The sequence below is a fragment of the Micromys minutus genome, assembly GCF_963924665.1.
Source record: "Micromys minutus genome assembly, chromosome: 30".
Taxonomy (NCBI): Eukaryota; Metazoa; Chordata; class Mammalia; order Rodentia; family Muridae; genus Micromys; species Micromys minutus.
In genome coordinates this window covers 19,802,535-19,946,051 of record NC_137965.1, presented here as the reverse complement: position 1 = coordinate 19,946,051, position 143,517 = coordinate 19,802,535, and the positions used below count along the sequence as shown (strand labels likewise).

Below are 143,517 nucleotides of genomic sequence, written 5' to 3'. Positions count from 1 at the left end.
ACATGGCGACCCATGGAGAAGACGAGGCAAGATTTTCTGTATTTTTGTGACGGCTGCATTCTGTGTGTTCATGTGCGCCCTGGTTTCATTTCTACCACTGTGATGGACCCCCTTACAGAACACATCAGGTCAGGTGATTTCATTGCCAGACACATGAGAGAACTTAATTCTGGCGTGAATCCAGATATCTCTTGGGCAGCCTGATAGAAAACTATCATGTGGCTGCCTAGCCTACTGACTTTACAGAATGTCCAGCCCAGGCAGGAACAATAGAGTCTAGGCTGATGGTGTGGGTTTCCCTAAACTCAATACCGATATTGTCAGCAGGACAAAACTGACCCAGCACACACCTCAGTGACAATGATAACATATTCAAACTTCTTTCCCTTTGCTTAATGGGTAGGTCTGAGTGAAGATCCCTGATCCCCCAAAGACTTTGAAACAACTTGGGTCAGCCAGAGAGACCTCCGCGAACCCTTGAGAGCTTCACTTCACTGAGATCAGAAGGCTAATGGTCCTTGAGTTCATCTGAATCTTCAGATGTCTGCCAAGTTTTCTTTAGGCGGGAGGATGGACAGTAAGATCATGCCCACAGCCACTCCAGCTGGGTAGCACTTAGCCCTGTTTGGTAGTCATATGCCTCATTTTACCCTTCCCTAGCTTGTCTGGTTCATGATAAACCATTCACCAGAGGAAGATTCTCTTCAGCACACCCTCCTGCAGGCTCTGGGCCTCAAAAGACTGACATGTCTGCTGCTGGTTCCAGCTGCCCTGTCCTGGTCACCTCTCCTCTTGCCCCATTCCCACCTGTCCCAGCTAATCCTTGGCTTTTCGCCGGGACACCAACTAAGCTCCCCCTGGTCCCTCATCAAGAAATTCACAACCTATGACCCAGAATCCGAGGACTCTGCTGTGGGGGACATGCAGGCCTGGAAGACACGGCTGTGAGTGACGTGTGGGCCTGGAGGATAGATGTCGGTGACGTGCAGGGTGAGGCCACTGACCTTCTAAATGAACACAGCTGTGCCATGGAAACTAGTTGTCATTATACAGAGTTCAGGGGCTTTTGGTGATCATAAGGATCCTGTTCCCAGAGGCTCCTAAAAAGCAATAGGCATTCAACGCCAGGACCCTGTTGTGTATAGCTGACACTCAGAACTCTCTTCCCAGGATCCAGCTTCACCAGGTATCCTGCGAGGTTCATTTTGTTTTGCTTTTGAAGCCCAGGGTGCCCTAGAACTCACTTTGTAGCTGAGGGTGGCTGTGAACTCCTGATGCTCTGGCCTCCACCTCCCTAGTGCTGGGACTGTAGCATGTGCCTCCACGCCTGATTTATGAACTGCTTGGTATATGCCAGTCAAGCAGCTGCCAACTAAGCCACAATCCCAGCCCCTCCTAAAGGTTTTCTGCATATAATATTTCCATGTAAGAATTTTACTGCTAATGAGGACAATGTTTCCTTCTCTGTGTATATTGGTAAGAAGGGTCTGGGAAACCCTGCAATTATATTTTGCTTGCCTGTTTTCTAAGTTCCTTTACGTTCTCAGAAAGGTTACAAGTACCCAAAACTAGATGTTCAGTGACTATATATCAGCCTCAAGGACACTAAAGAGGGGGAAGCAGAGTCCTGGTTCCCAGATCTCACAATTACATGGACCAGTGACACCGCAGCACAGCAGAATACTGGACTAGAACTGTGCTATGTGCACAGTGCTTTGTAACACTACACCACGACCACAGCCAAGGGTTGGGTTACGTTGACCTTCCCTACAGAGTAATTCTTGGTATTAAATAATAATGCCGCATCACACTGGACACCGAGACGAGATGAACAACTTAGGTGTGGGTTTTGTCTCCTTTGGAGACAAAGATAGGAAATAAATGAACTAGCAATGATAACACAGTATGGTCAAAGCTCCCGGGGTAGGGAAGAAGGAGCCCAGGACTTACAATGTCAAAGTCGGGTCCTACATGCAAAGCTGGAAAAAGGCTTAACTAAAATTCTTAAAATTTGCCAACAAGGCACCTGGACCCAGGTCTCTTAGGGCTTCTATTTCTGCACAAAACATCATGGCCAAGAACAAAGTTGGGGAGGAAAGGGTTTATTTGGCTTACAATTCCACATTGCTGTTCATCACCAAAGGAAGTCAGGACTGGAACTTAAGCAAGCAGGAGCTGATGCAGAGGCCATGGAGGGATGTTACTTACTGGCTTGCTTCCCCTGGCTTGCTCAGCCTGCTTTCTTATAGAACCCAGGTCTAGCAGCCCAGGGATGTCACCACCCACAATGGGCTGGGCCCTCCCCCCTTGATAACCAATTGAGAAAATGCCTTCCAGCTGGATCTCATAGAGGCATTTTCTCAACTGAGGCTCCTTTCTCTGGGATAACTTCAGCTTGTGTCAAGTTGACATAAAACTAGCCAGCATACCTGGGTCAGAGCGGGTGGTGAGGCGGATTGGATAGATAGGAAACAGATTTGATGGAGAATGACAGCTAATTAGATGTTTGGCAGAGGCAAAAGGAGAATTTAAAGCAAGCATCCCCAGTGAGAGTGATTTCATAAGCATCTGTCAAAAGACAAACCAGAAGTGAACCCAAACATTTATAGCCAAGAGACACTCAGTAGGGGGCGCTATTCATACCCTCTCTACCTGACCTATCCTTATCAGCTCTCCTATCTCAAAGCACAATATTGTAACATCTGTCCAAGAAAGAACGTGAGCATGCCAAAAGATCTGAATGCATTCAAAGAACTCCTAGAGAGCAAGAAAAAAGGCTTTTTAGAAGCAATTTCATCCAAATGGTTAAAAAGAAAATAGGCTTAAAATTGTAGAGAAGGATCGCTTTTAATTCACTTTTGGAGTTTTGGTGTTTTCTCAAATTTTGGTAATGCACATACTTTAAATATATATATAAATATATACATATATATTAAATATATATATATTGGCTCCTAGGATGTCAGGTGGTGGTACAATTGGAGGTGTCAGGTGGTGGTACAATTGGAGGCAGGGTTCTGTCTTAAGGAGAAAGAGAAGGACTGAAAGGAAGAAAAGGAAGAGAAAGAGGAGAAGAAAAGAGGAAGAGAAGAGAGGCGGGGAGAAAAGAGAGGAGGAAGATGGAAGAGAGGGGGAGGGAGAAGAAGAGAAAGAAGAAAAAACAAGAAAAGGGAAGAGAAGGAGAAGAAGGAGGAGGAGGAGGAGGAGGAGGAGGAGAAAGAGAAGGAGAAGAAAACATTGTCAGACCAGGAATCAAGCTTCCAGCGTTAAGCCTTTAGGGCATATTCCCAAATCATGTCCAACCCATCAGCATTTTCTTAAATTTTCAGAAACATCAACTTGTGCATACATTTTACTTATTGCTATATGTGGCGTAAGCTTTCTTTTATTTTTGACAGAGTCCGTGAGAACTTGTCTGTTCTGCTATCCTGATTGCACACGTTGACGTGCGAGTGCCCTTCTTTATCATTCCAGTCTCTCCCAGCCATGTGATTCTACCCATTTTCAATGTGACTTTATTCCTTGTGGCTTTTCTGTCTTTACTCATTAATCTCAGCAGGGTTCCATCTGGTTCGTAGCCTTCTCCAGATTCAACTTTGCTGTGTATCTTCTCCCTTTCTGTTCTTGTTGTAGAGTTCATTCCATTTCTAGCCCATGCCACCACATGCGTGGATCCTCCTATTTCGTTAATCCATGTGCAGGAAATCACGACACACTTAAAATGAAAGGAAGAGATTGGGCTTTGGCTCAATGCCTGCCATTTACAAAAATGCCCTTTTGTTACATGTCACCTGTTTCCAGACATCCGAAGCTCCACTTCTGAATGACACGTGTTATAGGTCCCATGCCACTGTGTTTGTGTGCAATTCTGAGTCCTTCTCCCCCATACTTGGCTCAGAAACAAGAGCAAATATTTACCATCACATTTTGTGGAAGGAAAATCTACTTTTCCTTAACAGAGAACAGTGTGACTGGTAACCAAAGACCTTCCAAGTTCTTACCAGATGGCAGCATATAAACCATGGTAACTTAAATGTCTATCTGGAAAAAGAAAGTCTAGGGTTCTTTGCTTGTTGAAAACTCTGATTGTTGAGCTGTGTTGGGGAAGAGTTGACTCAGTAGTCCAGTAATCATCCAAAAGTGGAAAGCAAGTAAATTAAATGAACTGTGTATTTTCATCCATTCAAACCCAGTGAAGGTGAAGACTGGGGTGTGACTGTGTAACACGCATCTTCCTTGCCTTCCTCTGGAGAAACAGAAGTTCCCATTTTATTTTTTAAGAAAGAAAAGGTTGTGGCCTGCTCATGCTGCAACCCAACCACATCTGTGATGGTGACAAAGATGGCAGAATTCCACTAGACCCGAAATGGCTATTTTTTTAAAAGCAAGCCATTACCAGCAGTGTCTAACTGACCACTGTTGGTTGTGCACACTATGAAACCCCCTAACTGCTGGTTCTGGGATGGGCGCTGGAGTAAGGTGTGCTTGCCTTAATAGTTTGCTGTGCTGGGGAACAGTCTGACTGTAGCGTGAGCTTCCAGCAGAATAGGTGTCTGCTCCATTGTGTGAAGGTTCACCAGACTATCTTCCCAGGTATTTCCCTACAATCTCCTTCACTCTTCCAAGAAAAGACCCCAGCATTCAATTGTGTGGGAAGACCCTTATATGGTGGCTTGATTTAGACTGATGTTTACCATCTGGTATTCTAGCTCCTCTTCTACAGAAAGCATGGCTTAGAAATGAAAGAGTGCTGTAAGAAAATACATGGGCTGGGGAGATGTTCCATCAGTAAAGCACTTACAATACAAGCATGAATGCAGAACTGTAGTTCCATGGAAGGCCAGGCATGGGGGCCAGGCATGGGGGTGTGCACCTCTCTACTCAAATCCTTCTTAAAATAAAGATTTCCCCATCGTAGCCACAGGAGAATCACTGTTCTGTGTGATGTTGATCTCAAGAGTGATAAACTTAAGGACAAAGGGCTACTCCAAAGACCCCTTCAGACTTGACTCCAGGGAACTCTGGCAGCTTCCTCCAGGGGACTGGTTCCAGCATCCCAGAATGGGGAGCTGCTACAGCCAAGTGGCCCCAATTCAATAAGGCTCAATAAATGATCAAGCAAGGGTTTTAAATCTAGTAGGTCCTTGCGCTGTGTTCATATATAAGTAGAAACTAATGGAAGTCTGTAGAAAGGGGGGGAGAGGATATAATAGTCCTAAATTCAATTACTCTGAGTTTCCCCCTTGAAATTCATTGCTGGGACTAGGGAGATGGCTCAGCCATTAAGAGCACTGACTATTCACTCTTCCAGAGGTCCTGAGTTCAATTCCCAGCAACCACATGGTGGCTCACAGCCATCTGTAATGAAATCCAATGACCTCTTCTGGTGTGTCTGAAGTCAACGACAGTACTCATAGACATAAAAATAAATAAATCTTTTTTAAAAGCACTTGTTGCATTAAAAAAAAAAGAAATTCATTTCTGAGACAACAAGGCAGGAGTGGCTTAGGTGTGTGGACACTTGAGAGAGTTTCCCCATTTACTTCCGGACTTCTGCTGGATACCTCAGATGGTCCTTCAGAGCACAGTACACAGTTACACAAGAGCTCCTTGGATACGGTGAGTTTTCTTATGCAGGCATGTGCAATGTGTGCCGTCCTCCACAACCACCTCTCTCTCTCTCTCTCTCTCTCTCTCTCTCTCTCTCTCTCTCTCTCTCTCTCTCTCTCTCTCACACACACACACACACACACACACACACACACACAGAGGGAATGACCCCAGTCTTTTGAAACCTCGAAGCCAGCCCCCAGGGACCTGCCTTTTCCAACAAGACCACATCTAATCATGCCAAAACCGTTCCACTCGTGAACTCCAAGCATCAAACACATGAGCCTACGGGGGTCGTTTTATTCAGACATCACAGTACGGAAAACCTTTTACACAGGACTATTGACTCCAACTATCATGCTATCTTCAATTTGTTTAAGTTGCTCATTAGTCTTTTGTTTTTATTTTATTATTCTTTAATCTTTTTGTAGTCCATATTTTATCCCCCCACCCCAGTCCATCCTCCAACAGTTCCTCATCCCATGCCTCCTCCCCTCTCTCCAAGAGGATGTTCCCACCCACCCACCCCCACCAGTCCTCCCCACTTCCTGGGCCTCAAGTCTTTTGAGAGTTAGGTGTGTCTTCTCTGACTGAACCCAGATCCAGCAGTCCTTTGCTGTGTATGTGTTAGGGGCCTCATATTAGCTGGTGTATACTTCCTGGTCAGTGTCTGAGAGATATTGGGGGTACAGGTTAGTTGAGACTGCTGGTCTTCCTATAGGGTCACCCTCCTTTTCAGCTTCTTCCAGCTATTCCCTAATTCAACCACAGGGGTCCCTGGCTTCTGCCCATTGGTTGGGTGTAAATATCTGCATCTGACTCTTTCAGCTGCTTGTTGAGCCTTTTGGAAGTTAGTCAATGCTAGGCCTCTGGTTGTAAGCACACCATGGCCTCAGTAATAGTGTCAGGTCTTGGGTCCTCTCCTTGAGCTGGATCCCAATTTGGGCCTATCACTGGACCTCCTTTTCTTCGGGCTCTTCTCCATTTTTGTCCCTGCAGTTCTTTCAGACAGGAACAATTCTTCTTGAAATTTTGTGACGTTTTTCTAGTTGGTTGAATTGCAGCCGCCTATGTAGCAGAGGATGGCATTGTCTGTGGTCGAAATCCTTGTTGGTGCAACAGGCCAGGGTGCCATGGAGTTCACCCCTTTCAAAGGAGCTCAGTGGTCAGTTTCTCTAACTTCTTCATTTGCTGCTTCTGCTCAGTGATGGAGGAAGGTTGGGATGACGCCTTCCCAGCAGACCCTGTGGTGACATACAAGTGAGCATGTAGGGTTAACGGCCCAGGGCCAGGAGAGATCACGCTGAGGCCTGGGGAGAAGGGAATGCTAGAGAAGCTTTGAATCCCTGAAAGAGGGAAGGCTATCTTTAAGCTCCACCTCTCAGCTACATTCCTGTCATTTCTCGGGCCTTACTCGCGTCCGACTCCTGATTCTGGTTTCCCTCAATATTTGATCTATTCTTTGTCATCTTTGTGGTTTTTCCAGAGTTTCTTTTCCTATAAATGTACAACCAAAGATTCTTATTTTGCCATGACTACATCACCTTCACATTTGTCAGAGGAAGCACTTTGCAATTTTGCTACCATTTGCTTCTCTGCAGGGGTCAGGAGCAACACTCTTTCTGAAGGAGTCGTTTTTTTATGTTTGATTCTCTTTTCTCTGCTCATTTCTTCCTTGAAGATTCCAAATCTACAAAGTGTCTGTTGAGCAGAAAGACCACCACCATAGTGTGGTGATGGCACAGACTATGTGGGTCACTCTTCCAGGGCATAGACCTCTAGAGAAGACAAAAGTTTAGCTCTGCCAATGTTTTCTCTTTGCTGTGGGTCTTGAGGCCCCTGGCAGATGAGTTTTCATGTCTTGCGTGGGTCATTCTGCTCCTTGATTCCTTCACAGTGATGGATATGTTTTGGCACTGAGGATGAGCTACAGGCTCCAACCCACTCCTTTTTCCTGACCGAATGCAGAGCCTAGATCTTCTCTTCATGTGATCTACATACCCCTCAGATTCCACTCTGGGACTGGAGAGTCAAGCTTCTGGGTGTTTTCAGTGTGTGAGCCTCCATTCCCGTAGCAGGCAGACAAGCAGAATAATCTGCCCCCTACCTTGAGATAATTTTTAGAGTTTTTGGGCCACTAAAACCTAACAAATGAAGGTTAAGGATACAGAAGCTGTGACTTGGTGAAAATGGAAACTTATCCATAGCTCAATTAGGATTAAGCATCAGTACATCTCACTGAAAAACTAGTGGGTATCATACTAGGACACAGGTATCTTCTTGAATAGGCTGAGAGCTCAAAAGATCCCTAAGGGAAGACATTCAGACAAACTGACTTTGTTTATTGACTCAGAAGGAAAACAAACAAACAAATTCCGTACTCATTCAGAAGACATGACATTAACATATTGTATTGTCTATTCAAAAAAAATATAGAAACAATTAGACAATTACTCTAAGGCAGGGCATGTGGCAGGTGGAATCCACTCACATCTCACATCTCACAGCTGCCAGCAAATTCAGCCCCTGGAGGATCTGATGCCCCCTTCTGGCCTCCACAGACACTCACACTTGGCATATGCTCATACACAGATATATATGCAATATGAAATCAATCTAAGACATATTTCTTTGGACAAAATATTCTCTCCTTTTGGCCTTTACTCAAGAAGAAATAGGTGTAGAGGAAGAGGCAAGGAACTAGTGCTGCAAGCCCACCATGATAATTAATTCTGTAAAAGCTTAAAGTTGTGGGCAAGAGTATTTTTTATTGTTTTTTCTTGAGAGAGCTCCATTCAGTATTCTTAAATAAGTCACTGATCCGTTGATTTCACCGGCCGGGCTAATCTCTGTCATTACCAAGGTTCCATGTACTCTGGCCTGCCATTTGCTGCAGTCTCTGTGCCCACTATCACTGTGACTCCAACATGGGCTTTGGTCGAAAACTAGGCTACTTCAGTTGTATTTGTAGCAGGAGCCACATCACTGTCGTCCGAGCAAAGACATCAGAAGAACACAGTTTCAAAGTCTCTCATGGGTCTCACAAAAGCTTGTGGGAAGGGCTTAGCTCCTCATCCAGAGAGGGCAGGCTTTAGCCTGGAGCCCACTGAGCAAGGGGAAGCCTGACACAGATACCATGGCTGTGTCTTCAACTTTGAACAAAAGCATCTGGTCCACAATAACCAAACTGTAAGAGAAAGAATTGCCTAGTATCTCCTAACTTCTTATGATGGGAGGCCCAAGCTCTCAAATCTTCAAGTGGTGCTTCTCTGCACCTTTGGTTGTGTTGGCAGCCACTCCATCTTCTTATTGCTTCCTTTTCCTTCTTCTCAGCCTCAGGGTTGGACAGGTTTTACCTTCTCATTAACCTTTGTGGCTAAGTGTGATCAGTACATAGGTGTCAGAAGATCATTTCTATTCGCTTAAACAAAAACAGTATGTCAGCTTGAAAGCTATCCCAGTCAATACAACACAAGCCTTGAAAGTAAGAGGACCTCAGTTCAATCCCCAGAACCCACATGAAGAGCTGACAAGGTAGCACATGCTTGTAGTCTCAGTGCTGAGGATGTGAAAACAGCCAGATCCCTGGGGCTCACAGGCAAGTCAGCCCAGCCTGACGGGCAAACTCCAGATCAGTGAGAGACTGGAAAAATAAGGCAAGGTCCAGGAAGATGCCGCAGCAGATAAAGTGCTTGATCAACAAACAAAAAGACAGGATTCTGGATGCCCAGAACCCATGGAAATTTTAGTCTGTGTGCTAGCTTACCTGTGATTGCAGCCTTGGAGGGCAGACACAGGGAAAGAGCAAACTGGCTGTTGAAACAACTCTGAGTTTAACTGAGAGACTGTGATGATTTGCATATGCTCATCCCAGGGAGTGGCACTATTAAAAGGTGTGGCCTTGTTGAAGGAAGTGTGTCACTGTGCAGGTGGGCTTGGAGACTCTCATCATAGCTGCCTGAGGTTGCCCAGTCTGTTTCTGGCTTCCTTCAGATGAAGATGTAGAGCTCTCAGCTTCTCTTGCACCATGCCTGCCTGGATGCTGCCATGCTCCTGCCTTGATGATAATGGACTGAACCTCTGAACCTGTAAGCCAGCCCCAACTAAATGTTGTCCTTTATAAAACTTGCCTTGGTCATGGTATCTGTTCGCAAAAAGAAAACACTAAGGAAAAAAGTTGGTAACAGGAGTGGGGTATCGTGATAGGCCAGACCATGCTTTTGTTTTGAAGAATGTGAATTTGGCGACTTTGGATTTGAAAAGCAGTGGAAGGCTTTAATTGGGGCTTAACTGGCTATCCTAGTAGGAATATGGAAGACTTTGTTGCTGAGTATAATTTGAACTGTACAGACCTGGCCCAAGATGTTTCAGTGGAGAAGAATTTCAGAATGTGGCTTAGAGAGAGTTTGAAGGTATTTTGGTGAAGAACGTGGCTGCTTTTTGCCCTTATCTCAAGAGTCTAAGGCAATGAGACTTATATTAAATACATTGAAAAGGAAGTCTCCAACAATCCCAGCAGAGACTTTTTCTCTGGTTAAGTCTCATGGTGAATATTTTGAACAAGCATAGCAAAGCTTAGTAAGCAAAATAGAAAATATATGGTTTGGGTATTAAAGGGGAACTAGGAAGTGAAATGGAGCTGAATCCTGGGTTAAAGGATATTGAATTAAATTATGAAAGTAATGACCTTGTGGCAAGATTTTACCGAGCTAAATTTAGGTCTAGACATGGTTGTACAATCCTTTAATACCAGGAAGCAAAGACAAGCAGACCTCTGAGTTCACGGCCAGCCTAGAACAGAGCAAGTTCTGTAGGTTGATGTCAAAGCAATATATGATTGGACAGTAGGGGGGGAGACAAAGCTCTGTTAAGTCAGAAGAGAAGGAGAAAGCAGGAGATTTAAGATGGAGGTGGCAGTGGAGGATGGTTCGGATCAAAGTGAATTAGATCAGTTTTATCTTTTTGAGGTGGGTGATTTATATCTTTATTAATTGGCAGTGAATTTATTGAGTGTATTATGGATTGAGAATTTAACATATAAACTTGTTTGATAAGTTACTGATTGTCGAGTCATGTTTTTATTGGGCTGTGGAGGACAGTGTGTGAAAGCAATGGCTGAGAGGCAGCTGAAGCGTGCATTTCCAGTTCTGTACCCTCAAGAGGTGAGGGCAAGCAGGGCCCATGGAATGAGATGTGTGGGTACCAGGCTTGGTAACTAACTGCATAGAGGACAGTGTGAGACTAGGTGTCTAGCTACACACTGGAGTGGCCCCCAGAGTGAGAGATCCCTCGGAGTCTCAGTCTGCCTGACAGATAGCAACAAAATCATTTTTACTTTTACTGCAACAAGTTATAAGAGGAAAAACTTAAACCCAAGTGTGCTGGACCACACCTTTAATCCCAGTGCTTAGGACACAGGCATGCAGATCTCTGAGTTCAAAGTCAGTCTACAGAGCAAAGTCCAGGACAGCCGAGTTTAGGCATTGAAGGAGTTGGAAAGCAGGAAGAGACAATGTACTAGAGTAAGGAACAGCATGTTCCAGACCCAGAAGTAGCAGAACATATCAGCTTTGGCCACATGACTCTGGCTTTAGAATCTAGAACAGAAGGGACTACTGAGATAATTGATTCTGATTAGCTGGAGCTAAGAAATTTGTGGTGATTAAGCGAGACCAGCATCACTGAGGTGAAATCTTCTGGGAAGTGTTTTTTGAGAGCACAAAGAAGCTGTGTTCCAGAGATAGTCAAGGTTGTACCTCCTGCAGCAGCTGCACTTGGTAGTGTGTAAGAGTCACCCAGGTGGGACTGGTTTTGAAGGCATGAAGGCATTGTGAAGAGCAGCTGAGGCTTGGCACTGTGAGAGGCCATGAAAGGCCATTGGTGAAGGTGCAGCCTCAGTTGCAATCAATGCCCCAGGACTGAAGGGGTCATGCAAAGGAGCTGAGGCTTGGTGTCATGAGGAGAGCCTGTGAGAGGTTTTGGTGAAGCCTGGTTGCAATGGAAGACCCTAGAATATTGGAGATGCCAGTGCCATGGGATAATCACCAAGAACAACAGCAGCTGTGTAGTAGATCAACCTGAGCTTCAAGTGCTACCGAGGACAGAGCTGGAGAAGTGACACTAACCCTTTGGAGGAGCCCAGAAGATCATGTGTGGATCAGAGACATTGAAACAAGAAGTTATAACATTGAAGTTGCCTTGGAGACCCCAAGATGCTTGAGATGACAGAGCTGTGGCCTCTCTCTGCTGAGGGAAGCTGCTAACAGGGAATGGAACAAGCCCAGAAGAAAGAAGTGTGTTGCAGTCAACAAAGAAGAAAAAGGAGTTGAAGATATGAAGACCACTTTGACATCAGACATGGAGATGCAGAATTTGGAGTTTGCCCAGCTGGTTTCCTGTCTTTAGGAATTACAGTTAAGTGATTGGATGAATCTCAAAAGAGGCCTTAAACTTTGGACTTTTAATACTATTGAGACTGCTATAAACTATAGGGACATTTGAAGTTGTACTAAATGTATTTTTGAATTATGCTATGCTTAGATATGACCTCCACACACTCATGTTTGAACAAATCTATGGGGGCCAGGAAGTGAAATGTGATGGTTTTCATATGTTTATCCCAGGGAGTGTCACTATTAGAAGATGTGGCCTTGTTGCAAAAAGTGTGCCACTGTGGGGGTGAGCTGGGAGACCCTCATCCTACCTCCCTGAGGATGCCCAGTCTGTTTCTGGTTTCCTTCAGATGAAGATGTAAAACTCTCAGCTCCTCCTGCACCATGCCTGCCTGGATACTTTCATGCTCCCACCTTGATGATAATGGACTGAACCTCTGAACCTGTAAGACAGTCCCAATTAAATGTTGTTCTTATAAGAATTGCCTTGGTCATGGTGTCTGTTCACAGCAGTAAACCCCTAAGGCAGAAAGGAATACTGGGCACTCTGTGTCGTGCAGTTCAGGCTCACCTGCCTAGGGAAAAGCACAACCAGAATTAAAAACGGGTCTTCACACTCAGAGTGATCAAAAAAAAAAAAAAAAAAAAAAAAAACCCTCGCAGGCATGCCCTGAAGCCCACTTCTAAAAGATCCCAAATTCTGTAGGGTTGATAGTTAACACTAACTGTCACACTATGTGACAGCACTATGATTTATGAAGCAGTGGACAAGTATGGATTGCCACGTATGGTGGTGGTCTGGCCCTGGAGTCCTCTGCCTTCCGGGACCTCAGCCTATAGACCGAGCACTTTATATTCTCAATTCCCAAATTATCTGTTTCAATCCAGTTTGAAATTCTGAATTTTTTCACCTTGGTCCTTAGGTCACTGAAGCTCTGGGCAGCCAACACGTTTTAGTATAAAATGATCAAGCCACAGATGTTTCTATTTTCAGCATTCATTAGTTGCCCCTCCCTTCATCCGTGTGCTCATCATAGATGCTCACTAGCTGAGCTGTTAATCTTCCCAGCACAAGGTGCGTGTTGGTTGTGTTGAATAGACAGAACAGTTTATAAACTTTATAGAAACTCATGGGTGCCTTTTCTTTTGGCGCAAATTTTATTATTTGTTCTCTGTAAGTGCTGTGGCTCTTTTTATAGACCCAAACTTATTCCAAGTGACCATAATTACTGTCTTTGGGATGTTGAAATCGTCTCTGCTTGGCCATCTGGATCCCTCCTTATTTAGGCATCTTTGTCTTTCTAACATTGCTCTGGACATCTCTGAGGCCTTGCTCTTTGGCAAAAACACTTGCCTGCCTTCATGACCTTTGCCTTTGTGCATGTGTATGTGTATATGTGTATGTGTGTGTATGTGTGTCCTTAAGACTAGTCGTAGTACCCCTTTTGAAAATCCTGTTTTAGCAAATTATGGTTTACTCTGTGGTATTGGGTTCTTGTGTGAAAACATATTTCTTCATAACTGCTGACTTTCTTTTTACCCTTGCAATTCTCTCAGATGAAAAGACCTTTTTTTTTATTAAGTTTTCTTGCTTCCCTCCCACCAAACAACATCCTAAATTACAATATCATCGAAAGCTTTATAAATCTTCAATTTTTTTTCCTTTTAGAAAAATAGTATCAGACAGAAACTTTTTCAAATTTGGGGTGAGAGGGAGATCAGGTGTGGGGGGAGGGCCTGGGAGAGAAAACCAGGAGAATGAATGGAAATCAGCTAGGGCGTGAGGGAGTATCTCTAGGATCTGCCAGACACCTGGGATGAGGGAGGCTATGGGGGAGTCTATGGGGGAGACTATAAATGAGGTTCCTAGAAGTTGGGGATGTGGAGCTTGAAGTTGCCACCTCCTGAGCCACACGGAACTCCCAGTGGAGGGATAAGGACAACCCGCCCACAAAACCTTCCCCCTAAAATGTGTCCTGCCTACAAAAAGTTCAGGGACAAAGATGATGCAGAAACTGAGAGAATGACCAACCAATGACCAGGCCAACTTAAGTCTCATCCTATGGGCAAGAACCAGTCCCTGACACTATTAATGGTACTCTGTCATGCTTGCAGACAGGAGCCTAGCATAACTGTCTGAGAGGCTCCACCCAGCAGCTGACTAAAACAGACGCAGAGACCCACCGCCACACATTAGATGGAGCTTGAAGAGTCCTGTAGAAAGAGTTGGGGACACAGAGGAGCTAGAAACTCTATAGGAAGACTAACAGAGTCAAGTAACCCGGACCCTTAGGGTCTCCCAGAGACTGAACCACCAACCAAAGAGCATGCAGGGGCTGGACCTGACCCTACCCAACATATACATAACAAATGAGCAGCTTGGTCTTCATGCAGGTCCCCCAACAACTAGAGTGTGGGGGTCCCTGACTCTGTTGCCAGCTTGTGGATCCTGTTCTCCTAACTGGACTTCCTTGTTTGACTTCAGTGGACAAGGATATGCTCAGTCCTGCAGTGACTTGGTGTGTCAGGTTACCCAGGGGAAGCCTCCCCCTTCTCAGAAAAAGAAGGAAGGGCCAAGAGAGGGAATGCATAAAGGGGACCTGTGAGGGGAGCTAAGATCAGGATGTAAAGTAAATTAATTAATTAATTAATTGAAAATTAATAAATAAAGGTTATGTATATAATGTTTTGCCTGCATGTGTGTATGTGTATCATGTATACGCCTAGTGCCTGCAGGGGCCAGAACAAGATGTCATGTCCCCTAAAACTGGAGTCATGGATAGCTGTAAGCTACAATGCAGGTGCTGGGAACTGAACCCAAGTCTTCTGTCCTCTGCAAGAGCAACAAGGGTCTTTAAACTATGGAGCCATCTCTCCAGTCCCACAGTCAGAGGTTTTAAGATGGCCACTCGTGGGCGGAGAATGTAGTTCAACTGCTAGAATGCGTGTCTGGTGTGCAGGAAGCTCTGGGTTTCAGCCCCACTCTCATATAAAACCAAGCATGGTGGTGCAGGCTTGCAATCCCAGCAGATGGGAGATGAGGGAAGAAAGACTGGAGCTGGAATTCAAGTTCAACTATGTAATAAGTCCAGGGCCACCCTGGCCTACTTAAGACTCAATCTCAAAATAAGTAAACAAACGAATAACTAAATAGACATCTTGTAGCAAGTTCAAGGCCAGCCTTATCTACTTAAGACTCTACCTAAAAATAAATAAATACACCTTTTTTAGATGGCCAATCATGATAGAGGCCATGAACAATTCAATAGTCCATGAGTACTGGGAAATCACCATCAGGAGACACTAATGGCCGTGCACCCAGCAAGGAAACAAAAATAGGCTTCCACAGACTGTGGCCAACACTGACTTATGCATACATGTAAGAGAACGGAAATGAACACATACAAGCAAGAACATGTATGGCCATGAGAAGCTAGGATACGTCTTCCAATGATTTTCCCTCTTGGAAATGAGGTAGAAATTCCCTTCTTTTTATATAATGATAAAAAATACCCATCCCTCAGCTACCCCACACACACCAGAATGGAAACACAATACAGCTCTTCAGATGACAGTCTCTGAGTACCTGATGTGTGAAGTGACTAAATTGTGGAGCGGGACTGAAGTTCCCCCTCGGTGCAGGTATCTCTCCTACCAGATCTGTATGTTGGAGGACCAGAAACTGTTTCCTCCTGCGAGCAGCCCAATTAGGAGCGGCTCACATGGGGTCTATAGTCACCTTTTAGTCAGCAATTCCCCAGTTATTTATATTCGAGGATTACTTGTTCTTTCTCCTCATCCTGGATTTTATCCTAACTCCTAATCTCTGTTCCTTCCAGAGCTCAACCAATCTCCTGCCCTAGGTCTCTACTTGACATCACTGGTGTTATCTTCCATAGACATGATCCCTGGCTCCAAAGCCTACTGAACTTCTGAACCTCCAGCCCAGTTGGTTCGTGTGATGCTGAGACCCAAATTTCCAGACAAAATGAATCGTTTTCACCGTAATATTACACAGTGGATGTGGAAGTTCACCTTCTGGACTCATCAATACAAAACAAAAACTGGAGCGGTACAAAATAACATATTCCCAAAACTTAGGTGGGAGCGACGTCTTTCGGAAAGGGTCATAGTGATTCTGGTCTGGGAGCATGGGTCACGTTTGTGCCCATCGTATGTACTGAAGTGCTTTTCACAGTGTAAATACATGTGTAGAGACGTTTTCCTTCAGAAATAAATACAATACTCAGTGCAATGATTCTCAACATTCCTAATGCTGTAACCCTTTAATAGAGTTCTTCATGTTGCGGTGATCCCTCCCCAACATAAAATTATTTCCATTGTGACTTCATAACTGTAACTTTGCACCAGCTTTGAACTGTAATGTAATATCTGCGTTTTCCAGCAGTCTTTGGGGGAGGAGAGTCACGACCCACATGTGAAGAACCATTGCTATGAGGCATGAAACATCCACACCAAAAGTATCAGTGGCAGACAGACAAATCAAAGACGACGAGGACATCCGGGGAGTCCAAAGAAACGAGATAGCACTTCAGAAGAGCCTTTAAGGTTGATAATTCATTTGGAAGCTGGTGAATACACAGAACAGTCTGGGAAGGCAAAGGCTTCTGGGAGTCTTCCCAGCGCTGAGCCCTCCTTCCTCTCTGCCCCCCAGCTCCTGACACAGCGTCCCTGTCAGGTACCTGGGGATACGCCTGTTTGGACCTGAAGGTAAATTGTGTTTTCTTTGGCCTTCGATTTCCTGTAGCAACCATAAATAAAAATTAAAATTAATGAACAATCAACAACTTTGCTTGTCTGATTCTGGAAACAGGGTCTTGTCATATAGCCCTTGCTGGCCTGTCACTCACTGGAAACGCTGGTCTCAAAGTCACTATATAGATTAGGCTACCTCCGTGACCCGAGCATTGGAAAGACCATTATGCTCCAATTAACAATCTTGATGATGAACTTGCAAAGTTGAGACATGGGGAACATCGCATAAGATGGGACGGAAAGAGGAAGAAGACAGAGGATAGGAATGGATGCCATGTAACTGTCTCCTGGACATGACATGACCATCACAGCCATGAGATCACCGTACGATGGTTACCTACACAAGACCTGTACAAGAGCAAGCCAATAAGCTCAGTCAAGATTCCAACAGGCAGCACTGGTTGGATTTACTGGGTGTGGAGCAGTACTATGCTCCAAGCACAGCAACCACCCTCTTCCTCAGACAGCTGTGTCTGTGAAAGATTACCACATCTGGACTGTTGACATACTCTGCTCAAAGAGGGTGTGGGGAGGATCATTAGACTCTGCTAAGTATGCAGTCCTTCCTCCAAGCTAGGTATATGCAGCTCTGTCCTAATTACATATGACCTTAGGGTCTCTGGGAGGGGCTAGGGTATATACACTGAGGAAGCCTAGAAGAATGGCCTCCCTCCATATGAGGGGATGACTTTCCAATGCCACTGCTTTTGGACCACCCATGGTATTTTATAACCCCTCACCCCGGATCTGTTAGTAATCCCAACATACTTATTGGTTTCCCAGGAGTAATTTTGATAGAATCAAACTTTTCGTTTGTCATTGGGACCTCAGAAATGTGGGGAAAATACATTGCCTAGTTCCCTTACCCAGGGAAAATATTCTCAAAAAGATGGAGAACCAAAAACAAAAATGAACAAGCAAAAATAACAGAACAAAACATGAGAAGGGTTGGGGAACACATTGTGAGTACCTGGGGGAATTGTTAGGGGAAACAAAGTAACTGGAGGAAGTATTGGGGGTGCAGAGTACCTAGAGGAAGTGTGGGGGACAGAGTACCTGGGAGAAGTGTTGGGGAAGAGTTGCAAGTGGATAGGATCAGGATGTGTTATTATGAAGCTGTCACCAAATAAATAAGAGGTGTTCTGTTTGAAAAAAAGAGGAAAAATGCAGAAGTGTGTCACAATGTAGAGAACAGGAGAGCTAGCAATAGATAAAGACAGGGCTTCGAACTGAATCCTGCTTTTGGTTTGGCCTTTAAGTTAACAATAGAGCAAAGGCTGCCCGAGTTATGATTCAGACTAAACGTGCACAGCTTCCCTTGTCCCTACAGGCAGGAGCGGATGGACTGAAGTATCCCACAAAGGTTTTAAAGGATGAGCATGTGCTGCTAATAAATCACAAAGAAACAGGCTGGAGTCAGATGACAGAACATTAACTATGCATTCCTGTCACTTGCAACTAAAAGAACGAGGTCGTCACCAAACGGGAACTGTGCATGTGATTAAACTGGTGCTCAGTGCCCCAAGATGTCTCATGGTGAGGTTCAGAGGGAGCCTGTTTCAGCACAGAACTTAGACTAATTCCTGGGCTCACTTTCTAAGTCCGAAGGGAAGAATCACTGGGAGTGGCTGCACAACTTTAATTCCTGCACTTGGGAGGCAGTGGCCAGCCAAGCCTACATAGTGAGTTTGAGGCCAGCCAGGGTGAAATAGAGAGACTATTTCAAAAATAATAACATTAAAAAGAACCTTCCTTTTCCCCAGATTCCATTGTTATTCTTCTGTGTCATAAGTTTCTGACTGTCCACTGTCCCTGATGTAACATGGGACAACTGTCCACCGTCCCTGATGTGTCATGGGACAACTGTCCACCGTCTCTGATGTGTCATGGGACAACTGTCCACTGTCCCTGATGTGTCATGGGACAACTGTCCACCGTCCCTGATGTGTCATGGGACAACTGTCCACCGTCCCTGATGTGTCATGGGACAACTGTCCACCGTCCCTGATGTGTCATCGGACAACTGTCCACCGTCCCTGATGTGTCATGGGATAACTATATGTTAAGAAGTAGGTTCTGGTTCTCTGCTTTTCCTTGCATTCAGTGGCTGAGCTCCAATCTCACCTCCAGCATCTCTGGAAGAAGCTCCTGAACATCTGAAAAGCTCCTCCCACCATTAAAGTGGAAGAAATGAGAATTGCTGCAATGCTGTGACTTCTCACAGAGGATACGGCCACACCCTCCCTTCCTGGCCGCACAGCCCTCACCTCCTCCCCAGGTTCTCTGCTTCTTCAATAGTCTCAGGCAAAGCCACACCCTTGGTCTCTGGAAGAAGAAGAGTCATGGCTCCAGCAGTCAGGCCCAAAACCCCTACAAATGAAACAAAGTCCAAGGAAGTGTGTTAGAACAGGCTTGTGAAGTGAGACAGGGGTTAGGGAGGAGATGCTGCTTATCTTGGAAGTCATCAGGAACATTTAAGAAAGAACTGGAGGCAATCGAATAATTAAAGAAATGCAAGAGTGAAAATGTAAACATCAGTTTTAAGTAATTATATATATATATATGGTGATGACTGATAAATAGATGGTAGATAAACAGAAAAATGTATGCACTGGTAGATAGCTAGGTGGTAGATGATTGGATGGATGGATGGATGGATGGATGAATGGATGGATGGTTGGATGGTTGGATGAATGGATGGATGGATGGATGAATGGATGGATGGTTGGATGGCTGGCTGGCTGGCTGGCTGGATGGATGGATGGATGGATGGATGGATGGATGGATGGATGGATGGATGGATGGTTGGATGGATGGATGGATGGATGGATGGTTGGATGGATGGATGGTTGGATGGATGGATGGATGGATAGTTGGATGGATAGTTGGATGGATGAATGGATGGATGGATAGATAGATAGATAGATAGATAGATAGATAGATAGATAGATAGATAGTAAATGCATACATAAAAGATGAAAAGGGATAGATAATAGAAACATAAATGATAGGTGTGTGTATGCTTAGGCACAGAGATGACAGATACATAGGTACATAATTATAGAGATAGGGGTGGAGACAGGGCTAGAGAGTAAAACCAACCTGCACAGGGATAAGCCCTTCTTATTACTCTCTCCTCTCATCCTTCCCTCTGCCCTTCCCTTCTTCCTTTCCTGTCTCTTAATCTCTTCCCTTCTCTCATTCTCTTCCATCCACTCTCCAACTTCCTCACTCTCTTTCCTTCCCCATGCATTGGCCTGTGCCAGGCCTGGCATTTCTCTTCCCACAACCAGACATTTATCTTTCTGCTGCTGGGTAAGCAGGTCTTGAACCTTTTGCTCTAGATTTGGGGACAGAAACAGTATTTCCATTCTTTCACTGGTTCAGCTTTACCAGTAAAGAGGACATAGAACACTGTTGATTCCTATGTGTCTCCTTGTAGCCCTCACCACTGGGATCTCTAGGGCAGAGTCTCACACACAGTCCTTGTAAACCCTTAATTCTGGGGTTGTCCTCTCCCGGGCCCCAGTGTGCTGGGCTGATGGATGAATGCCATCACACTTGGAAAGGGATAATCATTCAACACCGTCATGCCCCTAACAATGACATACTCAGGGCATACAAGTGCATTAGAAAGTAGGTTATGCCAAAAGATCATCAGCCTGTGGAGTGTGTGATGGGTTGACTCTAGAGCCACAAGATGAAACTCTGTGGCTACTTCGTGGGAATTGCATGTTCCTAGTATACGAAATGGGAGGTAGAATGAGCCAGGAGACAGCCGACGGCCATGCTCCAACCTTGACATTCAGTCTACAAGCAACTATTGAGTGCTCACACAAATGCCCTCCACCAGACGGAAAAAAGGAATAGGTGTGAAGTCTTACCAAACAAAATGAGGGGCAGAGCTTGCCAAACATCCATCAGCCTGAACACCATGAAGGGGGTAAAGATCCCACCGAGGTCACATAGGGCAGAACACACCATCATCCCGAGATTCCTGGGAAGACAGAGACCAGACAGATCACGTGCATGTTTCACCTTCAAGGTGTGAACGGCACCCTAGAGCAGGCACGAGATCAGCCAGGGGTGAGTGCTTGGCACCCCAAAACCTTAGGAGTGGGAAGAGCTGTGCGGAGAGAAGGCAGCAGCAGACTGGAGCAGAGATGGGTGCAGGCTGATCTCCGTTTAGAGGGCTGAAAAAGACAGCCTGCCTCTGGAATTGTACTCCCAGCTTAGCCCTCACACTCCCAGAGGCCAGCTACGGACCAATGGAGATGAGCAAGCACGCGCAGTCTCTGACTTTAACAGTAGCTGCATCCCATGCCTGTTCCAGGGCTGCGGTATGTTATCACTTGGGAAGAGAACACAATATCTGTGTATGGCTAAGTTTAGTAAGACCCAGATTCATACCAGGCAATGTCTGCTATCAACACCAAATGAGTCTGGTGCCCAGAGTGTGACGAAGAGAACTACTCATCACAGACTTCCCTGTGAATAAGACAGGGTCATGTGGTGGTTCACATAGTCTTTCTTGAATCAGGTGCTTACAGAGTAATGAGCAGCCAAAATGGCTGTCCTTTGCTAGCTATATGCATTTGATTTAGTTGACTAGAAAGACTGGAACTCACATGGCTATGTGTGCATGCATAAGGGTTTAAGGTTATCCTTGACCATTCAGATTTTTCTCCTACTTTCTGTGACTGTTTATCATCCTACACACAATGGAAAGAGTAATTAGGGAAAGTAGCAACTGACCACCTCCATAGAGGGCCAGGCTTGGTAACTGCTATTATTTAAGGGAGTGTTCAGATAAGCCCGTGTGTCACAGTTGGTCACTGCCTAACAGAGCCATTAGGACAGCAGTTCTCGACCTGTGGGTTGCGAGCGCTCTGTGAGCTGTATATCACATGTCCTGCATATGAGATATTTGTACTACAATTCATGACATTAGCAAAGTTATAGTTATAAATGAGTGATGAAATTATTTTATAGTCGGGGGTCACCACAACATGAAGAACTGTATTAAAGGGTAGCAGCTCTAGGAAGCTTGAGACCCATTGCGTTAGGAGGTGGGGTCTAATTACAAGAAGATTGGTTATCAGGAGAATGCCTTGAAGGGGGGAGATGAGGACCCCAGTCCTTTCTGGTCCTTTCTCTCTGTTTTCCTTTCTAGCTACACATTCTGGTCATAATACTTGGTACTAGCTTAAGATCTCAAGCCCAAAACCCACAGCAACAGGTTAAAGTGAGCATAGATCAAAACCTCTGAAAGAGGGGATTAAGACAGACCATTCCTTCCTAAAAGTTGATTGTTTCAGGTATTTTGTCATAGTGACACACAGCACATTTGACCATTTTTTTTAATCTGGTGGCTGTGACAATGACAAGAGATCTGCTTGTCTGGCTATTTCAATTTTAGACTCGTGGCTCACAAATACTAATATAGAAGATCACACACACACACATACACCACACACACACACATACACACACACACACATACACACACACACATATACACCACACACACACACACACACACACACACACACACACACACACATGAATTTTTTGTTATTTGCTTGGTTTGGTGTTTTGTTTTGTTTTGTCTTGGAAGACCTAGGGAAATGTTTTCTCCTTAATATTTCTTCATCTCCTTGTACTCAGACCAAGCACCCTCTTTACAGGCAAAAGTCTAAGCCACATTCTTCTAATAAAGGAACTGGCAGAAGAAAGCCAAGAGTAGGCTGCTGTCATCTGTGTCCTGCGGGTGTTAGACAAAACTAGGGAGCTGGAGCATTTCTCGGACGTTTTCACAAGAACAAATGAAGAATAGTTTATTCCTGAGGAGGAGAATTTAAGGTAATAAGCCAAATTCTAACCAAGGGCAGGTTATGATAATGGCCATTTTATTAAAACTTCAAATAAAGTAGTTGCTTTCACAATTAAAATAATCTTCACTTCATGTTGAGAGCTCAGGGCTGGAGACTAGGGTCAGGCTGGAGGTAAAGGCATTTGCTCTCAAGCCTAATGACCTCAGTTGGCTCCCCAAAAATGGAGGAAGGAGAAGGTGGAAGGGGAGAACAGCCTTCTGCAAATTGACTTCTGACTTCTAGACGCGCACACACACACACACACACACACACACACATACATACACACAAACACTCACTCACACACACAAGACAAATAACATTTTAAATAACTCTAAAACAAAGTTCTGAAAATACTGGTGACAATGAGCTCATGCAAGATACTAAACATCATGGGCAGCTAGGAAATGCAAAGCGACCGTGATGTCTCTGTCTCCCAGGAGAACCTCAAAGAGGCTACACTAAACGCCGAACTCCATGCCCTGCATATGTCTGGAGGATGCATAAAGGAAAGGCACAGCATTTTTGTAAAATACCTTTTAGAAATATAAAATTAAACACAGGCAGTGCTGATGGCACATGCCTTGAATCCCAACACTTGGCAGGCAGAGGCGGGTAGATCTCTGAGTTCGAGGCCAGCCTAGTCTACAGAGAAAGTTCACAGGGAAACTCTGTCTTGAAAACGAAATAAATAAACACATGCTCATCTAACTCTGACCCTCCAATCCCATTCCTGTGTCCTCCCAATGTGAACACGTGTCCATTCAAAGGCTTCAAGATGTTGATAGTAGCTGACCCGTTACCATCCTATGCTGGCAGCTAGGTTGACCCTCGGATGGAGAGGCAGGTACTAGGACACTCACACTCTGGAATACTTTTCATGCAAGAACACGGAATTGGCAAATGTAGTAAAGTGAATCAGCCCATCATCATCAGTGACAGAAGTCAAACAGAGAGCCACTGATCATGGCCTCTCGTTTGCCGAGGGTCCGGAGAAGGCAAAACTAGGCAACCAGAGCAAAGATGGGAAGAGTGAGATGGATGTTGGACTATGTGAAAAATGCAAAACATGTCCTGTGGGGCTGCAGTCCAGAGTGGGAGCCTTCTGTGTGGAAGGTGATTATATACGAGTCCAGTATCTGATGCGGGCCTGATATGCAGAGATATAAAGATCCACAACCCAACAACAACAATAAAGATGGCCCAGTAACAGGGAAATTACCTCACTGGTCATCTCTCTACAAACAAGGAACTGAGTCACTAGGAGAGGGCCTTGGTTTTATAGTCTGACCTCACTTCCCATTTACTCTCTACTTCCTGGCTGCCAAGGCAGAGTGACCAGCTATCCTCCCGCACTGACAAACTATGCTTTCCCCACCCTGACAGACTGTGCTTCCTCGAACTGTGAGCCAGAATAAACTTTTCCTCCCTTAAGTGGCTTTGGTAGAGTACTCTGTAACAGCAAAGACTAGCTTAGTTAGCTGAGCCCCCCATGGAGGAACTATTACAGTGGCCCGTGCCTGGAGGCTTCTTACAGAAACACCTTAGAAGTGCTGCTCTCTGCCTGGCTATCAGGTGGCTACTTAAGTGTCCAACCCCATCTGTGGCCTCACCTGATGAATGTAGGGTAGAGCTCAGCGTTCACCAGGCAGATCATCTGTAGCACAATGGTGGCTCCCATACGGCCAAGACAAGCGAGGCTAACATTCAACCAGTGAAGCTCTAGGAAGGAACGAACAAGAAGATAGTTGGCGCAAGGAAGCTCCCTGAATGAACTGGAGCGGAAAGAGGAGATGCCTGACTGGACTGGACTGGTTGGGACCACTTTCCATAGGCAAGTAAACCAATGTCCAGGTGACTTGGGGAGGTTGCTAATGACGTATCCTGGAAGGTTCCATCACGCAGAAAGACTGGAGTGTTTAAATCCATTCTGCCTCCACCAGCTGCTCTGAAGAGAGATGAGCTATATGTTTCTCCGAGCCTTAGTTAGCTGAGCCCCCCATGGAGTGAACCTACACAGCTTGCAGGCAGTTGTGAGAGTTAGGGATGACATTAATGCCCAGTCTGGCCACAGCAATGAAACCCTGGCTTCTAGTTATTACTCAGGGAGATGTTGCTAGCTCGGTGCCTGAGGCACAGTCGGTGTGGTAGAAACCCAGCCCCTGAACTAAGCCTCAACCTAGTCTTCCTTTCCAAGCAAAGAAAGGAAGGTGTCGCATAGGAGGAGAGCATTGCAGTTCACCTCGTGCTACTTGGCCTCCCTTGCCGCCAGAGCTCAAGTGCCCATGGTTCTGACCCAGGTCCCTTCCCTAAGAAAGTCTCTGCATTTACACATGTGTGACCTTGGCCCTGTTTCCAGATGCTGATTCCACTGGTGACTTCCCAAAGAGAATGGGCACAACATAGTCTTGGCTCCACGCTCTGTCCATAGAAGGTTCACATCAATTATGCCACTGGGACATGCTGGCATCCCTGCCCTCAGAGGACTCTGCTCTGTACTTCAGTCTAGGGCAGCCAAGGATCTACGTGCACTGAAGTTTAGCTAACTCACCCCTGCCAAGGCCATGGCATTTGCTTCCACTATTGGGCTATCATTGTTGTCTCCATTTAACTCTGGTCTCATGTCAACTGTTCCCTAACTGTCCAACACTAGACGCTCAGATATGAACTGTTCCCTTAAGGCCAAGCTCTGCCCTCTGAAGACTGCAGCCCTGTCCTAGACTCCCACATGGCCTGTCCCATTCTTCTTAGAGTTAGCAAGGTCCCCCATCCTGATGGACCCAATGACCATCCTTCCTCAGCCTTCTCTGGGAGTCATCCCACAGCAAGAGCCTACACCAGTCTTCTTTCTGATGAGGCGCTAGAACCCACTGGTGCCTGAAATACCCTAAGATGCTTTATAGAGGCCAAAAAGGACTAACTACCACAACAGGGATCCTAGGAGAGAGCCAGTGGAGGTGCTAAGGCCAGGAAGGTCCTGGGACCAGCGATGCCCTAGCTCTGGCCATCAGGGAAGAATGGCCTCCAATTTCTGCACCCCTGCATTCCTCTTCCCATCCTCAAATGCACACAGTTTAAAAATCTTCGCCTAGATTCTAGAAAAAAAGAGATGAAGGAGAAGAGAGGAGGTCTTATTTCGGAGACACTGCAGAGACTAACCTACACACACACACACACACACACACACAACTTTTGTGTCCTGACCAGTATGACTCTTGAAAATCTGAGATCTGCAGATTTTTTCCCATAATTCCCTGCCAAAGTAATTCACCAGGCTCATAGTGCAGGACCCAGTAACAAAAGGGTGTGGGGAGGAGGGGTAGCAGCTACAGCTTCCAACTGGAAAGGCGGTGTACATGCTCAAATTAAAACCACCTCAAGGAACTTTGCCTGGACCCTCTGTCTTGGGTTGTAAGACTTATGATGCAATGCTCACACCCACCACCTGCCTGCCACTGAAGACCTGCGGGACAAAGAGCTATAGGGGACATGGGACAAGTGGAACACTCCCACGGAGCTGGGGGAAGCAGACGGTGTCCTGGCCATCTTCGGAAAGCTGTCAGGCGTCCACTGAAGCTAAACTCAGGTGTCCATGTGGACTCTGCCAGTGTGCTCACAGATATGTCCCCAAGGAAACAAGGACCCACGTCTACCAAGAAGAAATACTTAGCACATCTCTACTCTCAGTGGACAAACACTGTAAGCAATGACCAGTGGGAGAGAGCACATGGTGTGCTGTTTATATAAAGAGCAATATTATATTAAGAAAAGCAGTAGTCTTTGTGACCGCATAGAGAAGTCCCACAGATATGGGGTGGGGAGGGCATACATTCAGGGTGGCTCCATTCATGTTCCTGGGCTAACCTGTGGCAAAAAGGTCAGGAAAGGTGGTTGGCAGAACAGTGGTATTGGTCATAAGGTCTGCCACCCAGGTATCTGTATGTTTAACAAGCTGAGTCATTCATTCACTTAGAACTTGCTCGTTATATGTTTGCCATACCTCAATCCAAAACTGTTTAAAGTCTAGCCAAGGTCATGCCCTGCCTTTCTTCTTTTTCCAGAAGCTTATCAGGTGGTTACGACACTGTCCCCACAATTCGGTCACCTGGGAGGCAATGAAAACAGATAACTTACCATGTGGGATAAAGATCATGATGAGGCAGGCTGCCCCCGTCACCAGATTTGATGCTGCTATTGGGTAGATGCGGCCAATGCGGTCAATGGTGACAAGGATGATGAGGGCCGCAGGGAACTCCACCAGAGAAGAATAAAAGAAGTCCAAGTAGAGGTTGTCCCCTGTGGCCCCCACGAGCATGATGAGGCCCTGATACAGCACGGCACAAGAGAACCTGCAGAAAGGAAATGACAAGTCACAGGCCAGCTCCAAGGAATCCAATCAGCTGGACGAAAGGACAGGTCACATGGTACGAGATGCCTTGGGGGTGACATGAAGAGTACCCTACTGGGATCCTTGATAGGACATTGTGTCCCCACAGATGTGACAGTGTGTCCCACGGGCATCCCCAACGCACCTACTTTGAAAACTTTTTCCTCCGGGATCGCTTCAAGTTCAGGACTTACTGAGCCCCACAGAGTGATGTGTAACACACAGACCACAGACTAGAGACCAGGTGCAGGCCAAGCACAGGACCTGGCCTTGGGTTGCTTTGTGTACTTTGTGTATGTTTGAAGGAGGTAGTGGTGGCCTGTAAGATAGAGCTCTGCCGTGAATATTTACTGACAAATGAGCCTAGTACAGCTCCGGTCACACAGCAAAGGTAAAAGTACATTATCGGGACCATCCTTCTAAAGCCAAAGGTACCCGGCTAGCTAGGTCTCTGGCTCCACAGAGCTGATTTATCAGGCACCGTTTGTGTTCTCTCTTCTCCCAGCACACCAATCCACCCATATTCCAGGAAAACCTGGCAACATCACGTTGCCTAGTCAATGAAGACATTAAGTCAGCTGCCCAAGTCCAATCTTAGAGGGGTCTGTGTTGTTAAGAGGAAATGATACTATTTTGGAAATTGTCACCACTGCATAAAACTTGGCCATCCATAAGGAACTACTGTTTTATCCCATCATGAAGAATGGCTTTCAGCCCAGCACCATCACAGTTAAGAAAAACAACTGTATAACTGGTCAAGCGGTCGGTGAATACGTGCTGCCATCTTTTGGCAAAACCTGGAATTGCACATATGTTAAAATGCTCCTGCAGCTGTGACCACCACAGCTTTACAGCTTGTCTCACTTGCTTCCCGATGCCTATGAACTAGGCATACTACTTCTCACACTACGATGGCACTGCCCTGTGTCACAGACAGGTACAGGTACGCTCATATGGTCACATGACCAAGATGTTAAAGCAGCCCCCTGGTTGTAGTAATAGAAAAGCCGGTGAGGGCTAGGAAGACGGCTCCATTGGTAAAGTAGTTTCTGTACAAGCATGAGTTCAGAGCCTCGGAAACCTCAGAGCAGGGGAGGCACAAACAGGGAGATAGATCCCCGAGGCTTGCTGGCCAGGCAGTCCAGATGAATTGTCAAGTTCCAGGGTCAGTGAGAGACTTTGTCTCAAAAATGAGGAATGATAGACAATATCTAATATTGACCCTGGGTCTCCACACAGACAGACAGGCAGACAGACGGATGGATGGACAGATGGACGGACACACACACCACATACACACACACACACACACACACACACACACACAGAGAGAGAGAGAGAGAGAGAGAGAGAGAGAGAGAGAGAAGCAGATAGAGAGGATGGAAGAGAGTCATCCTGGATCTGAGCCACAGGAGACCAAGTAGGTCACAAGAAGGAATACAGCTCTATTCCTGGTTGGTTCAGGAGCCAAAGGAAAGCACAGAAAATGTTTGAGAAAGCGCGGCTGCCTTGCAGTGCGCAGCCCCGGGGAGGTGGGGTGGACGCAGGCTGCCTCGGAACATGAGATGGACCTTTTCAGTGTTCCCTGGGGGATGGGAAGGACACATGAGAAACAGCAGATCTTCGTGCACTTTCGAGGCCGTCAACACAGAGCTCGCTCGGTGGGTCATGGGTACTATGCGGAGGAGACACACTACTGAGTCAAACACACACAACAAACACGTGGTCAACTGTAACACATCCACGGCTGAGCACAGGACCCCAATGAGAGAGGTGAAGGACACCAAGACAGGGCAAGAGTGGTGCGCCTGGTGTCTAAAACAGATCAGAAGAATCCACGGAGCCATGGTTACTCATTAAGCCAATATTTGCCACAGGCCTACTATGTGCTGGTAATAATACCCTACTAGCTTGCCTCTTTGTTCCACTAAAATATAATGCAAAAAAGCAAACAGGGCGCAGAGCAGTTCTGTGTAAGAGAGGATGCCCAGAGCTCAGCAGCTTGGCCTTAGCCACTAAGAGAGTACCTTATGAAGGTTTTCAGATGTGAGGAAGGGTACTTAAAGGCACTAAGCTATTGGAACTTTCTCCCCTTCCCCATATCAAGTCAAGATTCAGCTGGCCCAAAACAAAGAACACTTAGACTAGGGTGGCCTCAGACATTCTTTGTGTGTGTTCGCCTTTCTTTGGTGTTAATCTCTCACCCATTCTTAAAAACAAGGGAGCAGAAAGGCCTGTTGAAGACTCAGACCCAAAGACTGTGCTCAGCTCCTCTCTGGGCAAGAGTTCATTGGTACCCAGCCTCTGGACAGTAGCAGACCAGCCCCAGGGGCTGTGTAGGAAGAGTGCTCACCATAAGTACATCAGGATGAGGGTGTGCTTCCTCAGTTTTGGGGTGCGAAACAAGTCGGCAAATGAGGGGCTCCTCCGCTTTTCCGAGCCATCTTCTTCAAGGCAGATCATCTGAGAGAGATTTGGGCATCACTATACCTGGCCTGGGTGCACGTGATAGTCCCCCAGGAGGAGCCTCATGAGGTGGCCCCAACCCCACAAGGAGAGAACCCCAGTCAAACTTCAGTACCTTTAGGTCAGCTGGGGGCACCTTCCCATTCTTCTGTGCAATTTGCTCCATGATCCTTATGGCTTGAGTGGTTCTCTTCTGGGACAACAGCCACCGGGGGGATTCTGGGACAAACCTGCAGACACAGCTCATAATTGCAAGGCCTTTCCCCGAGAATTTATCCCCACCTAACCCTTGACAGGAGTGATTGGGTGCATGGCTCAGAGCAACCCAACATCCTCAGAGGACTGTGATTCCCCAAGATGCTGGTGAACAAAGGCCTCGGCTGTGAGGTGCAGTTGGGACTCAGGCTGTGTGGCCCATGCATGACCTCTGTAGGCCACTGCTGCTTGGGGCCACTGGCTAAGATTCACAAAAGAGTGAGGGCTCCCCCTCTCCCCTATCCCCTGAAGCCCTCTTTTTGTGAAGTGGGGTCCCATCTCACTTAAAGGAGTCCTGTTCCAGAGAAAACGCACACTGAGTAGGAGCTTTACATTCCCTGCCATGCATATATCATGTGGATAGTAGGGCTGCAGGACAATGTGGGTGCTGTTTCCCAAACAAAGCGTTCACCTGCCATGAGATTGGATGGATAACACACTATTTCTTTCTTTTTCCCCACATTTAGTGGACACAGGGTCCTTGCATGTATTCCTGGCTAGCTTGTAACCTGGATGGCCTTGAACCCAATGACAATCCCCCTGCCTCAGTATCCTCCACTCCTACCCCACCCCTGAGTGCTGAGATTTTGGGCATGTCCTTTGTCTAGCACAGGACTGGGAAGAGCAGCTCAGAGATTGAGACTCCAATGTCATGGTCTTCCACAACTCAGGCAGTCTCACCTGGCTAAACACCCTTAAATAGCCAAGGCCCCCTCTACCAGAAAACCCCTTCTCATTTTACAGGGAGCGGACAGGCTCTTCTGACCCAGGTAACAGCTTCCATGTAGAGTCTGGGTCTAGCTCAGTGTCCCTTGAAATAAAGTCCACCCTTTCCCTGTAGCCTCTCCTATGCACAGTACAGTCTAGCGCTGTGCGTTTGCTAACTCCCTGGGACCCACAAAGTACACACATCTAAGAAGAGTGACACTTCAGGCTGGGCAGTGGCAGCTCATGCCTTTAATCCCAGAACTCAGGAGGCAGACACAGGCAGATCTCTGAGTTCGAGGCCAGCCTGGTCTACAAAGGGAGTTCCAGAACAGCAGGACTACATAGAGAAATTTTGTCTCCCCCCCCCAAAAAAAGGCACTTCATTGGGGGTGTTCATGATCTATGCATCTTCCCCAAAGAAGGTTGATAGTGGGGAGTCCTTCCGTTTATGTCTTTACTGGTAAGCTCTTTTAACTAAGACCAAGTGTCTGCTGGGTGGGTAGACGGCAGGCAGGGGAGACATCTCCTGGTTAATGGAGACATTGTAAAAACATGAAGTGGGACTGGAAGGGGCACAGGGGGCAGGGAGGGGGCACAGGCAACAAAGAGAGAGGACCTGACTTAAATCGGTGTTGCTCCAGGGACTCTGGGGATTGCAGGATGTAGTAGCCACGACAGTGACACCTCCTCTAGTCTGTCATCCCTGTGCTAGATAATTCATGAAGACTCTCTCCAAGGTTTCCCGGGGCCTCACTGTTAGATGCCGGCCCAGGGCTGACTCCCTGAGGCCCTCTCCCTGTGGCTGGCTTGGCCTTTCATTTCTAGAAGAAAGTGCATATACCCTTTGAGGTGGGCAGGCCGCCTGCAGGCTTCCCTGTGGTATCACTCCTATATCTGAGGGTGGGGTGCTCTGTGTAAGGAAGGAATGCAGCCCACACTGTGAGGAGCCCTGGGCACCCTGGGCACATCAAAAGAATGACATGCATAGCAAAGCTAGAGGAAGACACTTAAGCATCAGGGCCCGCAGGAGTGATAGTGCAGACTCATGCCTCTTGGAAGGTGGCCTATGTAGTGACAGAGGTTAACACACATCCCTCTGTGACCCCAGAGCCCAGCCCTGCAAGCAGACACAGCATGGAGCAGGAAGGTCATGCAGAGACACCTGGTTTCTGGCCGGGGAGGCATTACCAGTAATACAGCAGGAAGAGGAAAGTAGGCAGGGACACAGCCAGCTGGAGCCAGCGCCAGTGTGGAATGGCGTAGGCCACTCCAGCAAGCCCCACTAGCCCCACTGTGAAGGCCACCTGGTACAAGATGGCCGTCGTTCTCCTGTAGCCTGAGCCGACAAACTCTGTGACTGAAAAAGAAATGTTGGTCAGAGGAAGTCCCCAGAGAAGAAAGACCGAGAGTGGGGCTTGCTCCCAATAGCCACAGGCTTCACCTCAGCCACTTCTGCTCCTGTCTGCAATTTCTACCTCTCCTTTCCATAAAAGTCTGCATGCTTGGCCTCCCCCAGGCCTGATGCCACTCAGCCTGGGCCTCCAGGTTTACCAGGCCAGTTTGTTGCTAGGTTTTCTCTCACTGCCTCCCTTCTTGCCTTCTTACTTGCTATTCATGTATTCTTCAAGAAGTAAGCTTCTCCTCCCCAAATATTCATAAGAACTATGAGCTGAGTTGGAAAGTTCTCTTACAGTTCTGGCTCATCACTCTCCGAGTACCTTAGCACGCCTTTCGGAATCCTGGCTCTGCTCTGGGTGCTGGAAGGCAAATGGAGTCTCTTGTTCCTGGGTGAAAGGCACTAACCCTCCCAATGGGAAAATGACACTCAGTGACTCTCATATGAAGACATGGGATGTCAAGGGAAGCAAACGGGAGGCTCTGAGGCAGAGAGACCACCATTTTACATAGCACTGGTGGGTAGTGAGTGGATGGAACACAGCCACAGGGGACGGGAGCAGCTTGGCCTCACAGATACTATAGGAACATAGTCTGGTGGCCAGGACGCCAGTGAAGGACTGTGCTGCAAAGGGACAACAGGAAATCCTGGGATCTCTCTCTGTCTGTCTGTCTGTGTCTCTCTCAGTGTGGCGCCATAGCAGCAGAGAGCTACAATGACTTTCTGCCCACCTATGGCTCCCTATACTAAAGAGTTGAGAACTGAGTATGTATGCAGCTGGGAGGTATACTTGGAGATGAAGCAATGGTGGGCTGAGGACCAGTCAAGGGTGGAAAACCAGGCGGTTCCTATGGGCAACAAAAGCCAGTAACAAGATTGACTATAGGAGTTTGGAAATACAAGGTGGTCGTGGAGTCATGGGTTGTGACCTGAGCCGCTGGCAGGAGACTGGTGTGTTTCACTAAGGAAGGTCCACAAATTAACCAGCTCGGAGTTGCAGGAGGGCAAGGTCCTGAGGTCCAGCCATATTAAGTAGTCAAGAAAGGAGACTGAGAGTCACCAGTGAGCAAGATGAGATGGAACGGAATGCCATGTGAAGCGTCAGGGAACAGAGATCTTCTGAGACTCCTACCATATCCAGATAAATCCACTTTGGCATCTGACTGTAGGCCCCTCTCTAGCCTTGAGAACCAGTGAAGCAGAGGGACATCTCATCTACCTCAGCGCCCTATCCCTTAGCACTGTGCCTACAGGCAGCACCAGCAATGTTCACAGAGGGGGTTACATCCCTGGCACTGCTGTAGGCCAGCTAGATACACAGTAACACACCTACTTCTCAAAACAACCCACAAGACAAAAGCAACACTATTATCTGCATTTCTAAGATACTAAGGCACAGAATGGTAATTGACTTATCCCAAATCCTACAGCTTCTCAGACCTGGAATGTGGATTCAACCCTGAGTTGCCCTTCCTAATCTATTGACCACTATCAACCTCCAGGTGTTATGAGTTAGCCTGCACTACCTGACCCTTACTAGCGAAGCAATATTTCTCAAGGCAGAACCTCCTATTCTCCCCTCATCTGGCTATCTCATGTCCTCCTAGGTTTTTAGCAAATCAGCTATGTCTGTAGCCTGGCTTGTTTTGTTTCTTGTTTGTTTGTATTTTTGGCAGGGGGCAGTTGTAAATTCTTTCTACAACATTGAAATTAGTCCTTCTACCTACCTCATTTCCTGTACCTCCTCTCACAACCCTCACCAAATATGACAGATGAGAAAAAGGATCTCATACCTATACAACAACAACCCTAATACTCCCCCCCTTCTTTCCCCTAACAGCCTCCCTTTCCTAGACCCCACAAACACTCCCTGCTCCCCAAACTTCCACGTCCACATTTGATTCCCCCTTGTTGTACCCCACCACTACTTCACCCCTATCTGTCATGGACACAGGGACAGCTGCCCTCTCCCCCCGCACACACCCAGCCCTGATGTAATTACTCAAGGTGTAGCCAGACACCCAGCTGCCCTTGCTGACCATGCCCTGCAGCAGGCGAAAGAGCAACATGGACATATAGTCTGGGGCCACTGCTGTTAGCACACCGGACAGGGAGGTGACCAGTGTGGTCACCAGGAGGCAGAGCTTACGGCCAAACCTGCAGAGACAAAGAGGTACATGGGAGGAATTAAGAATCTAGGGTTATGCATGTATTTACTCCCTTTGCCCACCTGACAGCCTTCTTGTGCATCTCCTAGACCAACTAAACACATTTCTAAACTCTACATGTCTAAGTTAGGATGCCTACTTCTCAAATAAGCCCAGGCCCACAAAGAGCCAGGCTGAGACTTGGCTGCTTGCAAACCAAAATGCTCCCTGCTCAAAGCATAACGTTCCATTTCTCTCAGCCCCACTCCTCCATCCAATCCGCATGCCCCTTCCACAACTGCCCAGCTTCTCTGCCAATAGTCCCAGCAGCATGGAGCCCCCACTGTCATATCTTGTCTGCACCGCCCTCCACAATAGATCCTGGCCAATCACACCCCTCACCTCTGTCCACTCTCCAAAGCCTGGCTCAAGTAGACTGCCTTCACATACCTGTCTGCAATGTAACCCACAACCAGGGAGCCCAGGAAGAAGCCCAAGTTCACACAGGACTGAAAAAGGTCCACTTTCCAGGCGTCTCCACACACCAGGTTAAACTGAAGCATTGGAGAGAAAACACAACTGAGAATCATGGGAAAGTCTACTCCCATCCTCCACCAGACTGCCACATGGAAGTTCATCTCCCCAGGCGAGATTGGTTATGTCTAAAACATCAGCATAGGCCTAGCACTGCCAAGCCCAGCTTCTTCCCAAAACATTTTTGTCTATGAGGATGGCTGCTGTTGCTTTACCATTAGTACTTGGCTATCATTGGACAAAAACATCATTCTAAAAAAAAGAGCAAGAACAGATAAACAGCCTCAGAGGAGTTGTAGCTGCCATAACTCCCCTCCATGGGGAAATACAACCAAGGTTGGATCAGTGGGTGAAGTGTGGAAGTATGAAAGTTCGGATCCCCAGCGCCCACGTAAAAAGCTGGGTGCAGCAGTATGTGTCTGTAGCCCTAATGCTGGGCAGAGGAGAGGAGCAGTTCCCAGGGACGTGCTGAGTAGCCAGGCTGGCCAAAACGTAGAGCTCTGTGTGCAGACAGACCTCTACCTCACAAATGAGGTGAAAAACACTAGAGGAAGACACTCACAGTCAACTTACAGGCTACATAACCAAGCACCTATGTACATACACTCACAAACACACAAACACACACACACACACACACACACACAAAACCACATGCAAAGACACATAACAAAGGAAATATAAAGCTAGGCATGGTGGCCCATGCCTATGATACTAGCTCTGGGGAAGTATAGACAGGAAAGTGGAGGCAGGAGAATCAGGAGTTCAAGGTCATCCTCAACTACATGGTGAGTCCAGGCCAGTCTGGGCTCTGTAAGACCCTATGTGAAAAAGAAAAAAGAAGTCTTGTTTTATACTTGTTATATACTTAACTGAACTCTGGTACTAAAGGAAAATAAAACAGAAGGGACCAGACCAAGGCAAAACACAGGGAGTCTGCTTCATGGGGTAGAGTATGAGAGCTGGGGGAGTCCTACATGTGAAGAGCTAGGGGAAGAATTAAGGAGACAGAGGGAAAGGACAGCCTTGGACGTGTACCTCTGTTTAGAGGCCTTGAGGAGGAAAGGCTGGGGAAAGGCCTTCCTGGCCTGTAGTGATTCCCTTGCAGGCTTTACAGCAGGCAGGGAAAAGTGAACAATCAGAGATGAAATAAAACTCAGTTGTTGGGGAAACCACATGAAGACCCAGTTGCCCATCTTCTACATATGTGGGAGACGGGGTCCGTGCTCCGTCCGGCCCACGTTGCTCTCTGATTAATTTAGTCTCTGAGAGTTCCCAGGGGTCCAGGTTACTTCACTCTGCTGGTCTTCCTGTGGAGTTCCTATTTCCTTCCAGGGCCCTCAATTCTTCCCCAAGCTCTTCCATAGTGGCTGTCCCTAAATCTGTAGCCCATCTGTGGAATCCATTCCCCTAACCGGCCTCAGTGGGAGAGGATGCACCTAGCCCTGGATAGACTTAAGGCGCCAGGGTTAGGGGGATACCAGGGGGCCCCACCCTCTCGCAGGAGAAGAGGAAGGGGATGGGGAAGAGAGACTGTGGTAAGGGGGCAAGGAAAGGAGCCAGCGATAGGATGTAAAATAAATAAATAACAGGAAAAAAACCAAAGAAGGAAACTCGGCCTGATTTTATTGTAACAGGAGCTAAGAAAAAAAAAAAAAAGTGCTCAGATAACAATTAACTCAGTCCCATGTGAACAACAATTTAAGACATGTTTACACTGAGATTCTTTACAAAGTACATCTGGCTTCTTTCACAGGAATGGGTACTGTTGACTCAAGAGATAGTGCCCAAGATTTAGGGTCTAAGGAGCTTGACTGAGGTAAACAAAGTGCCTGTAGGAGTCCAGATTGTCTGGGTCCTGAGATAACACAGAGTCACTTAGGCTGCTGTAAACTCAAGTGACATCACTCCCAAGAATGGGTTTTATGACTTAAAAGCAGTTACAGTGATTTAGGGGAAAGGGTCTGGGATAAGTAAAAACAAGAACTCTAGAAGATACAGGCAGGGCCTTTCTCATCAGACATCAAAGGATCACCAGCTTGTAAAATCATATCTTTCCTGCCATTCCAGGAAGCGCAGCTGCACGCCTCCCCCAACCCCTTGAAGAGCTCAGCCATGTGTTTAACTTTCCTGGCTTCTCCGGTGCCCCATCTGTGTGCACAAGGCCTTTTTTTTTTTACCCTCTACACCGGCCGGCCCAAAGCACAGGGTGACAGGGCACATTCTGAACAGGGCTCAGTCCTGTGCACAGCCAGCTCAGTCTCTCTTGAGAGCCGAAGGCAGACTGGTTGGACTCCAGGACTCTGGGCATTAGTGCTGGATGGGGCCTCTTGCCTTCCCTAGGGTTGGCGCAGCTCTTACTCTCCTGTCCTTTTCGTCCCTCTGCTCTGCTCTGTGCTGCAGACCCATGGCTTGAGCAGCCTGGAGCAACACTTAGAGGTAGGAAAGCAACAGGTCACTAAGCAACTCAATTTCCCAGTGGAAAGTGTTCATGCTGTGTCCCTGCGGGGGGTGGGGGGGCCTGCTGTGAGCTCTGGAGGTAAGAAACTGGTAAACGATGAACCATTTTAATTTAGATGCTGGGATCTCTTTAGCTCAACCCGTGATTCTAAAGTTGGCCTACGAGCTCTATGCCCTTGTCCTATCACAGGGTCACACACTTCAAGACACTGCACTCAACTAGCTGAGGCCGCTGGGACTAGCCTGCGCATTCTTTGACACAGCCCCTCGTTTTCCTGAGAGATACGTATGATCGGACATTGCCACTCAACACCAGAAAGAAGTAGCAACCTTGTCCTTCACCAACCTGTGCCCAGACCCTGTTATCTCTCACTCTGGGGGGTGACGAGTCCCTGAAGAGTGTCACTTGGATTCTCTCTGCCTACCCCAGTCTAACACACACCTTCACGGGGTGCGTGTCTCACAGACCCATTCAACGTGTCCTGAGGCCTAAGTTCTCCAGATTTCCTCCTTGCCGTATGATCTGCCAATGGGGACACCCTGGGACAGACAGTCCTGGGTATCCTGGGCCTCCAACGCATATAGGTTCATCTACTTGATTGTCCGTTTGTGTCCGCTCTGTCCAGTGACAATGTTCTGTCTGTCATTAAAACCATGGGAGGACAGAAAGCCCATGGGAATGCTGCCCCTTGGCCTCCCTTCTTGGCCGCTATTGGTTTTTAACTGTTGGCTTTCAACCTGATCTTGGCAAGTTGCCATTGTTGTGGGATGTTCTGTCCCCTTCCTCAAAGGTGGAGGTGGTCACTCTACCCTGGGGCTGCGTGTGGATCAGATAGATGCCATAGCCAGAGGTAGCCTGCCTGTCCTGACTCAAGTCTTACCCCCTCCCAATGCCACTGCTTTCTGAGAATCAACACTGCCCCAAGCCTTGTCCAGTATCAATGTCTAGAGCCCCTGCCCCCAAACTCCACCCATCCACTGTACCCTAGACACATCCGTGCCCCTACAGGGAGCCTGAGTCTACATCGAAGGTAAGGATAGTGGGGATGGAGCTTCCCAGGCCTATCTGCTGAGCCTGCTGGGGTTGCACCAGGGTTAGGCAGCTTTTCCAGCGTTCAAAGCAACCTTCACAGTTAGCCTTTTCAGAGTCAGCCGGGGCCCTGGTTCAAGCACCCATCTTCTCTAAGCTCTACCTCAGTGGATCACAGATGGAGGCAAGTTTGGGAAGTAGCAACGTGGCCACCTCAGCTCATCTCTGTCCAAAGGCTGCTTCCTATTGCTCAATGCCCACAGCTGGCAGGGACACTGGCTCTCCTTAGCCTGGTATGTGGGCTCTGGTGAAGCCGGGGCTCAGAGAGCATGGAAGGGCAGCAAAAGTTAAGGAACATCTAATTCCTTCCCCCCCCCCCCGGGGAGCCTAATGATCCCAATCCTTTAGTCTTGGGGTGGGACCTAAACAAAGGTCAATTGTCTTCCTTCCTAAAGCAAGTTCCAATGTCCAAGGCAACGATGAGTTAAAAATTAGTTTTGCAGAAATGAGTAACTACGCTTAGCTTCTGATCTCTGGTTTGGGATAAGAAGGGAGGCGAGAGGTGTTTGAAAGCAGTTGGAAAGGAAAATAAATAGGAGATAGAGTCTGTCCAGGCCAGTCTCCTCCGCCCTCCTGCCTCGTCACAGCTGAGCTTCTGTTTTGATCTGGGCATGCACATGTGCATGCTTGCACACAGAAGCCAGAGGTGAACATTATCTTCCTCTATCAGTTTCCACCTCGGTTTTTCATTTTGTGTGTGAAATGTGTTTATGTGTGTGTATGCTGTGTATGCATGTGTGTGCACATGTGTGAGACTACAGGTATGCACATGCCGTGGTATACTTGTGATGGAACTCATAGGACAACTTTGGGTGCTAGCCTTAACCTCCATCTTGTTTAAGATAGGGTTTCTTTTTTATTTACTTCTCTCTCTCTCTCTCTCTCTCTCTCTCTCTCTCTCTCTCTCTCTCTCTCTCTTTCTCTGAGTGTGTGTGTGTGTGTGCATGTGTGTGTTCGTGTGTCCGTGTGTCTGTGTGTACATGTGTGTGTGCACACGTGCACACGCACGCTCATGTGGATGTGTACATGAGTGTGTACAGCAGAGGACAACTTTCAAGAGTGGGTCCTCCCCTTCAGTTCCAGGGTCTGAACTCGGGTGGTCAGTCTTGGTGGGGAGAACCGTTACCAGCTGAGCCAGCTCACCAGCCCTTTCTTGGTTTGCCATTGTGTGCACCTGGTTATCTGGCCCACAAGCTTGAGGGACTCTCCTCTTTCCACTTCCCATCTCCCTAGAAGAGCAATGGGGTTACAGCTGTATGCTACCACACCTGGCTTTCAATGGTTCTGGATGCCTGAACGCATATCCTGCATGTACACAGTGGGTCTCGGGATTGCACAGTAAAGGAGCCATTTCCCTGCTGACATATCTGTGTTTCTTACTACCCTTGAATATTTCCACATATATACCACTGGCTTTCAAACTCTGCCCGGCACCATGCTCTTTCTCCCAGCGCCAGGTCCTGACTCTCTCTCTAGACACCAGTACACAAGTCAAATGTTCACCAAGCTCTAGCTTCCCTATGTGCGGACAGTCAGCTCTTCCTAAGATCCTTTCCGTCCTCCTCAGTCTCCCCCCTCCCCTCTACCCCAACCTTACAGGGTACTACCTCGACACCCGCCCAGGCATCTACTTCCTCTGGCTTCCATCCATGACTCCCCAGTTTCCTATCCCACTCCCCGAAGCCATAACCTTTCAATGAGACATGATCCTAGGCCTATTATATCCTGTCTTTCTGTCTTACAACATCTGTGTTGAATGTCGTTTCTCAAGTCACTTTACCTTTTTATCTTTTTGTGGGGTTTTTTTTTGTTTTGTTTTGTTTTGTTTTTGAAGATAGAATTTCAATATCACCCAGACCAGTCTAATGAACAATGAGGTTGCAGGCAGTATGTAATATTTTGTTCTAATAATTGATGTTGGAAATACCAACATTACATGGGATTTTAGTTACATACTATATAATAAAATATAATTGTATTGCCTAATTTTATTGCATAATAATTACTACACCACATCCCTTGTAATATTTGTAATTATATACCATGTATAATATATAATATATAATATCTATTAAGAGAAATTATCCAGGTATGGCAGTTTATACTTTAATCCCCAGTACTTGGGAGGCTAAGGCAAGAGGGGTCATTGTGAGTTTGAGGCCAGCCTGTTCTACGTAGAAACAGTTGTTGTTTATCTCTACTGGGCATGCTCTATCTCACAGCTGCCCTACCCTACTGCCCACCATAAGTGGTCTTGTTTAGCTAGAGGAACAGTCCCGTCTAAGCCTGGTGTGTGGCTCTGACTCAAGTTGGTGGTGGAGTTGAAGGATTCCCGAGAGGTAGGAGACGGCAAAGCGGGCCTGGGAAATGTAACTCAATCGGTAGAGCATTTGCCTAGTATATATAGTCCCAGGACTCAATAAACTATGCAATGGCACATAAACACCTGTAATCCGAGCACTCAGGAGGTAGAGGCGGGAGGCTCACAAGTTCAAAGTCCTCTTTGACTACATAGTGAACTGGAGAATAGTCTGAGCGCAAGCAAAGGGTATCCTGAGACCAAGGCGACAGTATTGGTTGGCTCCTAGATTTTCCAGTAAAGCATTCTTGCAAGGTAAGCCATCTTAACTTGGTGTCTGTCATTGGAAGAAGCCTGTGAGCTGATGCCTTATAAATCGAGGTGTCTAGCACTCAGTCTGCAAGTAACCAGGAGCTGAGCGGGCAGGGGGAAGAGACACTGGGCTTCCTTCCAGCTGCAGCCCTGCCTGTATTGACGTTAAGACCTTTAAGGAAAGGGAAGAAAGGAGGAAGGGAAATCAAGAAGTCCTATGTGTGTGGGGGGGTGGGGTTGGCTGGGGAGGACTATAGCCCACGTGAGCTGTGCCCTGGCCATGGCTGAGATATTGCTAACATAGCTTCTGAGCCTGGGCCTAAGACTTGTCTGTGGGACAAACCACCCTCACTGTCAGAAGAGACCATGAAGAGAAAAAAACATCTACTGGCTCTTTGTATTATCTTCTCCTCTCCTCATCCTCCTTCTTCTCCTTCTCTCTCTCTCTCTCTCTCTCTCTCTCTCTCTCTCTCTCTCTCTCTCTCTCTCTCTCTCTCCCTCTCTCTCTGTCTCTCTCTGTCTTTGTCTCTCTCTGTCTCTCTCTGTGTCTCTCTGTGTCTGTCTCTGTCTCTGTGTGTGTGTGTCTCTCTCTCTCTCACTGACTCTCTCTCTCTCTCTCTCTCTCTCAGCACTCTGGGAGGCAGAGGCAGGAGGATCTCTATAAATTCCCAGGCCAGTTAGGGCTACAGAGTGAGACCTTGTCCCAAAACAAAAACAAAACAAGTAAGACTCTCAAAGTCAAGTGAACGAAGAGAGAGTAACTTAATGGTGGGGTCAACCTCTTTGTGGCTCCTCTAGGTCATCACAGTGAAATTGTATTTATGTTTGGAGACCATTGTTTCAGTTCTCAGCTGATCCTCACAATACAGGGGGTGGGGGGGTGAAGATACTGTAATTCTGCTTGCTAGAGAGACGTCACAGCTCAGAGAAACGGAGGCACTTACCCAGCTCTATCTGGCTAATAGGCCTGGCCAGTATCACATAGCCTGATGGGAAAGCGGAGGCGATTCCTGTACTATGTCTCTGGCCGTTGTTTGGGCCACTAGTAACTACCTGAGGAGATGGGGGGATTCCACAGAACTGGCCACAGGGAGGCAGGAATGAGGAGGACTGTATTCAAAGACGAGTCAGTTAAAAGAGAGAGGATGATGCTTTGAGCTAGTGAGATGCTCAGAAGGTAAAGGTGCCTGCTGCCAAACCTAATGGCCAGAGTTCAGTCCCTGGGACCCACAAGATGGAAGGAGTCACACACACACACACACACACACATACTCACTCATGCACACACCATGCACCCACACCGTGAAATATATGTGTATATACATTTATACATAGCTATATACTTATAAGTAAATGTAAAATATTCTTAAAAAAAAAACAACCAGGTTCCCCACACATTAGCTATGTCTCAGTGTCATCAAATGGTGAGGAAAACACAGAGGGCCAGGGCACAGCCTGTTCCCTGCTCAGTATACAGGAAGTTGGGCCTCTCCTTCCTGTCCCAAAAGACACTGAACCACTTGTGATTTCCTTTCAATATCTCCATTACCCATCAGTACCTCAGTGACGATGGAGGAGCCGGGAGTGTCATACACCCAGCCATGTTCGCAGGGGCTCAGTGGCAACTGGCTCCTGTTGGCAGCCAGGCGGGACAGTGGGTCCACGCAGTCAAGGGTGCTCTGGTTCCAGTCCACCTCATACCTCATGCACTGGCTGAGGAAGGACACCTCCTCCGAAGACCCCAGGCCTGGCACGGTGTAGTTCAACTCCTCTGCAGGGCTCCAGCCACACCGATGGCTCAGCTCGGACACCCCAGGATTATGGCAATAATGGCCAGGGGTGAAGCCCAGGAAGACAATACCCACATAGATAGGCGCTAAAGAAGCTGAGATCAGGCATAGCAACAGGAAGGCTTGCTTCTGGAACCAGCCAAACTCTCCAATTTGCTCCAGGACATCATCCACGGTGGGCATGGCTGGGTAGGGCCCTCACCAATTTAGCCAGGCCTGCTCTGGACTGCCACCAGGAGCTCATGCAGCGTCTCATTTAAAGTTCTTAGAACTGTGGTGGCTTAAAATCAAGTTGCTGTTCAAGCATGATACATCTGGAAGGCAACCAACCAGAAATAACCTTTTGCCCCGTGATACCAGTGGGCCAGGGCAGGGATACATGAGGCTTACCTGAAGCCTTGTTTGCTTTTCTGGGAAGTGAGCCAAGGCTCTAGACTGGGAGGAGGAAGCAGGCTAATAGATTTGAGTGTGCACAATCTCTCTCACACACACATGCAAACACATATACAACACACACACACAAACACAATCTCTCAGGACCTTCTATTGCTTCTATTACTAAGTCTTCTGCGGGCTAGGCATGACAGCTTGCCTGACATGTAGGAACCCCTAGGTTCTATACTCAGCTGCACACAAACCAGACATGGCAGTCCACACCTGTAATCGCAGCAGCCAGGAGGTGGAGGCAGAAGTATCTGAAGTTCAAAGTCATTCTTGGCTACACATCCAAGTTTGGGATCAAGCTGGGCTACATGAGATCTGGTCTCAAAAGCTAAGGAAGATATTCATGGCCATGACTTTTCAGAGGTGGCAGGCCACTGTTAGGTAGCCTTGAACAGGACCAACGAGTCACTTATAATAGACCAAATAGCAAATGCCAAGGGTGGTGCCTCTGTGGTCTCCCCACGAGGATTGGCTATTCCACCTTCTAGGATTCTCTTTCCTTTGTGAGCCCGACGAAGCAAGTGGCGTTGCTGAGAAGCCCATACAGCAAGAAGATAAGGACTGAGTGAACATAGATGATGGCCAGTGAGTAACTGAGACCCTCAGCCCTCAACCACAGGGACTAAAGCCTGCCAGCATTCAGGTGGGCTAAGCATCTCCTCTCCCTTCCAACAAGCCTGTCCTAAGGACCATCCTGTAATGTTTAAAAGTTCAAGCACTTGAAATTTCAGCCTCTTTAACAACATCAAGTCTCTTTTAAAAGCCAATGTCTCTCAACCATAGGCTCCAATAAGATAAAAAAAATGAGTTAAATACTTTCTGACTTCAGGAGGGAAGAACCAGGGCACAGAAACAATCTGAAGAAATCAAAATCAAATTCCACCTATAAATAACTCAGTGTCAGATGTCTGGAATCCACTCACAGTCTTCTGGACTCTTCCAAAGGTCTTGGGTCAGCTCTTTGGCTCTACGTTCCGCAGGACACACGACTCTGGCTGGCTCCATTCCACTGCTGCAGCTGTCCTTCCTCATCCCATGGTACTGGCATCTCCAAACCATTGGGATCTTCTGTGGCAACTGGGCTTTTTCTGGGCTCTGTTCATGGTGCCAAGTCTCATCTTCTCTTCATGGCCCTTTCAATCCTGGGGTGCCAACTGCCACTGAGGCTGCACCTTCACCAATGGCCTCTCACAGTGCCAAGCCTCAGCTGCTCTTCATGACCCCCTTCATGCCTTCTAAACCAGCACTATCTGGGTGATGTCTGCTACGAGTATTGGACTTGATTGAATACTGTTCTTGCTTCTTACATTTTCAAGTTCAGCTGCCCTGCACAAGGTACAATCTTGGCCACCTCTGATCCGCACAGATTCTGTGTGCTGATTCTGAGGAAACACGTCCCAGAAGATTTCACCTCATTGATCTGGTCTCTTCTTTATCGCCACTAATTTCCAAGCTCCGGCTGACCAATATCAAATATCCCAGCAAAGCAAAGGTTTTGCTCTAGTGTCTCTGGCCTCTTGTTAATCACAGCAGATTCGTCAGCCCTAGCTAACCGGACCACAGATTATTAACTCAGATAGGCCAGCAGAATCTTTGCTTCCCTCTGAAACTACACCAGTGAGACCTGCATTCTCTACAATGCTTCCAACCTTCCTAGCTTCCAAGCTCCCACAGAACAGCTCGCTCAGCACTCAACCCTCAAAGAGTTGTCTAGACCAAAGTTCCAAACTTCTTCCTCAATCCTCCCCAAACCATGTTCAGGTCTGACGCGGTGATACTGTACTATCCTGTACCAACTTGTATTAGTTAGCGTTTCTGTTGCTGCAAAGAAACACCATGCATGACCCCAAAAGAAAGAAAGAAAGAAAGAAAGAAAGAAAGAAAGAAAGAAAGAAAGAGTTGAAGAGGAAGGGGTTTATTTGCCTTACATTTCCACATCCATTGCCCATCACTAAAGGAAGTTAGGACAAGAACTCAAACAGGGCATGAACCTAGAGGCAGGAGCTGATGCTGAGGCCATGGAGGAATGCTTGCCTGCTCCATATGGCTTGCTCAGTCTGCTTTCTTGTGGAACCCAGGACCACTAGCCTTGAATGGCCACAACTCACAATGGGCTGGGCCCTCCAACATCAGTCACTAATTTTAAAAAAGGCTCTATGCCTACAGCTTGATATTATGCAGGCTTTTTTTTTGTTTGTTTTTCTCAATTGAGGCTCCCTCCTCTCAGATGACTCCAGCTTGTGTCAAGTTGACATAAAATTAACCAGCATACATTGCTCAAAGTATATAACTTACAAGGCTGGAAGACTAACTAAAACATAGGGCTGGGATGTGCCTCAGCTGGTAGAGGGCTTGCAGAGGGTTGGGGGATCGTGGGTTCAATTCCCAGGACCTTACAAACTTAGGATGGCAATCCCAGAACTGAGGAGGTGGGGATGGAGGCAGGACGATCAGAAATTTAAAGTCACCTTTCAGCAGGTCTGAGGTCAAGCTGTGTATGTGGGGTACTACATAAAATTGCTCTCATTTATATCCGTGGAGCTGAGGAAGGATCATTAGTAATAACCAAGCCACAGACTCAGTGCTACGCTATCCTGAAAGTTCCTCTGTCGGAGGCCGTCCATTGCTCTCGAACTCAGCTCCCGCTCTGTTCTCAGAGCATGGGTAGGGTGCAGCCAGATCCTTCACCAAAAAAAAAAAAAAAAAAAAAAAAAAAAAAAAAAATCACAGGAATGGCGTTCTAGAACATTCCTTTTCCCACTCTGCAATCTCATGAGAGCTCTATGGTCGCACTACTGTCTTCCACGCTTCGACTACAAACCAACTGAACACAAGCTCCTGGAGTCGATGTTGCAACTCCGAGCTGGCAGCCAAACTTGGCAGTGTTGTCCTCGTAGGACCCGTTTTGGAAGGAAAAAAAAAGGAAGGGAGGGAGGAAGGAAGGAAAGAAGGAAGGAAGGAAGGAAGGAAGGAAGGAAATCGGGCAAGTTTAAGGAAGCCGTGGGCTCTTCTTCTCCTGTGGTTTTCGGTAGCAAAGGCAGCTTGTGGCTGGGTCTGAATCTCTAGAGGCCATTATCTGAAGCTGGAAGGGTAAAGCCTGGGTTGTGGTAGAGACCCCAAGATGTTGGAGATGCCAGAGCCATGAGAGAGCTGTCAATCAGAGCTAGATACAGGAACTGGAACCAGTCTGAGGGACATGCAGCTTTGGGAAGGAGCCATGTGAATGCTTTGAAACTGAAACTGAAACCCCAGATAGTGGACATACAGGATTTGGAGTTTGCTCTGGTTTTTGTTTTGTTGTTTGTTTTTTAGCTTTGGCCTAATCTTTTCTTACTACACCCTGTTTCTCGCTAGTGTATGTCCATGTATATTCATGTCACTGTATGTTGGAAGTATATGATTTGTTATTGTTGTTGTTTTTTTTTTCTTTTATAGGGGATCACTATTAAGAAATTGTCTTAAGGGGTAAAGATGGTTAAGAGCACTGACTACACTTCCAGCGGTTCTGAGCTCAGTTCCCAGTGGTGGCTCACAATCATCTGTAATGGGATCCGACACCCCTTCTGGGTGTCTGAAGACAGTGACAGTGTACTCCCATTCATAAACAGATCTTTGAAAAAGAAACTGCCTTATTTATGTGTCAGCAGAGACTTTGGACTTTTGCACCGCTGAGATTATTAATGACTCTATGAACTTTTGAAGTTGGATTATAAGTATTTTGCATTATGATATGACCACAAATCCCTGGGTGATAGAGGCTAAATGTGGTGGCTGAAGGGAGAAATAGCTCCCATAGGGGCATGTATTTATTTAAACAGTTGTTTCCCTGTGGTGATTCTGTTTGGGGAAGCTATGGAAACTTTAGGAGGTGAGGGGGAGAGAGAGAGAGAGAGAATTACTAGAAGTGGGTTTTGAGGGGTCTTTAGTCTCACCTCCCTTCCTGTGTGTTTGCACAAACTTACTTTGTTCTTTCTCTCGCTCAACCTATGGGGCTCTGCTGAAAGGGCTGAGCACATCCTGGAAGAACAGAGAAAGGCAGGAAAATAGAAAGGTAGGCATGAGGAATAGGGTGAGAAGGACAGAGGAGGGCATATACAAAGCCCCACCCCAAAGAATGGTAAAGGAATTAACTCTGAGCAAGATAACTTGTCTTTTCTGAGAGATGTCCTGCATACGTCTTCAGACTGCCCAAGGTGCAAAGGTGCCACTTTTGAACACACACTCGAAAGAATAAAAACCAGCACCCCTCACTGTCCCCACTTATGACTTATTCATGCAGAATACAGCTGCCCTGTCTTGGAGAGGGGCTATGCTCAGACCTTCTTTCTTTTGTTTGGACCAGAGATGGATTCTAAACCTATATGGTTCCCTTGATCTTTACCCAGGTCTGTGGTTCCAGTCCGCATGCAAATGGCCAGGTATCCCAGGTAATTTAACTTGCAAGAGTCCTTCCTGAGAGGGACCCATGCTCTGATGAATTTCCAGGTTAACCCCACACTGTAGGTGAGAACTGAAAGCCAGAAGGGCTGATGCTACAGTTTGGATGTGACTTTCTGCCAAAACTCAGGTTGAAATTTAACTGTTAATGGAGTGGTATTGAGGCGTGGCAAGACCTCTAAGAGATACTGGGTTTTACTGTTCCACCCTCATGAAGGGATTAAGGCAGTGATTCACAACCTTCCCAATGCTGTGCCTCATCTTGTGCTGACTCCCTCCACCAACGATAAAATTATTATTGTTGCTGCTTCGTAACTGCAATGTTGCTACTGTTATGAATCATAATGTAAATAGGTGTTCAATGGTCTTAAACTACCCCTGTGAAAGGGTCAGTCAGCCCTTTAGATTGAGGTTATTCCCAAGAGACAGGCTTAGTTACAATATGTGACTCTGTAGCTTCCAGTCCCCTCTGTCCCTCTCTTTCATGTGTGCCCATTGGCCCTCATTTCTGGCATGAGTGAGCATCATGGGACCACACTAGCTCTGTATTCTTGGACCTTTGAGTCTTTACTGTGAACCCAAATTAACCCGCTTTCTTTAAACATGACTAGTCTGCAGCGTTTTGTTATATGCAAACAAAGATCACAGGTCATCTGCCAAGTCATGTTATGTCTCAGTAAACCAGTAACCCATTTTTCCAAAACTTCGTTTGCATCAGCTCAATTCACCTAATGTCCAACTAGACACAAATTCCATGTGAGTGCCTTCCCCACTGTTGGAAAGTGGTCTCCAGGTAATGGCACCTCCTGGAGCCAAGGAATAGATGGGAGTGTGGGTCTGTGTTGGGGTGTTAGGGGCAGGGGCTGGAAGTTACTAAAGAAACAATAATAGCAGCTGGGCTCATCTGGAAAGGGAGAAACCAGGTTCAAGGGCAAGCCTAGGTCTTATGAAATACTTGCTTCCCAGGGTACTCTAGGTGTGATCCAGATATTCAGGTGACCTTCCCAGGAGCCATCAGTAAAATGGAGCTAACCCAGTCCTACCGAACTGAGGTAGGGTTTGGAAAACATCCACACTAAAGGAAAAAATAAGCCATGACTTGGCAGGAAAGCTGATGGGAAGCAGGCTTCTGGTACACCCAGTGGTTCCCAGGGTGAGGAGCTATCATTAGGACAGTTTCCCTCTGTCCTGTCATTTCCCTCCGCATCTTTGTTGTTGTTGCTGCTGTTTTGAAACAGCCTAATGTAATCCAGACTGTGGTGGTTTGAATATGCTTGGCCCATGGAAAGTGGCACTATTAGGAGGCTTGGCTTTATTGAAATAGGTGCAGCCTTGTTGGAGGAAGTGTGTCACTGTGGGAGTGAGCTTTAAGAGAGCCATGCCTGCCTACACACTGCCATGCTTCCCACCAAGATGATAATGAACTGAACCTCTGAACTGTAAGCCAGCCCCAATTAGATGTTTTCCTTATAAGAGTTGCCTTGGTCATGGCGTCTGTTCACAGCAATGAAGACAGACTTGCTATAAATTCAACTGGGGCTAACCTAGAACTTCTGAACCTTGTTCCTCAGCCAAGTGCTCAATGACAAACATGCATCACCACACATTGTTTTCAACAGTTTGTTGGACCCGTTTGCACGTGTTCTTCCACACATGCACATGTGGAGACCAGAGGTTAATGGTGTGTGTCTTCTGTCCTGCTCAGCTAGACAGTGGAGGTGAACTCAGACTGGCTCTGGAGCAAGCCCCAACACTGGGACTACAAGTGGATGCCAGCACACCTGACTTTAAGGGGTGTGCTGGGGTAGATGGAATCTGAGTGGGGTATGGAGGGAAACTTGTGGGAGAAGATCCGAACCGTTTAAGAACTTTCCGGACTGAGGCAACTCAAGATATAAGGCTTCTGGATGCAGCAGAGAGCACTGTCTCAGCTTCTTCACTGTGCCAAAGGCCAAACCTCCTCACTAACTTCCACCCCCAGCAGGACCCTGGCCTTAGTGTTTCCAGTGTGATGTGTCCACGCTCACAGTGAGCGTGGCACTGTAGTCACAGAGAGGGTCCTGGTCTGTAGGAGGGACAGGCTCAGGTGTCCAATGATAGTAGTCAGGGGTGAGATCTCATCAAAGGACTTAGAGAAGGCATTCTTTATCCTGTGTGATCACATTGCCTATGTGACAATGGGCCAGAGATGAGGGCCTGTGCTTCTCTTTCCTCTCCCATGCTAGGCAGTTTCTGAAACTTATTTCTGCTGAGCCTGACTCAGCAGCTGCTTAGCCCTCTCTGGGTTATGTGCAAAAGCAACCCCATTCCCCCCACATCAGTGTGAGCACTGTGCCTCTGTCTTGCTGGATTCCTGGAACCACATGACTGTGTCTTCTTGCTCTGGCAGGCTATATCTGGAACCCAAAAGAAGCTTCAGCCAGAGTGAAATCAGTATGGAGTCTGGACCAGATACACACAACACAGTGTGTGGGCAACCTAAGACCCAGTGCCCCTCAGAGGCTGAAAGAGGGTTTCTAGAAAGTCTGTGTCCCCTAATGTCACCCTCCTAACAGGCTCTGAAGACAGTGATTCCTATGGGAGCAGAAGGAAGCAATAGGCTATGGGTTCTTGACCACTATCTGCAGATGTTCTAATGTGCTGGCTGCAATCCTTCCTAAGGGCTTGGCTGTGCAGTGGGTGAAACTGGAGCTTCCATGCGCTTTACATGATAACGGCCTCCTTTCCACCCCTCCACGGTGTCCTTGGCAAGGATTTGCATCTCCCTTTGCTCCCCACTCATTCCATCTCAGTATTCAACACTCAAAAGAAAGCACAGAAAACATTGCTTAAAAAAAAAAAAAAAAAAAAAAAAAAAAGCAAAGAGTTCTAGTTTCTCCTATTTGCCGTTAGGCAGGTTTGGCTAAAAGATCCTGTACCAACAGCTGTCAAGGATCATTGCTCTATATTCTCAAGAGGCTGAAGGGAAGTCAGGGCGGAAGCATCCATACCACTTAGCACCCCCTCTTCCACACTGAGGGCCAGCACCTTACTCAGCCACTGAGCTTAGCAAATGGCAGACCTCTGCAAATCCCCCTACCCGTGTATGGACAGGAAGGGAAAATGGCTGGAAGAACAGCCCCTGGAGAGAACATCAGAGTTTGTCTCATACCAAAGCACAAGACACAGGCATGGTAACATATGTGTATAATCCCAGCACTCGGATGAAGGTGGGATCCAAAACTGCACATGTTCAAGGTGTGTGTGTGTTTGTGTGCGTACACATACCAGTTTGTATATAAGCACCACAGCAGGGCTGATCTGACAACTCACATAACTACTGACTTACGAGGTACCCAGTGGCAGTGCACAGAACACACACACACTGGACACAGAGAATTCACACCCTAGGCATTTGGAGTGATACACGTGAATTGTGTCTGGTATCTTTAACTAGTCGATAGAAGCTTCAGACTACGGGGATGAGTTATGGAGACTTTCTGATTCCAGGTCAACTCTCAGTGAGTTAAGTAACAAATCATGCATTCACTCAGGACTGGGCTTTTGTGCTCACTGGAAATGAATGGCAGTTTTGCTTTGGCAGACAGAAAGAGCAAAGAAGCAGAGGCTTTTATGGGGAGAGTGTAGCCCTGATATCCAGGTAAAGCTAAAGACAGACCTACAAATGCTTTCTGAAATATAAACAGAAATTAAAGCCAAGCATTCTGAATGGCCACTAGCTCAGCAAGTTATCATAATCAGGGGGTGGGGTGGGGTGAATCACTCACACCTGGTTAATAATTTATTTTTATTGAAATTGAATACTTCATAGTACAGTAAAGTTGATTAAAAAATGAAGAAAAAATCAAATTTTAAAAATACACTCAATGTGAAATCAATAAGCTAGCAAAATCAGGCATAAACCAAGAAATTCGGCAGGTACTTTGCTTTGGGGTATGTAAGTACCGCGTACATACAACTCTATAATGTGAGAAGTCATTAAACACGTCAAAAAAAAGAAAGAAAAAAAAAAAAGAGTCCACAGCCAGTGGACTGGGCCTGCCCTTCCATCCTGGGACACTGCCCTAGCACAGGCCCACACACAACACTGGCCCACCGTGTTCCACGGTGTCTGTAAGTCACCCTGTGCAAATTAAGGCTTCTTATAGGTGGAATGGGTGATAAACATTTTCCCCCTTAAAAAAAAAAGCAAAAAGCAAAAAGCACAGTAAAGGTGGTATGAGACCTGAAGAGATGAACCTACAGCCCAGACCTGAAGTGCAGCTCCTCCATCACATGCACAAACACCCACCTCTGGGTGAGATGCTGGCACTCACCAGCTGGCAAAAGAACACCCAGAAGGATTCGTGCAAAGAGCTGCAGCTACAAAGATGAGGTAGGGCACGGAGCAGGTGGGCCTTCCCAGACAGAGGCACTCAGGGACCTGTGCATGTGTGTGTGCCCTTACAAAATGCAAAGCGAAGAATAGAATACTGCAGCTCACTAAAGTGTGCATCAAGGACCAGTCAGGAGCCATGGATGACGGCTCCAGTTTACTGCCAGCCTCACCTTATGCCCTTGTTGGCAGAAGAAACTGGTTTGGTTTTGTTTTGTTTTCCTTTATCGCAAACCTGAGTAGTAATTGTCAAAGTCAATAAATAGGGGGAGAGAATTACAATGCTAAAAATATAAATGGTCACCCTATAGGGTCTAAAGCAGCAAGGGTTTTTTTCAAACACAGCCCTCTGTTGTGAGATGCATGTGGCCTGGGCACCTGTTGGAAGCACACAGCAACTATGATTGTAAATGAGGACGTGGGGCAAAACCCTGGGCACAAAGTACCGCCCTTTGGCCAATTCAAGCAACAACTTGTTCCATTGACTGTAAACGATCATGAAGGAGTGGTGCCCACCTCCCCCATCCTCTCCCCCTATTACAGAAACTCTTCCCTTTGAAGCAGTTTTGTTAAAGGCAAAATGACAGACGCATCATCGAGCTGAAGTCTTATTTGGTTGGAGGTGCTTGGCTGTCCATGGCTCCACCTTCTCCTGTAGGCACCACGGAGTTAGATGTGTAAGAGGTCTTCGTCGCTGTCGTCGTGGAAGGACACCAGCTTGGCAGGGCCTGTTGGCTTGCGCTGTGCAGGTCTGTACTTCCCTTTTCTGGCCTTCTCACCTCGGACCAGCCCCAGCCCCAGCCTCTCACCCTCCATTTCCTTCAGGACCGTGAGCTGTGGGTTTCTCAGGGGCTGTGGGCTTTCAACCTCGGCAGCTCTGCCTGAGTGAACTTTCACCTCTGGGACGGTCAGGACCTCATCCTCACTGTCTTGGTCATCCACATGGAGGGAAGTGAGAGCATCTGCTTTCACTGCCTTGGTGGTGATGTGGCCATTCTCCTGCCCATCCTTGCTTGGTCTGGGGGTTGTCACCTGGATCTCTTCCATCAGCCATTCTGTCTCGTTCTCATCTGTCTCCTCCTCCTTGTTGACCTGAGAGGGAACAAAGCAGAGACAGTGAGACTCAGCAAAGATACCTGTCTGCTGCTTGAGAGCTCCCCCAATACAGGCCACCCCAGGGCCTCTCTCTGGGGCATAACAAGATGCGAACCTGCAAAGCAGAGCCATCGGCAAGAGCAGTCCAGGCAGGTGGGACCTGACATGGCTCATAACTGGTCAGCAGTACTGGCAGAGAGGGACTCTCCTGGGCCACTGTGCACTAGGGACAGAGCATCCAGGGTGTGGGAGAAGCCACAGGAAGGGCTTACTTATATTACAGCATTTAACTTTTAAATTTTAAATATTTATGTGTATGCCAAATGTGTGCAGGTGTACCTGAGTGTGTACACAGTAAAGGCTTGGGTGCCTATCCACCTTGGTTTTTCTGTTTTGCTTTGGTTGCAGACAAGGTCTCAGATTGGCTTAGAGCTCACTGAGCAGACAAGGCTGGCCGGCCGCCACACAGGCCCAGAGATTCGCCAGTTTTGAATTCCCTACCTGCTGGGATTCTAACTTGAGTTATGGTTGCTGTTATTGTTTTGTTGGTTTTAAAACATAGGTTCTGGAGGACTGAACTCTGGTCCTTTTCAAGCACTTTACCAACTCAGCCATCTTCCCAGCCTGTTTAGTTTAAGGAGTGATTTGACTGTGTATGAGAACTCACAGCACATCTGTGGCCTCTGACTGGCCTCTCTTCAAAGCTTACATGAAACTACCCAAATGCCAGAAGTGCAGAAATCCCAGCACTATGGCCTTTTATTGTCTTAAAAAGTTACCCAAAGCCTGGGAGAGCTAGATATCAGATGAGATAAAGGCCGTCTGCCCCAACTGTACTGCAAGAAGCTTGAAGGCAGAAAGTCCACAGAAGTGCTGTCAGGGTGTGGTTTCTTCCCCATGCCAAGCCACTCTTACCAGCATGCAGGATGAGCTCAGGCAGCACTGAGCAACCCTGCAGCCAGCAGCTGCCCCACTCAGTGGACAATACCTTTGAGTACTTGTAGGACACGCCCGAGCTTCTTCTGCAGCAACTGGTCAGCTTGTTTATCACAAGTTCCCTGTCAAAATGGAAGTCACAGTAAATCCACAGCAGAATGAGCAGAGACAAGGGACCCAGTTGTCTGGCCCTGAGTCTAGTCTGTGCAACTCCTGAGACTGTGTCCCACAAACACAGCCCTCCCAGGGCGGGTCATTCGGGATGAATAACAAGTAACCGAAGGCACAACCTGAACCCCAGGGCTTAGCACCAGGCAGAGAAATGAGTCTTGCTGCCCCCTAAGATCCACAAGGTTAGCAGCAGGAACACACCTTCCATTTGCTCAGACTGCTCTGATCTTGGCTCCTGCAGGTGTGCGCCCACCCCTGCCTCTGAGTTCATTTCTGAGTGTGGTTGGTTCTACTCAGTACCCTCAACCACTTCCCAAGGGCCTAACATGTGACATAAAAAGCTGATAAAAAAAAAATGCAGTCATACGACCTAGCAAAGCAAAGTCAACAGAAGAGTATTCCTGACATACAGCAGGTGCTTAATAAATGCTTGCTTTTTGTGACATGGGGAAGGAGGGTCAGCTGATCAGTATAAAAGTCTGCTCACAAAAGATTCTTAATTTATTAGTTTTTTAACTTCACACAAGGCCTACATGTCTTAGAGTCAGCAGCACCAGTGAGAAGCCTGTGGTGTTCACACCCAGTGTGAACTAGAGCCACACCAGCATCTATGAACAGTATCAAAGTTCTGAGCAATCTCATGCTAGGTCATGGAAATGGAGACATTAAAAGGCAATAGTGACTGTGTTTTGAATTTTGAATCTAGATGTTTGCTATGTCAGGCTCAAAACCCAAGCCTGTGTCCAAGATTTGATGTACTACTAGCCCGCCCAGCCTGGCCTGACCCCACCCAACCCAGCCCTCCTACTGTGTTGCCCTTCTTACCTTCTCTCCTTCTTGTGAAGCAGCAAGGCCAGCAAACAGCCAGTCAGCGCCACCAGGAGAAGACTGAGGACGGCCCCAACGGCCTGAGTCCGCTCTGAGAGTCCCTTATACTCTGGCACAGCACTGTCATCATCAAAGTCCTCACTAGAAAGAAATCGTAAGGGAGGAGAGGCAGCTGTGTCAGAAAGTGTGTATGACAACACTCCCAGGAACCCGCCCTACAGAGCAAACACTAGGTGAGTCAGCCCCAGCCCAGGACACGTCATCCACTAGGCATAGAAAATAACGTGTGGAATGTCCTGAGATTTCATTTAAAGCAGTCAGCAACAGGCCAACTGGCAGACAGTACTGCTTCAGGGATCAGTACTAGAAGATGAAGACATGGACCAGCCAAGGACATCATTTCCTGTGGGTCTGCACAGCCTGTAAAACCCTATGGGCCAGGCAAAAAGCAGGGCTTCTATATCACCTTAGGAGCTAGTCCAAGAGGCTTCTGGGTAGGGGGGATATCTAAGACAGGTTAGCTCTAAAATTTCTTCAAATTCTACCTTTGGTTTCTCAATGAAACTAAGGATTACTTACAAATAAGTGGGTTTTAGTTTCCACATGCAATATAACCCCGGACACAAGACCACCACAGTTTCCTGGCTCTCTGGCCTGGAGGCCTCCAAGCAGCACATTCCCCCTGCTGCCCACCAAACCCAGCCTCTGGAATGTACTCTAAAGGCATTCAGAGGGAGTCTGTCATTTATCCCAACATAGAAAACGCTTTTCTCCAACTGAACTGAAGCTTTGTCATGTCAAGTGCACACTAGAGAACACAGAGGATGCTGGAGGAGGCACAGCAGTAACAATGCCACAGACCAGACAGCAGCAAGCTAATCTGCTGGGCACATCTAGATCCCCCAGCGTTACACTAGAAGACACACACATGCTTCTCTTGAACGTGTGAAGAGAAGGACATGGGCATCACACTCACCCCAGAGGACACACGGCAGAAGTGTACCAGGAGAACAGGTACTGGCAGTCAGCAGTCTCGTGACTGAACTCTGGGATCCCATCCTTCACCAGAGGGTCACAGTGGAAGAAGATGGTGGAAGAAACAGACTTGCTCTTATCTTTCCCACACTTAGACGAAGAGGTAAACACCACATCCAGATCGCCGTCTGTCACACAGGAAAGGAGACACCATAGACCATTAGCACCCACCAAGTGGATACTTTCATGGTGTGTCAAAGTTAGCATAGGCTTAATGTTAGTGTGCAAACCCTTTAAAAGCCCCGTGTGCACTCTGCCTTCATGGCTCTACACAGCATCCTCGGCAAGCAATGACTTTAACCTCATCTAACATGCGGTCTGGCCTTGTCCTTGACTACTAGCAGGACTTATGAATGCTGGCCAGGAGGTCTTATTCTACCTGAAGAGTGACTCACCACCAGGGCACCAACTAATTGTGCCTAGACACTTGAGCTCAGCAAACACACATGGCCGGCAATGCGTGTCAGACATCACACATCACTATGGGGACGGCTGCTCCATAGGAAAGGCCAGAGGAAGATCTGTGCCTACCCCACCCCTTCTGTGAGTGACTACCGTCTAAACATCTACTGCAATCAACGGTACACATGAAGACACCAGCTTCCAGCTGACCCCAAGAGTGCCCAATCACATTTCCAAATGGGATTAAAGTGAAAATGCATTGAGCTAGTCCTTGGTGTCAGAAACAAAGGGACCCTGATCTAACCTCACTCTATCAGCCCATGTTCTCTTGATCATGTGGAAATGCTATTTTAAGTTAATGGGGTCACACAGTTAAAAAAAAAATTACAAGAATTATATGGTGAAAGATAAGCCAGGACCCTTATCTACTTAACCAGCTCCCTCTTGCCCCTCTCTGACATTCCTTGCAATTTGTAAATGAGGAAGCAGCATTTAATGTCAGACTACAGACAGTGTGACCTGTGACTGTCTCCTGCCTTTGCCCCCCAGAGTAGCACCAGCTCACAAAGGGAGCTGAAACCAGTCAGATTTCCATGCAGTGGGCTCGTGGACAAGCATGCGAAGCTCTCCCTTTGAAAAGCTGTACACTAACAGGAAGCTGCAAGTTACCTTGGACGTAGTACTTGGTCATGTCAGAGGTGCCTACTTTCCTGCTGTAATGCTGGTCATTGGGCTTCACCTGACAGACGTTGGCACCAGAGCACGCAGGATTAGAAGAACTACTGATGGAGGAGAGCTGGATCTCATACAGGTAGTTGTCCCCATTGGGCCTCATGTCCCCAGAGGCGGTGAACAGCCTGAGGCAGGGAGAGTGCAGTGGTCAGACTCCTTCACAGGCCAGGCAGGGCTGTAGTCATCTGCCTACCCAGTGTCATCTCCTGGGATGACCGCATTTCTCTCATACACTGCGACAACACATGCAGTGTACTCTGCCGTCAGACCCCTAAACAGCCCACGACACGGCTAAGAAATGGACCTGCACTTTTAGCTAACATGCTGGTCAGCCCAGAAGATTCCTTGTTCCGAGAGCCCTGGCTCCAGCCCCTGGGCTTTCCAGCAGTGTGGGGAGAGGGAAACTGCTTTTTGTGATGAATTCACCACTGAGTGTCAAATGACAAAGAAGTAGTCCTTTTGCTTGGTTTAAGTCATACTTGATCAGTTCCCAACTGTAGCTGAAGCACACAGACCGCTTACAAGACTTACATTTGTTCACTTTGAGTGTGTGTCAGTGCCAAAGAGGCAATCTTCCACTTACTTAAAGTAAATTTCCCCGAGGCTGAAGCTCTTGCCAGTCACAGGGTTGGTGAGAGTTCCATTTACCATGTTCACCTCCTGAGGCCTCACAGCACAGGCAGCCCGTGAGTACCAGTAAAAGTAGTAGGTGCAGCTGTCAATATCAAACCTGAGAGGGAGCAGACATGGTTACCACCGGGCCTTGCACAGAAAGGTTGCAAGGCACACCACTGGAGAGGCCCACAAGAAGTCTGAATGGTAAACAGACATGCTGGCCCTGGGGACAGTGATTCCAGCCACTGAGGAGGCAGAGGTGAGAGGTGGCAAGTGCCTGTCACAGCTACAGAAAAAATCCAAGGCCAACCTGGACACTTTAGTGTCATCCCGTCTCAAAATAACAAGACAGCTGGAAAAACTGCCCAAGAGCAAAGCACTTGCCTGGTTTGCATGAGGCCCTAGGTTCGACCCCCACCACTGTATAGAAAAACAAAACTCAATAAAAATATCTTCACCTACAAAGCTGGAAAGTCTGCACCTAGACTTTTACAAGTAGTACCTTAGTCTCAGAAGTTAGAAAGGCCCTTTTCAAAGCAGTTTCCAAAAGAGCAGCTCACATGCTCCCCCTGTTGGCCACAATCCCCCTAACACCACCCAACAACTGCCTGGACCGCACTATGCAATCATTCAAGCCCAGAACCTGCTTGCTGGTGCAATCAGCATCCCCTTAATTCTGCCACGACACTGAGGGGCAGCAGCCAGCTCTGCACTGCTCAGTCTAGCATCAGCAGCTCCAAAGCTGGTTCAGGAGTGTGTCTCTTAAGGCAAACTGGGCTAAAAGGCCGAGGTGGCCCTGTTATGGTGGGGGTAGGGATGCCTCCTGTGGGAGAACGCCCACGTGGGAATGGGGGGAGGCCAAGAGCCACAGTGTGCCCGCAGGCGGCTCACCTCTTGAATGCAGGCCTGCCCACAGTCTTCGCACAGGTCAATTCGATTACAGAGGATGCAGTCTTATTCCCACCACAAGGATAGCCTTTCGAGTAAGTGACAATGACCGTTTCATCTGGAACACGAGACAATGAGCTGGCGTTATCTCTAGTGCACTGCAGAGCAAAGCCTACTGCAAAAGCAAGTGTCAGCTCTCCAGAGGTGTCTTCTGTACACAATGGCAGTTACTGGCCCATACGCCCAGGCCACCATTACCAAGGAGACAGCAAAACCACGAGCTTCCTGGATCCTCAGAAATGCTAACCCTCCATGGCCACACCTATATAATTAGCACCCAATGCCACAGTAGTCAGGAATCGGAAATAGAAGATTCCTGAGATGCAAGTTTGCCCACCTTGGTTCATGTGTTGGGAATTTAATTCTCAAAGAGGGGCCACTTTCTTAGAACCCGAGTATGTGGGTAAAGGCCATGGGGATTTCCTTAGAATTCCCTCTCTAGTCTAATACCCTGTCGCCTTGGACTTCAATCAGAATCCTACTCTAGCCTTAAAAACAGAACAAAATGTCCAGTACCCAACACAGCCTTGTTACTGTGTTTTCCCTTAGCTGGGAAAGTATGCCTGTCCTTTTAACGGCAGATGCCTTCCCCTTGGCGAGCTTGTATTTAAACTGCTGTAGAGTGTCGTGATTATTATCCAAGTGCTTGAGGAAACACAGGCCATCTACCATGTCCTGTGCAACTGTAGCTTTCTTAGATGTGTGCAGACAGACATTTAGAAACCAATGCACAGCCAGAACACGATCACCAAAGGTGCTTTAAACAGTTTGCCTGTGCCTCAGAGTACAAAATAGCACATACTTCATGTTCCAGAAAGTGGGTGGAAATGCTTCAACTAGTCCCAGGATCAGCCCCTGAAGTTTCCAAAGCTCGGGCACTTTCTCCGTCACACCAGGGACAGCCTCACCTTGCCAATCTTGATGCAGCAACAGAACCAAGGATAAACATTTGAGACCCTTACCTATGACTTCCAGTTTTTGTGTATGAACAAGCCCCAAAACCTGAGCTTGACCAGTGGCAGTCTTCTTGCAAATGCTGGCTCTTTCGGAGCAGTCCAGGGGACCTTTATATACTCTTTGGCACAGATTGATAAAGTACCTACAGAGTGGCACAAAGGGTGCAGAAAAAGGACATGTAAGACTGCTATTCTGGGACACTGGAGAGACCTGTGTACGCCATGCTACCTTGGAAGGTGACTCCCTGAGAGCCTTGCGGGTACAGAAGAAATGCCATACAGAGTCGCTGACTCACCAAGCTCATATGCAGTGACATGTCCCCATGTCGCCCTGACATAGTGCAGAGGAGAGAGAAGGCTGTGCAGATACAGCAGGCACTCACCCAAGTCCCCCAAGTCACAGCCTGATTTGCAGCAGGACCTGTAAGGCTCAGGGTACCCGACGGAGCAGGCACTCCCCACATGGAACAGTCAGTGTGATTAGTTCAAAAGGCAAAAGCTAAAGAACAGCTGGCAACAGTCTCAAAAAACCTATCCTGCCCTCAAACCTGAGCACCAGGAAGCCCTTCACAATCATCAGGGCTCCAGTCTCCGTGAGAGTCCCAAACCACACAGGTATGTGATATTCCTGTCTTTACAAACTTGAGGGACCACAGGCAGTGGCATACTTACGAGGATCCATCATGTACAAAGTCCCAGGACCCTGTGAGGGATGAGAGCAACTGCAAGTCATAGGTTTTATGATTCTGAACGAACTTGCACTCCATCTTCATCGGAGGGCAGACAACTTTTGTTTTCCATTCAAATGTCACCTCACACCCACGATCTTCACTGAACACTTCTGGCCTTCCAATATCTTCATCTTCATCACATGTAAATATGACCGCAGACATCCGGTAGCTATCGCCTGAGGAGGTTAACCATGCAAAGGTTAGACCTAGGGCACTCCTGGCCATTTTCCCAGTGCAACCTGGCCATAGTTTGTCTCACTCCTGAAGATCTATCCACATACAGACTCAGTTCCCTCAGATCACACCAAGATACCTCCTGGGAAAGCATTCAGCACTCAGCTACACACTGACAATGACAAGAATTTAAAGAATCAGCCAAACATCTGTAACAACCTCAAAGTTTCAGTGATACCCACAGAAGATTTGGAGCGAGTCGTCTCTCATGAGTCAGACACTTGTCCTGAGTCACTCAGTGAACCACAGTGTCAGGCCTTCATACCACTCCCCTTTCACCCTAAGTCATAAAGGAGCCATATCACTCTTGCCCCACAAGCCCTACACCAGCTACACAACAATGTGTCAGTGACTCAACACTCACTAGCTACCCTGCAGACCCAGCAGAGTCTGGCTGAGGCGTGAATGTCAACCAGAGCTGAACGCTGGTGTGTGAGCAGTTCCTGCAGCTACTGAGTGGACCCAGATTAGTACCCAGCACCATCCTCACCACAGCCACACTGTGCCTTCCATACTCATTTGCCCTGCCATCCCTGGGAGCAGTAAATGCTTGCTGTAGTTAACAAGAACAAAACTTAAGAATCACGGCCTCAGTTAGCTCGGCCATCCACAGAACACCCGCTCCCCTCCCCCACTCACTCTGTCTGCAGAATCCCCACTCATGGTCACGATCGTAATCTGCAGTTTTGCTGCACCACAGTCTCGTTCGTCCCTCTAATACACACTCGTCATAGCTCCTCCCTTTGTAAATGAAGGGGAAGACGCAGGGCTCGCCATCGATTGTTTCTGGAAGGAAAGAAGCTCGGATCATACACAGAATCAAGGCATCAGCTGTGCCTTACTAGATACCGACACCCAAGGACTCCTTAAGAAGCTGGGTACTTGCCCTACTAGCCAGGATTCACCCAGACAGACAAGCAACAGACAGCAGCATGTTCCAGGCACAGGCATTCACACCAGGAAAGGTGGTGTGGCAGGGTACAGTGCTCACAGATTCAAAGCTTCATTCAAGTATTTTCCTGCTAAGTTTAATTTGTTTAGAACTGACCATACGGTGATGGCTTACCTGGGGGGCAAAGATCACCATTCACATAGCTCAGAATGACTGCTTCATCCTGGTGCCTGTAATCCAGCTGCATCGATGCTAGGCGCCCAAAAGAAGCTCCTTTGTTCCCATTGAGTAGACAGACACCGGCATCCTTGCAGCCTTCCTGGTCTAAGCCACCTGCTGCTGTGCACACCCCTATATTGTATGTGTGAGTGTCCCGAGTAACCTGCACAAAGAACGATGTGTGACTATGGACAGATGTGAACAGAGAACAAGCTTCTACAGTTCACATTCCTGTACCTGAATAGGACCATGACTCCCTGCTGTTTTCCTGGGCCAAGGCACCTCTAGAGGCAACCTCTAGGCAGCCTCCTCTGGCCACTAGAAGCCATCCCACCATCATCCTGGGCCAGTCTCTTTTCTGTCTTGTTCTCTTCCTGGTAGTCCAGGCAGCCAATAGTGCTGCCCAACTGTCCTCTCCAGCTAGACTCTGCTGCTCTGAGTCCAGGCTCCTCCTGCCTTCTTCTCCAGCAATTTCTCAGCTGGGATACAGAGCTGACAACCCACATGTGAACATGGGCCTTGCTTTCCTTACTCACTGCACCCATGCAGAAGAAAACTATCTCTGAACTGCAGGCGCCAACCTGAGAAAGGTTCAGAACTCAGCACTCACCAGGCTTGCTGACAGCCCCGGCCCACAGATACATACATGTATGAAAGGCTCTACACAACGCCGCTTACCCACTTGTCTCTGTGGCTTCCTGTAACCACCCTAATCTTGCCCTGGCCCAGGGTCTGTGTTCCAATGCATGAACTCAAATCACTCTGCCTCTTATCTACCTGTGTCACAGAACTCCACTGCCTGCCTCACTGGTTCTGGTTTCTGCCCAGCCCTGTGTGAGAGCACCTTAGCCCTCAGGAGGCTGGTACGGCTATGGGAGGCAGCCTCACCTTGAACGTGCTTGTGGAAAGGCTGGTCAGGTTGAAGCTATAGAGCAGCTGCTCATCTGTTACAGCACAACCCTGTGTCTTCACCTCGTCAGGACAGACAATCGGAGTCTCCCACTCAAACACAAAGTCACAGTCGTTGGCCCTGATCAGTTTAGGAGTTCCCTGTGGCCAAGGAAAACATGGGTTTAAAAAGCATCCCTGTTAACTCAGACCTACTCACGCCCCGAGTCATGTTTTGGGTGTTCTGAGTGAAGCTGACAGGGGCGGGCACTCACCATGCTGACTCCTCTCCTGCAGTGAAACTCAATGAGTGAGGTATAGTTCGTGTATTTGTCCGTTAAGCAAGGAGTGCTGCTCTCAAAGTTCAGGTAGACTTCATTCGCCACGGAATTGAATATTGGAGGGCCTGAGACTCGCCCAATATCCTGGAACAGAGGAAGCCAACGGTGCTGAGGAACCACTCGAAGGGCGGCAGATTAGGAACTCTCACGGGACTGCAGCAGCTCTCCACTGTCAGCCTCTGAAGACACACCTGCACTGCTTTGTGACTGGGATGCAAACAGGTCACCAGCATGCAGAGATACCACAGACACACGCACAGAAGCCAAGGGCACTCCTACTCAAGCTCAGCTTTCAGATTCTGAGCACCAGGGACTTCTGTCCTCATTCAGAACAACTCCATAGCCCCAGGCTCAGAAGGAGAAAGGCAGGAACTTGGGTGAGGCCCTCCCTAGTGTCTGATATCCACATTGCCCTGAGATTGCCCCTTACTCAGCTCAGCAGTGCCTGTTGGGAATGTCCACAGAGGGGACAACTCTCCCTCACAACATGTTGCTTAGGACAGTGGTAGACACACACAATACCTCTTCAGTCAGTTCTGAGTAAATGAATGAATAAAAGGCAGATGGACAAGAAACATGCCTCTCTCTCTCTCTCTCTCTCTCTCTCTCTGTGTGTGTGTGTGTGTGTGTGTGTGTGTGTCTGTGTGTGTGTGGCAGTATGTTCATACCAGCATGAGCATGAGTGCATGCATGAGCATGTCTGTTGTGTGGGTCATTGCTATGGGGCATGTTGAGAGCATATGAAGTAATACCTTCACCAATCAAAAAACCTAAGCAAAATTTTAATCAGACAAAGGATGGCCAAGCAGGAAAACTCAGCAGACCGGGCTTCTGGGAAATGATTGCCAGGCCGTGTGTGGTGTCAGGATGCTACTGAAGAACTTCCTATTAAAATGTAGCTCATGCCTTGACATGACTACACTTCATGTCACTTTTAAAAGGACAACTAATGTCCCCCAACACAACTCACAACGTGGTGATTTCTACATCATAAGGGCTTGGCAAACCACAAATACAACTCCACACATCCGAATCTATACCAAAACTTTTCAGGGCAGAATATTTAGTTATTACCATAATTGGTGTAATTGTCACTCATTACTAGAAAGAGCTTGTGTCCCTTAAGCCTTTTAATTACATAAGTACTTGAAACAGAAGTACAAGCTCTGCCGGTGCCCTGGATGCTTGCTCTGTGTTAACCTGAGGTTTAGCCCTGAGGCTCTTATAGAATGGGAAGCTGGAGAGATGGCACAATGGTTAGGAAGCGCTCACTGCTTTAGCACAGGACTGGGGTTCAGTTCCCAGCACCCACATCAGGCAGCTCCCAACCCCCTGTAGCTAGAGCTTAAGGGACCCAGTGCCTGCTGGATACCTGGACCTACATGCAGAAACATATACATGTAATCAAAAAAAAAAAAGTCTTTTAAAAAGACAGTGATCTGAGGGGTCTGGAGAGATGCCCACACTAATCAAAAATAACCCTAAAAACAGTTAATGCCTGTCATATGACCCCCAATCTCCAAATGTATGAGAGGGACACCGGTCTCTTCTAGAGGACGTTCAAGTTCCCATCCTAGCACCAACATCAAGCAGCTCACAAGTGCCTGTAACTCAAACCCCTGCTCTAGCCTCCACAGGCTACATACATGTATAGCACACACTCACACAAACACCTGCTCTAGCCTTCACGGGCTAAATATATGTGTAGCATACACTTACACATGCATATGTATTTTTTTAAAAAGCAAATCAAAGCAGCTATTCAATTTTCAAGCAGCTCAGACTTTCTGGTTGGCAGCTCCATGCACTCTCTCACACTAATTCTCACACTTAGCCATCTGAGCCTGCACTCTCTACCCTCTCTGCATACTCCTCTGGAAGCACAAGGCCCAGCACACAGGCTATGACTTCAAACGATTCCCAACTCTGGCAGTACACACTTACTATGGGGGGCCCGTCCACGGGAACTTTGCACACTGCGGCACCTGCGGGGCAGGCCACTCCATGCATGGGATTCAGAGGCTGGCAGATGTTGATATAGAAGTCAGGGTTGGTATCAGAGGTGTCATCCTCACTTTCATCATAGGCTTCGTAGCCACCAGTGCGGTGGATGAGAGGGGATAGGTCAATAATCGAGCTTCCATTTTGCACAGTACATTCCGTCTGTTCAAAACAAAAGACTACATTTGAGTCTGCAATTTTTTTTTTCCTGGCGACCATGACAGTTAGCTTCAAAAGCTAAACACAGGTATGATGGACCATGTCTACCGTCCCAGCAGCACTCAGGGGGGTAAGGTGGGAGAACTGTCACATTCAATGCTAGCCTGGACTACAGAGTGAGTTGAAGGCTCACTCTATCCAGCCTTGGATATAGTGTAAGAACCCCATCCCCAAAAGAGGGAGAAAAGAAGTGTTAAAACAAAAAATAAAATAAAACCCAAGGAAGACTGACCGAGGCCACCCAGCCTTGGACTGCTAGGAACCAGCACAGTGAAGAGCGGGAGCAGCTCCCTGACACAGGCACTACCACAACCCTACCAGGCCCAGGCACACTCACCGCTTGCTCACAGGCCAGGGGTGTGTGCCAGGAGAAATAGAGTGTGCATGTGGCCTTGTCCAAGGAGATGAGCATGGGCCTGTTGGTGGGTCCAGCCTCGGGTCGGCACACGAAGCTGATGACACTCTTGTACCTCAGGCCTGACTTGGAGGGGCATAGGGACCCATTATCATACACCAACTGTAAGACCTGGTCCTTGTAGCTCAGCCTCTTGTTGGCCTTGCCCACACTGATCTTGGTCTGTCCAAAGCAGGCCCCTGCAGCACAGGAAAGCACCGGTAAGGGTCAGTGACTAATTAATTTCCAAGAAGAATGTAGTATCTCCTAACCACTACAAGGGCCAGAAGTGTGGGTCTTGGAAGTGGAGGTGGGGCTGAGGCCAGCCCTAGGGACAGCAGGGACAGCAGTCAGGCAAAGGAAGCTATGGCACTCACCTACTCCACGATCACAGTTCACATTCTCCTCACAGACGCTCATGAAGACCATCCCCTTCTCACTGTAGGAGGCTGTGGTACCAACTTTGCTACTTAAGGGGGTCAGGTCAAACAGGTGGCCTGCCAAGTGAAAGGGAAGAGAGCACTCAGACCGGGAGGCCTGTTACCAGCCAGCTCATGTCGACCAATCAGTGGGGGATCTGACTCTTCCCACACAAATCAAGAGCCCTAGCAGTGCCTGCCCATCACTGGACCACAATCTCAGTCCTCTGTGTGCCACAGCAGCCACTGTCACTCCTGAGGACTGAGGCATCTCTCCAATGGTCAGCAGCCTGCCACCCACATTCCTCTAGGTGCTTAGCAAAGAGGAAGGGCAGAGGTCTTCTCGTAACTGTCCTGTTGTCTCCGAAGGGTGGCAGCTCTGTAGACCTAGCACTGATGTAGCCAATGGTAGTGGCCAAGTAAGCCAGGAGCATAGTACGAACCAAGATGGAGACTGGCTTTGAGAGATACAAGGTAACTGCCTCCACAGGATGAATACAAGACGCGGAGAAAAGGCCAGAGATGCCCAGCACCAACAGACGCGTCTCCTGGGTCCCCCCCTCACCTGTGCTGGGGTTGGTGACTTGGCAGTCATCATGTACGTTGCTCTTCACAGGACAGGCAGCGGGTGTGGGCCAGGAGAAGGTGTACTCACAGTCCTGCACAGCACTGATGAACAGAGGCCTAGAGTTCTAGGGTAAGCAGAGAGAACCCACTTTAGAACCCACTTGACAGAAGGGGTGCCCATCTATGCCCCAGAATACTGCAAGTCTTGGGTTGTCTCTATGAGGTAAGCACAGGTCAAGAAAATCAAAGGTGTTTAACATGCCTGTGAGCCTCACACAAGTAAGTCAGAAAAATACCCCAGGGACCACCACAAGCTAACTAAGGGAGCCAGACATTTTCTAATGATAGCCCCAGGGAGCCCAGGCAAAGAACTCCATGAGCAAATCACTGGCCAAGTGCTTAGAGGATACCTGTTACATTCAAAAGAGTGGGTCTCTTCTGGACACTGGCTACAGCTCACTCCTGACCTCAGGCAGGCACTTCCCACCATTATGAAGCTGAGACCACTTGCCCAACTCTGCCCTCCTTCCGGCACCCTTCTCACCACTAAGGCCCAGAGGCCCACCACCCTCCACGTCAGGCAGCTTGGACCCTGGCCCATAAGGTAACTGTTCCCTTAGAGATGGCCCTGCTTCCCCAATACAGATATGCCCCACCATAAATAGAACATGTAAGTTCCTATGTATCTAAGAGAAGCTACTCATGCTATCCACACCTGCCAGATGCCAACACCCACAACCAGGGCAGAGGCAGCTCAGGAGATGCCAGCTCAGCTAGGCATTCATAACACCTGCACAGGTTCCACACTTCCAGTCTCCTCTCTGCATTTTGCTGACAAACCCGGGACAAGCAGCCAAGTGTAAGCTGCCCTTCTGTTCTTTAAGGACCCGGAGTAGACTCAAAAGAATAAACTAACCCTTCACCTGGAAGTGTATCAGCAAGGGAACCCGTGTACCAGCATGCAGCACAACCATACCACCCTGACCTCTTTAGCTTGTGCTCAAAGACAGCCTGGCATTGGTTCAGGGTCCCACACCCTACTGGGTGCCATTAACTCACCACTTGGTTCTCACTGCAGGTGAAGCGAATAATGGTTGACCTTTTCCGAATTTTGTCTGGGCACAAGTCACCATCCACGTACTTCAGGACAGTCATATCACCTGCCCAGTAAGGACTATCCCTCACCTTGCCAAGGTTCACAGACTTGGTACCATCCAGCAGACAAACAGCTGCCTCTGGAGGGCATGGCTCTGCAACACAAGATACAATCAGAGCCTCCTAAGGGGACTGCAGTCTCCTGTAGTGCAAAGTGCAGCCTAAGGTATGGTATTATCCAACTCGCTCTACCCCACCCCGAGCCATCATTTCTAAACACTGTGTATGGTAAGGCCAGAGTTCTCACGGCAGTGGAGCAATGTTAGGGCCCACATCCTCACTCTTTAGTCACTACATTACTAGAAACTCTGCTGATTTCCTGTTCTCCAAGCACGTGTGTCATGTGCCCTTAGGGAAAGCCAACCCTGTACCAATATAGAACAGAGTTAATAGGCTGCCCAGAAAAACACAGCAAGACTCCCATTCATGCTGAGGATATAGTTAAACTGCTGACACAATTCCCTTGTGTCTCTCTCTAGTCTCCACTCTTCCTAGGCTCTGAGGGAGCTCCCTCTAAATGGTACGAACGTCCCCAATGGGATAAACAGTGGGCCATCTAAGGATCTCTAACCCCCTCCTGTGTCCCATCCTGCCTTATTTCTACCCACAGCCATGTCCTCATGATTAGAAAGGTTAATAAGTTCCCTGCAGAGTCCTCAGCATCAACAGAGCCTAGGCCATATGGGAATCAATCACCAAGACCCTCAGGCCCTTCCCCTGTGGCTCCTAGGCCAAACTCCTTTCAGTGAGGCCTCTTCTGCTCTGTCTGTTCCAGAAAGCTCATCCTGGACCACCTACAAGGAGAGGATCACTACTCACTTGTGCCAGCCTGTGGAGACAGAGACTTGCACACATTGATGAGGTAATGTTCAGTGGCCCCTGTCCTGGTCACAGCCTCCCAGTTGTCACTGTATTTTGACAGTGAGGAGAGGTCAATGGAGTTGCCAGCCCCATCCCTGCAGGAAAAAGAGCACCATGATCAGAGTCCAGTTAGCTTCAGTGACATGCTGACACTCTCCTGCAAGCATCAATGTGTCTCTGATGTCCTGTGAATCAAGCTTTACTGTAGAACATAACTTTCCATAAACAGAGTGAGCAGGACAAAGCCTTGAGCTTTGACGAGCCAACGTTCACTTCAACAAAATGAACTACCTGAAAAGCCAAGTCTGGAAAAGCTTGTCCACACACAGGCCAGTGAGACTTATAACTCAGTGGCCAACAGAAGTCACCACTGGCACTCAGAACATATGTACTCACAGCCATTTCCAGAAGCTGCCTCACCTAACCTCCTGTTGTCTAGACCTGAGGCCACTCCATCCTTACAAACCGGGAAGGCTACAAGCTGTTTCTGTCCCCTCCATGTGCACCTGACATACCAGCCCCGCATGTGGCTATCTGCAGCCCATCTACCCAGTATGAAAAGAAGTGGGTGGACTATCCAGACACTACCTGTGAAACAAGACACCCCCTTTACAAGGGAGGACTATCCAAAAAGGCAACAGACATGTGAACTTACTGGATAGAACACTCTGTCACATTGAAAGGTGGGCAGGCATACTGTGTTCGCCACTCAAACAAATAGGAGCAGTCCAAAGTTTCCTTCAGAAACACTGGCTGAAAAGGTTAAGGTGAACATATGTAAACATGGGCGCACAGGAAGGACGGCCACGCAAACAAGTAAGTGCTCAGTAAAGAATGCATCTTACAGACGCCGAGAGACTAGCCCTGAAAGAACAGCAGTGGGAGTGGGGCCGGCAGAGGAAGCTGGGGCTCCCTGTGGGAGTGCCACACAGGCTCACCTTCTGAGTAGTCCGGTCACAGTAGAAGAAGATGGTTGTGGAGCGCCGATACACCTTATGGCAGGTATCTCCCCCACTGTAGTTCATTTTCAACAGTCCATTTTCAAAAGTCAGCTTCTGACTAAAGAGCCCTGCTCAAGAAAAGCACATCTGTAAGGCTCCTGATGAGTGCTCCCTGGCTGTCACATTGCACATGCCCATAGTGCTGGACTCATCCTCCTATGTGGCAGGATTGAAGACGGCCAGCCACAGGTGTGGCCTAAGGGTGTAGGGAGTGGTGTGCTGTTCTCCACACCTGACACATGCCACCTTCACATGGTTCCCATGGGGTGCTCATGCCCCCTACGGTAGCCATCCTGCCTCTTTAACAGTCTAAGGTGAGTTTAAATCTCATCTGCCTGCTGAGACGACATGACACGTGGGATCGGGTGTTGTGTTAACTGAGACAGCATCCCGACAGGGAGCTCAAACTGGCCTCCAGCTCCAGCTCCTCACAAGTCAACTGAGGGCTAGAATGGTAATGCCAAACAGGCACCACCACATCAATCAAGTCTATCAGGCTTAGGTTTATTATTTTATGTGTGTTAGTGTGTTTGCCTGCATGTATGTCTATGCACCATGTATGTCTGCCTTCGAAGGTCAGAAAAGGGTGTGTGATCCCTGGGACTACAGCTACGGAGGGTTGTCAGCTACCATGTCAGTTTCCCAGCTAACCTCTTCCGTGCACACCCGTTTGATCCCTGGGATAGACCGCCTGGAGACACCTATCATTGCATGGTTCAGTGTATCCCATAGCTGGCCTCAAGAAAATCCTATGGGCTTAAGGTCACACACTGTGGCCTTGTAGCTCATAGCCTACTCAGGTGAGGCCTAACTAACTTCCTTTTCCTTTTCTCTCTGCTTTCCCTGGTACTCTGGGATTCCTCACTCCTCTGAAGCCCCCTTCCCAGTTGCTATGCAGAGCTGCCTGTCTGCCCTAGGGCTGCTTCTTAAGCCTCCCACTGAAAATGCCAGCGTAATGCAAAAGGTATAGTTCTCTTTCCTCCAACCCCTTCTCCTGGCAACCGCTGTCATTTACAACTTGCCTTGCCCTCTTGTTTTTTTCCAAACTCTAATCAAATTGCCCTTAGTAAGCTGGCAAGGTGGCTCAGTGGCTAAGGGCACTTGCTGGCAAATCTGATGGCCTATGTTTCATTCCCAGGAGCCACAGGGTGGAAGGAGAGAACCAACTTCTGCACATTGTTCTCTGACCTGCACTTGTGCTCAGTGATACCCATCTTGCCCCCATAAAAAAAACTCTCCCATAAGCATAAACAGAAAAACGGACAGACAGACAGAAGCTTGCTTCCTTGTGTCATTCAGCACGTGTTCCTCCCAAGTTAGAGAAATGTGATCCTTGACATCACATCTTGACATTTTGCAAATGAAGATGGAAAACAGTACCTGCCACTTTCTGGAATCCCTGTATTCCTTTCTTTTCCTGGCATGACGAGATGGCCTTGGAACCGTCGTTGGCAGAGCACACATCTAAGGACAGCTTCCCACAGACCCGGAAGTAGTAGGTGTACTCGCCAGCATTGATGATTGTGTCATTGAGGGACAGGGGCGTCAGGTCAAACGAATAGCCATGCCTGGGGTCTCTCACCTGGCAGTTGTCTCCTTCAAGAACATACAGGAGCCAAGAGCAAAGGGTGTCACACAGACATTCACAGTTCCAAATGAGAACAACTTCTATTTTAAATAAACTGTTTTATTTACTTTGCAATACTGAGAACCTAGGACGTAGCATATTCTATGCAAACACCCTGTCACTGAGCTACATTCTTAGCTCTATTTACTGATTTAACACTGGGCCTCATTAAATCACCAAGACTGGCCTCAAGCTCACTCACAGCTCAGGGAGGTAGGCCTTGAACTTAGGTTCCTCCTGCTTCAGCCTCCTGCAAAGCTGAGGTTATAGTTTTACAGTTTTTCAATCAGGCAATGACTATCAGACTGGGCTGCCTCCATGCTGTTTTGTTTACGTGTAAGACAGGTTTGGAGAAGGCCCAGGTACACCAGATTTTAATAATCCTGACTGCTTTACTGGTTTCAAGAAAAACCCAAATCCAATGCAAGTATAGTAGAGAAAGGCTGGTGGTAAAAATTAACAAGAGGCTTAGTAAAGACCTCAAGGATAAGGGGTGACCCAGTCACTGGCACCTCCTGACCCCAAAGGCAGCCACCATCACAGGGCTTCCTATCTGAGACATCATGGGTTTATCACACATGTCACACTATATCTGTACTGCAACAGCCTGGGGCTCACCTTCCTCTCTGATCACAGGACAGGCCTCCACTGTTCGCCACACAAACACGTACTCACAGTTGTTCAGGAGCTGGAACATAGGCGACCCCTGCAACACAAGCCAACAGTTTGCTATGTTCTACTTTGCAAAAACAAGCAAGAGCCTCAGTAAGTATCCAGTCTTTCACTTGCTTAAGCCAAGTATTCAGTATTGATGGGATATTTCAAGCCTGAGGAAACAGTATTCTCTAGTCAAACCCTAGCAATGCCCCCAATTTCTATAAGAACCGACTTCAAACAACATAGAAGACTCTGAGATTAAGGGGAAGTGGGAATAGAAGTAACTACCCACCAAGTGCTTCCTGCTGAGTGCACACTCACCGATGTCTGGGCACACTCGAAAATTATCCTGGTGGAGAAGCGCTGGTTTCCACACCTGTCACCATTCACGTACAGGATGCTGAGAGATCCGTTTCCAGTAGCTTGAGGACTGATCTGCACCACACCCAAGTTCCAACTGTTTTCTTCTGACACCATGCAGGACCCCATGGCAATGCCTGAACAGACAAGAATGGTGAGTGAGGAGAGGCTGTCTTTGGGTCCAGTCAGACTCCAGGAATACAGCAGAACAAGGCCCCAGCGCACCGTGACAGCGAGGGATGTAAGGCAGAGGGTTGCAGACACTCAGATAGAAGTTCCTCTTCTTCCCGCGCACAGTGTCCACAGCGGTCCACGGCCTCTTGACGGCGCTCAGCGCACTCAGGTCGTACTCGTTCCCAGCTGAGTCTGGGGTGGAAACAACAGAAAAAGTGTTTTCCTCTTTGTTCTGGGACCACTTTCCCTTCCATGGAAAGACTGTCAGGATTCAAACGACATGTCTTGCAAGACACAAGGAAATCCACAGGAAGCCTGGACTGCAGAAACATACCCGTCCCTCTGTAAAAACCATCACAGAACAGCAGAAGCTAAGCAATCAGAGGACGCAGCCACCTCAGGGCACAAATGAGGAGCCCTTAGGTCTTGTGTCTTTTTACTTCCTTATATAAACTTTGGACATACATCTGTATTTGACTTCCTTTTTTACTTGAGTTTTCTTCTAAATTTTTATACAGCATCTGACCCACAAACCACAATTTAAACCCTTGACTATATGGGGGAGGGGTCTCGTCAAGAGAAGCACTTGTATCACTAAGCATCATTTTAAAACAAGCATCAATCGGGCATCATTTATTCTGGAGCAAAGCGTATGTGCTACATTTATAAATGGTTACCTCACATTCAAGCATGAAGAGACTCGTAGGCAAATAAATAAATATAGACAGACACACACAATCTCTCTCTCCCTCTCTCCTCCCCCCCCCCTTACTGAAACCCAGCCTAACAACTCCTAGGCTCACCAGTCACTTGACAATCCACTACAGAAGGAATACAAGCCAATGCAGTTTCAAACTCAAAGAATGTGTTCCGGATCCCTCGTGTAGAGTCAATATCCTGATGGAGGAATTTAGCCGTTCCTGGGTAAATGTCACCATTGCAAATGAAACGGATGATGAATGCTGTGCCTGTGGAACAAGAAAGCCACCAATCAGAAGGTGTCTCCGACTTAAGACACCTGTAATTACATTCTCAAAAGCTTACTCAAAACATTTTCAATTAGTTTTTAATTTATTTTTATTCCTAACTGCCACAAAGCAACGAAATATTCATGGGACATGTGATCACATTTCAAGCAAAGCATCCAACAGGCAATCATCACAGAGTAACTGGAGGCCCTCATCACATCCTCAAGCCGAACTCAACATTTCCTCTCTACTAGCTACTCAGAACCACAATCGGTGTTGTCAACTAAGAGTCCTGTGTTGTAGAGAACAGTATTCCTCCTGCCCCGCAAACTGCTAACCCTGCTACTCAAACTCTCCACAGCTCCCTACCCTAGACTCTATTAGCTATTACTCTACTCTCTGATTCGAGATGAAGTGCTTACCTTTCAATCACCAACAACCGAGGGAGGCTCTGTGTGTCTGACTTATTTCACTAAGCATGGTTTCTAGTCATGCAAATTACTTCAAATGAGAGGTTTTCACCCAGTTCTAGTAACTAACTACTGTGTGCCCATTTTCTCTATGTATCCACCTACCACTCAAGGAAGATTTGGTTGATTTTATTCATGGGCTGCTATGAAAAAGGCTGCAATAAATACATGTACTGTGTCTTTGTTGCATAAAACCTGTTTAAGTCTGATGTAATAAATTCAAAGAATTTCCCTTTGATGCCTATGTTTTAGGGTTTGCTCTAAACTGAGTAATATTAACTCCAGACATTCTGTCTTTTTTCTGAATTTAGAGCAAACTACTTCAATTTCCCCTGTTCCATATGGTGTGGTCATGACCTTTCTATTTGGGGGGTTTATTATGAAGAAATGATATGAAAGTATCATTCCGTCTGGTTGTTGGCACACGGTTGTTTACAGCAGTCCTTAATGATGGTTTGTATTCTGTGGAATACACGGTTATTATAGTGTTGCATTCCCAGGATCTGCTAACAGGACATGTGAAGTAGAAAAAAGTAAGAAGCCGACAGTACAGATTCCACACCCTCCCAGTGCCACTCAGATGGTATGCACGCCATCGCACAAGAAACCATATCATCAAATGGAAAAAAAAAAAAAAAAAAAAAAAAAAACAGGTGGAAAAGAATAAACTTAGAAAATAGTAACTTAAAATCGCCACCCATCACTTCTTTAGCACCAACCGAAGTGTAATCCCACCCGCCTCTGAAGAATTGGAGGTGCAGGATAAAAAGGAGTGGGAACTACATGAATGTCCAAGTAACCCTTGGCTCACCTCTGTCAGAGGGAGAAGAGCCTTTGTAGGTCAGAGTGAGAAATCCCTCAGCAGACAACTGGAGGCTCTTCTCCACCCCAACTGGCCTTTCTGGCCTCAGGTCCTTAATGTCTTCAATCTGAGTTCCTGCCTCACAGCCAAAGGCTGGCTGCCCCGAAACCGTTCCACAGGCAGGCACTGAACCACAGATATTGAACTGGAAGCCAAACAGAAAAAAAAAAAATTGTACAGGCTCATTTAGATACCAAGACTTACCACAGAACAGATCTCTAGAACCCAAAGTACCACTGGGCTAAGTATCTGGTCCTCACTAACAGTTTATCAACTTCAGGGCACCTAGGTCCTACAGTCAGAATGGCAAAAACACAAGTCCAAATAACAAAACCTACACAAATCCCTCTAAGGTTTAGTGCACAGTGTTCCATACTCTTCTTTTACAGTCTTCTATCTGTATATATAATCACTGCACATAATGATAAAGCACACACTGGGAAGCAGAACAAACCACTTTATTGTGTCTTTAATCGTGCAGAGAAGGGTGTGCAGTTGGAGTCTCTGATTTCTTAAAGGTGCTGATTCTATTTAAAAAGCAGGTCTGTCTGCTGTAGTTCTGTAAGAAGCAGACATACCTGTGGGAGAGGCCGCCAAATGTGCAGGGCAGCTGAACCCAGCAGGGCAGGGGACAGGGTTGGATAGTAAGAAGCAGAAGCCTAGTCTTGCTGTGATGCAAAGAGCTGCTGGTGGGCAGTGTGGCCCCAGCAGACAAGTGGTTCCCTGAAGCACCTGGGCTCAGGCAGTCTTCCGGGCAGCTCCATCTCTACATCACTACCCACTCACTGGTCTGTCCCTGCAACCAAGAGCTGTTGTGGCAGCACACTGGCTCTTAACAGCGTGCTTAGAGTACAAGGATGGGCCTCTCTGGTTTGCTTCTGGTGGACTCTTTGTGTAGCTCATGTTCTAACTGTCACCATGCTGCTGCTGCTTGGAAACTTCTAGACACACAGCAGCAGGTAAGGAGGGGAAACTGCCCATCTAACTGCACAAGGACTCTGGTGATGATTTTATCTCATTACCCACTCCCAACCTGGGTTTTCTTTCCTCTGGTGAAGCAACTGTCCTCTCAGCACTAAGGACGCCTGATTCCCAAACCCATGGCCCAAGTGACTTGAATGCAGACAGCCTTGTTTAAAGATAACTAGAAATTGACCACATAACTTACCACAAAAGTCTTTCCAATGCCTAAGACCACGTATCCTTGAGGAGAGTTGAGTGGACTCAGATTAAACACAAATCCACTGTTGGGGTCCCTTACAGAGCAAGCCTATGAGAAAAAAGAAAGGAAAGGAAATACATTCACAGCAATTCTACAAGAGCAAAGCAAACATGAAGACCCCCAGAGGCCACATCTTGCCTTAGCAAGCTACACTGTTCCCCATCTCAAATCACAGTGGTTGTAGTGTGCTCACACACAACCCCTTGCCTGCACCAATGTGGGATGTGTGTGCAGAGGAAGCCCTGAAGATCTAGGTACCAATGGTAGGGAGGAGGCAGAGGATGGTAACACACGTGTCAGAAAGGAGGGTGGGTGCACATGGGACAGCACACATACCTGGTCTGAATCTGTGATTGTCTGGATAGGGCAGGCAGCCTCTGTGTTCCACAAGAAACTGATCACACATTCCCAGTTGAAAGTGAATATGGGATGAGCATTCTGAAAGTTCACAAGAGCAGAGAGAAATCAGCTGGACATCAACACAGCAGGCAAGCATCAGTGAGCATCAGTGTGTCAGAATAGACTCCACTGACAGTCCACGACACATCAGCACCTGATGTGCACCTCCTACCTATACCACAGTGTTCTCATTACCCCGACAGGGGGCCATCTCATATGCATGGGCATTAGCATGTCTGAAGTCAAGCAAGCAGTACATGGAAAAGCTCAGCCAGAGTCTAACAAAAGCAACCAGAAAGTTGCTATGCATAGTTGTAGACAGTAGCTGGAATAAGGCAGAACTGACTTGTGTGGGGCTAAAGAGATGGCTCAGAGGTTAAGAGCACTGGTTACTCTTCCAGAGGACTGTGTTTCAATTCCCAGCACCCACATGACAGCTCACATCTGTCTGTAACTGGAGTCTGTACCTTGTACAGACATGCAGGCAGAACACCAATGGACATAAAAATAAACAAATGTTTTAAAAAATGGCTTGTGTGTCAGGGAAGGGCTGAGAGGCAACAGGAAGGAACACAAGGAGAGCTTCTATGTGGGGCAAGTATCTTATATTGTGACTCAGGTTCTGACTACACAGATGTGCTAATTTTTTAGTATAATTTTGCTTATAGTACATGGGGTTTCAACAAAAGTCTCCTCCACAAAAGCTGCATTCCATTCCGTGAGTGCTGTCTCCATCACAGACAGCAGTGGCTCACGGTTAGCTAACTGGACAGCACACGAAGACTCCACGGACGACTTCACTGGCATTATCCAGCCTGACTCAGCCCACAGCCCAGAGTTCCTCCTGTACGCTCCGCCCACACTCCTCATCAACCCGGACCTTGGCTCCCCAAGGGTAAGAAAGACCCAGGCTCTAGCCTGTGATGTACTCTGTGAACCTGACCTCCTTTTCTCTCCCTCAGGAGTCTTACCATGACCCACACCAGGCCCATAGGCATACCCAGCTCAGCCACTATAGGAAAATACTTGGAACACTACGAATTGTCTGAAGAATTTTCTAGAACTAAATGCATTATCCAAATGACAGCAAAAAGGGGAAAGAAAAGAATGACAGGGCTCCACACACCTAGGCCACAGCTGCCAGGCCTGGCTAAAATGAGACCAACAGCTGTCTCCCGAAGTGAGCAGCACTCTTTCCCGACTAAACAAACAAAACAAGCAAGCACTCAGCAGCCCAGGATCGTGTAGGTAAGGAAGTGTATCTGCAGCCCATGGGTGGACACTGTCCTCAGTCATTTCATAACCTCAGAGAACCGAGCAAAGGACAAAACAAAGCTCATGTCTGCAGGGTGCCTGGACACAGGCCTCACATCCACTGGACTGGGCCCTAGGAGAGTCCAGGAGTCTACAAAGAACAATGGCACAAGCCTTTAATCACACCCTGAGTTTGAGGTTTACATAGTGAGCTCCAGACCAGCCTGAGAGCCTGTCTCCCCAAAATACAAAAGCAAAAAAAGGGGGGAAGGGGAGGGAGGGAGGGAAAAATGGTGGGAGCAGCCATTAGGTTGGTGAAATAAGAATTGTAGCTATAAGGCAGGTGCCATAGCCCTCACCTTTGAGCCAAGCACTCAGGAGGCAGAGCAGTATCAGTTCAAGGCCAGTCTGCTCTACATAGCAAGTTCCAGGCTAGCCAGGGCCACACAGTGAGCCTCAAGTCTCAAACAAACAAAAAATGACCCCAAAAAAGTTGTCAACATGGATTTTGGTGACAAGTGCACAGGACTCATGATGAATACAATATTCCTGGTAACTCGGTGACGCCTAAGATGGACAATCCCAGGCCCTGGATACTGTGCTGCAACTTAAAACAAATAGAACTGTACACACTGGTCCGGGTGCTTTTCCTGGGCAGCACTTACCATAGTTCCTCGACCACAGACAAGATGGATCCTGGTGCTGTAGGTGGTTAGCTGGCCATCACTGGTGGTGCAAGCAGAGCCGTTCACATACTCTAAGAGGAGGCTGCCGCTCTCCTCCACAATGGGGCCTGTCTTTGCAACTCCCAAGTTACTGATGGCTACAGTCTCTGACAAGGAGCCCTGCAACAGAGTGTGGATTTGGCTTCCTTCCTCAGGAAGTCAACTTTCTACTCATAGTAGTTATTGCCTGTGAAGCGACCACCAACTGTGAGCAGGCAAACAAAATGCAGAAGCCTTGGGTGGGGGAAGCCCTGAGTGGGGGCTGGCTGTACCCTAAAGCTGCTGCTGTGGTCATGCACGTACAGCCTCAAATACCTCTGAGGCACCAGAGCACACCAGCGTGTGCAATAATAGCGAATGCTCACATCTTTTGCAGGAGTCAACTTCTGGAGTCTGTGTGCAACTTTCAAAGCCCACCACATATGTGGACCACAGGAAAGGTACGAACGTTCTGCCAGTAGACAATGAAGCATTCAGCACCCTGAGTGGCATTACCTCATGCATCTGAATCACTCCAAGCAACACTCTTACATCCGACTCTGGGGCAACCGGAGGCTGAGCTATGGATGTCTGCAGAACCACTCAGGCACCTAAACTCGGGCCAGCATAACCACTAAGAGCTTTCTCTGTAAAGTATTGGATCAACAGTGGCCAGTGGCCATTTTAAGTCTGAACAGATTCAATGTGTTGTGTGCCTGTTCAAGGGGCACACCCTCAGAGGCTTCAGTACCTCCACACACCAGGCCTCTAGTCAGAGAGAAAACATGAGAAAAGCAGACATACCTCCTTATTTTCGTATTTCATCTGGCAAACAGACGCATATCGATCACAACCTGGCACGGGATTCAGAGGCCGACACACATTGAGGTAGTATTTCCTCCGTGCGGTATGGTCCCGGGAGTTTTCCATGGCATACCAGTTGCTTCCACGGCCACCTTCAGACTTCACCAGACTAGTTTTAACACAAAAGTATGCTTTTACAAAGGTAAACTAGCTAAAGCCAGCAGTTAATGTTTAGTCACTAGAGAAATAAAGACATTATCAATGGAGACACACTTGAATCAAGCTATACGGTGACTGACTCACAGGACATGTCATAACACTTTGACTGAAGCTCCACGTGCAGAAGACCCCGCCATGATCCCCCAACACACTCACCTTACACTGTTTACTGTGTGAACAGTGAAGGTCTATGGAGTGTTATGACAAAGATCAACTGATGGCACAGACATGACAAGATCAGACCATGTCCACCTCTGTTTCTGTGTCCCTAGTCCTGTACCCTGGGGCCATCACAAACCTACTGTCATCAGCTAAGCCAAGTGCTCACCTGGAGAGGTCATACTGCTCCATCATGGAGGGGTCTGTCACCATGCACTCCAGAGGCTCTTCTGGGCAGGCATAACTGGTGTACCACCGGAAGTTGTAGGTAGAGTTGTCCTCTTCCTAATCCCAAGACAAGAGACAGGAAAGGATAGCACAGGCACCTACATCTGTGATGTCCCCCAAAGACCCACAGTAAAACTAGCCCTGGCTTAACATCAGAACTGTGATGGAACCTGTCCTTGGGCAAGGGAAGGATCTTTTGCCTGTTTTCTAAACCAGCGAGCAGGGCTGTGGACTAGCATTAAGATAAATGGGTCTCTGAATAAGCAGCTTAACCAGTAACTACATACTGCCTACGTACCCTGAAAACTGCAAAAGGAATGATTATATGATGGTTTGGCAAGAAAACCAGACTAATAATAGCTCTGTTCCTACAGAAAGGTGGGTAACTGGCCCAGGTATGGCCAGGAAAATTACCCAAGACAATTCCCACCTGATATTCTGGGAAGCCCACTCCAGCTTCACGATCACAGAGGAAGGTAATCAGTGTGGTTCTTGGTATGTGCTTCTCATTGTTGTAGGACGTGCCGTTCTTGTAGCTCAGCTGGATCATCCCATCGTAGTAGGTAAGCTTAGTGTTACTCAGCCCCAAGTTCCAAGACTTACCACTGAAATGAACACAGAAATGTCAATCTGGAAGTGCCATGGGGCAGGAGCTATCTAAGGCTACACAAATGGGGGCAAAAGCATGGTCAGACCAAGACACTGCAGTCCCTGGGAACCTCATATGCAGCTCTTTTGGCTGTAGAAGAAGAAAAGCAACACGCGCTTGCACACAACACACACACACACACACACACACACACCTCTTAGCACTACTGACCTGTAATGCAACTTAATTCATTAGAACTAACCCTATACAGTAAGAAGAGATACATACATAAATACACAAGAACTGTAAAGCTCAAAGATCACAAGTGAGCACCAAGAAAACCCACACCTCTCTCAGCCACTAGGATGAGGCTTGGCCCCTTCTCTGCGAAGTTCAGGTCCTGGCATCCTGCAATTCTTCTGACCAGGTCTTCTCAATATTTCAATGCTCGTCAAGCAATGGTGTTCAAGGGAAACCTAACTACCCCTGTGGAAAATATTCACTAGCCAAAGAACAAACCCAGAATCAGAAGTTACTTGCCTTTTTGACACCTGGCAGGCTCCTGAATTTGACTGACATGAGCTCACGGACACAGGGCCACAAACATTTATGTAGAAGTCATATTTCTCTGTCTCAACTTTATATGCACCATTCTTCTTGTAGAGGAGTGACAAATCAAAAGAAAACCCTGAGTAGCATAAAAACAGCACAGGTATGTCAGGCTAGTCATAGCATGGGGGAAAGGGGATGGTGCAAGCTTCTCAGAAAGAAATTACTCTCGAAGCAAAATGATGCTGAAGAAGGGAGATCACTTTACCTTTAAGCTACCATTCCTGCAGTGACTATCTCCTGCCTGGGCACAGCTCGTCACCACTGCCCTCTTCCACTATGTGGGCCCTACAACCCTGTTCAAACTGTAACTCCAGGTCTCACAAATGTGGTATAGTCAAGCAATATAACCAAACTGTGATGGCCTTCTTGTACACTCCCCTATCGAGGGAGTATGGTCTAGGATTCATCCAAAAGTCTTTCAAGTGTGTGTGTGGATCCTCTTCTGCTCAGGTAAATCCAGCACAGCCACAAATTCAAGATGGGAGCTGCACAGCTCAAGCAAACAACAAAAGATGCTTGGGGTTCTATCCAGTGGCATGAACACAATTCTAAAACGGGTCACTCCTAATAGTCATGCTCAGTCTTTAGCAAAAACTACCCATGGGCCTAAGGCACACCAGACAACAGAGGCACGGCTTAGACACTGACCTGCCTGAGCATCAAGGACAGTGCAGTTTGCTCCTTCAGTCTTCGACAGCACACAGGCAGCAGCCGTGTGCCACTCAAACTCATAGAAGCAGCCATCAGACCCCGCAGCTCTCAGCACTGGAGCACTTTCCAGATCACCTGTTAACGGGGAGAAGAGGAAGAGGGAAAAAACAATCAAGCACTTATCTGCTGATTCTATAACTTTTTTCCCTGTTAGAAGTCCAAGAAAAGGGGAGGTTGAAAATGGTCGTACAAAGCTAGGAATGTGGCTCATACGGTAGAGTGCTTGACCAGTTTAGCCTTTCTTCCATCCCCAGCACTGTATAAAACAGACATGCAGCGCCTGCCTATCTACAATGCCAATTCTTCAGAAGGTGGAAATAGGGACATAAAAATTCAAGCCCATCCAATTGCACAGAAAGTTCAAGGCCAGTCTTGGCTATGGGAAATCTTGTCCCAAGAAAGGGAGCTTTGGGAAAAGGAATATCCTACAAATACTATGTGATTTTATGGATAGGGCTTGCCTAGAATGGGCAAGTCCACAAACAGGCAAACTAGATGGGTGCCAAATGCTGGGAACAAAACTCTGAAGTACTATTATTATTTCTAAGACAACAGGTTTAAGTGTGGAGAGATGGAGAAAGCTCTCAAGATGAACAGCCATTAACAGCTGCAAGCACCCAACCAGCTCAGCTACCTATCTGAAAACAGTTCAGATGGTTTATAAGCATTGTGCTATATATAGTCTACCACAATAAAACAAGAAACAAAACATTCCTAGCTTGTGTTCTTCTTCCACTGCTGAGAATTTATACAAAGGAAACTTTACAGGGTGGGTGTAGAGAGGATATGTAAGTTCCCAGCAGTAAAATGCTTTAAAATAATAAAATTGTGCCACATCGACAAAGAAATCCCTAGAAGTCATAAATAGAATTGTGAAGCGTGGACCACACTAAACACAGCATCCTGAGAACACTGAAAAACATGCACAAATGCTTTGTTGGCAAAAATAGCAGAAACCTGTCAGGAGAGGGATAACTATGGTTGAGATGCTGCAATCAAGAAAATATGTCTAAGCCATTTACGATCCCCTGTGGAGGAAATTCTGCACTCCACACCCCTGATCCTCTGACAGTCCTTACGAACAGGATGTCATGCAGAGATTCATGGCTCCTTTGGAGTATGTCAACACAACTCTCTGTGGACAACATATGGTTTCTCCATTTCTAGGCTGAAATCCAAACAGTTTGATTCCCATCACCAGAGACTAGAACTAGTACAGCTCAGCATCACCCTCTCCATCCCACTCCCACTGCAGAAATGATGGAGAATCTGGGTGTGCCTCTCCTGTGACATTACCTGGCTTGCACACAAGTGTGACGTTAGTTGTTATTTTCTTATCATTACCACAGTCATCACCATCAGAGTAAGAGAGCTGTATGTGTCCTTTCTCTTTTGTAGGAGAAGAGACAAATTTTCCAAGGCTTTTACTTCCATTTTTATCTGGGGGGAAAAAGAAGGTAGAGTGGAAAAGCCTCATCATGTAGACATTAGAAAGTATACCAAGACTCAGCCGAAAGCCAGTAGGTCTCCAGGATCTTTTCTCAGCCCACCTAACATGGCTAGTTTTCCTCAAAGAAAAAAATTATCAGTCACATCCAGGCCACCTCCTGCCTTAGCAGGGACATATTGGAAACAATACATGGATCATTGTGGATTTCCTCAAAGGTATCTCAAGGACAGGGTGGTGTGGGCACCATCACTGTCTGTAAAAGACACTGTTCCACATCTAGGGCCTCAGCTGCCCTTAGACATGGGCAGCTGGGGGCACAGCCCAAGCCATAGGCTTTACTCATGACCAAGCAGAAACTCACTCCCCTGTGGCACCCCACACTGAATCCCTGGCTCAGCTACTTTTTGAAGATGTCTATACCTGAGCCCTCAGCAAGACAAGAACAGACTTCAGTTACTCGGAGACACATCTCTAGTTCTGAATGCCAGGGTAATCCCTAAAATCTAACCAAGTCTCACTGATTTCTTGTGACATACAAGACCAACAGTGACAGCAAGAACACCCAGACATTCTGTTCCCCCTAAGTATCTGACCAGGGGCTGCTGAAAATTCACAATTAGTTTTACAAGTTTGAAGAATTCTTCAAATGTCTACAAAATGAAGACAGGTATCGTTGAGCATTTTCCAACATGGTTCTTTCTGCCTAGTTACACCTCTGCTAACCTCAGGACTTAGAGTACGCTGGCTCTGACACTGAAACTTCAAAATGCCTTATCGTCCTTAGTATTTACCCAAAGGCAGGACGCTTAAGCAAACCACATTTTAAGACTCCCCCGAGGAAGCAGCTGGAGAAGCAACTCCCCTCTGATGTAACTCACCCACAGCACACACAGCAGCATCTTCAGGACAGTTCTTGGCCTTTCCCTTCTGCAGCACCCGATGACAGACGTTGATGAAGAAATACTTCTTTTCTGATTCAACCTGGCTGCTATCCACTGCTTCCCAATTCTGTTCTAATTCTGCAATCAAACCCAAAGTCCTTTAGCCAAAGACAGTGACTTTTTCTGTGGTCACTCGAAACAGTGACTAAGCCAAGGTCAGACAATCTCTAGTACTCCACAGAAAGTCATGGCATCTCCACTTTTCCATGAATGTGTCAGAAACAGACCACTCCCTAAAATGTCTTCTGCAGAAACCACATACTTCTCCCATACCCTACAGTACAGAACCAAAGATTGAACAACATGAGAAGGCCAGTTGCTGTCCTGAGCCTAGTGAAAAAGCACGAGTCACATGCTGGGCTTCAGCTTCCACAAGCTCCTTTGCAACTAAGAAAGTGTCTACCTCTTCTACACAGTCTGGGTCACAGAAGGTAAGGACAGATCTTGATGGACTCTGTGTGTGTGTGTGTGTGTGTGTGTGTGTGTGTGTGTGTGTGTGTGTGCGTGCATGTGTGTGTTGGGGTGAGGACTACAACTGGGTGTTAAGAGTATTAGGCAAAGAAGGGAATAGTCATGGGAATGTGCCTACCATCTCATAAACTGGCCCTGAAGGACACACAAAGACACACATTCTGAAATGATCCCTTGGGAAGTTGGTAACCAGCAGTAAAACCCTACAGCTTGCCAGTAACAACACACAATGTTTTTGGAAAGCTAACTTACCAAGTCCACACATAGCCTACAGATACACTTTGAGAGACATCATGTGTGCCCTAGTTCCCCCCAAAGCACTGGGCATTGGCTGGAGGGGGTGGGCTGCAATCTCCAGGGTGGAACTTTCTGAACTCTCAGCTCACAACATCCTGAGATATCTGGATGGAAATGCTACAAAAACACTCCAGATTCCTCAAAAGACAGACTGTGGCATAGTCTGTTGTGCATTAATGCACCTCCGTATCATCCCTCAAGATCCCAGTTTGTACCTTGTAACACATGAATACTTAAAACTTTAAAAAAAAAAAAAAGTGTTTCTCTGCTTTCTAATGGCAGCTGCAATGTGATCAGCCATTCACGTTCCTTGTTGTCAGGACTTCCTTGCTGTGGTGGACTGTATCCCTTCTTAAACTGTAAGCAACGCATCCCCTTTCTTTTAAAAACAAAACAAAATCAAAACCAGAAAATGCTGCGCTACTGTGTGTGACTCAGAAGTGCACACGCGAGCTGAAGGGGACGGTGCTGGCTGGAGTCCTCCCACCATGGTCCTGGCTCCTTTTAAGATGCTAGGGCCTGGACAGCTTTCTGTAGCCCACATTGGCTAAAGCCACACAAGTCTTAGCACGGCTCTATTCCAGAGATTAGAACGTCTTCCACACTGTAAAAACCCAACCTTTCATTAGCACATATACACAAGATTTGACCCCAGCTTCCTGAAGCTATTTTAACTCCTACAGAAATTTCCTGTGTTCCTACAGCTTCCAGGATGCTTACCTAGTAAACCATGAAGATGACTTACTGCTAAAGCAATTAGCTAACAGAGATCATTTACTGCAGACCTTGATCTTGTCTTAAACCAGACATACTGGAGATGTTCCCCAATAGTACTTTCCAGAAAGACATCCAAAGACAATGGGACAGACAGTTACAGCTGGTACTGACGCAAATCATTCTGACTGAGGGGAAGCAAGACTCCTATAAACCGATTCATATCAATCTCTTCTATTTTCGGCAAGATGCCACCCACTTAGGCAGTGTGACATGTGGGCTCTCAGCAGTGGTCAGTCACCCAGCACCTTCAATAAACACATGCTCTACCAGTTTCTGCAATGAACCCCTCACACTGGCACACACTGTATTCACCAGGCCACCCATGCTGGACAACCCTCCTAGGGCTACAGAGCAGGGTGATCCCCTTTCAGTGGCAGTAAAGAGGCAGCCATATGAAAGGACAGAAGCTCAGGGTGTAGACAAACAGAGACCTGGCTCCAACAACCTCCTCGGTTATGATCCCAAAAGGTTGCTGGAGAAACTGTCTTTAAGCACCGTGCACAAGACCTATTATAGCAGGTCCTGGAAGTTCTAACTCAACCAGTGGGGTGAGCCAAGACAGCTCAAATAAAAAAGTGAGGCTCAGATGCAAGTAGTTCACCTCCTAATTCAGTGTTCCTCTTATTTTATACTATGGCTAGAAGGGAAAGGGGTCCATGACTCGGCTGACAATTCAAATTGTTTCCCCAAACCATTGGGATCAACTATCTCCTGTGAGCACGGTGACTACTGCTCCCAGAAAGGTAAGCAATACCTGAGTGACGAGCCAACACAGACAGGTCGTAACGTTTCTTGCCGTCGATGGCCCCACAGAGGAGATCTTCCTTTTCTTTGACACAGGCGTATTTAGTGTCCCACGTGAAGAAGTAGGTGCAGTCCACCTCACCAGTGAACACAGGCTCTCCTCTCCCGTCTTGATCTACATATGCAAAGCCACAAGAAAGCACACAACCTGGTGATATGACCCAAACCCAGGAACTACTGAAGAGTCAAAAAAGAAGCAGAAAGCAGGATCAAGGCCAGCTGTCCAGAGAGCGTCTTAGTGCAGTGATGCTCTAAGTACCTCAGGGCGGAGGTGGAGAGAGCGAGGGTCATGGGGCACAGTGAACGTTTTGCTGCTGCGGGCTGCAATCACATGGCAAAGGGCTCCCCAGGATTATAAAAAGAAGAGTACAGAAACCAGAACCCCAGTTCCAAGAGTATAGACTAACAAGTGAGCAAGACCTGAGGTTTCCAACACCTACACCAGGGAGGCAAAAGCACAGAGCAGTTCCTTGTTCAGCTAGAGGAAGGCAGGATCTCACATTCCTTCACAAGGGTAGGGGCACACTCCCAACGCTGGCTGCACCCACACTCCCAACCTTTCAGTGTATGTATCTGAAGGACCCTACTAGAGCCAACACCACGTCCTCCTCCACCCACAGAGGCCCCATACATTGCCCAGAACAGCACAGCCCTGCTCCTCACTGGCCACTTTTCCCTGGCCTGGAAACCCTATCCCTCGGCCTTTCCCGGTGGTGGCCACTGGCACAAAGCTGCCCTTTTTTCCGCCGATGGTGGTTTCATAATCCCAGCCGGCTGCACCTCCCATGTGTCTGCCTGTATCCTTGAGGTGTGTCTGAACAGTTTCATGTTCTAAAGAAAGGGGAAATTAGGTTTTATAGCCAAAAGCAAATGAGTTCTCAAGTGTAATTTCTGAAAAGTCTTGAACTAAATCACTAGGATTGGAAGACCAAAAGCAAACCTATCCCAAGTGGAATCTGAGCCAGACAGTAACACAGTTAAAAGCAAAACAAATGTGGAAAACCATTAATGATTGAATGATTGCATTACAGCCATGGTTCTCAGCCTTCCTAATGCTGAAACCCCTTAATATCATTCCTCATGTTTTAACCCCCAACCATAAAATTATTCCGTTGCTGTTTCATAACTATAATCTCGCTGCTGCTATAAATGTAACCTAAGTTATGTGATATGTGACCCCTATGGAAGAGACATGACACACAAGTTGAGAACCACCATTAAAAGAGGCAGCTGTGTCAAATTTATTATAATGTCCCTCCTACCTGCATATCTGAAAACTTTTGTAGTAAAAAGGAAAGACGAAAAACAATGGGCCTTTAGCATTCAATTCCAATCTTAACTCACTGGACTTTAGCTCCACATTGTCATGGTCTCCACAGTAAGTCTTTCAATCTTTCATCCTCTTATCTGTCCTCTTCTAGCTTATCAAATCCACCTTCCCAGCTCTAGTAAAAGCCCTGAACAAAACTACAGGAAGCAAAGCTGAGTCACAAGAGACTTGGGGAGTCACAGCCCCTGACGGTATAACTCAAGCAGCAAGAGAGGCCAGACCAGAGAAACTGGCACCCAGCCTGGTGTCTGCTGGCTTAGCACACAGAAGCAACAGCAAGCTTCAAGGCTCAGGGACCAGGGACAGAACAGGATCCAGAATTCTGAGCAAGTTGCCTAAGGCCCATTCCAAAGAAATGAGCAGAAGGAAAATGGATCTGGGTGTGGGGAGGCTCCCAACAACCAGTCTATTTTCTTACTCTGCCAGAGGCACATCCCAGCCATACAGAGATGGCTTCATCATCTTCACCAGAGATGGGAGTAAGCTTCCCTGAAGTACATGAGCTTCACCAGCTTATAGGTCATCTTGCAGCTGAAGCAACAACCTCTCCTCTGGACATCTGTCCCTTGGCTATCCCAGAACCAGCTACACCCCCTGTCCTACAACCCCACTGACCTGGATGACCTAGAGCCTTCAGATAACAGACTCTGCCGTCAGTGCTTCAACTTTAGCACTTTACCCTATACTTAGCCATAAAAAAACCTTATCTCTGTTTCCCGTCAGTGAACTCCCAAGGAACCATCTGTCACCACCAGGCCCCTGTGGAGAGTGCCTTAGCAAACAGGCATGAAAGCATTCAAGCTCTGGAAGTGATAAGAAAGAGCCAATGAAAGGTATCTGTGGAAAAAGAAGGCGTCAGTAAGTCAGAAGTCACAGCCCTCAGGGCCCGCTGAGCTCCCTAGCCCAGCTTCATACCTCTGCTTAAAAACTAGCAAGTTTATGAGAACTTAACTCCAGGCACAGTGGTTGCTTCCAGATCCTACTATGAATCACACAGGAACTGGACCATAATCAAACCGTCTAAGGCTGACCATAGAAACATACAAAACAAACACACAAGGGCAACAGCCATGAGAGCTTGGGCCATTGCATACAGATGAGAAAAGAAACCAGGCCCAGCCATAGAATGAGAACCTAGTGCAGAAGCAAGTCAGCCGGGGGGTGCCTGAGGTAGAGCCAGAGCTTAAACAAGACAGATCTCTAATGATAGACAGGACTTTATCATCTCTCTACAGGTACCAGGAATGCCTAATATCAGGACATGAAGAGCAGACAAGCCGATGACTCAGGGGTGCCTCTAGTCACCCAAAGGGAGTCGTGACTTCAGCCTGGACTCTTCCAGTGATACCCCAAGATTCCCAAATTCAAACTCTTTCAGTCTGAAAAGATTGTTAAATGAAAACGTGGACACACTTGAAGCTGCTGAACGAAGCTGAAGCCACCTCTGCTGGGCCTCCCTCCTCTGCTGAGTGTGCCTGTAGCAGAGTCCAAGACACAAACTCTCCCAGCAAACCAAGGCTGGGCACATTCCCAAAACTAACATGGAGAGCAGAGAAAGATGGAAACAGGATGTATGTATGCATCCTGGAGGGGGAGGGAAGGGGGGGATTACTGCAACAGAAAACCCTGGAGACTGAGGGTGGCCAGGCCCAAAAGCACTCGGTTAACTCCCTCGTCAGCACACTACTTCCAAGAAAAGACACCTGGGTGAACACACAGCCACTAACTCCAAGCAGGGGTGCACAGCACACACTCTCACACACACTCACCTGCGGTTTTGTTGCACTCAAAGTTTATGACAGTCATCCGCTGGAAGCCAGAGCTGCACTCGTCACCTCCAGAATAGATTAGGGTGAGGTCTCCATCTGAGTACCTAGGTTATGAGCATACAGTGTTTTAGAGAGCCAAGAAAGAAACGTGAAGTTTAAGAAACTGCTTTGTTAAGCCCTTTGCATACCACCCACAAATCACTACTGACATGAAACAGCAGGCTCTACAGCCAGCTGGGCAAGCGCCCTGCGGAAATGAGTTCCAAATGTTCAGGCTGCTGGCCCCTTGCTGTAAAGTAGGAACGGCCTGGAGGGAGGGCAGCCGCTTTTGCTGGCAAGCAGAGAGCTGCTCTTGCTGTCACTCTGGGACTTTATACAACATAAATAATACCCACTCGTCAGACAGCCTGGCTAGCAACGTCCAAAACCACCATCTATAAGATTTGGTGTAAGACTCAATTTCAGAAAACTGCATCTTTCTGCTTTTGTGAAGCCAACTACCAACTTAAGGTTCTAAAAATTAAAGTAGGGTTTTAGCTATTTGGACTTGTGTATAATGCTAATGGTATTTCAGATTCCCAAACTGCCAGAAGAGACATAAGAAAGAGGAAAGGGGGGCTGGGAGGGGGGATGGGACTGAGAGAGGGAGAAAGAACACAAAGACAACAGCCACATAAACTGTAAACTACCTAAATCCCCTAGAATGTTCTTAGAAACAATACACTTACAAACCAACAGTCCTAACAGATGTGCACTTATCAGGGTCAGGAAACCATCCAACTGCTCAGGGACAAATGGCAACTTGCCAAAGAGCACAGGAAGCCGTGCTAGGCTCAGCTCTCTTGTGCTCAGGGAAAATGGGAAGAGGAAGAGGAGGGCAGAACCATGGCTCACAAATACACACAATGCATTTGACTATCACCTACCGGAGCGTCTGGTTCTGGTGTCTTCCTGCTATTTTGACTAGAGTGGAATCCGTCTTTTTCTCTTGACAAACAGCAGCCTCTTTGTTATTACAGAGTGAGACCTTTGTGTCCCCACAGACATTCATAAAAAACATATATTCTTTTCCATCAGAAACATAGGGGGACCCTACAGAAAGCACAAACCATCAGAGCGTGTTTGTTCACCCATCAGAAAGTGTAGTGATTCTTTTAGTCAAACCAAAGCCTACCTCTCCCCTCTCCCAGCTAGGTTCTTCCTATAAAGCATGGAAGAGAAGAAAGAGAGGGGTCCACAACCTACCTCCATGTTGGGCCAAGGGACTAAGGTCAATAGAGATATCATGCTGCTCACTGCTGAGGGAGCAGGTTTCACTCTCCAAGTAATCTCTGTGGCAGGCATACTCGGTGATCCATTCAACCTCATAGCGACAGTTGGACTTGGCAGTGAGTTTAGGAATGGTGCCCTACAGGGAGCAATGTGAAAAGGATGCAGTCAGAGTTTTAGATACAATTGATACATACTTCCCATATTCTGGGAAAGCCTAAAGACAAGCTGTTAGAACTTTATATGTACCTGCATGGGTGTATACATGTGTGCTGTTCCAGAGCAGGGGGTGGGAGAGCATGTATGTGTGCGGGTGCACTCACCAATGTGTATGACATATATGTGTGCAGATGCACTCACCCATGTATATAAGCCACATGTCAACCTCAGATGTGTTCCTCTAGTATTTCCCAGCTTGTTTCTGATTGTTTTGTTGTTGTTGTTGTTGTTGCTGCTGTTGTTTTGGTGTGGGTTTTTTTGCAGGCAGAGTCTACACACTGAACCTGGAGAGAGCTGCTTCTCCTAGACCCAAGGATCCCCGATCCTAACACACCCCACTCCCAGCACTGAGGTTACAGACATGGGGTTCTGGGGTTCAAACTAAGATCCTCATGCACAGAAAGCAGTTTGGTGGCTGAGCCATCTCACCATAATCTATAACTTGCTTTCACTCTTTTCCTCCACTGGACTTATAACAGTACTTAGTTGTAACCCTACACTCTTTGTGGTCACCCTGAGTAACACCAGCTTCACTTATCAAGCCCACTCTGAACTGTGTCACTGGAGAATCAACACGACCCTGGCAAGCACTACAGGTGGCTCCGAACTGAGGAATACTGCCATGCAAGAGCACCGCCATCCACTGCCTTCTCTGAGCCCAGCATGGACACGCATACCCATCGCACCAGCACCTGAGAACCTAGCTCTGTAGGTTTGAGGTATGCCTGAGCTGATCTACATAGCAAGACCCTCTCAAAAGAACAAAATGTGGGCTATCACGTTAGCTCAGTCACAGAAATGTCTGCTGGGTAAACATGGAGTTGAATGCCCACACCCATGTAACAAGTTGTGTGTGATAGCACACACCCTGGACACACAGTGCTGAGGAAGCATCCCTGAGCCTCAGTGGCTGGCTAACCTGGATGAATCTGGCAAGCCTCAGGTCCCAGTGAGAGACCCTTTCTTGAAATAGCAGGGTAGACAGCAACTGAAGAACAATACACACACACACTCACACACACACACACACACACACACACACACACACACACACACACACACAGAGTTCTTCTGCAGAAAGTGGGATGGTTCCTGCTGCTAAGAGCTTGGCAGATGATCTGAGCTCTGTCTCAGGTCACCCATGGTAGAGAACCAATCTGTCCTGACTTCCCCATATACACCCTGACACATGCATGTGCAAACAAACAAGTGTAACTTCATTGATTCTTTAAAGAAGCTGTTCCAGATGAAGTTAAGATTTCTCCAATTCAGCAAATGGACTCTGCCATCTTTTTTTTTTTTTTTTTTTTTTTTGGACTCTGCCATCTTGTTCTTCAATCTTTGGTGGGAACTGCAGAGGAAGCCAGCAGGTTTCCAGCTCGTGAGTCAGTGTCTCCCTTTTAACCCTTGGAGAAACTAAGCCACTGGGCTGAGGACCAGGAAGCGGTCCTGCTTCTAGGCACCTAAATTCCCTCAGTATTTTCTTCTCCCCTGCTAGAGGCCGGTCACGGTTCATAGCGGATGACACAATTAGCTGGCAGAGCTGCAGGCCCAGCCCTCCTCTGCTTGACTAAAACGTGATGCTTCTTCCCAGCATGAGTCTCAGTACAGCCTGCCAAGGAGCTGCAAATCTGAGTGGTGAGGTCAACACCAGAGACCTACACACTACACAGCTTCGTGCATGGCCAGAAAGCAGACTCAAGTGGTGTGCATGTTGTGAGGAGGGAGAGAATTAATTGGCTGTTAATAGGCAAAAAGCATTCCTAGGGGAGAGATGGAAATTTTCTACAAGTAAATTGTGATACAAATTAAGCAAAAATGCTAGGACCCACCACTGACTTGTACAACAAAACTGGTGGATTTTGCAATACATAAAAACACAAGCACACACTCTGTCCAGGTAGCAGCTTGAAGAAGAACCTCAAGTCCCACAAACAGCACCAAGAAATGCCTTGGGGCTCTTGGAAGAAAGAGACAAGCAGATTTCTGGTATTTAATCATTCTGGTAGAAACTGTTTCTTACCAAACACGGGGGGGAAAAAGACCCAAACTGCTGCCTAGAGCAGCTTACCAGGATGAGATTCCATGTGATACAACTGCAAAGTATACATGAAGCCTTGCATACATGTATGTGTACATTAGGTCACATACACGTCCATCAGACAGTACCCATCTACCTGACAGGGATGCAAGGTGAGCATCAATTTGGTTGTATCCCCATGACCTCCACACATGTACCAAACAGGTCAGTGACTGACCTAAAATCAGAGTAAACTCCATGTATATTCAGAAAAAAAAAAAAAAAAATCAGAGGTCTTATCTCTACTACAAAAGGGCTCGTACACATGAAAACAAACAAAGCTCTTCCTTTTCTCACTTGATTGGCTAACGAGCCTGGACAGGGACCTGTGATGACTACTCAAGTGACTCATGACATTCTGAGGTGTGGTGAACACTTAGGTCAAAAGAAAGACATAAAATGGAGGCCTGACTGTCACTAGCCTGACACCAAGATGTGCTGATGTGAATGAAGGCCTTGAGTGTAATCAGCAGTACCCTGGGAGCAAGTGACCCAGAACGCTCAGAAGCCGGGGCCAGAGGATCTACAAAGAAAAATCTAGGCTCCAGGAACACGCATTTACTCTAACAAGAGACCCTTTTGGTGACCATGTCTCCCAGCAGATATCCTGCCAATGGCCTGGCTCTGACCTTTGTGGGTGTTGAGTGTCCAGCATGCTGGCCAAGCACAACTGAGGCTGTACCAGTTAGCCTCGACGCTCTCAAGGGACATCTGCAGTGGAGCCAGCATCCCCTCAATGACTTCCCCAACCCTGGATGTGGACACAAGGGTTGGCTGTGCACTGGGACATCAGATTTGCCACCTGCTTGGTGCCACTACCTCTAGCAATGGTCCCTGAGTAAAATCCGCCTCTGGATATTGGTGGTGCCACTTAGAGGTGGACTGTTAGGTTGTTAGATTTATTTCAGATGAGTAATCCCCCCTTATTATGTATGGACAATAAACTATGCATTTAAAACAGAAAACTTACTGTCTGTCTCCAACACTTAAAAGCAACTCCCAGCAAAGCAGATGCTGGCATGCCCAAGGCCCTGGCTCTCAACCCCAGCCACAAGCATGTAAATAAATGAAATGAAAATTAAAGTAGCAGAGAGAGTGGTCAATCTGCCTATAGCTGTGAGTAAGAGGAATGGCAGACAGGAAATGACATGGGAGGGGTAAAATGGTAGACAGGACTGATTTTCTCCCTGTGGGAATCCCAAGCTGCAAGGCTGGGAAGATTGCTCAGTCTGTAATGCTATTGCCATTCAATTCTGATCTCCAGAACCCACTCTTTATAAAGCCAGACACAGGGGAAGCACAGACACTGTAGTGCACCGCTGGAATCCCAGCAGCAGGAAGGCACAGACAGGCCGATCCCTGAGGCTGAGGCTCACTGACCAGATCAGCCAGCATAACTGGTTTGGGAACCTGAGGAATGACATCCTAGGTTTCTTCTGGTCTTCACGTGTATCTATCTACACACCAACTAAACTCATACATACATATCACTTGGGGGAAATCTGGCTGAGGATCACATCTTTAAAGTCACTTAGGGACAAGCCACTTACCTCTCTCCTCTCTGATGGGCACACAAATGTTACTGTCACTGCAGGGCTGTGACCATTACAGAAGTCTGGCTTTTCTCCCTCTTCCTTCACATAAGTCAGAACAAGCCTGCAGAAAAGCCATGTGGAGAAGTTACATTACATCCATGTAGGTTACATTCTAACTGATGCACTGCCCTGCACTGGCACCCGAGGGGTAGGGTGGAGTAGCAGAGGAACAAAACAGCCATGCTCCCATGTTTTCACAAGAACATAATATGAACTTCAGTGCATCTTCCTGCTGACAGTCAATAAAGCATGATCAGTCTGCAAACTAAAACCACCAAAGGGAGCTGACTGCATAACGGAATTATTTTTTAAGGGAGCTAATAAAACAAGACCAACATAGCTGAGGAGACGTAACGCAATTTTTGCCCACACAGACCTCCCTTTAACATCTAAGTACAAACTAAAGAGCTTTGTGTAACCTGTCAGCCAGTGCTTGCCTGGTCAAGATGGCAGACACAACTGCCACAGGCTAGGACTGCTGCTCCCAAATCCCAACCCATGCCCCCGCCAGGAAGCATCAATACCAGTCACTAGCTCCTGCTTCACCTGCGGGATGCGTACCTGTCTCCCATATACCACCACACGTGTGCTGACAAGAGACAAGCCGCACTAAGCCTCGAACCCTACATTTCCCTGAACCCTCGGCCTCCACCTTGGACCCTCCATCACCAACTTGTGGCTCTCGACAATCCCTCCCAACTACACTGGTGCAGCCTTGATGAATATGCCCCAACAGAAACTACTGGACCAGAGGCACACAAAGAAGTTCACAAACAGGACCTTCATAAGCCAGTTCTATTGTTGGTGAGAAGATGGGAACACAGACCAGAGAAGACTGGGTAGACATAGAGAGAAGATGGCCACTAACAAGACGATGTCACACAAGAAACCAACCTGTCTGGAACCGGGCCTTAGTCTCTGAAATTGCAGCTGAGGAAACAAACTGCTGTTGTTCAAAGGCCCGTAGTATTTAAAGGCTTACAGCATTGTGAGCATGTTAATACAGACACAAAAAACACCCAGCATCTTCACAATTCCAACCCTGCTCCAGTAGTGTCCTCACAAGTCTGCAATCTAGTACTGCATCAGTTCCTACAACCACCACAGGGCAATCAGAGGCAGTTGGGACAGCCCGAAAAGACAGGAGCCTAACTGTCCTACGAGAGGCTCCACCTAACAGCCAATGGGAAGATATACAGAAACTCACACCCAAACATTAGATGGAGTCTTACGGAAAAGTTGGGGGATTGAAGTACCCAAAAGGGACAGGTACTTCACAAGAAGGTCAACAGAGTCAACTAACCTGGACCCTTCAGAGCTCCCAGAGACTGAGTGCCAACAAAAGAGCAAACACAGGCTGAACCTAGGCCCCCTGCACATGTGCAGCAGAGGAGTAGCTTGGTCTTCATGCAGGTTCCCCAAACAACTGCTGCAGGGGTTGTCCTTCAACCGTTGCCTGCCTGTGAATCCCATGCCCCTAAAAGGACAGCTTTGCCTGGCCTCAGTGGGAGAGGATGCACTTAGCCCCACAGCAACTTGATGTGCAGGACTGGGGGTGGGGGAGCGGAGAACACCCAGAAGAGAACTTCCCCTTCTCAAAAGAAAGGGGAAAAAGAAAATGGGGGAAGACTTGAGTGAAGAAGTCTGGTACTGGGAGAAGAGGAGGAGCTGATATTGAGTTGTAAAGTGAATAAATGAATTTAGTTTAAAAAAGTTTTAGTCTATGCAGGAACAGGGTGGGGGAGGGGGAGGGATGGCACAGGAACTTGTATATATATATAAAAAAAAAAAACTGGTGGGAGATAGTGCACGTATGCCCCAGCTAGAAAGAAACCACATTGCTGGAAGGCCACCAGCAAACTGCCACACCTATGTCTCCTAAAGAAAGGTCACAGACAACCAGCAAGTGATATAAAACGAAAAAATGAGCAGGATCAAGAACTCCAAGCCACTTGGAGTTAAACAAAACTGTCTCACAAAACCAAATTAATGTTCCCGAATAAATAAAGCAAGTGAGCAACAGGGAACCAACTTAAGACCGGACAAGGACCAGTAAGCCGGCTGGAAATGGAACACGATTCCCTCCCAAGCTCCTAGAAGTCAAGTTCTTTATTTGTATTTACCAGTATTAATTTACCAATTATTAATTACACAAAACAATGGGTCTCTCTCAAAATGATGTTTACACACACACACACACACACACACACACACACACACACACACACACACGCTCGCACAAAGAAATCTTTGATCATGCTAGCACCCCCATTACCAACCTCCCACTCCCTTCTCTACTCTATTAGTCCCACTAAAGGGCAGGCTCTCTTGCTGAGGACCTGAATTAGCCACCAAGGTGGCCACAGACTGACCTGTCCTTGTTCAATAGCTTTAGCCCTTCTTTGGGCCGGCCAACATCGAATGCTTGGTTCCCCTTCAGCAGACAGGCAGCGGTACCAGCAGGGCAGACTCTCAGCTGTGTGCTGGGGTCCCGAAGGGAGTCTACAAAACATCACAAAGGATTTTTAAAGCACAAGTAGCATCACGTGAATCCTTGGGTCCAGTCTCTTAAACAAACAAACAGCTTTGCACAATTTCCGTCTATCGTGTTCTGAGGCTCTGCATGAGACAACCACACTTCCACGTAGCATGTGGGGCACCAGGTACCACTCTACCCTGGCATATAAGAGGCCCAGCTCACAGACATCCCTTTGTCACCTGTGTTTGAAAAATGTTCACATCAGCCCTTGAGTCTAACTTTAGCACTATCCCTTTAAGTTGGAGATATTAGGGACAAGTTGAAGGATTCTTACTTATGTCAATGGAAAGAAACCATAGACAGGTCTGGGCTGGCATCCCAAAGGATGACTCCCTCCCTTCTCCCCCAACTAGACATTTTACTCCTCCACTAGATGCTTCTTCTTCCCCAGCCCAAAGCTCCAAGAAACTTGAGAATGATTAGGGCCGTGAGACTGAACCACTGAAGCAGCAATAGGCCAGAGCCATGTAAGGCACATCCCCAGGACTCAAAGCCACCTCAGTGGGTGGAAGCGGTGCCCTGCCTCCTGCCAGCCCTCCAAAAACTCAGATCCAGCCACTTGCTTCCACACACAGCAGTGGTCATGTGAGGCTCCTGCACCACAGGACCTGATGGCAGAGAGACTGCCTGATCCCAAAGGAGGAGGAAAGGCAAGTACCAAATCCACAAGACAGGAAGTAGCAGCCTCAGGTTTGAAGTACATAGGAGGTGTTAGGGGTACCTTCCACGTCAGTTTGGGGCTCTGAGCAATTTCCTGGGGCTGAAGAATGAGCAGTGGAAGCCCCCTTTAAAGACCATAAATGCCAACTGCTCCCAAACTGCCCAAAAATTGGCAACGGGGGTTTAAAATATTTAATGAATTAAAACAAGCCTCCAAAGGATTTGTTTTTAAAGAAAAGAAATGCATTTTCCAAATCAAATTTAAGGACTAGAAATCTCGATGTCTTCCAAATTGAAACAGCAAATTATTGCAGAAGTTTATAACCAAACTTAAGTTACTGTAACCCTACATGAAAAACCTGAAATTACCACTGGTCACTGGTAGCTCTGGGTGGAGTGTAATTATTATTTTTTAGCTGTTAATTAGGATATACAAGCAAGATGGAATGTGTATGCACATAATATAAAGAACTATAGGTGGGCTACATACCTACCACCATAAGTATCATATACTGAACTGCCTTTTATTCTTCCAATTTTTTTCTTAGACCAACATCTCATATGTATTGAGAAAGAGACATAGGAAAACATGCTCTACTTCTTTCTTTTGTAAATTTCCTCAATTGGTGCTACAATGTCTGTAGGGCATGATGGCAGCTAGCTCAGCAGAAAGACCAGTGCTGAGTCCTTGAAGGAAGCACAGGAACTAGGGAGGTCAGAATGTAATAAATCAATACATAGTAAAACTGTACCAACTCTTCTAAGATACAGACCTTCATTTACAGCTTCTGGTTACCAAGGAGAGATATGCTGGCCTATCACATAGTTCTACAGAGAAAACCAGAGAGCACAGCCCACCCCGAGCACACACCACAACCACGTTCTTGGAGCCTTTGTCATCCCTCAGCCCTTTTATCCAGCCTCCAACTCAAAGCCAAAAGGCTTTGGTAAACACAGCAAAGTGAAGCAGAGTTCACCATGGAGCCCCCAAATCTCAGAATATCCAGCAGAGGAAACGAAGGTTTTCCAATAATCTGGCAGAGAAAACCTCCAACAATAACTTGAGTAGAATTTGTAGAGTTGGTGGAAGGAAAGGATCAGATTTGCTGAGGGAGACAAATGCAGCTCTCCAGAGAACCACTTTCAGGACAAAAGCTTTCTCAGAGATCTAATGAGGATGTGCATGTCAAAGGGGTCAGGATAGGCACTGACTATACCCCACCCTTCTTCCTAAACCAACTCTTACCTATGTCTCTACACACGTTGATGAACAGAGTCGTGTCAGGATCAGAATCATCTACCAGGTAGCCACCGTTTAGCTTGATCAGTGGATTTAAATCATGTTTTTGTAACTTGTCATCAAATACATAGCATGGCACCTGAGGAAACAGAAAAAGTGAGCTACTTCCTTCATCCCACAACTCAGGGACACTAGACCACAAACTTGTGATAGACATACAAACAGTAATTTCTGTCCCTTATGTATAGAATAAACATGTCTCTGTCGGGCGTCTTGGTGCAAGCCTTTAATCCCAGCACTCAGGAGGCAGAGGTAGGAGGAGCTCTGTGAGTACAAGGTCAACCTAGTTTACACAGCAAGTTGCCAGGCCAGCCAGGTTGAGAGTCCCCATCTCAAAAACCAGTTCAGCACTCCATACCATTTCCACGGTCTCTCTCCCCTTCTTAAGGCTGTATGTCTGCAGTCACCTCCTTCTACCTATGGTCACTCTTCCCTGTCCTAGACCAGTTCCTTCAGCTACGAACATCCACTGACCTACAAGGATCTTTTCTAGTTCCTGAATCTCCCTCAGCTATCTTCTCATCTCTGCAGCTTAGAGAAAAATCTCCTCTTCCTAACACTGTTATATCTGGGTACCTGTCCCTCATCACAACAAAGCCATACCTGCCAGCTGATGATGCCTGTTGCCAGATCATCTCCTAGGCTTGCCCTGGACTCATGACCATAGCCTAAAGCCCTTCATTCTCCTTTCCTTTGGATTTCTGTCCAGAGACACCTGGTTTCCTGCTGCCTCACCTGCATCCTGGAAATATCCTCATCACCCTTATGATTCTAAATGCAGAGGTTGCTCTGGTAGGAAGGCACCTGGCCACACAAGCCTGAAGACCTGAATTTAAAAGGTAGGAGGTGAGAACCAACTCCTCTGATCTCCACATGTGCACCATGACACATGCACCCAGACGTATTGTGCACACACAATAAACAAAATTCAAGTTAATAATTAATACAGAAATGCTCCCAAATTTACATCTGATCCCAGTGCTTTGTTGGGGGGGGGGTCATCCCTGGCTACCCTTGTGAAGGGTTCAAATACTTGCCAGATGACACAGATCAAAAGGATCTTACCACACCACCACCACTGCTGCCTGGACACGGAAATCATTTCAAAGTACCGAAGTACTCTTAGGGTTTCTCCCAACAGCATGCTCTCCTCCATCTCAGTCAATGGGGATAGGGGACCCCAAGTAACCTGGGGTCAAAACCATGACATCTGACTATGGCCCACATCCTATCATAGCTGGTTCTGTATATCTTCAAAGTCAGTCTTTCATGTCTTCACTTCCTGTCACCTCCACCTGAGTCACCTTTGTCCAAACTATCAGAATCCAACAACCATCTATGGGTCCCCCAATTCCAGCTTTCATCCCCCTCCTAGCTCATGATTTTACAACCACATAATCAATCTTTCAAAAACCAGAACATTCATTCCCTGCTTTAAAAGGTCCTTACTACACAGGAGGCAAAAGCCAAACTCTACAGGGCTGCCAGCTTCCTCCACAAAACCAAACAGCCTCCCTGACTCACGCTAGGGGTGGAGTGACCTGTGACAGGAAGGAGCAGGCAGAGAACTTCTGTTCAGAAACTTCTGTTCTGGAACTACCTAGGCTACAGGAGACTCTGGCAATGAAAATTGGCAGAAAAAGAATCATCACAGTGAGATATTTCATGGAAGGACGTGGTTACAGAGGAAGATGGAGTAGTCAGGTTCCTGAGGGCCCAAGGAGTACAGGACAAAATCTGAAGACAAAACAGACTATGTTGTGCTGTATGCACCATAAGCTGGCCTAGAAGTTTTTAACAATTAAATATCATAATATCTCATCAAATGGAACCTTACATCCACAGAAACAAACTTTCACTTCAAAAGACTATCCTAAGTAATTCAAATCTTTCCCTCTCAAAGTCACAATGTTCCGAGAGGTTTTAATTGTCTATATTTTTTCCTTTTATTGAAGATAATTTTCTTTCGGGATACGTTCTGGTTATGGTTTTCCTCTCCCAGTCCTCCAAAACCCTCCCCACTTCCTCTCCATGAGAACCCACAGCCTTTCTGTCTTTCAGACTCTCCAGAGTAGATTTCATGACCAAATAGTCTCAAATCCCATTACCTCCTTATCAGCTTTAAATATGTCTTTCTTGCAGGCTGCAGAAGTCCTCCATTCAAAGTAATGCACACAGTCGGTGGCAGTTACAAATTCAGGAGTTCCCTATTTAAAAAGAAAGAATATTAACATACCACTCAATAATATAAGTTTGTTTTTAAACTTAAAACACTGTAAAAAAGGTACTGAAAATAAGGGAACACCAAGAGGAAACATAGCTGCCTTACTTCAACAAGTTTACCAAGAATGTCCCCCAAACAGAGAAGCCAGGAGATCAGAGTCTCCAGACATCCTGTCTAACTTCCCAGCTGCCCCAATTCCACAAGCAGAGTAAACTCATGGGAAATTATCCTTCGCCTTCTTCTCAAGAGCCAAATGGTCTCTGAACCAAAAAACAGTAAAATCAGAGCCAGAAAGTATGACTTCATACATCCTGTAGGGAGGCCCCTGAGGGCCATGAACATCTGAGCCTGGGTAGACTCACTAGATCCTGCCCCCAGACAGCCCCTTCTGGCAACCAGACCAGTTAACTCTAGGCAACTCCTGCACCGAAATAATTAACTTCTACCTTCCCCAGCCCATGAGAAAGACCAAGGTGTTCAAGTCCTGTTTCTCCTACAGTGAATACCAAGTTGTTAAGAACAATCAACAGCAGTAAGTCAGCAGCTAGCTTGCTCTGTAACATGACCTCCATGGTTCCTGCTGCCACAAATAGATTTTAAAAATCCCAATTTGCACAATAGTGTGGTGACAGGTTGGTCTAAAATTAACGTTCTCCCTAACTCAAGTTTCACTCCAACTCTGACCATCTCTAAGATCCATTTAGTTGTGGTTCTGTATGGTAGTGTGATGTAAATATAAAGCGTGTGTTGTGTGTGTGTGTGTGTGTGTGTGTGTGTGTGTGTGAGAGAGAGAGAGAGAGAGAGAGAGAGTGTGTGTGTGTGTGTGTGTCTGTGTGTCTGTGTGTCTGTGTGGGGGTAGGGGAAAAGACTGAGGGAGAGGGAGAGAGGAACACAGGAAGAGGGGGAGAGGGGAGAGAAGGAAAGAGGCAGAAGGGGGAGGGAGAGGAGAAAGGGAGGGAGAGAAAGAGAGAGAGGGGTAGAGAAAAAGGAAAATTTGGCTATTTATTCTTCCAGGATCGGAATTCCTCTAACAAGAACACCAAAAGAGTGAGTGTTCTCAACAAGGAGCATGAGAAGGGTCCCACTTACCAGGGTCTTCCCGCACAGAAATGTAATGCTAGTCTGGATTTTGTGCTGTGAATCTGAAGGCCGGCAGCCCGTAGTGGTGTTGAATTCCAAGAGTGATCTGGCTGAACTTCTCAGGAGTGAGTCACCTGTTTGGAGAGGTTAAGAATGAACAAACATAAAGGCACGTAGGCTCTTTTCTCACTAGGCAAGCCAGGAATGTTAAACACGCGGGGTTGTCTCTTCAAAAGGAGAGTAGATAATCTTTTTTCAGCCCAGAAGGCTCAGAGCAGGGGTGGTTAATAACCTGGTGACCTCTGTGTTATCTCTGTATCATCAGGCCACAGCAGCTGCTCCAGAACCTTCCCATGAGCCTTCTTCCTAAACCTATAGAATCTATCTATATGGAAGGCATCACTTGAACCTTACAAAAGATTCAATGTAGTTATAAGTAAAGATTTATTGTATACATGGGACTGAGTTAATTAAAATTGGGTAACTTTTTTTTTCAAATTGTGCTTTGCTTAAATGTGCCTAAAATAAACTGTAAGAGTCTCAAATTTTGAACTGGCAACTGAGTGGTGTTGAAGAAAACTGCCTACTTATCTCCTGTAAAACTTTCCTTTTGGTGGCTTGGTGGTCATGAAAACCTCCATAGGAAGGGTACTGCACACTTTGTATTTAAGCAATGAAGAGACCAAGGGAAGTCTCTGTCTCTCTCTCTGTGTCTCTCTCTCCCTCCCTCTCTCTCTCCCTCTCTCTCTCTCTCCCTCCCTCTCTCTCTCCCTCCCTCTCTCTCCCTCCCTCCCTCTCTCTCTCTCCCTCTCTCTCTCTCCCTCCCTCTCTCTCCCTCCCTCTCTCTTTCCCTCCCTCTCTCTTTCCCTCCCTCCCTCTCTCCCTCCCTCCCTCTCTCTCTCTCCCTCCCTCCCTCTCTCTCTCCCTCCCTCTCTCTCCCTCCCTCTCTCTCTCCCTCCCTCTCTCTCCCTCCCTCTCTCTCCCTCCCTCTCTCTCTCCCTCCCTCTCTCTCCCTCCCTCTCTCTCTCCCTCCCTCTCTCTCTCCCTCCCTCCCTCCCTCCCTCCCTCCCTCTCTCTCTCCCTCCCTCCCTCCCTCTGTGAGTTTAGGGCCAGCAAGGGCTACTCAATCAGATAAGTGCTTTAAAAAATGGTACATAACCATAATATCTGCTCCTCAAGTCTGTCTGCCTGAAATATGTGGTCTCTGGTGTTCCTCCAAATCTTTCCAACCTACTCGGCAGGCAATTTATAGAAACACTTCCAGGGCTGTACGGCCATCAAAAACACAGGCTGGAGCAAGAGGAGGAGCCAGAGCACCGCGAGGTTGGGCTGGGCAGAGTGAGGATTAAGTGACACAGTTGGGTTGGGGCGGAACTTAATAATCTCCACCCCCTGCCGAGGCTCCAACAGTATATCTATCCCTCCTTGCTCTAGCGGGCAGCAAGAAGCACAGCACCGCCAGTCGCCACGCAGACACTCTGGGAAGCAGAGGTAAGCTAGGGTTTCGCGCGCGTAAAGCGCCGCACAGCAAGGCGAGGGGAGTATTCTGTACGTGAGGATAGGATTCGGTGCAAGCACAGGATTCCACACGCGAGAGGATGATTCCGCGAAGGGAAAGCTCCACGGAAGCGGAGGGCTCTGCGCGAGGTGAGGGTTCCACATGATCAGGCAGCTCGAGAGCTCTAGCCAAGAGTTCCAGGCTGCGCAAAGATTCCCATGAGCGATATTAAGCGCTAGGGTGAAGGTTTCCGGGCTGTGTGAGGACTCAGCACTAGGGTGCCCCGCTGCTTGCGAGGGTTCCGAACTACACGAGGATCAGCAAAGAGCTGTGCTGCCGCCATGCCGCGTCAGCAAGAGGAGAGGGGAGGGGAGGGTCCTGCGCGGGCGCCAGCTGCACGCTGGGGGAGGACTCAAGAGGGCTACGGGCGATCCAGAGCACGAGATTGCCCAAGGGGAGGGTGGGTTCTACTCCCGGATGCTGTGCTAGGGAACCACGCCGCTAGAGGTGGGGGGGGGGGGGTCGGAGGTCTGCACGATCGGTGTTGCGGGCAAGGGGAGAGTTCAGAAGATTCCTCGGCACGGCGCTAGCCAGGGTTCCGCGCTGTCCGAGGGTTCCCGGATTTTAGAGCGATTCCGGTGGTTGTACCGTGATTCTGGCTTGTTGTGCGAGGGGAAGGGAAGGGGGTTCCGAGCTATCCAGAGGGTACAAAGCTACAAGAGGGGAGGGTTAGGAGGGGTTTGCGGCACTGCGCGAACCAGGGTGCCGCGCTGCGCGAGGGTTCGGAGGATTTTAGCGCTATTCCGGTGCGACTCGGGTTATACCGTGATGCATTAGGGGAGGTGAAGAAACGGGAAGGTTCGGAGGGTGTAGAGAGTTTGGATGGTTCCGAGCTATCTTGAGGGCGCAAAACTGCACAGGGGTAGGATTCGAAAGGCTCTGTGATCAAAGTCGCAAACTCAAAAATGCCGCGTTGCAGGAGAAGCGCGTTGCAGGAGAGGCGCACTCAAAAGTGCCGCGTTGCAGGAGGGAGGGCAGGGTTTGGAGGGTTTGGCGCTATCCTGGCTATGCGTGAGGGTACCACGCTGTTACACAAGAATAGGGTTCCTCATTGGCCACACTAATGAAGGTGCCCACTAGGAAACAGGAGGGGAGAGAAGGGTTCAAAGGGCTCTGCGCTATCTCAGGGGCGCATGAAGGTGCTACATTCTGTACAAGGAGCGTATTCAAAGGGTTCGACCTCGGCGCATTTCAAGGGAAGGGTTCAGGTTTCATGTTATCGGTCGCCGAGTTGTGCTAGGGTTTAGCATAAATCTGGGCAGGGGGCTGTACATTTGATGCAATCAAGTTAGCCATTGCACTAAGGAGTGCCTTTAACCCAAGGCTTGTCTGAGCTGCAGACAATGGGCTAATGGAAGATGGATCTGTCCCGTCATACCCGTACTCTTGACCTCCCAGTGACATTTGTCAGCCTATGCCTGGGTCCACCCATTTCCTCTAATCTAGTCTCGAATATAATCATAATGGTCCCATTTTCATAACGTGGAGATTCAAAGGCCTTCTGCCTTTGTCACCGGGACCAATTATTATCCTCTCACTCCCACCACCCACGTGCTGCACCACCCATTCCGGTCTCAAGGCTATCACTGAGTGACTATTAGAAACAACCCACCAGTTCTCATCACAACACTCCTATTCTCAGTTACTAAAAGCCTAGCTGTTCTCAGCACCTGGTCCAAAACCCTGGAAAATCTGCCAGGCCATTTTTTCCACCTCCCCTGTTGTACAGGCTGGTTTTGTGTCACCTTCACACAAGCTAGAGTAACTCGAGGAGGAGGAGCCTCAATTGAGGAAATGCCTCCATGAGATCCAGATGTATGTCATTTTCTCATTTAGTAATCAATGGGGAAGAGCCCAGCCCATTGTGGGTAGTGCCTTCTCTGGGTTGGTTGGTGGTCCTGGGTTCTATAAAAAAGCAGGCTGAGCAAGCCATGAGTAGCAAGCCAGTAAGCAGCACTCCATGACCTCTGCTTCAGCTCCAGGTTCTGGCCCTGCTTGAACTATGATGTGGAAGTGTAAGCCAAATAGGCCCTTTTCTCCCCAGTTTGCTTTTGGTCACGGTGTTTCATCCCAGCAGAAACCTAGAGTAAGACACTATCCTACCCTCCCCCTACCTTGTCCTACCCTCCCCCTACTGATGCCCCTTTCCCTGATACCCAAATGTCTCAGATCTATCCCACTCCTCCCCAACACCTAAATGGTGGTCCCCAAAAAAGTCATTTTACTTGCCCCTACCACCACAAAATTAAATGTTAACACCTGTCTACCTTTCTAGGCTCAAGGTTCTCCCACAGTTCTATTCCATACTCCTAAGCCCCACCTCTAAGCCCATAATATATACACTTTCCAGTTCCAATCAATCACTGAGGAATAATCACCAACTTCTTTGTCCACCCCCTTCCCACATACGCCAGATGCCCCTGAGTGCATTCCAAGTTCTGCTTTTCCTGGACTCAATTCAAAAAGACCTATAGCTGGCCCTGGGCCCAGTACAGCTTTCCCAGAAACACTTGATATCCTTGGTTACAAGGAACATTCCAGCCCTTCCCTCTGGTCCAGATGAGCATATCATCTGCAAAACTATACCTCCTGGGTTTATCTGCCTCACAGGCCCAGGTCCCTCCCCCATGCCTGAAACCCCCTGTTAACCTTCCAGTCTGGAGCCTTCTTCCACTTCCACCCTCCTGTGACTGAATAATTACCAAATTAATGTGGACAGCCTTACTCTCCTATGGGTCACCCAGTTCCTGAATCCCAATCAATCATGATCTCAACAAGAGCCCTGCAATTTTTCATTCCAATGGTATTGGCACCTGGGCCCTCATTTTGCTAGCCCTAGAGCATGGACAGAGGCACCCACAAAGGGACAAGGAGTTGAGTCCCATACAGGAAGTTCTTGCCTTTTCAGCTGTCTAACCAAGTTCCTTCAACAAAGGCTCCAAGTTTTTATTGCCAAGAGGGTCACCAAACTCTTCATGGCCAAAGGGTACCAGCCCTTATACAACCTGGAAGGTTAATGTGCCCCCACCCCCTGAGACCATCACAGACCTCTAGATTCTAAGGCCTAGAAGAAAGCAGTCTCCCAGAAATGTTGTCCCTCTGCCTCAGGATGTTGGGTAATGCCCTCAAGTCATGAGGAATTGAGTCAGGCTGTTCTGGGAGATAACCCAGCCTCACCTATTCCTCCACCTGCAAAAAACAATATGCTGGGCATGGAAGACACAGCTCACTGTGCTCCCAGTTAGACCACAAACAGCTGTGACTTCCTGATAGCTCTAGTGTGCTAGTGTGTATGCATGTGGTGTGCATGTTTCCCTCAGCCCCTCTAAAGGCAGTTAACCTTCATTCTCTCAAGATGGAGCCTGAGTATTCTTACCTTACTTCTTACAAGGCCCACCAGAGACACTTAGCTTAGACTAAAAAAAAACATTTGTATTTTGCTAATTAAAACAATGAATTCTATAGTGACTCCTTCCAGAGTCCCATTTTCACTTCTAATCACTTAAAATGTAGCCCAGATGGTTTGTAAAGCACAAACAACTACACAAAGGGAACTATGTGGTCAGTAGGTAAATCTTGGTCATGTACATTACTGTCTCTTCTTCACTCCATTCCATCAGGTAGACACAATACACAAGTTCTGATAGAATCTGGGAGTTTCTGAATGGTTCTGATCAGCTGTGTGCTCCTCCTAAGGAGCTCAGCCTCCTCTATATCAGATCCTGAAGTGGGCCTTCCTGGCTCGTGACATGCCCTACCCATCTCCACCCTCCACAACCCTCACCCCACCCCAGCATGAATTGTGGTGCTTTGCCAACAGGGACAACTACAATCATAAATTCCTGGAAAGAATCTCTTTCCGGCATAAACTCATACTAATAATTTAAAAAAAACAAATGTGTGTGACTATGGAGGGTGTGCAATGTTGCCTATCACACAAACTAATTATAATTTCTTTGGAGGGTTATCTTTAGCATCAACACACACATACACACACACACATACACACACACACACAAAACAAAAAAACAAAAATACAAAACCATTCTTTGCCCACCTCTGCATCAGACCTAACCTTAGGATGTTATTAACTTAAGAAAACCCTATTTTCCAGCAATGGATGGGCTGGTGCACTATCAGATGGTTGTCATGGAGACCATGTGCTGCTACCTGCTTCTCTGATATGTTCACCCATACTTTCTTTCTGTTGCTTTGATTTACTGCTTCCACATGGGAAAGTGCAACCTAAGGTGAACATAGGCACCATCTTCCCAGGCCTTGGTCATTCATATTTGGTTCCATAATGAACTCTGTCTCTTAGTCCTTATAAGGTAAGAGCTATTTTTTTTCTGTCAAAACTGTGAAATCACAAGTATGATTTAAATGTGAACCACTCACTAATGTACTACTGAAGCCTAAAACCATGGCACAATTACTGTAAACATGGCTTTGTCTATTTTTCTCTGTTTATTTTTGATCTGCCTTTTAATATAATTACTGAAAAACTAGTCCATCCTTAGCAAACTTAATTTTTAGATAGTGTTAAATAGCCACTGCTGGTATTTTAAATGTTCCTAATTTTGATGACAAAAAAAGATAATTACAAACAAATTTAAAGCAGTAATAACTTGGGCCCCCCCCTTTAAAAAAAAACATTTTTTAAATGGCAAAGAATGCAGTTATCAACAGGAAGAAGAGCTCACAATTGTCAGGAAGCTGTGATGGTGTAGGTCAAGAATAAAATGAGATGGGACTATTCTACCATCAACCTTACTCATAACCTACTATGGCTACCTTCAGCTCTTCCCCAGATTAATATGTTAATCAGGGTCAAGCCTCACTATTCCCACTCCCTGGGCAAAACTGTACACAGACATCCAAGACCCAGTGTCCTCCCCTCCTGAGGATATCTGCTTTGACCCATCTCAGTGGATCCTGGCAGGGCTTTTCCTCACCAAGGGGCCCTGACCCTCAGAAAGTATACTTAAGAATGACTGAACCAAAGACAGGAAGGACTTGAGTCCAACAACTGTCCCTGACTGTGAGGCCACACTACCAGCAATCCCTTCCACCAAGAGGCCATGAGGTACAAAGTAAATGGAGGTGAAGGGAGAGGCTCAGTGGCTAGGATCACTTGTTCTTTGAGAAGACCAGAGTTCCGTTGCCAGAACCCACATGATGGTCCCGAGGACTCAATACCCTCCTCTGAATTCCAAGGGCACTAGGCACACATGTGGTACACAGACATACATGAAAGCAAACATTCTTACATATAAGAAGAGCCATACGGGTAGAAAGCATCTTTCCATATCCAACACCCACCCTGTTACCCTTTCTAATTAATGTCTCTATGCTACTCACTAGATGGAAATAACCTTACGTTGTCTCATATTGGACATTCAGACTGAAAAATCAAATTAAACATAAATTTTCTCCAGTTTGTGTGTATGTCACCTGCATGTGGTAGCCAGTGAAAAACAGAGGGTGTTGTTACAACAACTGATGCTGATACAAACAGTTGTGAGCCATCCAGCATGGGTGCTTGGGGAAAAAAGACAAAAAACAAACAACAAAAACCAAAAGAACCCTTAGGTCCCCTGGAATATCAATAATGTTCTTAACCACTGAGCACCTTGCCTGCCCTAAATTGTCTTTTACCATTTTTAACTATTAAAAAAGTCACCTGGGTGTGGAAGAAGTGGAGGCTTTCAGTGAAAGCACAGCCTGGCTTTTATTTTATTTTATTTAAAGTATTCTAAAATGCCTAGGGGCTGGAGAGGGTGCCCTGTAGGCTCAGCACTCAGTCCTCTTCCCAGCACCCATCCATGCCTGGTGACTCACAACCACCTCAGCAGACTCCTGAACCATAAGGTAAACAGCCAGAATGCTCTTTTAGAAAAGGTCTATAGACACTACATTAATTACTTTATTTAAACATGTATATACATTTATTGTGTGTGTGTGTGTATGTGTACAGCTATATCACAGGGTATGCTCACATAAAAGGAGCTTTACTTACCCACTGAGTGACAGTTTTCTGTCTTTAGGTCACACATACAGACAGCAGTTGTCCGCCCACACCTGGAGATATCCACATTTCCACAGATGTTGATCTTGTAAATTGCATTACTTTTGGAATCAACAGCTTCCCATGTGTAACTAGAAAGAAAGAAAGAAAGCTTGTTACTGTTATTGATCTGGCAATAATGAACTTCTCTCCGGCCTGGCATTCTAGCCATATGTGCTTCAACTACTACCAATAAGAAAGTACTTCCATTAACCAACAATACCAAGTCAAATGCAGCAGAACTTTTGAAAAGCGGTACCAGCTGGCTAGGAAGACCTCAGATCACACAAACCCACCTGTGTTGTTCTAACAGCGTCAGCTTTATTAAGCAGACACTAGAACAAACTGTGTGTGAACTGGGACTGGTCCAGTCACTCCAGTCTGCTGAAGACCCAAATGACTGTTACTTTAGTTTGCTTTGAATTATCATTATTTTATGTGTATGGATGTTTTGCCAACATGTCTATTATGCGCCTATGTAAAGTGCACAAGGGTTCCAGACAGTGTCAGTCCCTCTGGAACTGGAGTTACAGGGGTTTGTGAGGTTCCAGGGAGTGCTAGGAATCAAACCCACATCTCCTAAAACAGCCAGGGTAACTGAGCCACCTCTCCAATCCCTCCATGGGACTGTTTTTAACTCTCAAGCCTTTTAACTTCTTTGAGACAGGTGAAACTTCTGATGCCCCTGCCTCTACCTCCTGAATGCTGAGATTATAGACTTACATCACCACACCTAGACTTATGTGGTTGCTGACCAAACCCAGGCTTAGCTGAACACTAGGCAAGCCCTCTACCAACTGAGCTCCTTCCCCAGTACTGGGGTTGTTCTTTTAAGAAATGAGTTGTAATGTGTGAAGCAGGCCTGCTTCTGATACAGACTACAGTCTAGGCCTGAACTGACAAGTCTGCTCAGTGAGACAGCTCTACTGTAGGCTGATTCACTAAGGAGGTGGCAGAACATTCTAAGAGCCATCAGCAACCTCAACACCTGGAATAAAATCAGTGAAGTTTGTTCATTCGGCCCCAAGTAAATTATTCTCAATCCTCTACCCTTCCCAAAGGAAGAGAGTGGGTAAAAAGTTTCTTGAAAGGCTAAATCAGACTTGCTGGAATAAGCTTATCCAGAAGTAGGGAAGTGAGCCAGCCCCCACCCATTCCAAATGTATTATCACATTTGGCTCTTTGAGTATGACCTCACATTAAATACCCGGAGAAGTTCCCAAAGCCTCCAGCACTGCTCCCTCCCTGGCAGCACCACCAGCTCATAGACAACAACTCACTTAACCTTAAGTCCAGAGTCCAGTCAGACTTCCACCCCTCCCCCATCCCACCCCAAAGCATCTGTATCCAGGCATCTGGCAGGTCTGGGGAATTTGTGGCCACTAAGATACTACAAACCTGAAAAACCAGTTACTTAAGTGCTGGGCCTTGGGGTGATGTCAGGCTTTAAAGCAGGAACTACTCAACTCTGACAGACTGATTACCTCCAGAGCCAGATCTATTATGCCAGAGGAAAAAAATCTCAAGCAATCTAGCTGACCCAGAGAAAACCATCAATAAAGCCTTGTTTCTTCCTCTGGCTTGGGGAAGGGGGGGGGGGGGGAGGAAAGAGGCAGGGCAGCAGGAAACTTAATTTGTTTCACAGTGTGCATAGTTTTTTTTGAGGGGAGACTGGAACTTGCAAATGTCCTTCCGCCTATGTCTCCCCAGTATTGGGGTTACAAAGCCCACTACAGGGCTTCTGAAGTACTCCTTGAGAAAAGCAACGACATATAAAATGATAACAGTTCCCAGGTCCCTGCAGGGCCTATTCCAGTAAGGGAAGGAAAGTAAGTGAACGTGAGCACAGGACAAGCTCTGCTGGGAACTGAGCAGGCACATCACTGAAGATGACAGACAGACAGACACAGCTCTGTCAGGCTGGGAAGTCTAAACTGGAACTTGCTCTGACAAACAAGCAGCAGAGCTCCAGGGGCGGAGAAAAGAAAGGAAAGCTACTTGGCCTAAGCTGCAGGACTGAGTCAGCAGCAGGTGTGGAGGCCACAGAAGCCACGCCTGTCCTGCAGTTTTTAAGTATATTTGAAACAGTGAAGGCCACAGCACATATAACTTTCCTTAAACTTTTAGCTAGTACTTGCAGGAGATTGGTACATTTCTATTTCGAGAATGCTAAACTCTCATTCGGGGTCTGTGATTAAGTTTTTCCAAGCTGGCAGGCAGTTCATTGAGAACCTTAGCCTGTTATCATTACAGCTCCTCATGGTCCAACGACTAACGTGCCTACCCACACCACAGAAAAAAAGCTAGCAACGAGAATTCAATCTCGAGGAATGCAGACAGAAGGAAAGTGAGAGGGTAAAATGAGCTGTGCAGAAGTCAGAAAGAAAGGCTGCTTTCTGAAGGCGTGTCTTTTTTTCTATTTGTGTCTCATACAAAATCAAAATGGAAGTCATGATGGATATAGGGAAGGCAGATCCTATTACCTACTGAACAGACTTTCTCAGGAATTGACTTAAGGGCTTACTTACAGGCAGCCCTCTGTAGGCAGAAGCCCTCAGCCCCATCAAACTCACCCACAGCTCCGGGTGGGGGTGGGGCACTAGCTCAGCTTAGTCCCATCACTCAAGAGCAAAGAAACAGTTGCAGAGTTTTCTAAACTGAAACCTGATGACCTGCAGGCTATTAACACTTGAGAAGGCCTAATTCCAGCAAACACTGCAGCTGCTTTAAAACAATCCAACAGGCCTGGCACCTGAGCACCATCAGGCAATAACGTGTCAGGAACCTCATGGGAAACTAGTTAATTAGTTCTGCAGAATAGTGAAAGTGAGCCAGTATGCAGAAACATGTGCTCTGGTACTGTTACTTTAAAACTACTTTATAATAAGCCCAAGAGTGGTAGAAATACATGACAATTCTCTCAAATGCCATGTTTATTAAGGAGAGGGTTGCACGTTTGCAGCAAAGTGTAACCATACAGTGGTACAGGCCTGTTTCTCTAGACCAGGTAGTGAAGGAAGGAGGGTCAATCGTTCAGACAACCCTGGCTACACCCCGGACTAGCTAGAAACCCATCTCAAGTCAGGCAGAGTGGCCCATGCCTTTAATCCTGATGCTCAGGAAGTTGATGGTCTATTGATTTCAAAACCAGCCTGGTCTACATTGAGAGTTCGAGGACAACCAGGGCTACACAGAGAGACCTTGTCTAAAGAATGGGGGTGGGAAGCAAACACGTCTGAAGTTGTCACATCTGAAATTACAAACTAGATGACTGTAAATTACCTGGCATACCAAAGGCCAAGCAGCCAAAATGGCTGCAATCATTCTTGAAATGAAGTTTGTAAAAAGCTAAAAAATCAGTATGACCATATTAAAGAACCCAAGGGTAAGGGCATTAAAGTGCACAGTTACATCTTTAAGGGGCATGAAAGTTTGTCTTTTATAAAAAATTCTCTATTTAAAACAAATATTGATAGCCAAAATTAAAATTCCATCTCATAACAACAGTTCAGTGCTAAGCAAGTGCAGCACCTTAGCTGAGAGGCCCCCCAAAATCCACCCTTACCCAAGTTTACATAAGTGAAGGAGGGAAGGCAGACAGGGAAAACAAAGCCTTTATTACAGCTTTTAACCCTAACAAACAAGGCTCTGAGAAAGCAGCTGTGAGCAAGGTCTCCACTCACACCCAAGCAGCAGGCTGACATGCTACAGCAGCTATGGCACAAGAGTGAAGCCCAGCGGACTCCTCACAGCCCTGTCTACTCAGTCACTGGTTCCTGGCTGAGTTCATCTTATCTGAGGGACTGTTGTGAGCAGCGAGGTGGAGTAGGGAGAACCTGCAAGGATCAGGGATCCAGTTGGTCAGTTTGAAAGTCTTCCCTACCACTGCAAAATTCAGTCAGTCTCCTCAAATGAGAACGCCCAGTTGTAGCTAGAACTACCCTTCTGGGCACTGAGCTCCATGGAGAACCCTTGGCTCTGATCATGAGCATCAGTCTCAGAAGTGGCAGGGTGCACACCTCTAATCTTAGTGCTCAGACTATACCGAGAGACCTGTCAGGGTTCAAAAAGAAAAAAAAAATGGAAAGGAAGAAAAGCAAGGTATATCCCCAATTTCCCACCTCATTGTGCACCCTTGAAAAACTCCAATTCTTGATACCATGTGCCACAATGGCTCCACTATGTGCCACAATGACTCCGCTAAGCCACGGAGTAGACATTCGATCCTTAGCACAGGTGTACGATGTCTGGCCTGACACATGTTCCTCTGGAATCTAACTCCTGCCTCCAGAACCCTAGCCAGCAGGGAAACACACAGCCTTAAGGCTACTGGCATGGAGGTCTGAATGAAAAATGTCCCTCATGGGCACATGCATTTGAACATGTGATTTCTAGTTAGGGGTGCTCTTGCTGAAGGGAGCTGGTCACTGGGGGCAGGCTTTGAGAGTTCCCAGCCACACCCAGCCTTGGTCTTAGCATTTTATCAAGCATCAAAAGTGACTAATCCAGAACCCTGAGTTTCATCCCAAATACCACATATAAATTAGGCACAGTGGTACATGTATGTAATCCCAGCATGTGACAGGTAGAGTCATAGCAAGTTGGAGATCATACTGGGCTATATGAGACTGTCTCAAAAAAACTGCAAGACAGGATGGTTCTGGGACACTTCAATTAAGTTCTTCAGTCTGAACCATGACAGCTCTCTGACCACAGCTCCCCTGAAGGTCACCTGCACTGAAGTTCCAGGGCACTACTACTTACTTACCAAAACATCCGAAAGGAAGCCAGGCTAAGGCCATACGTGAGGCCCTCACTGGGCTATATATGTCTCAATATATGAGACTCCTCTGCACTAACCCCTCCCCTAAGTGACACCTACCCCAGCAGCTGCTCCATCTTCAACTTCAACTCTCTTGAATTCCTCAACATAGGAGGCAAAGTCCCAAAGCTCAGAAAAAGTGTGACCTCACCGAGTGTCACCCAGCTATGCAATAGCTAAGCCAGAACAAATCCAGGGTTGCTGGGCCCCAAGGGTAAGGGTTGCTCTGCAGGATCAACTATCTCATTTGGTCTAAATTTAACATACTGTAAATTTTCCAGAAAATATTTTGTTTCAATGGCAACCCTGAAAAACTCTAAAACTACAGTTCAACCTTGTTACACTCATACAACACCCAAAACCCGTTCAAGTTGGAAGACGTGGCACAGATACTTCCAAGTTCTTGCTTTTCCCAGCCAGCGGTGCACAGCACCGTGTTATTTAGTCACACAACATTAAATCATTCCTTTACATCTGAATTATAGAAACTTACTTTCCGGTGTACGATGTCAAAACTCATCAGGATCTTGAAAGAAGGCCAACTTCTCAGAGTAGCTGAGCCTCTTGAAGGAAACCCTGAGAACAATGCTGGCCCATATCACCTGGGACACTCAAGAGCAGGCTCCTTGTGTCCTGGCCTAGATGCCAAAACTAGAAAAGCACACCCAGTTTTCAGCCTCCTCTCCTGCAGCAGGGCTCCTCCCGCTGGCCTGGCTACTGGGGTCTATGCTGGTAGAACTCAGAGCAGAGAATTCATCCTCTTTGCTGCTCCCAGACCTCCTTCAAATGGACTATATAGTTCAGCACAGCCATCAGTAATCTGGTTACATCAGACACAAACCAACGGGTCCAGCGGGAAAAGGGAAGAGGCAGAAGTCCCACATGGCTAAGTATTTGATGGACTATCCCCAATTTTAAAATGAGTGTGGTGGTTGAAACACTGTCAACAAGAGTGATTGACAGAGGTAGGTGTGGAAGCACATGAGCTGAGCCCACCCCTCACTAGACATTGCCAGCTTACAGACTGTCACACAGGGCACTCCCATTGCTCTAGAAAGTTCTACCCACAAGGCCCACGACAGTGGCAGCCAGAGAGCCAAGGGCAGCAAATTCACGTGGTGGCACTTGAGCCAATTCCATATGCCTGCCCAGGAGCAGGAATGATTGATTGTAAGAGAAGCCCTGGGTATGGTGGCAGGACACCACTGGATGCTTTGAACAAATACCTCTCAATGGTAATGCCCTGTCAGACTGCAGTGGCATGAAAGAAAATGGCCCCATACACTCATAGGCAGTAGGAGGTAAATCCTCACTCACTTGCTCTTCCTGCTGCCCTCAGACCCAGAAGGAGCTCTCGGCTCCTTCCTGTATAAGAGCCGCCATGTGTCTCTTCACGGCTATGAAACCCTAAGACACAGACGTAACCTGAAGGGACTTCATTTTTTAAAACCTTAAAGTCTGTGAAATTTATGAGGCATCCCAGCACTACCTGGCCATGTAGCCACGAGTCTATCTCCAAGAAAAACAAATAGTAAACTGCATGTGGTGGGATGTCCTAACAGTTGGGGAACTAAGGCAAACAGCGCAGTGGGTAATGGTCTCACTGTCAGGTCTGACAACCTGAGTTCCATCCCTGGGACCCACAAGGTAGAAAAAAACCATTTGCTCCTTATTATCTGAGCTCCACACTTGTGCCATGGGAAACAGATATCACATACACAACACATACATAAGTATTTTTAAAATTGCAAAGCTACACACGCATACTTTTAAAAAAATCCCCTGAACCCAGCTAAACACCAAGTGTGTTAGTCAGCAGCTCTTTAGGAGACTGAGGCCTGGTGTGCACAAGAGAGAAACCTTGTGACACAGTTAAGGCAGAGACTGACAGCTGAGCTTCTCTTCTGACCTTTCCATTTGCATGTATGAATCTGTAATCTGTCTTCCTTAAAAAAAAAAAAAAAAAGTTAGTGGTCCACATAGAAAAATGCACATACAGTACAGTCAGAAACTAGCTGGGGGTGCTTTTCTGAATTCACAGTGAGCACAAATCTGACTCAACCTGAACTTGCGAATGTGATTCTGCTTCAGGCTCATACACCCCATCCTCCAGCAGAGCATGCAGACTAACCAGTGCTTCAGCTCATATTCAACACACTGGCCCCCAAATCCAGTCTCCACTGAGGGATCAGCAAGAGATGAGATACGGTCCCTAATGGGCCTATAGCAAGGCAAGTAGGGAAAAGTGTAACTTGTGGGCTGTGTACTATGAGACAAAATCTGCCCTCGCAAGGTGACTCACTCACCCTAACCAGACGATGACAGTAGGAAACACATGAGTTTGACACAGCAGGACCCAGGATTATATAGGAAGTACTTCACTTCCTAATCTAACCAACCCACAAGACTGGATAAAGATATGAAACCTGACCACAATGAGAAGGTGCACACAGGAGTGTCAGGCATTAGTCTGCCCTTCCTAGAGAGCTATACAGGCTCTGAAAGCAGGAATCAATTGGGTAGAGGGGAATCTAGCCTGAACCCCTAAACCAACTGTGACACTGAAGTACTACATTTTCAGAGGCTGAGAGGCAGGCAGCCAGGGTCCAATAATGTCTTTGAGTCACATCCTGAGGGAGTTATAGCAGAGGCAGGGTGAGGAGAAAGCCCAGAAGCCTCTGGAAAGGCACCATGGTCACAGTAGAATAACATACAGACCTGGGCCTATAGGCAGAGTGGACTTCATATACTCTCTGAAGTCCAACTTCCCTGACCACAAAAGAGGCAAACTCAAAAGGTCATGAATAAGGAGGAACCTAGATGAGGAACACAGCACTGTGATCTAGCACAAGGATTCAGATTGGTTAAGATCTGAATTCAAAAAAAGACAAGCTGGCTTGAGGCCTCCAAGAAAATGCCACATGACACTGACAAGGGGGTGGAGAGGGAAGGGAAAGGAGGGGCAGACCCTTGTCCTGGGCCACACCACCAGGATGCTGATGCATCTGGGCTCCAGTTACAACTCCAGAGGCACTAAACCATGGCACATTTATGCACACACAGTGTTAGCCTCTGCATGGCTGTGATAAACATGTGAGAGAAGTTAAAAGAGGAGTTGCTTTGGCTCTTGGTTTCTAAGGTTTCAGAACATGGTCGTCTGGCCCCACTGCTATGACCTAAGTTGAGACTAAACATCACTGTTGCTTCACTGAGCCACAAAATACAGGGAAGAAGGGAAAGGCGAACACTCGGGCAGGCCTCTACAAGATGGCCTACAAAGGTGCGCCCTGATGATCCCCTTCCTCCATCTAGGCACCACCTCTGAGCACTGCTGCCCTCTCCCAGGCATACTGTAAAACTATGAATGTTTGATTAGATCAAGGTCCTGATAACCAGCTACCTCAGTGACTTCATCTGTCACTAGAGACCAAGGTTTCAAAAACACAAAGCTTTGCAGGGGAGGGAGAAGGGACACAGTTCATACCTAAACCACCCACCCATCCCCACCCCCACCCCATCCCACCCCCACACCAGCTGACAGGGCGGGGAGGGGGGCTGACACAACAACCAAGACACCAGACCACAAAGACAGACAGCTTCTTCCTGGTTGTCTCCTCTGGACAAGCCAGCAGCTGAGCCTCCCCAGCCCTAAACTATCCAAATGTGACCGCTAGCAGCTACCATCATGAAGACCGGCCAGGTAAACCTGGACTGCCTGGTCACACAGGGGCCAGAACTCATAAACAAACAATACTGCCCTCCAAAACACATGGCTACCAGGAACCTCCCAGAGTGTGGCTTTGCTTAGTTCGATGCCAGCACTCAGGCTGCAGACCAGGGTTTGAGCTCTCAGACCTACTCCATGCACGCTTACCTGTAACTAGGGTTATTTTCTCATTTTAAACGGTGATGATCTGGAGGCTCTCTTGCTTCACTCTTAACTTCACGGAAGGAAGGGGGCTGCATTAAAGCTCAATGGTTGAGCATTCCCCTCAGTGTATGGAACTGCCTGAGTTCATTTTAGTATCAAAACTTAAAAATGCAAAGCTGTGCTGGGACATGGCAGCTCCAAGAGGAGGTCTGGGGATGCCGTATGTGAGCACCCTACCCATGCAGCTAGAACTGGGCAGGTGGGGACAAAAGGCTCAAATATTAAGGGCCATCCTTGGCTATTAAGCTCAAGGCCAACCTGGGCAACAGGAGACTGTCCAAAAGTAAAAGAAGGAGAGGAAGAAGCCAGTGCATGCCATAGGCTGCACTGTGTGGATGCTGGCACGGTGCCAACTCAAAATGTCTCCTTGCTATGAGGGCCCAATTCTTTGGGGACCCACTGTCCTTCCTTTAGGGCCCTGACCACAGGGAGGACTGGCATTTTTAACTGCTAGACAGTCAGCTCAGCTTGTTGGTTTGTGATGCTGATAAGGCTGACAGAGGCTACCCATGCTGTTTCTTCACAAAAACTAAGTAGGTAGACCAGGACTTGTGCTTGCAATCCCAGCTTAGTAGACTGAAGCAGAAGGACTACTTTGAGTTCAAGGCTAACCTGGACCACTATGTGACATGTCTAAAAAGTCCTGCTCTGCAGATACTGGGATTATGCCAGGGGCTCAGCAAGAAACTCCAGTGGGCAAAGAGAAACTCACAAGGCCCAATCCTGTGGTGCATAGCTGTACCTCACTTAGAAACACAGCTCACACTTGAGCAATGACATACCTGGGACATGCCCTGCAAGGTTTGAACATAACCATTTAATCCTCACTGTCAAGGAGCATGCCAACCTCCCCGTTTTGGAGACATGAAACTAGAGCATGGGTGTAACTTGGCCTGCAGTCCCAGGTCACAAAGTGACCAACCACAGCAGGAAGAGGCGGGCCATGCCCTCTGCTCCCATCACAGACCACGTCCCATTGCATTCTGGCAGCAGAACTCTCACCAACCTCAGTACCTGAACGATAAGAAGCCCTCTGCACAAAAGAACTTTCAGGGTGTTTTATTTTGTTCTATTTCTCAGTCTCCTTTAAGTTCAGGCTGATCCACTTACCTTGGCTGCCAAATGATTATAGGTTATGAGCCACTGTGCCTCATTCCAATCTCGAGCCAATTTCCAATAGCTCCAAAGTCAATCCGGTCACATCTGAGATTCTGCCCCAGCTAAATCTCCACATCTGTCCTGTCCCATCCCTGTCCACAGCCCTCAGACCCCAGGCCCCAGTCTCAACCCCCTACCCCTAGCCCCCAACCCCCTACTCCCATCCTCCAGCCCCTGCCCCCAACCCCCAACCCCCGATCCCCAACCCCACTCAACATGTCCCCACCCACCCTGACCCTTTGGTCTCAAACAGGCAAACTTGGGCTGTGCAAACTCTTCCCTATTACATACAGAAACATACACGCCCCCCCATTCCCTTCCAGGCCCTTTACATTAGCACCTTACAGAAGAGCCTAGGCATAGCGAGCCCTTTCAGACCCACACCTTGTGCTTCCTCCCAAGAGCTCCTCCATCCTCTCACATTATTAAGGGATGCCAAGCCTCATGATGCCACTGGCTCACAGTGCTCCCTCTGAGAGACAACGGTAACAGATGTTGGCTTTCACTTCAGAGTAGCGAGTAGCACATTTACAGCTGGTCAGGTGAAAGGAGGGAGCTCGAGGAACAGTGATGACTCAGTGGGTACTGCCCTCATCACTTCTAAGAAGCCCTCTTCTGTGTCATTTCTGGTTTGGTGGCTTGTTCTATTTGCAGGCCAAGCAGAGGAGTAGGGAGTTTTTCCACACTAAGCATCTGCTTTAACATGTGAAGCTGACAGCCAGGCCTGTTGGCACAGATTGGTAAAACCAATGCCAATGGAGGCTGAGTCAGGAAGATCACAAGCTCAAGGGTTTGTCTTAGGCAACTCAGTGAAACCCTGGCTCAAAGTTTTCAATAAATACATACATTACACACACACATATACACACACACACACACACACACACACACACACACACACACACACACAAAACATACACATACACACAGATTGGAGATACAGCTCATGGGCAGAGTGCTTGCTACCTTATACACCAAGGCCCTAACTTCAATCCTTGGTGTTACCCAAAAAGAGGGAAGAGCTGGAATTAGAACAATCTTACATTTGGTCAAAGCTCAGTGGCCATGTGGCAGCTCAGTGGCAACACACACCCAAAGCCTCAACCTTAAAAGGCCACCTTTGGAACTTAGCTCCCAGCCCACTCTTCACTGCTCACATCTGCTTTTAAAATGTGTTAGCACATTCCCTGGTGTCTCCTACTCTAAGACACAGCTAGAATCAGTGTCACAAAGGCCCCAGGGAACTCGCCCTCTAGCGCTGACTGAGCAAGGGGAAACTCCCTCTAAAGGTCAGTGGCTGATCTGAAGTTTCACACCCGAGAGGACGGATCAACAGGATTTTCCTCCACTGTGAGGACCAACAGTGTGTGGAGGGATGGGTCTGTCCAAATCCAAAATAGGACATGACACAATCCTTGGCACCTCAAAAACTTGCCAGCAATAGCAGGTTTCCAGTTTTAGAGCAAGATGAAGTGACCAAATATTTTCCTACTAACCTCTTGGGGCTAACTACAGCAGACACTCAACATCCTCCAGAAAGCCGGACAGCAGGAGCCGCCAGTGGATACCTAAGTCAGCCAGGCCTTGCTGCCTCCCACTATAGATTAGCAACACACGGCTTGGTGGCTCATGCCTTTACTTCCAGCCCTTTCGAGACAAAGGCAGGCAACTCTGACCTAATCTCACATACTCACACACACACCCCGCCTCTCTACTTCCAGGAAATAGAATAAAGCAAAAAAGGACACGGGGCCCAGCCCAACAGGGGGCGCCTGCACTGGCATCTGCCCACACCCCACACCTACCGTGACCACAAGTTTTGTGCTGGGAAAAAGTCTTGCAATCTGCCAACTCAGTATCTCAGAACTGAGTGTGAGGTGGGACTACAGACCCACAAACCCACAGCTTCAACCCTTTCTTACACTTCCTGTGAGCAAGCACTCACTCACTAAGGCAGAAACTCTTGGGGGTACTAAGAGGTAACAAGAAGACAGTGACTTCCAAAAGTGGCTTCCAGTGGAGCAGGGAGGGCTCCTGCACTCAGGACACTAAGACAGGAGGATCACAAGTCCGGGGCTCCAGAGAGTTAAGTGAAGCAGCTGTGTGTGGAGGACAAAAGACCCAGGGGTGATCTGACACCAGCTTCATCAACCAGCTGTCTCAGATAGGAATTACATGGCCTGCCAACAGGCAGCACACACACTACCAACTATCAACAGGAGCCAACAGCTGCCTCCTGGCAAGAACAGCACTACTAGCTGAGTGACCCGCAGGAGAATAAGAAAAGACCAGCCCCTGGCATGTTCCACCCATTCCCCATCTCCCCCAAGACAATTTATAGCCAAGTTCCAACAAATGCTCCCAGCCCTGCCCTGAGCAGCTGCAAGGGCAACAGATCAGATGTCCAAAATGAGCACGAATGAGAACAGTAAGGAGGCCACTAGTCAAGGGCAACCTGAACACAGACAATGACCTAAAGAAATGGGCCCAAGATTTTAAAAAAAAAAAAAAGTTGGGCAAGCCAGGCATGGTGCTGTTTGTAATTCCAGCATCCAGGGTCTGATGTAGAACAATCGTGAGTTCAAGGCCAGCATGGGCTATGTACTGAAACCAGGTCTCAAAAAAAAAACAAAGAGCTGAGTGGTGGTGGTGCACACCTTTAACCCTAGTCCTGGGGAGGCAGAGCAGGCAGATTTCTGTGAGTCTGAAGCCAGCCTGGTGGACAGAGTTCCAGGACAGCCAGGGAAACACAGAAACCCTTCCCCAACAAAGAAAAACAAAATAAAAACAAAAATCCACAAAGCTGTGGGTCTATATCAAGGGAAGTTGCAACGCTTATAAAGCACACCCCATCCAAACCCAGAGCCATGAACAAAAAGTAAATAAGGCAAGGCTTGAGTGGGACAGGAATAACTCGGGGCACAGGCAGCTGGGCAGCACAATTAATAACTCTGACCCAAATAGAGACCATTTCTTCCAAACACATAACTCTTCCAACTGACTAGGTGGCAGGCCACAAGGGAGATTCCATTCACTGGCCACAGTGGAAAAAAAATAACCCCCCCTAAAAGTCATTTGTTGCTTTATCAGCACATTTTACCATAAAGAAATGACTGAAGCAGGCCATATGCTGGCTCCCAGTTCTTGAAGATCTGAAGTGAGGGTGACACAGGCCATGGTAGCTTCTAGTACATTCGGTGTCACTCATCAATGTATGTGGATACACATGCACCTGTACTGTGTGGTCTCTGGGACTCGGTCACAGGCCCCACCCTAAAGTTACTATCTAATCCTAATATCCTCCCAAGAGGCTTCTCAACACCAATATGGGATTAAATGTCTCCCTGTAAGAGTGCTGTGGGACTCGGGAAAACACATGGCTTTAAACAGTTTTAAAAGTATACTATTTCACATGAATGTGTGCATACCTGAGTGTAGATGTATATGCAGGTACCACACAGGATCCTCTGGGCCTGGAGTTACATCCGGTTTGAATTTGCCTGTTATGAGTACTAAGCACCAAACCCACATCACATTCCCTAATATAATGTAAATTAATTTTAAAGATTTAAGCTTTCAATTAAACACGAAAATTAGCTAGAAATTAGTAAGTGGGTACGAATAAAATAGAAAAAAGGTGACAATCAGAACTAGTTCTTCTGAATTGACTAAAATGTAAACAAACCTTTGATAAATACAGAGAAGGAAGGTGCCCACAAGTTCATGTCAAGAAAATGTTCAGGGGCTTAAAAGATGCCTCAGCAGTTAAGAGCATTATCTTAGTGTTTTATTGCTATGAAGAGACACCATGACCATAGCAACTCTTAGAGGAAAACATTTCATTGAGGCTGGCTTACTTACAGTTCTGAGGCTTAGTCCAGTATTGTCACAGTGGGAAGCATGATGGCAGGCAGGCAGACCATGGTGCTGGAGAGGTAGCTCAGTTCTACATTTGATCCAAATGCATCAGATAGAAATGAGACACACTAGGCCTAGTTTGAGCTTCTGAGACCTCACCTACTCCAACAAGACCACACCAACGAGCTTATGGAGTCATTTTCATTCAGACCACCACAGGTGTTCCCCTATCCTAAAGGACTATTCTATTGCCAGCACACACGGTGGCTCACAGCTTTTCTAACTCCAATCCCAGGGATCCAACACCCTTTTCTGAGGCCTACAAAAACATTAAACACGTATGGTGCATAGACACATACAGGCAAGATGCCCATACACATTAAAAATGTTAACATAAGGAAAAAGAAAGCCAGGCGTGATGGCAAAAACCTCTGACCACCAGCACTTTAGTGCTAAAAGACGGTGGATCTCAAGTTGGCCAGCCTGGGCTAGACAGCAGACTCTATCTCTAATTAACTTAATTTTTAAAGAAATTTTGAGGATGGGAAGATGCCTTTGCCAGTCAAAGCACTTGACTTGAACGTAAGTTGGAGCTCCAGAGCCCATGTTAAAAAGTCAATAGCACATACTTACATTCACATGGATGGGAGTGGAAGAGACAGGAAGATCCCTGGAAGCTCAGCCTAAGGTGTCAAATGTTTGTGACTCCAGAGCTCCAGAGATTGAGACAGGACGATCCCAAGTTAGAGTCTTGCTACCCTGCACAGGAGCCCCTGCCTCAACATGATAGATAGATAGATAGATAGATAGATAGATAGATAGATAGATAGATAGATAGATAGATAGATAGATGGATAAAAACTGATGCCATATTTAAATTCTTCCTATTTTACCCCTTCTCCCCCAAAGTACTAGATTACTAGAACATTACTGCTAAGTTCTACAAAAATGTATAGACCAGAAAATGTCTGATTCATACAAAATTAATTTCAATGCATTAAAAAAGAAAAAGCTTATCATATTCATTTTAAAAATGCAGCATGATATCACTTAAAAAACTCAGCTGCCAGGGCTGGAGAAATGGCTCAGAGCACTGGCCACGCTTCTACAGGACACGGGCTACATTCCCAGCATGCATATGTCAGCTCAGAACTGTCCCCAGCCCCACCCTCTGTGCAAGCAAAACACCAATGCACAGAGAATAAAAGTAAAATAAAAATCTTCAGCATCCAGGATGGTTCAGGGGGAAATGAACCTTCTCTGTCTCCTCACAAAAAATGTAACCAAAGATCCTAGAATTAAACAATAAGGAAATCTGTGCCCTTGGGGCACCCAGTGATTCCCAAAGAGGAGAGATACTATATGGATCATCTGAAATGGATGTCTGGGGACATCTTCCTTGTGTCACCTAAGTAAAGGCGTGTGGCGGAGAGCCAGGAGCATTACCTAACACCTAACAATGCACACACAGGAAGGCTCCTCCAGTGCTGAAATTCTGCCACAGCCACAATTTCTTAGGTTCTGTGGCTTGAATGAGAATGGCCCCTACAGGCTCCCGTGTTTAAACTTGGCCCCCAGGTGGTTGTGACACCTGGGGAGGCTTCGGGACTGTGGCCTTGCTAGAGGAAGTATGGCAGACTTTGCTTCAGGTGAAGCTGCCACTTGCTGCCATGCTAATCCAGCCAAGACAGTCTCTTTGCTATTGATGGTCTTGGCCATGGTGTTTCAGCACAGCAACAGAGACAGAAGACAGGGAGGGAAACATATCTTGACCCTCAACACCTGAGAAACCCCTGAGTTTTTATATATAAAGGATAAAAAACAAACTGCCAAGGGGTCAAAAGGCAAATTATTATCCCCCCCCCAAAAAAAGGACCTCTGCAAAGTCTGTGAAGGTGCCAATGTCATTAAGTATAGCAATATAAACAGGGGGACAGTTCTCCAACTGCCAAGACCAGATGCTGGCAAGGATGTGGAGCAGCTATAACTCTTGAACGCTGTGGGTGGGGATGCAGAATGGTATAGCCACCCTGTGCTACAGATTGGCAGTTCCCGTCCAAGACCAACGGGTGCAGCATAACAGAAAGAGCTCACCAGCTGAAACAAGCCCAAGATAATGTCAGTAACCTGACAAATGACGGGCCACTGTGGGCCCCCAGACCCAGCTCTGGACATTGCTGGAATCTCTGCACAGCACAATATGCTCTGAGTGCCAAGCTCAGAAGAGAGGAGATGGGACTAGGGATAGACTCTGTGGCAGACTGCATCACACACCCAGCAACCCCAAAACTTAAAAAAAATAAATAAAAGACACCCAGATTATTTTTAGAATTTCATTTTCTAAAACTCCTTCTATACATGAAACACTGATAAGACAGAAGCCTAAGGAGCTATTCATTTCTTGGAAATTTTTTAAGATGCTGGGTTGGTTTAGGTAGATGGTTTGGTTTGGTTTGGTTTGGTTTTGGTTGACTCTGTAGACCAGGCTGGCCTCAAACTCACAGACATCTGACGGCCTCTGCCTCTCAAGTGCTGGCTTGAGTTACCACCGACTGGCTAAAGATGCTGTTTTAAGAACTGAGAGAAGGTAAAGGCAAGAGAACCAGTTCAAGGTCGTAGTGAGGGCATGTGAGATCCTGTCAAAAAAAAAGAAAACAAAAACCATATTGAAACCATAATTAACAATCCTCGGCTAACACACACTTTTATGGTTAAAGGAAATGCATGCACACAAACGGAGGTGATCCAGGCTAACATGTGGCCCAAATTAGGCATATAAGCATTATTCTTTGGGAAGAGTTGCAGGAGAAGAAAAAAAAAAAATCTCTAGAGATAGCAACTAAACCGACGGCAGCTCCCAGCTGGCTTCATTATTCTCTGTCCTCGATATAATGAAACTCTCCAGCATTCATACCCAAACAATTTGGAGAAAACTTGTCCTGTATAAATTTCAAAGTAGTTAACCACCAGACCGAGCATTTTATAAGCAGTGCCAACTGTTAAGCCTTCCCCAAAGAACGCTGTGAACACCTAAATCAAGGGTGGAAAAATGCATTTTACATACATAACATGGCATTCGGCAAGGTTTAAAGTAGTGAGTTGAACTATTGAACAACTAGCCAAGAGCACTAGTGTGAGAGGTCCATTCTGAGGGTCCTGCATTACCTGGCTTCAGCCCCCTCCCTGTGTAGGACCCTCTCTTGTTCTGACTTATCCTGCCCCACTGACCACACGTTCCCCACTGCAGACCTTACCCAGGCCACTGCCACTACCAGCAGGCTCATCAGCCTAATGAGGTTTTCTCTATACCAGCACCCCATATCCTGAGACCCCTGAGTAATGTCTTCCATAGCATACTTCCCTCCAAACTTTTAACAAATATGTATTATCAGCCAGGCCTAGTAGTTCCTGAAATCCTGGCTACAACAGAGACTGGGGCAGGAAGTCGGCCAGTTCAAGACCAGCCTACACTTGGCAAGCCTTTGTCTCAGGATAGCTGACAGGTATTGTGTGTGTGTGTGTGTGTGTGTGCTGCTGAAATGATCCCTCCACTTGGGTTCCTTCACCCCTCCCCAAAGCCAAATTCAGTAGGAACTGCACCCCTATCCCAGTGCTTAGAGCCCTAGCTTATCTCGAAGCTCTGCACCACCCTGACACCCCAAAAATAGGTCAGGACTCCCCTCCTGCTCTCTGAAAATTATCCTCTCTTGAGAGAGGCTTTTCTCCCACAAGTCCAAGAATCAACTGCCCAGGCTTAGAAAAGCTCCATGATGCCTGGGCAGCCCAATACCTTTACAGAAATAACTTCCGGTAGTGTTCTGGGCACCAAACCGCACCACATCCATCAGATTTTTTTTTTCCAACAGGGAAAAATGTAGTCCCTGTTTCAGTTAGTTTACCAACCCCTGGAATACAGTCCTCGCCACATAAGGAACTGCCTCCATGTGACCAGGTGCCAAAAACAAACACAAGGGCACCAACTACAGCAGTCTTCTGTTCACTCAGGAGACCCAAGGGGGCTATTCACATCTCAGCCATGGAGCCTGCAGAGAGAGCAGAGAGGCAGCCAAACATGCCACGCTCCATGCTCCCTTGATACGAGTGGGCATTCTACACTGAACGTAGAAGAAATCCCTAACCCCCCCTGTGCATGCGCTAATCCTAAGGAACCGGAGGGTGACTTTATCTAGCAGTACTCAGCAACTGCCCACATTCCCAGGGAAGAGGCTAAAAAACATGTGGGAGAGACTCTAGAGGGCTGAGAGTAGAGCTCTAGAAGAAAACAGCTGCCTAGCTTGCCCCTGGCTTTGAGCTCCTGGCTTTAAGCTCCCAGAACCCAAAAAAAAAAAAAAAAAAAAAAAAAAAGGCACTAAGTTTGAACGAGACACTCGTTTCTGAGCAAGTCTCTACATACAAAGAGAGCATAATTACAGTCAGGGGATAGGTGAGAAGGACTGGGAAGTTCATATTCCTGAGGAAATCTGGAGGAACAACATTAGAGACAGTCAGAAGCTGTGGAAGACTCCTCTAACACAACCTTAGACCCTCTCTAGCACTGGGTCCCATATGGGACAGTGGCCCCAGTGTGCTGAAACAAAGGCCATTTCACAAGGTAGGTACCAGTATAGCCCCTGGAGATGTGGTGAAAGACACAAAGTTCAAGACAATAAGGTGACCATGCACAAGTGAGCGGCCCTGAGACTCCAGTGTCTCTCAACTCCCCTAGACAACTTTTACCCTACTAAGATATAAAGCTGGGAGGCACAGGCAGACAGATCTCTGGGTTCAAGGCCAGTGTGGTCTACAGAGTGAGTTCAAAGACAGGCAGGGTGACACAGAGGAACCCTATCTCCCCTCACAAAAACAAACAAACAAAAAAAAAAAAAAACCCTAACTAACTAACTCTAACTCTAGGAGGCTAGACAGATGGCTCAGCAGTTAAGAGCGCTTGCACAGGACCCATGTTCACTACCCCCAGCACCCTTGTGGAGCCCCACAGCCATTTGTAACTCCAGTTCCAGGGAATCCGATACCTTCTTCTAACCTCCAAGGACACCATGAAGGTATGTGGTCAACAGACATACATGCAAACAAAATACTCCTACACCTAGAATACAAAATATTTTCTTAAAATTTTTTTCAAAGAAACTCATTCTGCTGCAACTAGAGAGATGGCTTTTGGGGAGTGAAAGGAGGTTCCTTTCTTAGCGTCTACACAGGCTGCTCCCGACAACCTGTAACTCCAGCTCCAAGGAATCTGAGACCCGATTCTGGCCTCTGCATGGCAGACACAATGGGCCCTCGTGCACGCGTGCAGGCACACACCATTTTAAAAATAATAGTGTAAAAAAAAAGCGTGTTAAAAAAAAAAGCGGATTCTAAGGCAAGGCCTGTGGTAAAATACTTGCTTAGCATGCCTGAACCCTGGGTTGGATCCCCTTCAAAAGTTATCTAGAAAGATCATGATTTCACCAGCACTAGACCAGCTGTGTTCTTGGTTACGGCAGCCCTAAATCCAAAATTTCCTGTTCTAAATGTCCCCCTTGGGCCTGCTATTGTTTAAGGGGGCACCCTTCCTCCATATCTCGAAGTTACTGGGGCAGCCATTTATCTTTGGGCAGCTAATTGGTCTATGAACCGCAGTGCAGTAGTCTCTCCAAATACTCTCCAAGATGAGAAACAGAATTCTGGTCAGCTCATTCTCCTTAAAGCCCTACAAACTATTAACTCCAGGTGAGAGCAAAACTCTGATACAAAGGACTAAGGAGCCTGTAACTAGCAACAGAAACATGAAGTTTGGCCCAGAAGTAGGCTCGGATCTATTTCATTCTGACTCACTTATGAAAGTCAAGGGTAAAGCTGGCTTCAAGATTTTCTTCCCACTTCCTTCTTATCAAAGTTTTTTAAACAAGATTTGATATCCCTTCACCCTAAAGATCCCTGAGGCCAGTCTCCAAACTAATGATATTGGAAGTTCCCTAGGCCCACGAGTCTGCGTCCAACACCAACAAACTTCGACAGGACTGGAGATTATACAACCATGGATCCCAGAGCAGAAGACTTCACTAGAATAATCTACTCTGAAGACAGTGACATCATGTGAGCAACCACACAGGAAACTAACTGAGAGAAGTGAAGGGTAAAGTCTTGAAAGCCAACACAGATGACCACCTCAACCCTCGTCAAAAGAAGAAAAAGCGTCACCCACTGACAAATGGCTACTTTAAATAAGGGAAAATGAGTATTGCCATAGGAGGGGTCAATCTGCAATTAAAACCACCACCACCCAACTCCAAGATCATCGCGTGGGCTCACACTCCCTGGAGACTCTGCACACTAAAGGGGACGCCTGCGAAGCCCCGCGGCTGGAACTTCAATGGAAACGTGCAACGGGACAAAAGCCCAGCCATAGCTCTGCCCCCTGCAACTTCCGACGGGCACACCGGGCCGCGGGAGTCGCACAAAGCCGCCCGACTTATGACAGCCACAAGTGGCCAGGCACGGGGGGCTCCGTGGGCCAGCGCCACGGCGGCGCATCCTCTAGCGCCGCCGCGGCCACCACGCGGGCAACTTTCCCGCGGGGGCGGGGCGGGGCGGCGGTCTGCGTGTCCCCGGGGCCCCGCGTCTGCCACGCAGGACACCCACCTGCACAGGACGTCCAAGTCCACGGCCTGGGCCTGCGCGGAGCCCGCGGCTGCCACGAGCAGCAGCAGCAGGAGCGGCAGCAGGAGCGCGACGCGCGGCCCGGAGGGCACAGGTCCCGGCAGAACGGCCCGCATCGCGTGTGGCGTGGGGCTCACGGCGACTGGCCGTTCGGAGCCGCGCCTGGGACACGATCGCGCCGCCACAGCGGAGTCGAGGCTGCAACGGGAGCTGGAGGGAGAAAGAGGAGAGAGAGCTGGAGCCAGGGGGGAGTGAGATGAGGAGGCGCTCCGTGGCCGTCCCCAAAGCGTCACGTGACCGGAGTCGGCCCGCCCCTGCCCCGCCTCCCGCTCACGTGACGTCCTCGTTCAGGTGCTCTCCGCCCAGCCCGGGGTCACATGAGCATCGCACTTGCGCGGGACAGGAAGTATTGCGGGCCGGACATGAGCGCCAGGTACCTACTCGAGGCCTGGCAACCCCCAGGGCTTGCTCACGCGCCGCGAGCGGTGACGCCTGCGAGCCCAGACCTCAGTTTCCCTGTTCAGCACCCGGGTTGCGTCCGCGCTCGGGTGCTTCCTAACTCTCTTCTTCAACCGAGACCAGTACGGAGGCCGAGATGGAGTTAAGTGGAAAGGCCCAGGTTGATGCTTAGTGTTGCAGGTCGATGCAAGGTTAGCAGGTCAGTTTTTCTAGACTCCTGCGTGGGAGTTGCCGACCCGTGCCCGGGAGGGCCTCACAGGAGCTCTGTGGAAATGTGATTTCCCAAGCAGGGCTTTCTGCATCAAGTTAGGTGACTGTGATGGAATATGCAGTGTGCAGAAAACCAAAGTGTAATAAACAAATCACACACAGACACACAAAACTTTTGGTGTGAGACTCCTTCCTATGTAGCTCAGGCAGGACTGGAGTTCGGATCCTAGCGAGTGCTGGGTTTACAAGCATGTACCACCACTTCTGTTAACAAAGTTGTATTATTCTGTAAAGATATATGCAGCAACCATATTATGTAGTAAAAGTAAAATAAATATGGGGCTTAGGAAATGGGCCTGAGCTCAAGTCACAACACCCATATAATAAAGTCTGTAGCTGCAAACCCCTGGAACCTCCATGGGGAGGCAGAAATGAGGGCATCTCCTATGTTCGCTGGTCATTCAGTCTAACTGACTCTGGCCAGGTCCAGGTACTTGTCTCAAAGAGATGGAAAGGTAAACAGAACCTAGTCCTCTGGCCTCCAGGGGAGCTTGCAAGCATACACACAGGAAAGAATAAGGTAAATGGGTGTGGTAGCATACACCTTTAATCCCAGCAGTTCGAAGGCTGTTAGCTCAAGACTAGTCATGAGACTCTTGCTACATGAGACTCTAATACAAAAAGAGAGAGAAAGATTCCATACACTGTATAGCCCAGGATTCCCTAGATGTCTACTGTTATCAAGAAGAGGTCACTGGGCAGGAAAACAGTCTGGGCCTGTGACACCAGGGTTGCTCAACTGACTAGCTAGCTAGACAGATTCTATTCCTTAACTCCATTTGCATCTCTCCAGGAGCTGCCCAACGGATGGGAGATAATGTCCTATCCCTGATGAAGAAGGACCAACTTGGGTCAGGGATACAGGAGTAGTCAGTTCCCTGATAGAAGCTGGAGTTCATGTTTGCCTTCTCTAATGTTATAATTAATAAAGGCAAGAGTTGTCACTTTTTTTAAAAAAAAATTAAATGAAGAGTTAACTGTAAACCAGAATGTTAACTTCTCAAAGTATCACCCCCAAAATACATTTTCCTTGGATGGCTTGGAAATGGAGTACCCCAGAAACCCAGCCCTTGAGGAAGTCTTGTGTCCCCAGGTGGTGGCACTGTTGAGAGGTGATTAGGTCATGAAGGCTGTGACCTAATCAGTGAAGTAATCCATTCCTGGATTCATGATCTGATGGTGTCTCCTAGTTAGCCCAGAGCTGTCTGAGGGAGTCTCAATTAGGGGGGTTGCCTCTAACAGATGGCCCCATGGGCATGTCTATGGAGCATTTTCTTGATTAAAAATTGTTGGACAAGGACTCAGCCCACTATGAGCAGTACCATCCCCTAGACAGGGAGTTCAGGACTGATTAAGAAAGCAAGTTGGGAAGAAGCTAGGAAGAGCAAGCTGGTAAGCAGCATTCTTCTGTGGTCTCTGCTTCAGTTCCTGTCTCAGCTCTGCCTTGAGTTCCTGTCCTGATTGTTCTCAGTGATGGACTGTAACATGGGGTGTAAGCCATTGTAACCCTTTCCTCCACAAGTTGCTTCATGGCAGCTGGTATCACAAACTTTGGGAGGGGGAAAAACATTATCCGCTTCTCCAAGTGATGCCATGAAAATTTCAGTGAAGCTGAGTTTTATTTTTTTTAAAGATTTGTTTATTAATTTTATTTATATAAGTACACTGTAGCTGTTTTCAAACAGACCAGAAGAGGGCATTGGATCCCATTACAGATGGTTGTAAGCCACCATGTGGTTGCTGGGAATTGAACTCAGAACCTCTGAGTCAGTGGTTAAAAGGAGTCAGTGCTCTTAACTGCTGAGCCATCTCGCCAGCCTGAAGCTGAGTTTTAAAACACAGAATCCCCTCACGGGTACAGAATGAATGTGTCAAAGAATATTTGCTACGTTTTTAAAGTAAGAACTGAGAACGTGTTAAAACTCATTTAAAGTGAGTTAAAAAAAAAAAAAGAAAGAAAGAAAACCTAATAAATAAAATGGAAAATTGAGACTGAAGAAAAGAAATTAGCCAATAGATGAAGGGTTGGTTAAAAATCAAATACCTATCTGATGCAGACAAAACCTTAATTTCTCAAGTCAAACAGTCAAATAGATTACCAACAATATTCTACAACTTACAGTTGTAAAGTACCTCATGACAATAAAAGCACAGAGAGATTCAAGGGTGGTCCCCTTTTCTTACCATAGTTTCAGTTTTCCATAGACCATGGTGTGTTAAAAATATTAAATGTAAAGTTCCAGAATTTAAAAATTCATAAGCTTTCAATAACCAATTAATGTATTATTATAATAATACTATAATGTATTATTGCCCCTGTTTTATAAAATAAACTCGGGAGCTAGAGAGAAGGGGCGAGAGAGGTTGAAAAGCACCTGTGCTTGCAGAGGATCCAGGTTCAGTTCCCAGCACCCACAGCGGAGGCTCACAATCACCATAACTCCAGTTTCAGAGTATCTCATGCCCTCTTCTGGCCTCTGTAGGAACCAGGCACACATATGGTACAGATAAACACTCATACACATAAAAGTAGGGTTTTGTAAAGTCTTTATAAAGTAAATGCATTGGTAGAAAATACACACACACACAACTATGCACAGCACACACATAAAAACACACACACCACACACACACAGTTGTTTCATGCAAGTACTATGGTTTGCAATATCGCCCCTGGAAATAAGGAAGATTTGAAAATCTAAAAGGATTTATTAAGTAATACCTAGCTTTCCACTGAAGCTTACACACACACACACACACACACACACACACACACACACATTTGTATGTATGGTGCTAAAGATGGAACCCAAGGCTTTTACTCTTGCTAGACCAGAGTTTTACACTAACTTTATATCCCCAGCCCTAAACCAGAAATAGTTTGATCTATTTCAATCTTTCACCACGTTCTATACAGTGCATACTATGAACTGTGTCATACCATGACTTATGTGCCATCCTTAAAAAGAAGTTCATCTTAACATCTTGAACAGATCTAGAACAAACCCACATACTGAAGCATTAGCGACAAACTACCAGTGCTCTGAAAACCTCCACCATACTCCCTCAAAAGTGAGGCGCTGTGCTAGAGCACGGATCATGCTATCGCCTGTGGTGTGATCAGACCACACAACCGTTCTGTACATATTTTTACCTGGATGTAGCTATCCCCGTTGGTTATGTGTTGAGCTGGCTGATTTTGCCTACAAAGCAGAGATAATAGAAACTATGGTCTGAAGAGCCTTAAGTATCTACATTTAACTATGACCCTCACCAGAAAACTCATCCAACACCTCTTTTAGGTTACCAGTTCCCAGTACCCAGAGTGCTGCCTTTAAGCCAGCAGTTTGGGTATCATCTGCCAGCCTGTCGGAGCTCTCAGTACGAGAGGGCTAAAGAGATATCTCAGTTGTTAAAGAGTGCTTCATGCCCTTGCAGAGGACTTGAGTTGGGTTCCCGACACTCAGGTTGAGTGGCTTGCAACCACCTATAACACCAGCCTTGGGGGATGGCACCCTCTTTCAGACTCTGCTAAGAGTTTCACTCACCTAACACACAAACATATTCACGTAAATTTTAATTTTTTTTCTTGGAAACAGATTTACACTATGGAGCTCTTAACTAGCCTGTAACACACTATGCAGTCCAGGCTGATATTAAACTCAGAAAGATCCTCCAGCCTCTGCCTCCCAAATGCTGGGATTAAAGGTGGGTACCAACACGCCTAGCCCAAAACTAAGTATTTTCTTGAAAAAGAAGAGAACTCCTAGGGCAGCAGGATCAAGAGTTCAAAGTCAGAATGAGATGCATAGTAAGACCCTGTCTAAAATCTCTGGAGATGAGCCCAGCAATTATTTTGGGCTAGAGACTGAACCCGAGGCCTAGTATGTGCTGAGCACACAAACTCCCCTTGACTCACTCTGCTGGATTCTCTCATAGCCCAGAGTCACCTGAGCTCACTGTGTAGCAAGCATGGCTTTGGCCCTGTTTTCACATTTCAAGTGACATGACACCTAAGTCCAGGAAACTGTCGCACACAGAAAACTTTAAAAATGACTGTTGAAAATTAAGGGAGACTGAAGAGATGAGACAATAAAAGACCCTGCAGGGTCCTCACTGGGAGCCTAGAACCAAAATGGAAACATTTTCATATAATTTGTTGGTCATAGTAATTCCAGCTCTGGGACAAACAGGAGGATCAGACATTTAAAATCATCCTTAGCTACCTAGCATATCCCAGGCAAGCCTGCACTATATTAGGCCCAGTATTTAAAAATTAAAATAAGTTTTAAAAAAGCAAAATAAATTTTAAAAAACGTCAGAAACATCACACATGGTGGTACATCACTATAATCCCAACACTTGGGAGGCACAGGCTGGCAGATCTGAGCTTGAGGCTGAGCTGATCTACAGAGTTTAATTCCAGGACAGGACAGACTGGACTACTTAGAGAAACCCTATCTCAAAATGAAAAAAAGAAAGAAAGAAAGGAAGGAAGGAAGAAAGAAAGGAAGAAAGAAATAAAAGAAACTCCATCTCTTAGAAGTCTGGAAGATGTACGCAAGACTCTCTTTGATGGTGAAAACTATGTCCCCTTGTAGCTATGGAAAAGCCTTAAGCCTCAGATCACTGGTACTTGAAGAAACTCAGAGAACAGCCTGGGACCAACATCTCCCAAACGTAAGCAAGAGCCTGAACCTGCCTGCCACCACCTCCATTCTGGACTTCTGGTCTCCAAAGCCCTAAGGAAACACTTAGTAGGCCTCCCCTACTCCAGTGGTACTTTGCTGTCACTGCCTTGGGACACAAACAAGCTCAGAATCCAGGTGGCTCAACCACTGTATCATTATGCTGGCTCATCTTTTTGTCCCCGCTGTCTTGGCCCGTTGCTAGAACCATAGCTCAAGTGGCAGATCACCCCTGTTTCCTGTGGGGTACAGTAATAGGGCAGGCAAAGCTAACTCTTGCCTTTGTGGAACACTAAAGCCCCAAGCTGTCAAACTGACAGTATCCAGAGTACCTTGTGAATCTCAGTTAGAGGCGTAAAGAAAATTCCAGACACTTCCCAGAACACACAGGAAGAACCTGATTGTATGAAGATTCTGGAAGTACTTTTCCATTTGTCCCTTGCCTTGAGTGATAAATGAACTGTTTTTTTTTTTTTTTTTTTTTTTTTTTCCAAACTCAACTGGAGATCCGATGGCCTGGCTCAGTGGTACAATACTTGCCTAGCATGTATAAGGCTCTAGGTTCAATGCTCAGCTTTGCAAAAATAAAATAAAATAAATTGTGCAATAGATAATACTTCATTAATGTCAGTGTCTGGAGTGACATATTGGTATTGAGATATGCAGAATAATTGCTGTGTACTTAGGAGACACACACTGAGTATGAAGGTTCTCAATGTTGGCATCTTTCGAATGCTTTGGGAAACAGAAAGCAGATCTTTAAAAATGCTTAAAAGCTCACCATAGGTGAAACTGTTATTGGTGACCTTGTACTGTGGTGTCACCTCTTCTGAAGTTTTGACTTTCTTTTTTTTTTTTTTTTTTCCAAATGAGAAGTTGAGAACAAGAAGGGGGAAAAAAAAAAATCTCAGATAGCTTTGGAGATGAGCCCAGCAGAGCAGGTTGAAAATACAGAGAAAGGACATTGGAGGCGACTGAAAGTCACAGGCAAAACAAGTCACGAAAGATCTGTCCTTTGTACAAGGCCTTTAGCTTGAGAGAAGTCACGTGGGAATAGAGAAAAACTATTTTTGGCTGAAAATGTTGCTAAATCCTGAGCTCACAAAGCATAATCCTCTCCTCAAGCCGATCAGGTTCAGATGATAGTTCATTTAATATAAATTTAACATAAAATTGGGGGGAAGTGTCTTCTAGCCGTTCTTAGAGGCTCTGGTTCTTTAAGAAAGATACATTAACTAGTCATAAAGTGGAAATACTGGCAGACGAGGGCAGTGCATGCTAAGGCTCAGAGTCACAGCCACTCTGACACCACCCATGGTCCTTACAGTGGCCCAGTGGCATGGTTTTGTTCTCCCCATTCATAAAGCATGAGCAACTCAGACTCGAAGAGGCACAGTCAGAAAACCGACAGTTGTCTGCAGCTCACCAACTGCCCCTTCTCAGAGAGACCCAGAAGTTTTTTAGCTGGGTCTTCGCACACGCCTTTAATCCCAGAACTCCGAAGGAAGAGGCACTCAGACCTCTGAGAGTTCAAGTCCAGCCTGGTCTATGTATCAAGATTCAGGCTTGCCAGGGCAACAAAGCCACACCCTGGCAGAAGAAAGGAAAGTTGAAGTGGAAATTTGTAGTTTCTTTAGAGAATTAATTATGTCAAATGATGGTTTGCTGGGGCACACAGGTGAAAGGATGTCTTGCTAAAGCAAACATGCGAAAGAATGTTTTCCTGAAGCAGACACAGATGAAAGAATGTTTGGATATATCAGACACGAAAGGATGCTTGATGAAGGAGTATAAATATGACCCCACAATGGGAGAGGAGCACTGAGCTAGAGTTGGTTTGTTCCATCTCGCCATTCTTACTAAAGACACACATGAGTTGGTTCACCTTACATGGCGTTGCTGAGATGAACTTGTGATAATACCACCATTGAGAGAAACTGGCCTAAGAACTGCTCATGTGGTTTCTGCTTCTGTGGCCTCCCTTAGGCCAGTTGGTGAGCCTGGCAGCTTCTTCAGGATTGAACCGCAGCTGCCTGGTGTCTGCTTACTGAAAGGACTGGACCGTAGCAGCTGGTTTGTGCCTGCCTAGAGGACTGGTCTGCAGCTGCTGAATCATATCCGATGTTTGTTACAGGACTGAACTGCTGAAAAAAAAAAGACCAAGCTCACCCCTCAAAGAACTATTACTGAACAGGTCCACTTCCACTTTTCTCTTCCACTACTTCTGCTGAGTGATGGGCTAGAGGGGAGGTTGAACCCTTATTAAAAGTAGGTTGCAAAACATTTATGCCTAGAGAAAGTTGAGAGAGACTCAGAGCCAAGAGAGAAATGGTCACCATGATACAGATCCATCTTGTTGCAGGATTGACTGAAAGCTACTTCATTCAAAGAACCCCGGTCAGCCTGGTATTATAGGCACTCCTATCATCTGAGTCTCTGAACTCTCAAGGTGGAGGTAGGAGGACTGCCCTGAGTTCAAGGTCATTCTGTGCTTACAGTGAGTTCCAGACCAGACTAGGTTATGGTATAAAACCCTGTCTCAAAACAATAAATAGTGGTGGCCTGTGCCTCTAATCTTAGGAGGGAGGTGGAAGCAGGAGGCTCAGAAGTTCAAGATTCTCCTTTGGTACACAGTGAGTCAGAAGCCAGCCTGGACTATGTGAGACCCTATCTATGAACAGAGAGGGGTGGTGGCTGGGTGTGGTGGTACATGCCTTTAATCCCAGTACTTAGGAGTCAGAAGCCGGCAGATCTCTGAGTTTGAGAGTAACCTGGACTGCACAGCGAGTGGGGCCACACAGTGAGAAACTCTCAAAGTTTAAGATTTGTTGTATGTAGGCCATGATGTATTTAGAGAGGTCAGAGACCAAGTTTTAGCAGTCAGTTCTCTCCCTCCACTGTGAATTCCTCAGATCAAGTTATAAGGCTTTTATTGTATTATGCATTCTGTCAGCCCAAAGCAGTCAGAATTTGTAGTGAGAATTTTGATTTCATTAAAAACTCAGTTACGTTATGTGAATGTTTTTGCTTTAATCCCAGGTGTGGTATATGGGGCTGCTTCAGATTGTCCACAGATTAAGTACTCTAGGAGGGATTTGACTTTTGCCCGATAGAGATAGTTTGTTTGGAATTCTGGGGACTCTTGAGAAGGCATAAATGACAGAGCCCCAAGAGGGCCTATGGTGGCTGCTGCTTCCCTCCTACCTTAGCTGTTCTGCTGGATTTCTGGTTGGAGATATCCTGACAATGGAGACTGGACTTGCCCCAAGAAACCCCAAAACCCCTAGTCAGCAGGAAGTAGTCTTAAGAGGTCTGCACTTCCTCCTCTGGTCTTCTTTCTCCCCTCCCTAGTGTTGGGAAGTTGGAAGGGATTGCGGTAGAATAAGGGTGGGAAGGATGGTAGATACTAGAACCCAATATAGTAGCCCAAGAAGCATACCAACAAGAATTAATATAACCGTGTGTAATCTGGATAGTTTTATGTCAACTTGACATAGCTAGAATTATCTGGAAAAAAAAAGGGAACCTCACCTGAAGATAAGGCCTCAATAAGATTCAGCTATAAGACATTGTCTTAATGAGTGATTGATGGGGTCGGGGGTGGGGGGACAGCTCGTTGTGGGTGGTGCTTGTGATCCTGAGTTCTATAAGAAAGGAAGCTAAACAAGTTACAGGGAGCAAGCCAGTAAGCAACACCCTTCCATGGCTTCCGCATCAGCTCCTGTCTCCAGGTTCCTGCCCTGTCTGAGTTCTACAGCTTGGTTTTTTTTGGTCATGATGTTTTGTTTCATTGCAGTAAGGGAAATTGTAATTAAGTCACCAGGTGTGTGGCTCACACTTGTAACCCCAACATTTGGGAAGATGAGATGGCTACATCATGTTTCCAGGCTAACATGAACTTCATAGTTCTAAGCCAACAAAGGATACAAAGTGAGAACCTTTCTCAAAAGGGAAAATGTAACAAGAGAGAGAGCCAACAGCCTTTGTTTTGTAGTTGGTGAAACTCTGATTAGGACTAGAATCTTGGCTTGTAGCATGGAGTGGAGAGGGGAATGGGTAGTTGGGGCTTGCTGCCTTCTGCAGGCTCCTGATCCCGTTCTGGCCAGCAAAGGTTATCTCCAGATTGAGCGCTTGAGGTCACTGGCTTTACTGCCATGTTTGCAACCAGAGCCAATACCATCAACCCCGTCCTGACAGTAGAACTTGGTGGGCAGAACCTGGGACCTTCTGTCAAATGCTCTTCTCTCCAATGAGAGAACATAGGAGAGAGGATCTTATACAAATTAAAGAATCACTTTGATCAGATTGACCTGTATACACGTGGGCATTTTCTTGGTTGCTAGTTGGTATAGGAGGATCCAACCCACTGTAGGCAGTAAGGTCCTTAAGGTGATGGGACTGCACTGTACAAAAAAGAGAAGCAAGCCAAGAAGCAAAGTTTCTCTGTGCTCTCAGCTTCAAGTCATGGCCTTGAGTTTCTGCCCTCATTTCCCTTAATGGTTGACTGTGACCTGGAAGTGTAAGACGAACTCTTTCTTCTTGGTCGTGGTGCTTGTCATAGCAGCAGAACCAGAACAGCAGCCAACTCCATGGGAACAAAATGGAAACCGCCAAGGACCTGGACCCCCCCCATACTGACCACTCCCCTCAAACCTTGGAAGCGCAGACCAGTATGTGATTGTTGCCTTGCAGGAGAATCAGTGTGCTTGCCAAGGCCACATGTGCCAGTAATGGCTTCCAAGTATGCCCTGTGCTTTCTTATGCTTTGTGGCAGATAGCACTCTTGCCTTTAGTTTGCCTGTTAAATGAGCATGATGCTAAGCTTTCTAGCTTCCCAAGGGCATTGCAGAAGAGGGTGTCCTGGAGTGCTGGGCACATCCGTCCGTACCAGTGTATGCTGGTCATCTGTTCTGGACTTGATGCTACAAAGTTACTGTTGCTTGAGGAGATGTGAACAAATGCCTACTCATCAACATAGGGGCCTGAGGACAAACCAAATAAGTCATCCCACCTGAGTCCAGTTTGGAGAACCAGTGACTTTATAGAAAGGTGACCTACAGGACCACGGGTGACTAAGCAGCTGCATCGAGCCACTCCACCATAAAAGCTGCACCCCTGAATCTCCCTCACAACCTGCAGGTAGTCCTACTGACAGCCTTCTCCCTGAGTGTGTTTACTGCTCAGAGGACCTTGGGGTGGAGCCTTAATGAACCTTCCAAGGACCTGAGCTTCCTGGATCTTATGAGGCCCCATCCTTCCTCCAGGAGGGAGTGTGTCAATAGAAGGAAATAGCTAAAAACTGTGTTTACTGCAACCACAGACCAGCTCCAGCAGAGCTAGTGCAAGGCGCTTCTGTTCCATGTTGGGCTGAACCACATTTCCTGTGAGATCTGAGTTCCTTCCAAGCTGTTCCTGAGCCACCTCTCTAAGCAGAACCAGAGACCCACATAAAGTTTCTTTGTATCTTCACACATAACTCTCCTGTTAGTTAGCATTTTAGTGATTTATTTTTGTTTTATATGCATTGGTGTTTTGCCTGCATGTATGTCTGTGTGAGAATGTTGGATTCCCTTCAAACTGGAGTTAGACATTAAGCTGCCATGTGAATTCTGGGAATTGAACCCTGCTCTTTTGGAAGAGCAACCAGTGCTTTTAACTGCTGAGCCATCTCTTCAGCCCCCTTCCTGTTAGTTAATAAGGCTCTCTTTGGGGATTTAAAATTTGAAATGAAACCCAGGCTTCAGTGAGACGGCTTGTCTAATTGGGAGAACAAAGGCTATTTTAATCGTTAGGGAGTGGGTAGGGGTCTTCAGGGAGAGTATATATATATCTATCATTGGCTGGGGCCAGGGAGCCAAGGATGCTTCACATACACAGAGAGGAATGTCAGATATTCCTGGACATAGCCTTATAAGGAGAGGAAGCCCACCCTGGCTGCCAGGCTATGTGACCTCTTCGGAGGGGCAAGGACGAGGGTGCAGGGCTGTGGGGGCCGGGATATGCAGGCTCCAGGGAGGCGGGAAGTGATCCAACCCGTGCCCTCTCAGGAGGAGATTTCCTCCAGACCAGCTCCTCTGGTCCCACGGCTCCCTGGCCCCATAAAACACTGACTTTAATTCCATTTTCTATTCCGGCTTCAGTTACATTGTATGGTAGAGAGTTGTCACTCAAGCTCTCTGAGTGTAAGGAGACAGTTTGCATCTTTTGTCATATCTGAGAATATAGAATGTAAATAGTTAATAATTCCTTATTAAACTTTCCTCAGGAAGTTCTCATATACCCTTTACCTAGCTTCCCCCAACAACAGTACCAACTCACAAAATGAAACTATATCATAACCACAGTATGAGGTATGGGTAGTAATAACATCTACAGATCTTTTCCAAACCTCCCTCAGTTTTATTTATTTGTGTGTGTGTGTGTGTGTGTGTGTGTGTGTGTGTGTTTCTGATGATAGACTCCTTGACTCCAGCACTTGGGAGACTTGGGCAAGAGGTTCAAGAGTTCAAGGCCATCCTCAACAACTATATAGTGAGTTTGAGGCCAGCCTGTGATACCTGAGACCCTGTCCCAAACAAAGCAAAACAGTTCAAACCTTTGAAGGATCCCTTTTATAACCACTTCCCCCTCAATCTCCTGCCACATCTCTAACCTCTGCTAGCCACTAATCTGCTTTCCATATCTAAGGCTTGGTTTGTTTGTTTTTTTTTTTTAACCACTATGCAGGACAAATTGTGCATACATGTAGTCCCAGGTACTCAAGAGTGGAAGACAAGAGAACTAGCCTGAGCAATATAGTGAGATTCTGTAGAAGTATATACATACCAATAGAATCATAGAATTTTCAATATACATTTTTAAATTTGCTTTTCCCACTCAGAAGAATTTTAAGGTTGTACTTTAGCATTATTGCTTCGAAATTCAGATACACAGATGTCCAGCCTGCCAGCAAACCCTCTGTCCTTTGGGTGTTTAAATGCAGCTGACTTTACAGTCAAGGTCTGCAGCCGACTCTTTGTGCTCTGCAAAAAGAAAAATGAGTCAGAGAATTTAGGCGAAAGGGTTAAACCTTTAGGAAGAAAGCAGAGCCCAGACCACTGGCAGCTCTCAAAGAGGGCGGGCCTGCAGTTGAGGGGCCCTTTGAGTTCTGTATGGGGACTACTGCCCGCAAAACACGTTTCTCAGAGCCAGAACGGGAAGGAGCAACTCACTTCCAAAAGAAGCTCAGAATTTTTAACTCTTACTGCTGAGTAAGGTATTCAGTGGTGTGGCTATTCTGTGGTTTATTTGCTGACTTCTGTCTTGCCCTCAGAAATATACATGTGCAAGCTTTTATAAACACATGAGAGTTCGTTAACCTGGGACACCCAAGAGTCATGTACATACATTCTTTATTTACCTATTTGTTTACTTATTTTAGAAAGAGCACCTCTGTGTAGCCAAGGCTGTGCTGGCACTTACATGTAGCTTAAGCTAGCCTCAAACTCATGATCCTCCTGCTTTGGCCTCAGGCTAGGATTACAGGTTTACATCCCTACATCTGAAATGAATGTTGTATCTTTGGGGTTTTTTTGTTTGTTTGTTTGTTTTGTTTTGTTTTTACTTAAACCATTTGTTGTGGCTCAAACCAAAACCCTAGCGCTCAAGAGGTAGAGGCAGAAGGATCAGAAGTTCAAGGTCACCCTCAGCTATATAACCTATTTAAGTCTGAGGTACCTGAGATCATGTCTCAAACCACTCTCCACAAAAGAAATTGCAAATCTGACGGTATGGTGGGGTGTGCCTTTAATACAAGTACTTGGGAGACAGAGGTGGGTAGATCTCTGAG

At 47.0% G+C, this 143,517-nt stretch overlaps 2 protein-coding genes across 3 annotated transcripts; both read right to left on the bottom strand.

Annotated features, from left to right (window-relative positions):
• Positions 1–16,697: 16,697 nt before the first annotated feature.
• On the bottom strand, positions 16,698–42,678 carry LOC308439915 (solute carrier family 22 member 1; the record flags this gene model as incomplete). The annotated part of the gene is made up of 11 exons (XM_080941861.1): positions 16,698–16,764; positions 19,046–19,148; positions 20,663–20,775; positions 24,265–24,373; positions 26,786–27,000; positions 29,392–29,501; positions 29,620–29,734; positions 31,656–31,824; positions 33,866–34,020; positions 34,461–34,564; positions 42,265–42,678. 11 exons carry the CDS (start codon positions 42,676–42,678, stop codon positions 16,698–16,700), a joined length of 1,674 nt encoding a protein of 557 aa, XP_080797987.1.
• Positions 42,679–51,144: 8,466 nt separating this feature from the next.
• IGF2R (insulin like growth factor 2 receptor) lies at positions 51,145–130,838 on the bottom strand. 2 transcript variants are annotated; one of them, XM_080941859.1, is made up of 48 exons: positions 130,255–130,838; positions 109,793–109,932; positions 102,225–102,349; positions 101,020–101,118; positions 98,858–98,990; positions 96,785–96,914; positions 94,368–94,473; positions 90,495–90,657; positions 90,176–90,341; positions 89,250–89,353; positions 86,101–86,265; positions 83,739–83,879; positions 82,707–82,850; positions 81,348–81,485; positions 80,628–80,775; positions 79,929–80,103; positions 79,440–79,555; positions 78,893–79,061; positions 78,050–78,229; positions 76,068–76,169; positions 75,678–75,779; positions 74,459–74,654; positions 73,013–73,177; positions 72,261–72,401; positions 71,997–72,172; positions 71,637–71,724; positions 70,772–70,987; positions 69,329–69,459; positions 69,046–69,143; positions 68,349–68,485; positions 67,434–67,624; positions 66,373–66,499; positions 65,766–65,885; positions 65,332–65,588; positions 64,719–64,937; positions 62,709–62,858; positions 62,434–62,595; positions 61,501–61,708; positions 61,074–61,220; positions 60,142–60,376; positions 59,476–59,612; positions 58,457–58,571; positions 57,534–57,680; positions 56,888–57,075; positions 55,758–55,944; positions 54,779–54,922; positions 53,835–53,904; positions 51,145–52,843 (listed from the first exon to the last, which is right to left on the bottom strand). In XM_080941859.1, the coding sequence occupies exons 1-48, from the start codon at positions 130,386–130,388 to the stop codon at positions 52,421–52,423; spliced, it is 7,455 nt and encodes a 2,484-aa protein (XP_080797985.1). In that variant the 5' UTR covers positions 130,389–130,838; the 3' UTR covers positions 51,145–52,420. The 2 variants fall into 2 exon arrangements, with proteins under 2 accessions (XP_080797985.1, XP_080797986.1); XM_080941860.1 differs by lacking the exons at positions 102,225–102,349; positions 109,793–109,932; positions 130,255–130,838 and adding an exon at positions 101,582–101,710.
• Positions 130,839–143,517: the final 12,679 nt, after the last annotated feature.

Excerpts from the sequence above, each read along its gene's own strand:
- IGF2R (XM_080941859.1), bottom strand. The coding sequence starts at position 130,388 with ATGCGGGCCGTTCTGCCGGGACCTGTGCCCTCCGGGCCGCGCGTCGCG. Across the intron at positions 86,266-89,249 it reads TGAGTGCAACAAAACCGCAG|ATCAAGACGGGAGAGGAGAG; the intron begins GTGAGTGTGTGT and ends TTGCATATGTAG. Across the intron at positions 52,844-53,834 it reads TGTCCTACAAGTACTCAAAG|GTCAACAAGGAGGAGGAGAC; the intron begins GTATTGTCCACT and ends GTTCCCTCTCAG.